Source organism: Camponotus vicinus, unplaced genomic scaffold, assembly GCF_025532165.1.
Source record: "Camponotus vicinus isolate PSW18456_S1 unplaced genomic scaffold, iyCamVici1.0 SCAF_6, whole genome shotgun sequence".
NCBI lineage: Eukaryota > Metazoa > Arthropoda > Insecta > Hymenoptera > Formicidae > Camponotus > Camponotus vicinus.
Window position 1 is genome coordinate 7,838,134 of NW_028141978.1, and position 131,936 is coordinate 7,970,069.

Consider the following 131,936-nt stretch of genomic DNA (forward strand, 5'->3'; position numbering starts at 1 on the left):
TTCACTTTGTCACATCAAGAATTCAAATTTCCAAAATGTAAACATTGAATTTCGAAGTTTTATAATATTCTGCAAAAATATTCTTTAAAATTTTGTAAACACTCACTAAACGATTGTAATGTTAATTGTATACAATAATAAAGTTGTATGCAAGTTCCTTATTCAGTATTGAAAAAAAGATTATTTGAACGCACTTTTTTCAGTGTATTAAAAAATATACGCTGATGAATGCATGCATGCACATATATATGTATACATATGATAGTTTAATGTCATAAAATAGTGCAATTTTGACAACAGGATTTTAAGTATACATACGCAAATGCATAAAAGAATTATATAAATTTTATTCAAGAAATATTTTCTTATTTAAGATAACATGAGAAAAAAATGGTAATTAAATAATTTTACTTTTGGATAATTTGCTGCAATTTTTTAAATATATATAAATGAAAAAGATAAAAAAGAAAAATCTAGAGAAAAAAAATGGATCTAACTTTGATATTTAAAATACTATCAAATATCATAGTGCATTATTTTATTCATTTATTTAATTAAATTTGTTATATTGTTAAATTTGTTATATATTCTGTTCAACTTTTAAATAGCTAAACTGATAAATATTGAATTTTCTTCTATCATTATTTTCTGGTCTAATAATATATATAAGATAATTTCCAAATACAAATATTATTAATGGAATGCAGAAATGGCACAATTTATGCTTATTTTCAATATCGCCATACAATTTTTATAATTTAACTCATTCAAATTTTTTACACTTTATTAAAAGCTGCAATATCAACACTTTGCACATAATCTTCGAGTTCTTGAATTTGTTCTACCAACCAATCCACTGATACTTTGTCATCTTCCACAACACACGAAATCTGTAGCTTGTGAATTCCATAGGCAAGCGGTACAAGTTTGGCTACAAAAGATGAGTACATATCAATTGCACTGTTCGCATGTGATATTAAATAATAAAAAAACTTACAAGCACCCCAAAGAAGGCCATCAGTTTCGATCTTTCGCACTGCATTTTCCATTTCTTTCATGTCCGTTTCATCATCCCATGGTTTCACATCCAAGATAATGTTTGATTTGGCTATTAAAACTGGTTCTGTGATATAAAAATCAATAATCATGTATTTTGAAAATTTATTGATTTATGTTACACATACATAAATTCAAATATCGCGAGCTATAAGAACCTGACATGAATAGTCATATATCGGTTTAAAAAAAAATTAATTTTTCAATGAAACTATTTAGTGTGCACAGGATATGAGAATTCGTGCTTTATATATATTAATTAGTTTTATAGAAAAATTAATTTTCTGTGGAACTGATGCACGACCATCCATGTCAGACTTTTATAGCCCGCGCGATATTTGTATTTATGTATTTTATATTTATAGCCTTATCTTCTTAATTTGTTATATTACATACTTTTAGACTTTTTGGCAGCATATTCAGCAAGTCGCTCTTCTCTAATTTTAGCAGCTTCAGTATCTTCTCCCTAAAAATACAGTAAAAGCCTTTATTCAAAACAATAATAATTAAAAAGTAAATTAATAAATCACGGAGAAAGATGTATGTACTAGATTTATATAAATGTGAGAATGCATTCATAGATATTGAAAAAAGAACATTATGAAAAATTTGTTGGGAAAGATAAGTCTAGAATCAAAAGATAGAATGTCTCATGCCAAATTACGCGTAGCAATAGTGAGATGAATGTATATTTATATGCGAGTTATTCATCTGAGAATATCTAAGTTATCGTATCTCACAGTCAGTGTTTTTTCCGTTATCTTGATAAAAATTATCTATAATTTTCATCTAGATGCGATTATTGTTTATTTTATCTTTTATTTATATAATTAAAGTATATCTTTATCTGTATCTCAGATAAGAAAAATAGTATCTTTTATAAAACATTTAAGATAATGTAATTAGTGTGCACTGAGTACAATTTTTGTCAATACCATGTATATATTACACAAAGGATGTAGAAAAGAGAATATACAAAAATGCTTGATATTTCGAAAACCATAGATTGTAGAAAAAATGTTCCATATAAAAATTGTAGGATTTTGACCAATACACATATGATAACATTAATACAACCTTGGATAATATTGTCAAAATCATATAAAGTCATATAAAGTCATATAAAGTCATAGGAAGTCATAGAAAATCATCTTGAAGTTTTTAATTGAAGATTTTTATTTTTAACTTTTTAAAAATTTTTTTAGCTTTTATATTGAAATGTTTCTAAAATAGTATTTTAGAACTGGATTAAATCTTCTTCTGTTAAGAATTTTCTGAGTTATGAACTGTTGAACTTAAAATATCGTCAATAACGTAATCTATGCTACATACTAGAATAGTTTTGGATTTACATATCTCTTTGGTGCGTGCGTACATAATGTATATACATCCCTACATCATGTATACACATCTACATCAGTAAATATTACCGCACACATACGCATGCGTACGTATAGAACACAAAGAAATAAAAAAAAATGGTTAATCTTTTACGTCCAAGTTACAAACAACCAACTCATCATGAAATTGCTAACGAATTATTAGATAAGGTTTATTTTTTCGCGAAAAATAGAAATATATGTATAATAAAAATATAAAAGAAATTATATTTATATAGCTATATTAGTAGAAAGATTAAGAAAAAAAAGACTTAGACACACAGAATTAGATTCAAATCATACAGGATTTAGAAACGTGGACGTATAGTACATAAATATAAAGGGTTAGGCATAAACGATCGTTTTGGAACTTAGGATGAACTACAAGGAAAGCTACTGATGAATCAATCTCTGCCAAGTAGATAATAAATTCTAGGTAATAAACAGAGAGAGATTGAGTATCGACTTCCATACAGACATATTGCCTTGAAGACACATTTATACTCAGACTATAAGCAACAGAAATAATTGTCGATTGTTGATTATGTGCAAAAAAGAGGATTTAATACATATATATTAATATTACTCACTCCCCTCGCCTGCAAAAGATATAAAATCTTAAATCATGTGTTCCCTAAGTCTAGTGATGTAGGAAATGTGAAAATAAATGTATGAAACAATATCGTCGAATAAATAACATTCATCCTTATGTTTTACACATAAAAATGCAGGACTTCCATTCTATTCTTAAAGATATATTAATATTCAAAATTTTAGACAAAATTTTATTCACATTTCCTTAGAACAAATTTACTATGCTGTGAGTACGATCATTAGATATTTCAGTTAATATTTTTAGCTTAATTTCTATTCATAGACTTTTTATATATTATACTGGACTAAGAACTTGTATAAAGAGATCATATGGTGAAATGTGATGTAGCTATTTTAATTGATCAGAATTTTTGATATGTTATTTCTCTTGATAAGATATAGTAGTGAATGTACATGTTAAGTAAAATCTTAAAGTAAAAATAAAATAGTGAAAAATATCAAATATATATAATGCACATACGGAAATAAGAACTTGAAGCCAATGACTTATAACATATTGGCTGTTCACTTATATATTTTACCTAATTGATATGGCTGCCTTACGATTATTATCCTGTTGCTGTTAGCAGTCTAGTATAATATATAGAAGTTTTCATTCAGTATAATATCTACAAAAAGTTCTTTTTTCAATTTTCCTAAGTATACGAGTATTACACTAGAGTGTACTGATAACATACTCAGCATGATGTATGTACTGATAACATGTACTCAGCATGAAATTAAGTATTAATTCAGTATTATGGGAATATCTGGTGTATGTTAAATAATAAATGTCACATGCGAATATATATTCGCATGTTTCCTAAAATTCGTATTAATTATGAAATATCAGTAGTGGTCAAGTGATGTATGTTCAATTATTTATGTCATATAAAATTAAACTTTAATATTCGCCCTAAATAGACCTATTAATATCGTTTTTTTATACTATTTTTGTTCACTTGCCTCTGAATCTGAACCAAACAGATCAATATCTTCATTATCATCATCTTTTTCTTTGTCTTGTTTCTGATGTTTGTCATGCTCTGATTCTTGCTCTGCATCCGATGATTCCGTGAGTTTCGCAGGACAAATTGCTAAGTAGGGCATGCGTACTTCAAGACTTTCCACGCGTTGTTCCAATGTTTCAAAACTCTTCACATGTTGTAGCAATTTCTCGAAAGAACTGTGCAGATCTTGAATCACTATTAAAAAAAATATCTATTTAAAAAAACTTTTCAAGACTTATAGATTTTTTCAATTATATATTTACTATTATCTATTATATACATATATAATCTTTACCATTTTCTATTATTCTTTATCATTATAATTATATTTATCATAAATTTTAAAATTGTTTATTGATATATATTAAGAAATATCATGATAATTTAGTGAGATTTTTTTGCATTAATTAATCTTTATATCTTTATATAACACTTCATTTCTTTAATTACTTTTATTTATAACATTTCATTTGTTCTAAAAATAATAAACGATTGTTTTATTCTATCAAATAACGATTTTGTTACCAACGACACAAAAATCTACATAAATGCAGTACCGCGCGAGGTTTGTCAATTGACAAATGAGATTTTCAGTCTTTAATAATATCTCATTTATACGCTGATATGAATGATTAACAAGGGGACGATTATCTATTTATTGTTACACAGCTATTTTTCAGAACTTTAAAGATAAAATAATATGATAATTACTCTCTAAATTTCTTAGAGTGAAGCTTGCACTCGAAAAATTGAGTGACTGGTCAAATCACTCTAGTTAGAGTGATTTTTCACTCATAGGAGTGAAAAATCACTAACTAGAGTGATTTGACCAGTCACTCAATTTTTCGAGTGCAAGCTTCACTCTAAGAAATTTAGAGAGTATGCTTTGCTTTTATTGTATAGTAGGATCTAAGCAGATTAAGATCTAAAACCTATGTAGACATTTGTATTGTTAGTAATAAAATAGTGAAGTTTAGTAAAGTACAACACAGTTTATATTTGTTTTTTAAATACATGTATAAAAAATTTATATAACACACAGATATCAAACAGTGAAACTTGTAAAAAAGCATTATTCTAACAATATATTTCTAAACTGAGCTTAATCTGAGTCCATAGGGTTTCACCCCTCTTTCTGTAACCCTACTTTGAAAAAATTTAATCTGTAACGTAAATATATTTCTAATTTGAAAGTTGAAATTAAGTTTGAGTTCTTCTTAATGTTATTAAGAAGTTATTAAGAATTATAATCTTAATAATATATATCAAGATCATTGAGAATCTATATTTACATCTATCTATTATCAAATACTTACATCTTTACTCTAGAAGCATTTTGTATAAAAAATATCAAAGATTCTCTTTAATAAATATAACAAATATTAAATTATTACTTACACATTTTCCGTTATTTTTAATTATAATTGATTATTATTTTTATATAATATATTATATATGTATATATACATATATATATATATATATATATATATATATATATATGTTATAATTATAATAATACATATTATATATAAAAATATAATTAGGTATACATACTATTTCGCAGATCCTGATTTTCTTTTTCAAGTTTGACAACACGAGGTGTAACATCTTGATTTGCGATATGAGCAAGTACTGCAATATCGTCCATCTAAAAAAATACAATTCAATATTTTGAAAATTATGCACTATATATCTGATAAAAATTATAATGCAATTAACACAACAATTAACAAAACAAGTAAAATATAATATGATTATGTCATTACATAGTCATAGTTTTAGCATGGAATTTATAACATTCAATAAAGTTTAATGTTAATTTTATATGTTGTATGTGTATGTGTGTGTGTGTGGGTGTGTACAGATATTGTATGAAGTATTATAAAATATTTTCACTGAAAATATTAAAGATAATAAAAATCTGTTTTAAGTTTTTATGTTTCATTAGGATTTTTTAAGTAATAGACATTATACTTGTATTCTTCCCATCAATCTCTTTAAAAAAAAAGGAGATATTTCATTTTTTTAAAGGAATATTATATAAAGTTTTGCACTTTTTATTTAGTAGATCTTTTTTAATATAATTTATTCAAATCTCTTTTAACATTTATTTTTTTTCATATTTTACAAATTTCATTATATGACATAAATGTATTATTAATCAGACAAATGCAAAAAAATTGATGTTTGAAAAAAGTTTTGAATAAATGTCATATTAAGCTGTACTTAAAAATATAGAAATTTATATACTATTAAAAAATGAAGTATATTGACTTTTTTTACTTATGAGAGATTGATGGTGATATCCTATCTATCATTTGAAAAATCTTAAAACATAAATAAGTATTTTTTCGCAAAAAAGTATCTTTCTATTACTTTTTATAATTTCAAAAATACCTTGTATAACACTTTATATGATATAGCTTATATATTTAATATATACAATAGATATTTTCATATAATTAATCCAGATAGCAAAATGCCAGAAGAATATCAGTATAACAGTATGACAGCAGATCCAATCATGCAATAGATCCCTATCCATTATATTTGTAATTACTTATTTTCTACCAACATAAATTGTTGGCACAACAGAAAAACAAAAATGCAATAAAAATCAGAAATTATCTGTTGTTGCGATAAAGCAGCAAATATCGAGAAGATTTTACCATAATTTACCGAAATCAATGGCAGAGAGACAGCAAAAATCAAATATAATGTGCTATCACGTTGTAACAGTAAAAATACACAACAAATGTAACATGACCTATCATAATTTAAATATTAAAGATATTGTAAATATTACCAATAAATCAGTCAGTTAATTCAGTCATAATTCATACAGCACAGAATATCGCAGCTACATTGTAAGGGAAATGTGATATGTAATATAACATATGTATATTGTAGTTATATTCTAATATAAGAAATTAGTGAGGTCGTCGCTAATATGCAGCTTTACCTTATTATCTTATCAATCTTATTATAGTCGTGTTTTACAGTTTTCATATTCGACAGAAATTTAAATACGAGACAGGTACGTCGCATAGCGATAATCAAAAGAACTATAACTAGATATAACATATCTTATGATAGTGCTGTGTTTCTGCCATTATTTTATAATAATAAAAACTCTCCATGTTGTGTTTCTTTCTTTTCTTGTTATCTTTTGAGATAACAATGCATACTCGATTTTTGATGATATTCTGTCACTGTAGTGTAATGTTATGTTATGCTTAATTGATTTAGTTTCTATTTACATATTGTGCTAACATGTAATATATAAATTCTATTATCTTTATATCGAAAACATTCACTTTTAATTTTTTAGCATATCATGACGCAGGGATATTAAGTACTTGTTTCTTGCTGCATTTTTACCGATATTATTTAAAACAGATTATTCTCGGCTGCTGCCAGAACTTTGCCAACGTAATATGTGGCACACACCTGTGATACATGCTCTTGGCAGATTTGGCTATCTGGATAAGACATTTAACGTAATTATTCTAATCTTTTACATAAAAATCTTTCTTATATGTATTAATTTTACGTTCTAAAGTATTTAAAAAGCAATGAAAGATAGAAAAATAAATTTTTATAATAACATCAAATATTAAATTAGTAAGCTATGAAAATTACATAAAGGATAAGCAAGGACAGTGCAGTACTCACACACTCTAAAGACTGTTTAATATGCTGCCGAGCCTTGGCGACCTCATTGGCTAAACTTCCAACAGCAGGCAAGATTGGGCAAGTAGACTGTTGAATTCCCTGTATCCACCATTGAGATTAAAGGATAAGCTCTCACACCACAGATTGATTATCTCAAAATAATTACATGCCATATCTCCACGACGTTTGCATTAACAAAAATGGCAGATGCAAATATATAAAATGCACAATTACGCAAATAAATATTGAAATATTTCTTTCTTATTTCTTCAGACATATTTTCTTTTTTATTTTTCTTTCTTAATAAAAATTAATGTAATGTAACTAAATTAAAAATAGTGTTGATATTAAAAAAAAAGCATTTTTTTATACAAATATTTAAATTTCATTTTTAATTTTATTACGTACATACGCAAAAGGTTGTGAGTATATATAGAGTGTTCCACTTTAATTTTGATTCAACTACCTTAAAAATATGGATTTAAAAAAAAAATATTTGAAGCAAAAGTTGGTTTGGCAAATGTTTACTTAAGTTACAGTGTGAATAATTTTCATTTCAACATATTGTACATTCCTAAGTAATACGTTTGAATTTTGTGGCGCTTCTTTTTGGTTTCTGAAATATGTAATTTTGAAATTTCATATTTGTTAATCATATCTTAGGAACCAAAAGAGAGTGCCACAAACGGTATATTATTTAGGAATGTAGCCTCTACAATATATATATCGAAATAAAAATTATTCGTGTTGGGTAACTTGAAATAAACATTTACTCTTGGTTTTAAGAATGACTGAGATAATATGATATTGATTATAGTTCTACGTCTTTTAAAGATTATGTTAAAATTATTTAAACTTTTAAAAATTTCATTTTTTATTATATATTTTTAAAGTTAATATTGAAATGTTTTCAAAACGTTATAATAAAGCCTACTTTTGTTTAATATTTTAATTGTAAGTATTAATACAGCTGTTTGTTGTAAAAATTACATACTTTTTCTTAAAAACAATTATATGTTTTTTTTTTGCACTATTTGATTCCTTTCATTGTTTTATATATAAAATAATAATGAAAGAATTAATATTTTATGAGACACTTTATAGTTGATGCCCAATTATATTAAATTAAAATATACAATCTCGTCTACTTAATTTTTGGTCATTTTACCTTTATAACTTTTTACGCCAAATATTGCGAAGATTTATTAAAAAAAAGAATTAAAATGATTCTAAAAAACTAGATTAAATTTTATATGACCTTGAAAAATATATAATCTTACAATTTAAGATTATCAATTTATTTCCTCCTATGAATTCTTTAGATATTTTTTGAAACATTTTCTTTTATGACGTCAAATTTAGAAGATATACAGCTGTTTCCAATAAAATGGAACATCCTACGAGTATGAGCGCGTGCACATGTGTTCATATAAAGTATCATTATTCGCGTTTATGAATTATGCAGTATTATTTCTTAGTGAAAAATGAGCCATAAATCCCCTAAATCATTTTTTTCTGCGATGCTACATAAATATCACCTTTTTAACATTTTTCTATATAAGTATACATCCATTTTGTGCCGAGAATATAAGTAATACACACTAGTCGATGTGTGACTTGCAGATATATGCTTGTCTAAGAAACGGCGATGATTGGATAAGTTTATATAAAAAGAAGCATATTTAGCTTTAACAAACTTTAAACTTAAATATTTCTGAATATTTATTATTAAATACCTTGTTCAGCTTTTTCTTTCTATTAATATTTTTATTATAAAAAACTTTTTTTAATCTTGCAAAGATATGAAAAATTTATAAAAATTTCTTAAATACGTAAAAAATTTTTACTAAATGTTTCTTTTATAATTTCTTAATTACTATTAAACATTTTAAATAATGGCACCAAATATAGTAACTTTTAATTAATTTCGCCATTTTCGTTCTTATAATCTTTTGATCAATTAGCGAAAAGTTGCCAATGTGTAGACTTATATTAGAGAGGATTTCTATAATAATTATATAGAGAAATAGTAATAGTAGTAACTTAATATTATCCATTGATATGATTAATCGATTGTATCAATAGAATATTAATTGTATTATTAATTTTTGTTTTAATAAACTATTTAAGAGCAGATGACGTTAGAAAATCTAATAAAAATAATAAAAATAATGAATTACTTAGATTTTAGTAAAATTTTATTACAAATATATAGGCTAAAGTATTATAACTGTTTTTGTACAGAATAAATATAGAATAATTTTTTTTACCGATTCAATAATTTCTAATAATTAAATTCTGAATAATTAAAAATTATGGGATGTTTTAGCAAACTTTTTAAATACTGTTTAAAGAAAAGCTGCTGGATTTTGAGAGAAATATAAAATAATGACTGAAATGATTTCAAGGAGAAATATCAAGATTACTTTCGATTTTTGAATTAAAATTCATATTTTCTATATTGCATATTCTTAGACTTATTGAAACGTTTCCGAAATAATAATTATGGACTTACTTTTTGTCATGTATTTCAATAAATATATACTTTTGCATGAAGAAAATATAATATGAAAATATAGTCAATTAAAAATGGAGACACTGCCATTATATAATTATTGCAGATATTCCTTGACAATTGTGTATGTACCTAAATAGCAAAATATTAGCAGTATGCCGCAAATTCAATCATGATTTCACAGTTTTCAGTTATGATGCCTCCTTATTGAAACTCAGTTTCCGACAGAATACAGCTTATTAATATAATATACAATAGAAACAAATTGATTATCTATTATCATGACAGCAAATATATAGAAAACATCGAATAGAATCTGAGACTTATCAAGATTTGATGGCATTGGATAATAATGGCAAAGAAAGTATATGTTTTCATAACAACAAAAACACCACAAGAGTGCAACATGGTCTATCATAAATGTTGACAATATGTAAGTGCAAAAAAGTTGAGTCATAAATCACAAGATGATTGAAACAATGTAGACAATTCACAGTAGTAAGATCAGTAACAAAAAAGTAATAACAAAAAAGAATAAACCTGTGTGCATCACTCATAAATTAATGCGCCATGACAAATTCCATGAAACGAATTGAAAAATACGTAATTTAAATCGTAATTAACAGTTATATTTTTCTTAAAAACAAATATTTTTTTATATCAATTAATTCCTGTCATTATTTTATGCATAAAAGTATTGAGATAAAATTATCAAAAAATGAATATTTTGCGAGATATTTTAATTTATATATAAAATTAAGAAATTATTTCAAGTCTGGTAATTCGAAAAGTACTTTAATAATTTATTAATAAAAAATACTTTATTGTGGTGTTTTTAAAAATTCTCGAGATAGCTACAAGAATATCTAATAAAAGATAGGGAGTTTCATTTAAAAATTTCAAACTGATCTTTACCTGATAACGTTCAAGATCATATTAATATAAGGTCATATATTATTAAACTAATTGTTAAAATGTGTTATTAATTTATTAATTATTAAATTAAGCCAATCATTTATATTTTATAGAATATGCAATATAACATATGTTACATTACACACTATGACTGAAAAATTATAAGTATTTGGTAAACTTACCAATTTATTTAATAATATCTATAACATTTAATTTTGTTGCATTTATATTAATACATGTATATATGTATTTTCTTTATTAAGTATATTTTGTCTTTGCCATGTTTTGTTGTCTGTGACAGCAAACTATTCTCAATTTCTTATGTGTTTTTGCATTGTGACAGCAAAGTGTATCTTAATATATTTTTATCATCCATAATATAACATACTTCGATTAATATTCGCTATTTTTACCGACAGGCTATGATGATAGACAATTCTTAATTTTTGTTGCATTTTTGTTCTTACTATGCCAGTAATTTATGTTGATAGAAAATAAACAATTGCGGACAGAGTAGATAGGATCTATTATAAAATCATGATTGAATTTGCTGTCATATTGTTGATATGCTGTTGGCATTTTGTTTTATATGATATTATTATATAAAGGGAGAAGAACTCTTAATATATACAAAATAAAAATATAAAATAAAACAAAGAAACAAAAATGCCATTCTTCTGATTAAAAAATATAAAAACTTTTTACTTCTATAAAAGAAAAAAGGGAGAATAAAAGCGTGGAAAAATAAAGTTAGTCAAGTACAATTATCTCTATATCGATATACACTAAATAATAAACGACGAATTATACATTAGAAATTAGAACATGTACCTGATCAGAAAATTGTTCTTTATTCCTCATGAATGGCATTGCAGTTTCTTTATTTCCTCCAATATCATCTTTACTTCCCCTATTTCTATTTTTTGTATCTTCTTTGTTTCTTTTTTCTTTTGTTTCTTTCGCGTTATATTTTATAGAATTCTCGCTTGGAAAAGCGATTTCTTTTTCCTTCGTGTTATCTTTTGCATCGGATTTTTCGCTTGTTTTTATGTTTTCCTTATTCTGCGTGTTATATGCATCTATAGTTTGTTTATTAGCTTTTATATTTCTTTTTTGACATTTAGAACGTTTCATGTTTAATTCGTTCTCAATAGCTAGCTTGTTGTCTTTGAATTTTTCAGCCTTAAATTTCATTGTGTTAGTATTGATTAGATCTTGACACTTTTCAGTTATAGAACTGTCAATCTTAAGCATGCAGGCTCCCGCAATCTTACAAGACATTACCTTGAAATATATATTCCAAACTATGCAGATCATATATTAAATAAACAAGAGGTAAATACAAAATCTTTTCTTCCATAAAAATCAATATGTAAAATACCTATTATAGTATCGTTTATAATTAAAATTTTATGTAATATATAATGTTTAAATAGAACATATAAATATTATATATTATATGACATAATTTTATAATTGTGTGAGAAGTGTGTTAAAATTAAGAAATATGAAAGAAACATGACTTATGATATCAATAGGCTACCATTATTTATCATTAGTACTTTATCAGCTTGTTTTATATTACAAACATGTAGATAAGTTTATAAGATCTGGAATCAGGGAAGCATATAACATTCTCACTATATAGAATTTTTCTCGACAGCATGAATGAAAGCATGAATAGACAGTAAAAATAATTTTGTTAATACCAGATATTCCCGCATGTGTTAAGAATGTGAATGTGTTAGTAGATACTTATAGATAAAATAATACTGCAAATATAAGAAAATGACAAATGCTATATTAGCTCTAAATGCTATGATTAGGACTAGTAAATTTAAGAATAAATTCATTTGGTAAGAGAATTATAAGTATATTTTCATAAAATATAAATAGAAAAGTGTGTTATCTTAAATTTGTAATTGTACTGGAGAATTTGGAAAATTATAATTGAACTTAAAAAAGACATACATATAAACATCATTTAGTAAATTTACATGTCGATTTTTTATAATTTGTCCGTTTTTAATAACTATAATTTTTCAGGTACATACATACTATTTTCTATTTATATCTTTTGAGAATATATATTATGTATACATACATGTGCATGTATATATACATAAACATTTGAATATTTTCACTTTATCTCACTATCATAACTGTATTTAATTGAGTAATAGATAATAAATACAATACATATTTCTTACCTTAGCCATTTTTTCAAAATATTGTCGTTCTGCTTTGTCGTAGGATGGTTTATCAAACCATACTTTTTCCTTAGCCAGTGCAGCAGTTGCCAATGTAACAGTTGCCATTGTTTTAATTTATTTTTGTGAAGTAAAATGCTATGAATTTCTGTAAAGAAGATAAAAGCATAAAAAAAATTTAATTTATATAAAAATATTCCTCAAACTAATTCTTTCCACCTTGTATGTATTTAACAAAATTAGTTTAAAAGACAATAAAAATATAAATTAATAAAATATTCATATTTATTATGTAAAAATACAAAATTATTTAAGTATAATATAACAATGTATCATCAATATATGATAATATAATATAAAATTATTAAAGATTAACACAATCATTAGAGAAAATTATTGAAGTAATAATATTTAATTTCTGATTTATTTATAATTTCAGATATTTCGAAGGACTTGTAATGTATATTTCTTATGATTATTAATTGCATCCTTCTCTTTTATTTTAATCTCTCTTTTAATATCATGTAACAAATAATATATCCCAGGTTTCTGTTCTTCTGAACAAACACAGGGATATATTTCTTCCGGCTTGAAATATTGTATAAAGCTCTTAAGTTCATTAAAAGATGCATGTGTAGAATAACATACATTAAATGTCCTTTCCCTAGTATTATCCCACTCCCCGATTACACTTGTTTCTTTTCCCTTCCATTTTTGTACAGATGGTATAATAGTTAAAATGTCTCTTTCTAAGATGTTACTACAACATTTCAAACCACGATCGAGCTTTTTCATACATGCATGTATACGTGTAGCCTGTGGGTTATTTGTAATAGAATCTGCTATATCTGCGATGCAATAATAGCTTTCATACACGCAATCCTTAACATGAATACATGTATTAAAAATTTTTGATAGTTCCACATAGAGGAACTCGGAGCCATACAAAGCGGAACATTCCAAAACAACAACATTTCTTGGACTTTTCTTTAGCCATTTTTCGACTTCTATACACATCTTTTTAATACTTTCTTCTCTTGTTGGTAAAGAGGCAAAATCAGAATCCAAGAATGTTGTATCTAAATACATCTTTGCTAGTTTTTTTGGATGCACATTGTAATTTTCGTATGAATGCAATGATACTATATTTTTATAATCTTTTGGATTAATTCTAAAATCTCCAGTATATAATACTAATTTATCAGTCTCAAAGAGAAACATTACAGAACCAGGACAATGCCCGGCAGAAATACATGTTACAAAAAGAATATTTTTATCATTATCTTTGTTTTTATATTCTATACAGACTTTTGTATCAAGAGAAAGATCTTTTACACAGCTTTCTATGTAGTAATCTTTAGCTTTTAAGAAAAGTTTACTAATATGACTACAATAAAGATATTTATTGTATTGCTGCAAATGTTTGAAAAATCGATAATTTATGCCTTGCATATGATCGGTGTGGCAATGACTAAGAAAATATGCAGAAGAGTTTAAATTCTCTCCATCAAAACGATCCACTGAGATGCCTGGTATTTCTTCGATAAGTCCAAAAAACGTTGACATTCTGATGTATAAAAAGAATCCCTGTAATGAAGAAACCAGGCATCAACCAATCTTATGCAAGGATACTATATAAATTTAATTATTTCTTATCTATGCTTAATTATATTTTTGTAAAGTATTTTCTATAAAAAAAAAGCAGTAAACAGTTTTTTAATATTTTAGAGCAACAATATTAAGTATTATTTTCTATTCATAATGTGCATAATATAGTAGAAATATATTTTAGAACAACAATATGAAATATTATATTCTATTCATAATATGTATGTGAATAGATTTTTTATTCTTTTAAAGTGATATACTATGTAATATTGTTACATATTATATGGTAAAAGTAAGTTGCAGATCAACATAGACTTTCAAATATATTAATGTGTGTGTGTGTGTGATTTGAATTTTTCTTGTTTATATAGGTTTTCTATTTATATAGTTACATTTAGACTTTGCATAAAATTATATACTATTTTTTACATTTCAAAATTTATATAATATTCTTCAGAAATTTGTAATCTTCTCTATTCTAAAAACTGTACATCCCTCTAATTCATCTTTAAATAAATCATTATATTACTAAAATACATTAAAATCGATATAAAAAAAAAACTATACATTTACTTGAGATTGAAAAGTAGGATTTAATCGAACAAAAGAATAAAGGTTTTTGTCTTCATCGATTTTTTATCTTTAATACAGTCTGATGCTGACATATAAATATATTGATTATTATATATTACGACTTTGATTATGAAATATATTATTGAATACATATTACAATTGTGTTTACTTTATTGATATAATAAATATTTTAATATTAAAAATGAATTTGTTTTAACAAGTTATAATTTTTTTTTATAATGTTGAGCAATAGTTTTAATTATTATTTTTGTAACTCATCCAAACTAAATAACACATATTGTAACGCAATGTTATATAAAGATTTTTAATTTTTTTTGCAAATTCAATTATGTAATATCAAAATTAATGTTTGTTTTTTGAGATAGTACAGATAGATATTTTATGAAAAATTGTAAATTTTACTAAAACAACTTTCATAATTATATTTGAATAAAATAATATATAGTGAAAGTAATGAAATAGCATCAACCAATTCACGGCAATTATTGTAAAATTAGTGATTTATAAAATAAATAATTGCATAAAAAGATATATACATATCTCCTCAGAAAATAATCAGTGATTCTATAGAAATATTTCAGTTTTTGGAAATTCGCTAGAATTGATTTTTTTAACATACACACATACACACACACATATGTAATTTTAAATCGCTTAAAATTAAAACAATAAACTGATAACTTAGATTTCAATAAATTGATTATTTTGATCTTTTTTCTTCAAAATTTAAGCGTAATTCTGCACATTATTTCATCTTGATTTATGCCATGTGTATATCACGATTGGCAACTTAATATTTGCGAATTCATATTTTTTGTTGCGATATTGATTAGTACAAGCTAAAAAAAAATTAAATACGAAATAAATATTTTTAGATATACCTTGTGAAGTACGTCAAATTGGCGTAATAATTGTCTGTCAACCAAATGTAGCAAAGAGAACCTTGCCGAATGTGCTGACGAAAAGCAATGGCCGTGTTTAGGAGAACAAGAATCGTCTTGTCAACATCCGATGTTGATTTGTTGGTTCTAAAAGTAAGAGCCAATCACGTTCGATTCCTATCAAGAGGTTTGTTCTGCCAGAGAGAAGCTTGAAGGGGCGCTGCCGTTTTTCGTGGAATACTTTTAGTGCGTTGTACACTAGCGACGCGTACATCCATTTTACGCCACGTGGAACTACATGGCCACTTTTCGGTGCCATGATAAAACAGTCGGTTGGTTCATGTCCGTGCTACACATCCACGATTTATAGATCAGAACGTCTCGCATTTCTAAATATATTAATTGCATATAGGTGTAATTAATATACTTTGTTAGCGCGATTTCTCTCTTTTTCTTTCAAACATATATTATAAACATCAATATATGCTATTAATGAAATAAATTTATGTAATATATACATGGGTAGAATATATTGTTATTTTCGTGATAGAAAATAAAAAAGATAAATTATATAAAAATTCAATAAATTGAATTTTATTTGTTAAAACGGTCATCTCAATTATTTATTATTATTTTCTCCTAGAACAAAGACAATTATAGATCATTTCTAAGAGATATAGATATTTTAAATATTTAAAATTAAAATCTGAAATGTTTTATATTATCTGATAATTTAAAATGTGAATCACTGTAGATTAAACAAAATGAAAAAAAAAAAAACAAGCAATTCATTTTAAAATTAATAAATAAATATCCATTTTAAAAGTAATATAAATATGACAAATAATTTGTATAAATTACTTACTGCATATGTGTATCCGTACACATTGCCTGATGCTTTTCCAGACTTCCTTTTCTTCTTTTTTACATCCTTCATTGTTTGCTCGTGGCCGTTGTTTCCTCTCATAGCACTTATTCACTCACGAAAATACGATTTAATTATGATTAATCGAATATGACAGAGACACTTTGTACGAGACTCTCGATCGCGAAATAATCACACGAAATACGCACTGTATTATATCATAAAAGAGCAATACGATATTTATATGAGACCAAAATCACGCGCTATTTGCTACAGCATATTATGCGTATTACTACTATTGATATACGCTATGTATTAAACTAATGAATGATAAAGTAATGAATAAATAAAAAATTAAAGTAAATGAAATTGTGATATAGCAATTGTTTAATTAATAATTAATTTATATTCACATTTTACAAAAATTTAAAGTATCATATAATTGACTTTATGTATAAGTATTGTTAAATAAATAATTATTCATAAGAATCGATAAATGAAGAACTATAATGAAAGTTATTTCTATTCCTTTGGTTTCAATTTTTACTTATAATAATAACGAATGATTGCCCTTTTATAAAGATTTATTGTCGCGATACAATTTCATATTGTTTATCAAAAATTAATTAATTATTAATTAATAATCATAGCTAATTATATTTAAATTAGTACGATCACGTTTATAAAAGAATCTAACAATTATAAGGACACGTTTCGTACGACTACTTCACTGCTCGAATGTCGTCGTTCGAATAATAACAAGGTTGTGCTACATAAACAATAGCACGCTCTCCTCTAACACTTGCTTATATTGTCAAGGCCATACATACCATGTTATTGAAAGTTCGTTGCCGAAATATTTTACGTACTGTAACGTATATTTATATACAATATATTGAATATTAAATTGTAAAAGAATATTTTAAGTTATTTAAATTAAAATTATTTATTACAAATTAATTATTAAATGATTATGTAGAACTTTTTGTCATGCTAATTATTCGAATGTTTTGATTCCATATTTTAATCATCGAAAAGTAGATTATTTCATTATCTATACGAACAATAATTATTTCTTTAATATATGCAATCAAATATATTTCGTCCATGATAAAGTATAATTTTTAATGATTAAGAATTATTTTAGATTCCTATAATTCGATTTTTACTTGAGAGAGAGAGGGAGGAAAGAGAGAGAGAGAGAGAAGAAAGAAAAGGAGAGTGAAGAGAAGAGAGTGAAGAGTTTTCCATAGTTTGTAATTTTATATCAGACGATGTGAATGAATCTCACTATACATGAAAAGTTACAAACCTACTGTAACCATATAATTATAAACCTCATCACATTGAAAACATTGGTCAATGTGAATTAGATCTCACTCTATGCATGAAAATTGTAAATCTATGTGAACACTATCGAATATAAAGATTTATATTCGAAACTTTAGTTTACTGGATTTACTAAATCTTATTAGATTTATATTAATAACTTTCAATAAACAATCAGCGATTGCTAAAACTTTTCAAATGTTATTTAGAATCATCACTTTAACAATATATGTTAAAATTAAGATTATTGGAGTTGATTTCTTTAGTCCCTAATTGTCTATGTGTATTTATGCATGTGTGTGAATAATTATATTTATACAATGTCTCCTGGTTATAAAATTGTTGTAACTATTTATTATAATATAATATAATTATCTTATAATCTATTTATTATCTTATAATTAAAATGCAAATTTGTTTACTCTTAAAGAAATGTTCTAAATTTTTGATTTATTTGAACGAAAATGAAACAAAGATAAAAGCTAGATTAAATAAATATAAAATAAAGATAAAAGCTAAAATTTTATGTTTGTTCATTCGATAAATAAAAAGAATAATTTATCATCTTATAATTGAAATAAAAATTAGTCTCAGCTGGGAAATACTATAAATATATCATATTTCTTATAATAAAATATAGTCCATATCAATAATTAATAACGGGATTTGTGTATCTAATTTTTGCAGATAAGAAAAGGAAATAAGCTGACTTTCTTTTTCTCTTTTTATTTCTTTCTCTTTTTCTTCATCTTTCAAGATATATCTCTCTTTGGAATACATAGCCAATGTCAATGGATTACAAAATAATATATCATGAGTATACAAAATAATATATCATGAGTATACATGTTTATAATGCCAGATAGAGATATATACAGCGAATGCCTAGTTTATCTTCAAATGTCTATAAATTATTGCTTTGCTATGCCTCTATCGTGCATGTAGCATAGTGTACTCAAATGTGAAGATAAAACATTCCATCAGTAATAAACGTATGTAAATCAGATATGTGTTCGACGCGATCGTCATACAAAGTAATTACAGATTATTTACCGATATTATCTGATTTATCCAACCAATATACGAGGAAACCTTTACGTATACGCCTGGTACATTTTGGCGACCGCAACCGAATCCCCAAGATACTAATCCGACAAGCTCATAGAAGCCATCATCCTGACATACCAAAGGACCTCCTCCGTCGCCCTGAATATCGATAAGTGTAATATTAATAAAAGTCCTACATCTACTTCTCAAATGAAAAGCATGTATCAGAACTCAACAAGTCCTACAGCTTAATATAGAGAAAAAGAGAATTATAATATTTTATTATAATATTTTATTAGAGATTTATTTTAAATTAGTGATGTAACATTGGTGCTAATTTTTTTTAGTAATGCTTGGAACTTCTACGGTTCTGCATGAAATAGATCAGAAAAATATGAAAAAAATCGAGAATCAATTCAAAACCACACTTTACTCATTTTCGATTTTTTTGAAAATGTTGAGTTTTGCATACATGCCCTTTAAATAGTTCTCGCAAAAAATCTTGGACTAAAAACAATTGTATTTTATATAATATTAAATATTTACATCGAATATTCTCTTTCAATTATAAAATAATCAATATATACCTGACATGCATCATTTCCTTGCTCACCACCGGCGCAGAAACTACTAGCCGGTAAAATAAAAATCTTCTCGGTTACGGCGTTCACTTTTCTTATGCATTCAGCATCACTTACAATGGGTATTTCCGCTTCGCGAACTCGAAGAGGAATAGGACCGGCTATATAAAACATGTATGTAGCAACGATGTATTGAGCAAAATTGTTTTGTAACAGTAATATATAAAAATGTTATATATATTATTGATATTATTGATACTCATTCTTTAGAAAAGAAATATAGAAAAAAAAATAAATATCAAATCAAAACTTATATACTTAAATTAACGCGTTCATTGTTTCATATATATGCAACAATTTATAATCTTTTTAGAAGAATTTAATAATTTTAAATTTCAACAATATTATAATCTTATTTCAAGATAGTAATTGTCATCTCAAGAATATATCTTTATTTAATTCTACTTTAAAAAAATTATAATCTTTGATTTAAAAATTTGATTTAAAAATTATTTTCTACCTAACATTGTTTCCTTTCCATTCAAGAAAATTAAATCTTAAATCATAAGACTATATTTTTCTTGATTGAACTATATAAAATGGCTTCATTCGAGCAAGCAATTATTCAAGCAATTATATTTTTCTTTAATTAACGTGATATAATCTCATTTCAAGATTTCTATGTTAAAACTAAAGATATTTTCAAAACAAGAATGTCCTTTTTTTCTGTGCATGTATATATAAAAAACTTACATTCTCCCATATATCCATAACCAGTAACTGTACATCTTTTGCCAGCTGTATGACTGACACCTCGTGCCGGTAAACAAACTAAACAAACTCCATCCTTTAATTCTGTTTGACCATGAAGTTTTAGCAAAGCGATATCATTATCGAGCGTCTGGCTGTTATGATTATGATGAATATAAGTCGTTGCGACGCGCAAGGTTTGGGCGCCAGGGCTTCCATATTTACGAGTTAGATCGTGATCACCCACCCTCACATAAATCGCATCGCCGGATCTCACAATGCTAGAAACGAACGCATTTTTTACTTTGTTGCTTCATCTTTCGTCTTTTACTTTAAGAAAATTATAATCTTTGATTTAAAAATTTTTATTTTTCTATTTTCTACCTAACATTGTTTCCTTACTATTCAAAAAAATTAAATCTTAAATCATAAGAACATAGAAAGATTGCATGTGCATATTTACTCACTTTGTCACGCAATGCGCTGCAGTGAGGACCCACTGCGTACCTATTAATGCTCCTCCGCATAAATACTGATTAAGGGAATTTATCAACGCGACCTGCCAGCACCATTCATTAGCGTCTGCGTCTTCACCACCTACGACACGCGCAACTCTCTCGGAACTTCGTGCTTGAATCGGCCCGCGAGAGGTTCCCTTCACGCCACAAACATATTTACTGTACACTGGACTTTTGGTAGTAGTAGTAATCGTTGTTGTTTCATCTATAAAATTGACGATTTTTTATTATATTTAGATTTTAAGTCATGATATGATTAGATGATTTAAGTTAATTTTAATTGAAATTAATTATATTTATTCCCTCGATGATTTTTAATTTTTATAATTTTATAATTTTATGAAGTAACCATAAACAAGATCGAAAAAATTACTTACAGATCGATGTGGTTAACGGGGTTGTGTAAGGTCGGGAAGTAACATGGAACGTATCATTTCTATTAGTCAGAATTGGTTCCGTGGAATTTTCACCATTCAATTCCCTTATCAAAGATTTCGGCGCACAGCATTGATATCCCTGTTTTTTGCACTTGAATAAATTTGTCAGCTCGGCATTTCCTGCAACCATATGTATAAATATGATATTATGATATATTTTGTTTAAAATACGAGATTAACATTTCCCATGCGATTATTACTTACTGAAGCAAGTAAACGATAAATAAGATACAATACAGGAACCAGGACATTCCGAGCGTGGATCCGGTGGTAACGATATAGTCGTCGGTAGTCGCGAGGTAGGTCTCGGCTTTGGTTTCTGCGTCTAAATAATTAAAAAGCCAACATTTTATTTTATTATTTATACAATATTTTTCTGTAAAGAGATTGCATATTATTTTTATAAATCGATTAATAATTAACACAATATTATAATATAATAAATAATTTTATTTAAACTCAAAAACAGGCTTAGTCACTTCTCAGGTTTTCAAGCTGAGTGAATATATGATTTCGATTTTCGAATTACTTCACCATGTTACAATTTAAAAAAATTTATAATTAAAATTGTAAGAAAAGTATTTTAATGTATTTTAAATTATAAAAGTTTTTTAATGTATTTTAATTTATAAAAGTTGTTTAATATATTTTAAATTATAAGCTATTTTGTAATATTACAGTTATGATACGTTATGTGTTGAAGCCGTTTTGTTGTAATCAAAATTAAGTATATGTTGGAAAATTATGACACAATGGAGCGGTTTAAAAATGGAAATAATATTCAGCACCATAGAAAGTGATTATTCTTGATCCTGTAATTTTTTTGTTAAACTGTACAATCATTCGTACGATAGATACAAGTGATTCCGTATAACAGAAGGCGAATTACCTGTGGTGGACTTTTTGTATTATCACAACAGATAGAGCCGGATTGACAGGTCGATGTTTTAGCTATGATCACGTTTGGCCGCTCGCAAAAAGCTGCCATAATTATCATCAGGCAAAAGCCAGGACACGGTGGTAACTTCGGTTGAGGACTTTTTGTGGACGGTCGAATCGTCGTTGTTGTTTCCTAAAATAGTACATTTCATATATTTTACATTGCTAGTATTCGTTACTTATCACAAGTTATTAACGTCCATGATAATTTATCGCTTGTCAAAATGAGTTTCATTGATTAAATATTAAATTATATTACTGTTTTTTCTGGTGGCGGTTCATTGGTGCAACAAACTGTCAACACGGATCCATCAGCAGGACATTCTGCATCTTCATCAATGCTATTACAAAAGATTGCCGATATTACATTCGTACACTTTCCTTTGCATAGTTTCGGTGGCAATGTCGGCCTCGTTATCATTGTTGTCATCGACGGTTGTTTGGTGGTCATTGTCGGTGTTGTCGTCGTCAATGTTGTCACCATCGTAGCGATGGCGGTAGCAGAAGCATCAGTTAACGATACGTTTGATTTCATTGTTGTTGATGGAGACGAAACCTCGCTAAAAACTCCGCTGCCGTTTTTTTCGTCATAACGAGAAGAATTCGTACGATCGATCACCAAGAGTTCAGGCGGTGGGAAATCCCCAAAAGCATCCCTGGACACGCAACACTTGTAACCCGGCTTACAAAGTGTTTCTATTATCAACACAGCATCACAATAATCTGCGATTCTCTCGGACATACAGATACCCGAACATGTTTTCACTGAAAATGAGTATTGTAAGTGTAGTTTTACAATATAATTAATAATGTCAACGTATCTTTTATAATTAAAGACATTCTTTTTCTTATGTTCACTATACAAAATTATATGATATTCGATGCTGACACATCAAAGCATACATTTTATACTCTAGCTATGCGAAACGTGCGCTTATTCGTTAATTCTTTTTAATTATTATTTCAATAATTTTTTCGAAAATTGCAAAAAAGACTTTTCTGTTCTGTTTTTGCGCTCTATTTTTTCATGAACATGAACCTTATCAAGAGTGCTTTGGATCACTCTGTATATTAAATTAAGGTAAAGCAAGTTACATAACTACATAAAAATTCAACTATACTAGAAGAAATGCAATTATATCAAAATAAAGAGATATATTTTACGAAACATCTACGTACTGGATGATTTTTCACTCGTCTCATTATGATTTTCCTGTAACACACAACAAGAGAATGTATAAATATAAAAAATATGATATATAGCAATTTTGAATACAAAAAATATATCGTGATTAATAAGCCGTTTTAAAATCTATAATTTGACAAAAGAGCAAAAGTGATTATTGTAATTTTCTCAATTAATCTTATTTATTTATGAGCATAATTTTCGAAATAATTAACTCGTAATATTAACAACGATATATCTTACTTTTGAAACAATAAATTTCTTCAGCAGTTTTAGTAAGTCAACTTATTTTCTAATACCACATCTATTGAACATACCAGCGTAGTTTTTATTGAAGTGGAGGAAGTCGATGTGCCAGTTATCGCGGTAGTTGTCGTGGGAGTCGTCGTAGAAGTTATAGTATTTTTGATTGTTGTGATGGGTTCGGCAGAGATCGACCCTTCATCATCGATAACATTTTCGGAAGACGATCCTGTGCCGTTTATTGCATCTTGTAGGCAACATCGCATACTCGTCATGGGACATTGCACGTCTTCGAGGACATCGTCGCACATTAACGTCGCTAATGCATGTACACATACTCCTGGACAATCGGCGATTTTCGCCGTGCTCGTTAAAGAACTTAAAAATCCTATGCACACAAAATCATACAAAATATTTAGGCATATATTGCAATTTGATTTACATGCGATAAAATTAAATTGATATAAATCAATTTTTAATTTAATTTAAATTAGACATTTAGAATTAACTTATTTATAAAAATATAAAGCTAAATTAGTATAATATAATGTTAGTTTAATTTGCATTAATCAAGAAAGAATTTTTCGTATTAAAAACGTATTAAAAATAATATAAATCTAAAAATTACTTTCAAAGAAAAAAGAAAAATAAAAATTAAGAGATTTTGAATTTTTTTCTCATAAAGATGTATTTTCTCATAGAAACATAAAATACATTTGTAAATTTTATGATATTATTTTAGATTTACTTTGATGTATTTCAAGTCAATTAATTTGCATTGATTTACTAAGGTTCAGATTTATAGACACATAAATTTTTCATAATTTATATATTACATTTTGGTTAATTATAAAAAAAAATAATAAAAATATTATGAAGAGATTTATTTCAAAAGTATGAAAAACAGACAAATATAGAAATATTTGAAAATATAATGTTCAGAAATTGTAAATTATAGACTCAAGCTCCAATAAAAAAAAGGAACTAACCGTTTTAAATATACGATAAAATATATAATCTATATTGATCGGACAATATTATTTCATATTCTGTGGCAGCGATATTATAGAAAGTCTTTTAAAAAGTTACAATAGTTGGGCTTTCGTTGTTGTTAATTGTAACTGTATATCATTTACAGGTGCGTGGACACACACCGTCAACGAACGGCAGAAATTCCTGCATATCTAATCTCACCAGCGAATACATTATCTTATAAAATTGTTAAGAGTGACTGAACTTGATCCTCGTAGAAAATATAAATAAGTTAATGACCTCCAGGAAATTTTCTGGAATTTCTTAAAATCTTTTTCATTTATTATATAAAATTGAAAAGGAAATTATTTATGTTAAATTACATTTCATAAAATTATATAAATACATGTACATCATTATCTATTACGAAATTATCTATTTACAAAATATCTTAATTTTCTTAATTGTTGTTATTAACTTTTCTGAAAAATATAAGAATAATTAAATATATTTAAAAAATTTGTAAACCCAAGAAATTTAAATATAATATTTGTATAATTAAATATAATAATTATTTGATAATAAATATCAATAAAAAGATAAAATATTTCTTTTTCTCAATATGTAAAATTATTAAATTTTTCTTTCCTGATATTTAAAAATTTACGAAAATATATTGGATTAATTTTACATTACATTCTTGTTTTCCTATTTCTAAATTAAATTTTTTAAAATTACATTAATTTTTTTTTATTATTTGATATTTAGATTGTTTGATATGCGTATATATATTGTGTGTATATGTGTGTTAATATAAATTTCTATTATATAATTTAGCGATAAATTTATAAAAATTTTATATACATTTATAGTATTGTATTTTTACAATTTTTGAAATGGCATCCGCAATTTGCAACATGCTTGAACATTTATTTTTTTTAAAACGTGTCTGATTAAATTGCGTGAATGTTTCCGCATCGCAACATATTAATAACCGACGTTTTTAGATAAAATTTATTTACGATGATAATCTATAATCGCTTTTGAATAAAAGTTTAGTGCAAAAATAGTAAATATTAGTATCATGTTTGTTATATGTTATATAGACTCGCCAAGAAATTCGCACAGGTAATACTTGGCTGGTTTGGCAGTTATAACGGACCAAACAAACATAACGGTATAGTTAATGAGTGACTTGACTCGAACTACGTATATAACTGTCTTTGGAGTTATATGTATTTCGACTAATCGAATGATTCGATCAATGACAAACGATTATGTAAAGCTATGCTTATATATGTTAGTATGTATATGCATATATATATATATATATATATATATATGTGTGTATGTATATATATATATATATATATATATATATATATATATATATATGTGTGTATGTATAAAAATTGAAATTGTAACTGGTAATTATACTGCGTTAATTAAACAGTATACCGAGAAATTACATATATAGGCAAAGATATACAAAAGAAAGAAAAAATATATAGACATGAAATATATCTATATGTCCATATTTTTTTTATAATCTTTGTTCGTATATATATATATATATATATATGTGTGTGTGTGTGTGTGTGTGTGTGTGTGTATGTATATAAGAAAAATAATAAGACTAATTAAAAAATAATTAAATAAATAATTTTTTTACATTGCTTATTTTTTAAAGTAATATTTAAAGATTTAAAAGAAAAAGTTATCCATATAAAATCATATATAAATTTATATATAATTGTATATAGGAAATTTTTTTTGTATATTTATATGTGCATATATACATATATAAGATATACATACATATACACACACAGACATATATATATTTCTTTTTTTATTGGAGAGTATTCCCCTTTCTCTCGACTTTTTTGATATTTATACCAAAAATAGTTCTTAATAAAAGGAGTCGAACTACTTTTACTTTTTAACTCCGAAGCATCCCAAGGGCACAAGAAGTCAAAAATTATCTCTAAATAATTTTTTCACAAAACATGAGCGATTGTTTAGCTAATCGGAGCTCAAACAATCATTCAAGCAATTATTTTTATGTATGATGCATCGATGTATCGATTATCTTTTATATTTAAAAAGATATAACATATTATTAAGTTCATTTATATATTTATTATTATATTTAAGTTTATATTTATTTATATTTATTTATTATTGTATTATATTATTATATTTAAATATATAACAATATAGTATATAATTATTATATATAATTTTTATATATATATTTATATATAATAATAAATATAAATTTTTACAGAAACAATGACATTTCACTAAAGAAAATCTCACGAAGATACGTGATCAAAAAGATACATCAAGTAAAAATCTAAAAAGATAAAAATGAAAAATTTTTTAAACTGATATAACATTAATACAATAGAAAATTATTTATGCGATTCAGAATTTGCTTATTTTTAAATTATATACATTATATAAAAAATGTTTTAGAAATTAAAGGAATCTTAACACATTTAGTATCTCGATTACAATTAATATAAAATTAATTATACATAAATTAAAATAAATTAAATTAAATTTAGATTAAATTAATAACGCACATTGTACTTGGCTAATTGTATTAATCTCATATCAGTTGTTAAAATTTTTCATTTTTATTATCTTTTTAGATTTTTTTTTATGTATTTAGTGTATTTTTTTAATTTGTGAGATTTTTTTAATGGCTACACTTTTTAGTAACTTTTAAATTTCGATTTTCTTGGGAAGCAAGAAGATTAGAACAAAAAAAAGAAAGAAATAATCTATTCTATTTGATATCGATTTAAAAGTATAATGTTTAGGAATTTTTGACTCCTTTTGAGGCAGGGAGAATCATAACATAAAAAATTAAGAAAATGATTTATTTGTCGAGATTGATCCAAGAAAATATTTATTAGAGATTTTTAATTTTTGACCTCACGACTCTAGAGGTCGAAGTTAAGAAGTGGAAAGTACCATTTGACTGTTCTTGTCAAGAGCTATCTTTAGTATAAATATAAAAAAGAAATCGGCAAGGAGAAATACCTTACTTCAATCAATTTTATGTAATGTATATATATATATATATATATATATATATACACATATATATATAGAATTTACAGAATCAGAATTCCTTTTTTCCAGCCACAAATTTCTTTTTTTAAGCCGTTTTTCCAGTTGCATAAGTATAATTTTGCTATACAGAAACGTTCTGCAAATATTTCAACAGTACACGATAATTTCTTTTGCATTTGTTTAGCACTAACAACTTATCAACATTTTCGTCAAATCTTGACATTTTACACAATTAATTAACACGGTTTACATTTAAAGAAATATTGATAACTGATCTACAGACTAATTTTATGAAACGTTTAGAATCGCATAAACTTGTTAATAAATACTTCTGTGACGTAACTTTTACAAGGGTATATTTATGAATACGCATGGAATTTTTTGTCAGATTTTCTCAATTATACAAAATATGAAAAAGTAAATGAGATAAAAATTATTTGCTCTTATGATTGCATTCAAATCTGCAAAAATTTACATTGTCATTCCATTTAAAAAATACGGAGTTGAAATGAAGACTGATCTTATTCGGGAAATATGTATTTTTATAGAGAATTGTATTCTTTAGAAGAATTTTGTAAAATAACTCACTTGTAATTTATCTAATATAGTTCATTTGTTGACAAGAGAATAAAACTATCATTTTTCTGGAGTCACACTACAGATATCCATAGCACGCGGATTTTTCTATGACGGCACTATATACATTCGAGATTCAAACATCGTTACTACATTTATTGTATTAAAAATATCATAGAATATAAGATATTCAAATAATAAATGGTATATATAAATGATATGTGATAATAAGTGGTGGCACGAGAATCCAGACACTCATAGTAATTATCTATATATGACAGAGGCTCTGATGTATTTGCATATGGAATTTGCATATTTCTCAACATAAATAATCCATATAATATAGAAAAAAGTTGCAGACATATTGTAGAATAATTGAAACATTGTAATATTGTAAATCGGTTGCATAACTCTACTGAGTCATAGTTGTAAGATTGTCGCAACGTTAAGATATCCTCTCTTTGTAATATTGCAATGAAAAATTATAGCAACATTGCAGTGTAATATATTTGAAAGAATGCAATGTGTGTGTGTGTGTTATTGTAAAACCATCTAGTAGTAATATCACATATAGAATATATTTTTATGTAATTATTTACTTATAGAGACCACTTCCCGATTTCAATAATTGTCACATATGTCAAAGTCATCACTCTGAGTAATGCTGTGAAAATTTTAGACGGTGGTCGTTGTGTTTATTAAAAAGTTATAAATAAAAAAATCTAATGAATAATATGTAATTTCATGACATCGTATATAGATTATATGTACTTTGCAAGACGAAACGAAGTTCACTCTCAACGAGTGTCAAGGTGAAATGTACAAGCGTGGACACAGTGCCCTTGTGGGGAGAATTCTACTTCTAGAAGATATAATCTAGTCTAAACCTATTTCTGATTTACAACTAAAATTTGGTTTAAATCAGAAATAGATTTGAGTTATATCAAGTATTACATTCATATCAAATTGGCTTAGTTCGATGTAAATGATAGTGATGATTTGAACTGACCACTGGTATCTAAAAAGGAAAACCAAAAGCTAAGAACCAAAACTCAAAAACTCAAAACCACCAAACTACAATTGAACTAAAATTTTACCCCAAAATTAATTCTAATTCCAAAACTGATTCAGAGTGATTAGATTCTAAGACTAAATTATAATACATAATATATAATATATCCATCTTGTTCTCTCTATTTTTCTACTCTTCCTCTACCGGTTTTTTCTTTCTTCTTCTATTCCTCTTAGTATTTTTAGTCCTTGTCCATCCTCTCCTAATATCTTTTCTACTTCCTCCCCTTGTTTTGTCCTCTCGCATTCTTTTAGTACATTCCACTCTCTATCTCCTCCTTACATAGCCTGCATAGTTTTTCCTCCTCTTTCTTCCAATATTCTCTTTCTCTCACTTGCCACACCTAAATCTTGCTATCATTTTTCTATCCCTGTTCTTCATTTTTCTACTTAAATATTCCGGTCTTTCTTCTTTAATTAACCTCTTATATTCTTTATTCTATGTTGATTATCTCTACATCTTTCTCTTATCTCGATGTAAATAATAGTGTATTAAAAATAAAATAATACGTGAATTAAATACACAGTGCTGTAAACATTAGTGTATTAATTCTAAAACACCGATATACGGGGTGTTTATAAGAGCAAATATTTAATAATACGTATTTTTTTCGTAATAAAATACAAGCTATCGAGCTATCGAGTAAAATATATAAATTGATTTTTTTTATATTGAGGTTTCTCAAGATTCCACGCATTGAGTACTGTTGAAAAATAGCGCGACAATTGAAAAATTATACATATAGATGAGATGTTTGTTCCTATTATCTTGTTGAATTTTTAAAAGTATGAACAGAGGAAAGAAAATCGCAACATTTTTTCCCACATCCATTTCTACTTCTTCTAATTTTATTTTCTTTATTAATTTAGGCCCTTATTTTTAGACATATCTATAGTGTACGTGACATAGATAGTATCGGAAACGCAGCCATAATACGCTTGACGCACTTGTATCAAATATTTAATGCGTACTAGCTTAATACGTATTAAAAATTGGCATGATGTAAATTAGATCTTTTATATTGTAATACTTACAACATAGCACGTGCGAGTTAGTACTGTTATAAAAAAAAAGTAGTGGCGATTGAACTCCATCTACGTTACGCGGAAGCTTTGAATTTTATCCATAGGGAGAATTTTCCAATTGTATTTTCGCGTAAATAAATCGTAAATAAATCGATATATTCATTGTGAACATAAGTAATCACTGTGAACAGTCTGTCAATTTCTAATCGAGTCTGATCTTGCTCAATTGAATGATTTAGACTTCCTTTTCTAAGTTTTCTTTTTTTTCAAATGATTTCATACTGCATCAGCAATGGCTTTTACAAAACTTTCTTCACAATAGTCGATCACAATTCAAATGAAATTGTTGATATTACCTGTATTCTTGCTCTTGGTGAAGTTAGACATAATTACCATAGAATGCATAGAGATTGTATTGTAATAGATTTCTTCTTAGACGACACCCAAATGGGATGCAGATGGAAAGAATTTTATTACGAGAAAAATCTATTAAAAAAAACAGGCGAATAAATGTTTGAACATGACGTTGATGATCTGTGCGTATTAGCAGTGCTAACAATGGCAAAATTTGAATCCTTAGATTTCAATTAGAGAAATCGAACGTAAATATTCTTTGTGCCGTGTAGAGGATTATGCAGAAGCATAAATTCCACCATTATCATATCACTTTAATTCAAGAACCAACAATAAGTAAAAATGATATGAGGGTAAAAAACGATTTTATTGTGATTTGGACATTACGAATGATAAGAGAAGAGCCAAAACTTTCTTTCAGTATATTATTTTCAGTGAAACTTTATTCCATTATAATGAATAACTCAACAGACATAATTATACTCCTGGACAAAATTAACGCATAATTTTTTTTTCATTTTTTCTTTAAAAGCTGATATTTAAATTTTAACGAAAAATTTTAAAGAGAAAGTGAAAAAAAAATTATGCGTTAATTTTGTCCAGGGGTATATCATTATAAGCCTCATTAGGCTCAATGGATAGATAATCAATCGTCAAATCATAATCAAATGTTGTTGAAGTTTAAATGCTTGGTGCGGGATTGTAAATTAATATTTGATAGCCCATATTTTTTGATAACCACCTAAATAGGGAATTTACTTTCGCTTTTTGCAGAATAAATTTGCCTGCAGTTTTGGATGAAGTCAATCTTGTTACTCAAAAAAATTCGGCAACAGGACAGTGCTACCTCATTCACATCATATATTGTGACGGAATTCCTCAATAAAATCTGTTATAAGAGATGGATAGCAAGATATGGATATATTCGATGGTCTTCTTGTTCTCTTGACTTGACTTCGCCTGATTTTTTTGTAGGACTATATAAAAAATATTGTTTACAAATATTGTTTACAAAATTCCTCCCGACATCTGCAGGAGATATTGAATAACTGATGTTTGTGCCGTAGCATTTTTCAAAATATTTTAATATCAACAGTAGAACATTTTGAGAAATTGCTGAGACTGTGCTTGCAAGAAAGTGGAAATCAATTTGAACATCTTATCAATGGCTAAAAATATGATCGATTTAAAAATAGAGAAGATTTGAAATGATAAAATACTAAAGAACGAGTCTTATTGTTAGAATCTTCAACTCTACTTCCCAACATACACACACACAAAACATACATGTAAATCGTGCAATCTCCACGCGATACATTTGGATAATGGTAATACCAGCGGTTTTGTAACATTCTCATAACTCGAAAAATAAAAAAATTACTTTATTATAATGAAATAATTTCTTAATTTTATATAAACTATAAAATCTAAAATAATCATTTTTCGATGACATTACTTCGATGCTTTTTTTTATGCATAAAATAATGACAGAAATCAATTGTTGTAAGAAAACACAGTTTTTTTAAGAAAAAATATGTAACTGTTAATTACAAATTACATGTATTTTTTTTAATATGTTTATAAGGTAATGTTTTACAAGGCGCATGTATGTGTAATGATTTATATTAAATATAATTATTGTTTTATAATTCCATAATTTCTAAAAGTCAATAAATCTTTTAACAAATTATATAATTTTAAGAATTTTCCATGTAACTAAATGCATGCAGTTATCAGGCATTTTTTATTCAGTAATTTAATATACATTTGCGAAAACTAGAATTTTAATATGGAAATCGCCATATTTGAATTCTGAGTTTTATAAAAATATAGTATATTGTGTTGTGTATATATATATATATATATATATATATATATATATATATATATATATATATATAATATAATATAATAATACATTTTATTTATTATAATTGCGATAGTGAAAAATAAGAATAGGACATTTGGTTTCGTAAACAATAAATAAATTAATCGAAGAATGAAATTTAACTTGTTATTAAATACGAGTGGATTATTTACTTTTTAAGTGGGAATATAACGGCAGTGAATCAACCATTATGTTACCGCTGGTAAATCGACCATCATCCGCATAGCACTACAACTCCTAAAAGTGGAACAAGTTGCATCCTTACAGATTCTACCTATAAAAGTGTGTGCCGCATATCTCCGCGCTTGCAAATTTCTATTTCTTAAAATAGCTATTACTACTGCTATCATTAGATGACTTTTTTTAGTTTTATCAAGTGCATTACATACAAAAATCGTTTTATAGACAATATGCTGAGGAACAAAATAGATTGATAGTTTCACGAAATTATAATGAAAAGAATTATCCTTCCTTTTCTTTATATAAACATACATCTCATCACTATTAAATAGCTTTTAATTAGTTCTGTGTGTATGTGTGTATAATATTCTTTGCATATTCTATAATAATAAACTACACACACACACACACACACACACACACACACACACACACACACACACATATATATATATATATATATATATATTACCTAAGTCATATATTAAAATAAACTTAGTTATAAATAATAATTTCATGTAAATGTAATGAAGATATTGGTAAAATAAAGTAATTAAAAAAAGATATCGTTATATTGGAAACGTAAATATAGTTAAAAAGATAAAAAGAAAATATATAAAATACTCGTGCTATTATTATGACATTACATTGTATTTTATTTTAAATATAAATCGTTAATATTTATGAATTAAACTTTATTTATACAATCTCATTATTGAATTACTGAAAGTATGTCGTAAACTCTGTGAATAATAAACTTTTTCCTTTTTTCTTTTCTATACGAAGAAATTGAAAGGAACTTTCGGAAAAAATTATACTAATAACTTTATCACAATTTTTTATCGTTAATATTAATTTTTTAACTTACTATTATGTTAAAATATTAATTTTATTAGAACACACACATTATATAGTATATTATATAAAAAGCCTATAATATATTTAATTTGCTTATGTAAATGTATATATATATAGCATCTCATCACATACAGCATTTTTAAACGCAAAACATTAATGAAAAATTAGATAGATTTTAAAAGTGATTTAATAGATAATAATCATAAGAAACTTTAACAAGAGGCAAATAAAACCATAAACGTTGAAGAACGACGCAAATAACATTCAAATAAAAAATTAATTATTACATATTAAATCATCAAGAATAACATATTGATTATTTTTTAAAAAAAGATATAAAGACGCTTGATCGTGAATTCAATGTAGAAAAGACACAGACGTTTCGATCCTCTCCGGATCCTTCTCAATGCTAATCACAGAAAAAACAATTCAAAAATATACAAACATAGTTAGCACAATGTTAGATATAAAAACTTCGATTCCCAATCGTACAATGTTAAAAATTAAAATTAAAGTCAGGAGTAAATGTACAATATAAATTAAGTCTCGCAAATAAAATACACAACGCTATGGAAATGCTCGAGGGGCCGCGAGTCTTAACATTGTACGGTTGCGAATCGAAGTTTTTATATCTGACATTGTGCTGATTTATTTATGTTTGTATATTTTTGAATTGTTTTTTCTGTAATTTAATATGTAATAATTAATTTTTTATTTGAATCTTATTTGCGTCGTTCTTCAACGCTTGTGGTTTTATTTTTATTTGCCTTTTGTTAAAGTTTTTTTATGATTATTAATAAAAAAGTGTTGATAAAAAAGTATTATAAAAATAAGATTATTTTAAGTTTCCCATATAATTTTTTCAATAATTGATTGTAAGTATTTTTTTACCTGATAGAAAGGTACTGGCCAAGGAATCGTCATCTTGTCCTGCGACTGATCGAACGAGCACGATTAAAAGAATGATGCTTCCAGAAGCGGTTCTCAGTATCATCTTTAACCTGTTTCTAATTATTTTTTACTCCTATTTCTTTAGGAAGAGTAGTAGAAAAATAGGAAGAATAGTAGAGAAAAAAAAAGAAAGGAAAAAGAGAAAAAAAAGGAAAAAGAGAAACTACTTCCAAGACACTGAATTGATGCACTATTTTGTTTGTGCGGTTTCGATCACGTGCCTATCAAACTGTCTCTCTTTACCGTGAGAGAATTTAGCGATGCTCGCAATGTTGCGTCGTGAGGATCCACATTGCTTTCCTCATCTTGTTTGACAGGGACTGACTGGGTAGAGATTAAAACCGCTTGTGGGTCAGGGTACTCGGATCCCCACCTTCATATAATAGCGGTTCGAGGTGTGCGTATCTGTCTGTTTCTTTCTCTCTCTCTCTTTCTCCTCTCTCTCTCTTTCTCTCTTTCTTTCTATGTCGTGCATATATGCATGTGTCTCTATATAATTTAAGGGGGGGTAAAGAGTGGGGGAAGAAAAGAAAAATACCAACGAGAAAGATGGTCGACTAATTTTGTGATTGTTGTTTAAGAGGGAAGAAATAGGGCTCTTGATGGAAACGGTATTGATTGTATTTGTTGTTTTTAGGATGCGCTACTATAAAATTAATGATTTAAACTATTACCCCAAAATAAGTTTGTGTATAAAGTTTCAGCTAATAATAATTAATACATTGTGTAAAATATTTCGAGATAATATTTAAAATGAAATTTTAATTGGGCAATTTTCGTTGCAATATAAAATGTCGTCTTCAAGGTTCTATTTTGATAGAGAAATTTATGGACTCGAGTTTGTTAGAAAAATTTAACGTTGAAATTTAAATGGATAATCCGTATTTGTTCTTGTCGGTATTCTTCATTCCTTCCTCGATAACCGATCATCTAAGTATACTTTTCTTGGAGCGCTGCTTATGCGCCATGTACTTATACATGGCATAGTTTCGGTTTACGCTCATTGCTTCTTCTGATTCCTCTACTCTTCTTTTACTCTTGTATGTTTGGATCTCATTTTTTTCCTGTTTTCTTTAGATTTACGTTTTTCTTTCTTTTTTCTTCTCTTTTCTTTCTCTAGCCCTTCCGTTGTTCGCTCCTTCATTTCTTGATATCGTGCGCGCTGACCGATGAATATGTGTATACTGATATACCTGCGTACGCACACACACAGACGCAGATATATACATGTGCGACTAGCGGTACTTTATCCGTAAATGTACGAGATACCGTACGATATATTTTTCTTCAGAATTGATCGCTTTTTATACAAATATCGTCTTACGATACATATTTCTGATAGAGCTTCACAAAATTTCATAGGAATTAAATTAATGGATATGAAATTTATGACAAAATGAATTTACTTTTTCATGTTTTAAAACGCTAATTATTTATGATAATTTTATGCTATCGACAAAGATGAAACTGAAGGAAATTAAGATAAATAGAAAAGAGATCGTTTTATTTTGTCACAAAATATAAAAAAAAATATGTATATGTCTTTATAAAAATATATATTTCTTCGGTATTTTCCTAAGGTAGTCTGAGTCTGAGATGAGCTAGATTGATTAAAGTATATATAAATTTTTCTATATGTACTATATTAATTATAAGAGACAAATTTTTAATATGCAGTATTTTTTATTTTATAAGTTTAGAGACAAATTTTTAATATGCAGTATTTTTTATTTTATAAGTTTATTTTATAAGATTAATTTTTGATAATATATACACACATACTTATATACATATATACATACATACATACATACATATATATATGCTAAGATTAAAAAATATATACATATATATTTATATATTATTATGTATATATATGTGTATATAATATATATATATATATATATATATATATATATATGTATATATATATATATATATATATATATATATATATATATATATATATATGATATGATATGATATATACTTTTATACACATATGAATGTATGGGTATTTCATAATATAAATAACTATCAATAACATAAATAACTATATCTATATAAATATTAAATCTGCATTACAAAGAAAGCCAAAATATAATATAAAAATTACTTATATATAACTAACAAGAATTATGAAATTATTAACAGTTATATGAAAGTAGTATAGAAAATAGATTAATTACGTATGTCAATTTATATATCTTATTTCAAACATTTGTGTTATATTTTCAGTTTATAAGCATTTTGTCGCATTATGGATCTTTATATTTTTAATTATAGATCTTTATCTCTTCGATGTAAAAAGATTGAAGAAATTCTACCTGTCTTTTGATCTCCGACCATCGTGCTTCTATCTTGCGTTCAATAACATCAAGAGCTTTGAAGGGATATCTGGATTCTCTAATCTCAACTCTGATGAATTTTTTTATCTAAAAAAAATTTTAACAATTGTCATCAATAAATGATTTTGTAATTGTCGCATTATCATACAGGCAGAGTTTCATTATTGACAGAATTATAGAACAAGGTATGTAGAAGATTGTGTATAAAATATATAACATACAAATTGTGTGTCTTATTCGCTGTTACTAACTTCTATGGTAGGTGTGGGAGCTAATATTAAACATTTTTTGATAATAAACTTATGTTCAATTTATAGTTCCAAATTTATAGTTTCAATGCGATAGCAAATAAAAAATAATACTTTCAATCTAGCGCCTTGATGAAGACAACCTATCGAACGCTACTGAGTGGTAGGTGCATACCAAAGTCCTGCACGGGCTGTGGACTAGTCAACCTATGGGACCTATTTTTCTATACACTAGTTGAACGGCAAAGGAAGTGCAATAGAAATGTTTTGTCATATTTTCAAATTATTGTTGTTTTATTTTAAAAAATGTTTCAACAATTGCCCAAAATGAGCTAATTTGTCGTTGTGTACATGGCAACGTCGTTCTATGTTTCTGTTGATTCTATCAAAAATTTAACATCTCTAGCAAGGTTCTGAACAATATGAAAGTATTATTTTTGGATCGTCGCGTTAAAATTATAAATTTGCGAACATACGTTTACTATCAAAAAATTCAATTTTAGCACTTCTACCCACTAAAAATGTTTGTAACATCGATCTTGAAACAACATATTGTGAAAAATATATTTGATAAGAAAAATTTAATATGGAACATTGATTAAAATTACCTCACCCAAGTGTTCCTTAGAATACACGTTGTTAATTATAACAGTTAATACCGCCATCTCATTGACTTTCCTATCAGAACAAAATAGTACATTTATAATTAATATGTACAGTAAACTTTTGTACCTATGTATTTTTATGAAATATCGTTACCCGTAATAATATGTAAATTTTCTGAAATTTTTGAATATGTCTTGAAGCATATATTTAGAATTTTTGGCAAGAGTAGAAAGAAAAATATTAGCATATAAAGCTTCAGTTCGCTCTACCGATTTGGATTGATTATAAGACAGATTGGTCATAAAATTATGCCGAAATGTTTCAAAACTAGCTGGTAATTTTTCCTCTATATAATTGAATATGATTTGAAAACTTTCACTGTAAGCTAAACATTCTAAAATTGTGTAATCAATCTCTTTCATGGAAAAATTAAAACTTCTATTCCATATAATACGATCTGGCGTTCTCAAACCGTTACAATATGTCCATCTCTTCCATCCAGGCGAAATTCTACAGAAAAAAATCCAAAAAAGAAATAAAAATATTCTAGCGAAATTGTACTAATTGTTCTAGTGTTACATAAATAATTTTTAACGTAAGTGATAATAAATTTTTCAAACATACACCCCAGCAAACACCAAGTAACATTTATATAACTGTTAGTTGTAATTTCCCACTCAACAATATAACTGTTACATGTTATGTAACTGTTACGTAACATGTAACAGTTATATTGTTGAGTGGGAAATTACAACTAACAGTTATATAACTGTTATTTGGTGTTTGCTGGGACAATATAAAAAATATCCTCATAAAGAAGTATTATAAGAAGAATTACTTGTATCTTGTAGGACTTATCAAATGCCATTTTAATTGCTGATAGGCCCATCTTATGCACGACATATAATCCATAATACATTTCCACTTTGCGAGTTCTTGCTTTAAACATTCAGTATGATCATCATTGCTATCATCTTTGCCGAACGGATTCCATTCTAATTTAAGCAGCTCTCGCACTTCCTAAAAAGCATCTTTTTATTTAATTTTTTTCATATTATTTACAAGAACGAATATAATGTATGTGCAAATATATTTGTATTTTTATAAATTAATTTTATTTTAATAAGTATATAAAACTTTATAGCATAAACTATTACAATTTCCAAATTTACCGATTATTTATTTGAATAATTGTTTATATATTTTATATTATTTAAATACATGCATTATTAACATGTATATATCGCTCTGTATACATTGATGTGTCGATCGATGAATTTGCTATACTATCCTCTTATTTAATGTTATATATCACACACAAATATGTTTTAAATGTACATATCACACACAAATATCGGTTTTAAAAATTTAAAATTTGTAAATATTCATTTTTTATAAAATAGATATTTACAAATAGATTAATATGTGTGTATAGAATGTGATAAAATTAAAAATTTAAGTCAATTTGTATAAAATATTTTATAAAGTTTTTAATATCGCCACAAATCTTTTATAACGTAAAAAAAGTAATATAAAGAAAATAATTGAAATTGTATTCTATAATTTTTTAAAATTAAATATAAATTGTATCATTTATACCATAAATTTCACAATATTAATATTAGAAAATAGCATTTCGAAAAGCTTAAAATTTAAAAAATATAATTATTAAATTTAAAAACATAAGCGTCTTTGAAATTAAATTTTTGGCGAAGAAGGAACTATACAATTTAATTCATCTTTTCATTTCTCTACATGAATCTAATTTTTAAAGAATTATTTCACTATCGGTATATCGATATATAAAATCACGATTATATGATATGTATTATGCATTAGCTTAATAGAAAACTTCTTGATTTTGTGTTTACCTTGAATTGAGGGTAAAATTCTAAGAATACGAAAATATTTGATATAAATTCAAAAGCTTTGATCATAGGATACCATGCGATATAATCTTTCTCTTTTCGCAAATAAATAACAAGTTCCCAAAATACGGAGAATTCAAGTTTCTGCTCTATCACAAAATGGAATGCGTCATCGATAATTTGCGCTCGATTGAGAACATGTATATTTCTGTATTCTTCAGAATTTAAGTATAGCGCAATTTTTTGCCAATTCTCGGTATCATAATTGACACGATAGTATCCTATTATAAAATAAATTGCTTCTGTCCATTATTAGGTACTTTGAAATTACATGTATAAATTCAACATATTTCGAAATGTTAAGTATATTTCGATATTACATCAGAATATTGAAATTATACATACAATATGATACATAATAAAAGTATAAGTTTATCATTCATTTTTTACCAGCTTGTTGTAAGTTTAAAATGATCCATTGATCTTTCTCAACAAAGAGTTCAATTTTTGAATTCGATGGTGTTAACCAAATATTTAACCAAGTTATGATAAAATTGGACTTCGATTCCGTAGTATAAGTAATAGGTATATAATATTGTTTCTCATCCAACTTGTTGTGAAACAGTGCTGATATAGTTACAATATTATTAGAATAATTTCGCATCACCTCCAATATGGGAAAACATTTCTGCATAACCCACGAATATACCATACTCTTTACATTAAACTGATACTTATAATCTAATTCATTTATGATAGTTTGCATAACATTCCATAAATTATCGGAAGTTGTTTCCAAAGGCTTAGCATGTCTATAAAATTTAACATTGTGGCAATAATATTAAACATTGTGTATAATTGATCAGCATCGTAAAAAAAAATCATAATTTGCGTAATTTATAGTTACACATTTTAATGTTATAATGTAAGTCTCATAGAAATATAAAAATTTGTCAATTTTAAATTATAATTTAATATGTAATACACTCGTCAACAAAATTATTGCATAGGTAATTTCATGTCAACTTTTCGCATAACTTCAAATAAATATAACTCCGTCAAAAATGGTAGCATTTGAAAATTATTTTTCATTTTCAAGCTTAAAGCCTCTATTTTAAAAATCATTTGTCAGATTTAGAATTTATCCTTCCCCTCCTCTCGTCATCTACTTAAAAGTAAGGACGTGTTTCGTCTCCAAAATATTGCATAATTTGACGCACGAGATGGAATAAATTTTTTTCGCAAATTTTATGATAATCATCGTGTGTTGGAGGACGGAAATGTGGAAATAATCACAGCGCTAAATCAAATATGGAATGAAATTTCTCAGGCAATAATTAGAGCAATAATATGCGTGAGCGTTTGCAAGAGATTATCCGAAGATGAGGCGGCAATACACATTTTTAAATGTGAACATTTCCACATTTCTCCAACACACACACGCAGACACACATACACACACACGATGCGCCAAATCCGACCAGCAACCTCTTCGTGATGCGCATCAGGTAATGCTAATGTTGCGGTAAATGAACAAAAATATATACGTAACTTTGATGTGTCGTAATTTCTCGAAAAAAAATCGTACAAACTTTATTTTTTTTAAATTCATAGATAAAAATCCATATTTTACAATGATTATCATGAAATTTGCGAAAAAAATTTATTCCACAGCGTGGAATGCGTCAAATTATGCAATTCTTTTGGAGACGAAACACGTCCTTACTTTTAAGGATATGACGAGAGGGAGGAGGAGGATAAATTCGAAATCTGACAAATGATTTTTAAAATAAACGCTTTAAGCTAAAGAATAAAAAAAAATTTTCAATTTTACGACCATTTGTGACGTTGTATTTATTTGAAGTTATGCGAAAATTTGAAATGAAATTACCTATGCGATAATTTTGTTGACGAGTATATATATATATATTTTTTTTCTTTTTTTTTCTGTTGTTATATAACATCTATAATTTTATTAATGATTAAAGCTAATTTTCCTTGACTGAATAAATAATTAATAATAATGGTTTCATAATTTTAATTTTAATTTTAATTGTAATTTTATACTATCCATACATTTGTATGTTACTTGGTTTTTGAAATATTATATAATTTGCATTTGAAATATTACATAATTTGCATTACACAGTAATTGTTTGTAGTTTAAAAATGATTAAACTGTACTTTACTTCTTAAGAAAAACTCAAATTGAAATTCACTCGAGAAACATTCATAAATGAAAATAACAGCGTAAATCTGAGACTCTTTAAATATGTATCTCTTTTAAACAATAAAAAAGGAAACATATTGCAACAAATTTATTATATTTTTCGGTTTTCTTTTTTACGACGATGTATTTATATTATTATATTATTATATTTATATTATTATATTACAATATATTATACTCACTGGTTGTTCAAATATATGTTGATAGCTTTGGAAAATATACTAGACGACAATATTCGTTCTAACATGCGCCATATGATGGAGCCTATAATGATACAAATAAAAAAATGATTTATAATATATTTAAAATGCTTCTATTGTGCATTGCTTACAAGTTCGGTACATAAATAAATCTAAAATTAAAATAAAGTAACAAAGTTTGTGTATTTAAATCTATCTAAGAAAAGTTAAAAAAATATTAAGTATATTACAATGAAAAGCAAGCAAAAAAATATAATAATTATAACAGATAGAAAGTATAAACGATTAGATAAATTTGATAAATTTTATTTACCTGAAATTCTTTTTGGTCGTGATAGTGATAGCATTACATTATAAAAAAGTAAAAGATATAAGAAAGAAGAGAGGTAAACAATACATATATAACAAGATTAAAAATTAAAGAAGAAAAAACATAAGAAAAAGTGAAAACAGACATAAAAAATGTACGATAATTTTTAATTATTTTGTTTATATATTCTAACTAAGATATCGAATCAGCTGTTTCTTAAAGGGAATGAGCGTTTGAATAAAAAAAATCAATCTTATCTGAATATCTTTTTGTTGACAAACTATTAATAGACGTATATCTACCTTGTATACAGGCATTTCGATGAAACACCCATGAAAAAACAAGCTCAGCTGAGATGCATTCAGAATATGCCAATTGAGTAACATTAAGTTATCGAGACAATCAGTGCAATCATTTATAACTTTATGTAAAAATGTGAGACCAAAAAGAAAGTCTTCTATTATGTAGATATAGCATTCAATTTAGTTCATTATAGGCATAATCATGACAAGTGCCATGATGCCCATAGACGTATTTAAAAAAATATATATATTTTATGAAAGATATTGAACATATTCTCAATCAAAATGCTGATAAGAAGACTATAATAGAAGTAAACTTTATGGAGATGAATTACCGCACAATAAAATAATTTAATAATATTGACATTAATGAACTATTTACATACTCAAAAAATAAAGCCTAGTTTCTAAAGTACAGTAATTACAATTATTCGAATATGTCTAGGAAGAATCTGTTTATAATTAAATATATTTAAATTTAATAAATTAAATCATTGTACAAAATCATATTTATGTCTTTTCATATTTTTTGCAATTGTAACATGTGCAATTGTAACATGTTATAATTGGAAACAATATAAGGAAAGATCTTAAGTTTTTGATATCATTTTCTTATTGTCATAGCAAGAATTAATTTGTAATAAAATATTATAATAAAATAATAATAAATAAGTAAATAATATAAATAAATAGTAAATAAATAAGTTGCAAATTACAAATAACTTTGTCTATAATATATTCTTCTGATTTCTTTCTGATGTTGATTTCTTTATAATATTGAATTATAGCTTATTTGTTTATTTATACAATATATGTACATACCTTTAACACGAGAAAGAAAAGTGTATAGATAATTTTCAGTATCGTTTTCATATTCTGTAGAACTTAAATTGACGTAAGTATTGAGATCAAGTAATTCATGTTGAATTTGAACTATAAACAAATTCATCATTCGAAAATCTGGCACAGTCTAAAAGTAGAATTCGAGTAAAATTAATCGAGAAAAAGAAGCTGTTAAGACACATATAAAAAATCATAATCAATCGCTGCTAAACATAATTTATAATATTTTGTACATTATAAAGTTTGAAACTATAGCAAAGCGTGTTTTTATATTTAAGTGTGTCATGTACATAGACTTCGCGTTTGGCTAAAAAGTTGAACAAATTTTAGAAGGAGACAGCATGCTTTCGAGGTGTTAGTTTCTCTGTCTATCAATAACAAGAGTGGGGCAAAAATTTTATATGGCCATTACATTTGACATATGTCCTGATCGATTTCTTTTCCCCATCACGCGTCGTTAGACAAAGAAGAAACTATCATAAAAATAAGCTCTCTCTTTCTAAAATTTGACGTTGCTGAAACAATGGAGAGAGTGGGAACGCGCGGTCTATATATTATACGTCTATGGTCATGGTTTAAAAAAAGTAAATGTTCTTATAATTACATAAAAAATAAATTTATAAGATTTTTGTTTAATAATTTTAGGTTAGAGATTCCTCTTTAATAATTTTAACAATTAAGGATTAAAAGGTTTTATATAAATAACAATATGAATAACACAAATTTAAATTTCACAGCAAAGAAGAGCCAGACGCGTATAGTGTTATATATAATAGTATGTTACACATCATAATTTTTTCAAAATTAATTTTTCGATGAAATTGATTAATTGTATATGGCGCACAAATTTTTCTTGATCCATATACCAAATGTACAATTAAGTCTTAATCCGAGATTTTTCATAAATCCCTCTTTACACTTCTAAAGAAACATCGGGGAGAAAAATGACGGGGCGAAGTTGGATCGAGAATCAAACCCGAATTTTTCGCTTGCCGGACGATCACTCTTACCCCCGACTAAGTTATTCAGACTTTATACTTCTACCTCGATATTTCTCATTTTGCTTACAAATATCTATTACTAATAATTATTAACACCATGTTTCGGCCAAGCGTATGGCGCACTCCTATTCGCGTCTGACTCCTATTTGTTATAAAATTAAAATTTTTGTTAATAATGTTAGTTTTGGTAAAACTTTAGAAAAAGACACCAGGGTCGAATCGTCTTTACCTTCACATATGTTGTCAAGGTTACTGTCCTGAGTAACATTCGAAAGATTTTAGCCGTCACTCGTTGCTTATTAAAAAGTTATTAACAAAAGCGTACATACAACATGCGACTATACGAATTCCTAAGCAATGTTGATGTGACTTCTAAGAAAGTCAAGGTTATTTTAACTTTCTATGTAAAGCGAGGTCCACCGCACACCACCCCTGAGTCAGCGCGAAACGAGGTCTATTATTGTATGGTTCCACATGGATTTGCAACTTTCCATGCGAAACGAGGTCTACCCTATACTACTTCTGAGTCAGTGCGAGGTCTATGGTTCCTCGTTTCTCATGGAAAGTTGCAAACCTATGAACTGTACAATAATAGAGGTGGTGTGGGGGTAGACCTCGTTTCGCATGGAAAGTTGCAAACCCATGTGGAACCATACAATAATAGACCTCGTTTCGCGCTGACTCAGGGGTGATGTGGAATGGACCTCGTTTTGCATAGAAAGTTAAAGTAACCTTGACCTTCTTAAAAGTCAAATCAACATTACTTAGGAATTCATATAGTTGCATGTTGCATATAATTCGTGGAAATTCTTTTTGTTAATAACTTTTTAATAAACAACGAGCGACGACTAAAATCTTTTGAATGTTACTCGAGACAGTGACCTTGACAACATATGGCAAGGCCAAGACGATTTGAGTCTGATGTCTTTTTCTAAAGTTTTACCTTCGAATTAGCATATTTTTCAATTGAAAGAATATCCAAAAAAATTTACACAAATATTTAAGAATTTTCTGTATACATTGTTATACTATTAATTACTTTGACTGCATTTTCAAAAATAGAATTAAAGATAAAATTACCTCATGGATAATATATGCTTGGAAAAATACAATAAAGCCTTCATTTAACCATACATGAAACCAATAAAATGGATTGAACAGATTACCAACATATTTTTGTATCATCCTACGTACTACTAAGGGTGCAATTATCATTTTGCGTGCTATAGTATCCAATTCTTCATTATACATGATATCTGTTTCTCTAAAAATCATTATAATATGTGTGCTGTATGAATGTATGAAAAATTTTAGATATTAATATAAACTTTTATTTAAATTATTATTAAATTATTATTAAATTATTATATAATATATATCTATTTTTAATTATATGTGTATATTACTTGTGAAAGACGAATCCCAAAATATGTTTGACTTCATCTTGTAAATTCGGGATTGCGATGTGATCCACTTTGCTCTCAGATAAAACAGTAGTCCACTCAAGGAATCTCTTCGAATTATTCCAATAATTTCTCAAGTACATAGTAATACTTTTAATAATATATGACGCAAATTTTATATACGGTATCGATTGCGGTCTGCACCACATGCTAATGGTATCAGTCATTTTGAATCGATGAAAATCAAACAACACAAATGCTATATTATCTATAGAATTCACAACAGTTTTGTTAAAATATGTCCATATTTCATCGTACAACAGTTCAGACGATTCTCCTATCGGCATATTCGACAAAACTTTATAACTTCGATGATGTTTTATGGAAATATCAAAAGTAATTCCTAATTTTGGCTCGTTCCAAAACGGAAATAATTGCTGCTTTCTTGTTGGGATACCCGTTATGATTAACAACCTGCCACATTTTAACGATATGTAAATAATGACTAATGTTAGACAATTATAAGCGTAAATGCAAAAATATACACAATTTGCTTTTGATATTTTAATATATTCTTCTACTTACTCTTTATCTCCATATTCGTTTATGTACGGAAATCCGAAAGACTCTCTTACTATATTAATCGGAATATCGAATCGTATATGCAGATTGTATATTCCTGGCAATATGGTAGCATTGAAATTGCAGAGGACAATATTGGTTATAAAATTATAATTTGTTGTTTCTGGTTCAGAAATGTTTCCATTGTGAATTTGCTTTAATTCCGAACTCATTGATATCGATTTTATTATTGAATTTGATAGATGAAAATTTATACGTTGCGTTGCATATATGATATAAATAGTGATTACATATTCACCCACTAAATTATTGTGGGTAAAATTTAACTTTATATTATAATGCAATGGATATATATTGTCAGACAAATTGTAATTTAATGCATTGCACTGCACGATATCCGATTCTTTATCGGTAAGATCCTCCATTGCTATTGTGGCAATATATATTATACTACTACTCAATAATAGTTTTAATAATCTCATGTTAAATTTCTTTCAGGTATCTATATAAATCATTTCCGTTATTAGAAACATATATACAAGAAATATATATAAACGTAATGCTAAATACAAGTGTGTATAAATATGATAAAATTTAAAAATATAAGCTTATTGAAGAATGTACTTTAGGTAATTCTGAAAAGGGGAAAATACATTAATCATAATTTTTATTTCTCTGAAATTCAATTACTTTCAAGATTTCTTCTTACATATTTTTATATTTTGCGTTTTATGGCAACTGACTTCTGTACGTGATGAACTTTGTATATTTACTAACATGTTACTTTCAAAGTGTGTTTGTTTCTTTCAACCTTAAGAGAGTGATGTATTAAAATCGAACGAAGAATAAACGAACAATAAACCGATATTAAATTTATTAAAAATTGATATAATTATTCGAATCAAATTTTTAACATAAAAATGTTAAAAATAACTTTGTTAACATTTGTCTTGGAATAAATTTATTTAAATAAAATATTAACCTATCGCACATTCTTCATTTTTATTCGTTATATATTTAAATTATCATATTCTATTTATATAACTTTTTGTAAAGAATATTTATTATTAACTTTACAGAATATATATTCTAAATATTTATTAAAAAAATTTTGTTTCAAAACAAAATATAAATAGTATTAAATATTTTTGAGATAATTTAATAAAGACAATGAAAGGTAGAACATACACATGCTTTATAACGTCAAAAAAGTTGCCTGTATTTTACATTTTCTGTATTTTAAGTCAAATTATGCCGTTACATGTCTAAATATATTGTTAGCTAGCATAGATGCAAGGAATGAAAAATAGTATTTGCAGTAAAGAAATATATTCAATCAAAAGTAGAAATGTCTCTTTTAAGAAATAAAATAGTTGATTGTTATTCCACACTTTCTTACTCCATATGCATACATTCAAAGAAAAAGAAATGTAGAAGTGGAATATTTTGTTGAATATTTAATTAATGTCTTACCCTATTTGTTGAACTCACAACTATAGGTTTAATATCAAAGGCATAAACAGTCAAACTGCGATCTTATAGCCTCAAGAGACTACTATAAACTGACGGCGCTATCATGTTACAGATACGGCATACCAGAAACAGGCAATGTACGTAGTATTATATAGATATCGCCTTGATATATATAACACAGGAGTATGTTATTCATCGATAGAAGTCAATACGTATATATTTACTTAGCTTTGTATTTCTTTGTATTCCTTGTTCCATATTTAAAACTTTCCTTTGTAAGGACAATTTTTCTGGAAAACATTCGCGAGAGAAAATTAAAATTGAGAATATTCTTCCCTAAATATATATAAGATAAAGATATTCTGTATTTTATATCATATTTTTTTCATAAAGAAGTTTTTTTTTTAAGAACTTATTGTATAAAATAAATAAAAGAGACTTGTCTATGTCGTATCACTTGAAATATTTTATGTTATATTTTCTATTTGGCACTAATTCCTGTACAAGTACGGCGATCTAATATTGTTTTTAATTTTGCTTATAACGTTTGTGAATAATAATTTCTATTTATTGTTTTAATATTATGAGCAATAAACGGAATAACTTGCGTTTATTTTGATATTGTATTTGCTAGAGGCAATGTTTCTTCATGGTAAAGAAGAAAAAAATTTTAATTTACATTTCTTCATTACATTTTGAGATAATTTTCTTATTTCAGAAATTTCAGGAACACATTTGTTATATGTGTTTCGATTCGATTAATTTTGATTGAGGAAAAAATTTATAAATTTAAAGATCCCAAAACATTTTCTCTCTCGACTTCCGTCGATCATCAATGTTCATAAGGAACAAATCAAACTTTGAATTTATTAGTGTCGGATCAGTATTTCAGCTGGTATTTCAATATACACAATGGATGCAGTATGAATAACATTTTAAATTAAGCTTGTCATATAATGTTAACACTTTCATGTTACGTATAAACATACATGAATACAAACTCCATTCAAGGATTCGAAAAACATAATTATTTATCTACTTCTCATTCTCAGTTTAAATTAAAAATTGAAATAGTTAATATTAATAAGTCGTATTATATATAATAAATTTTATTTCTTATACATATTTCAAATTTAATACATATCTAGTATTATGTGATATATTTTCATATATGTTATAAATTTTAATATTTAATAGAAAGTTGTATATTTAAATTAAGTTAATATCATATATGTACACATATACATGTATGTATATATATATATATGAATATGTGTACATGTGTGTGTGTGTGTGTGTGTGTGTGTATGTGTGCATGTGCATGTGTGTGTATAAATTAATAAATTTGTAAATTATTAATAAATTAACAAACATTCATGCTGTGTTTTCGAAGCAGTTTAACGCATTATAGATCTTTATGTTTTCAATCGATGAATAAAGATTCAAGAAAGTATCTCTGTCTTATGGATCTCTAACAAGCGTGTGTTACTAGCTTGCATTCAACGATTTGGAACGAATTCGTTCTTCAACCTCATTATCAATGAAATATTGTATCTAAAGAAAATTATTTTAGCAATTATCATGAATAAATGATTTCGTAATTGTTGCATTATTATGCAAGCAGAATCTCATTATTTACATAATTATAAAAGAATATACCTAGAAAATTATTTATAAAATATATAACATATACACAGAGTTTCATGGTATCTTATCAATTGCTATGCCATAAGGACTAAAATTAAACATTTTTTTGACAATAAACTTAGGTTTGCAAATTTATAGTTTGAATACCATAACAAATAAATGATACTTTCATTCTAGTGTCTCGATGAAGACAACGCTACTGCAATGGTACGTGCATATTAGAGTCCTGCACCGGCTAGTCTATTTGGGACCTTTTTTCCTACTCGCTGAGCGGTAGAGGAACTGCAAGAAATGTTTTTTCTATGTCTTTTTTTAATTATTATTTTGGTTTATTCCAAAAAATATTACAATAACTATCCAAACTGATTTACTTCATCGTTGCATATACGATAACGACCATCAATTTCTGTTAATTCTATCAAAAATCTAGCACTTCTATCAAGGCATTAATATATGCAAAGTATCATTTTTGTATTGTCACGTTGAAATTACGAATTTGCGAACATAAATATATTGTCAAAAAATACTCAATTTTAGCACATCTATCTACTCAATAAGAATTTATAACATCGACCTTGAAACACCGTGTATTGTAAGAAATAAACGTTATAATAAATTTTTAACAAATAAATACGTATATATATATATCTGATTCATTAAAATTAAACATTCAAATCTCCCTTACAACACATATTGTTAATTATAACAGTTAATGCCACAATCTTATCGACAGGCATATAAAAACAAAATAGTAAATACATAATTGATACAAACAATAAACTTTCGAGTTTGAATTTGAATCAAAGATGCAAAAAGAAATGCTGTGTGTATTCATCAAACACACGCACACAATATATTTTACGTAAATATAATTGACATCTATATAAATACTAAATCGACATTACAAAAGGCCAATATAATGTTAAAAACGTTCACTTAATTAAGAACAATTAAAAATTATTAACACTTATATAAATTATTAATAGTTATACATACCGATTTATTACTGATTTGATATTTATTATAGTGATTTAGTATATATATATAAATTTATAAATATTATCTTAAACATTATTATCTCAAACACGATATATTTTTGATATTTCTAAACAATTCGATGTTTTATAATCTAGTTTTTCAATAGCTAAATAAGAAATGAAAATATTTTATTTGTCTGTCGATCTCCGACCATCGTATTTCTATCTTGCGTTCAATATCATCAAGAGTTTCAAAGGGATATCTGGATTCTCTAATCTCATCTCTGGTGAACTTTCTTATCTAAAAACGATTTTAACAATTGTCAGCAATAAATGATTTTGTAATTACCTCATTATCACACATTCGAAGTATCATTATAAATAGAATTATAGAAGAAGATTATATAAAATATGTTACAATATGATAGTGAGTAAATTTAATATAAAAAAATTTAATTAAATATGTTTTATAATAAGACATAATAAGTGTATGGAGTTCTGATTCATTAAAATTTACCTCGTCTAATTGTTCCTCGAAATACACATTGTTAATTGTAACAATTAATGCTGCAATCTCATTGACTGGTCTATGAGCACAAAACAATACGTTTATTATATTTAATTCAATAAATTTTCATGTGCCTATGTGTGTAATGTCTCTTTGTCTGTGTGTAATATATGTTCATTAAGCAATGTTATTACCTGTATTTTATTTTTTTGAAGATATTTAATATGTCTTTAAGCATGAACTTAGCATTTTTCGCAATAGTAGAAAGAAAAGTATTAGCAATTAAAGCTTCTGTTGAGTTAACTTGATCAAAAGGTAGTTTAAAAAAATGGTACATAAATTTTTAGTAATTTTTCCTCTAAATAATTAATTATGATTTCAGAATTTTCACTATAAGCGAGACATTCTAAAATTGTATGATCCATTTCTTGTAATTATCAAAAACTTTATACCATAAAGTGTAATTATCAAAAACTTTATACCATAAAGGACCTGCCTCTCGCAAACCATTACAATATATCCATCTTTTCCATCCGGGCAAAAATCTATAAAAATTCAGAAAAGAATATTTTCTAATGAAATCGTGCTAATTGTTCTAGTATTACATAAATAATGTTTGACATAAGTGATAATTAATTTCTCTAAATTTAATAATTACAGATTTGGCTCAAATAATCAAAAAATTAAAAAGAAAATAGCATAAGAGCCAACGCGCGGTAGTTGGAGCGCAGAGAAGCAACAACACTTCTTTCTTTCTTCAATATTAGTTTATTAAAAAACACATTATAATAATAAAAAACGAACGTTTCGGATCATCTTTTGATTCTTCTTCAGCGCGATGTTAATAATTTATATTACAGATAGTGACGCGTTACATTAAACGAATTTGTTCTCGACGCGTAGGTGACGCTAAATTGCATCCCGCGGAGGTCTAGTAAGCGCTCTGCTTCCAACAGTCAATTAAATATGCTATAGTTATATTATGCGACGTCATAGCAGATCAGATTCCGCGCTTTTTACAATTAATAATATAGTATGCCGCTGTGCGCCTCATGTCGATTCGAGATTCGATGACGAACGTTCAATTCGTCTGTAAAACTGTATGCCATAAAGAACCTGCCCGTCGCAAACCATTACAATATGTCCATCTTTTCTGTCCATGCAAAAATCTACAGAAATTCAGAAAAAAATATCTTCTAATGAAATTGTGCTAATTGTTCTAATACTACATAAATAATGTTTGACATAAATGATAATTAATTTCTCTAAGATATACACAATATAAAAAATATACATATAAACAATCAAGCATCACAAAAAGAAATACTTTTGTTTAGGATTTTTCAGATGCCATTGCATCAATTGAATAGCTTTTGTTTTGCATGAAACAGCATCTGTAATACATTTGCACTTTGTGAGTTCCTGTTTTAAACATTTCAAATAATCATCGGCGTTATTTTCGTTATGCCACAAATCTATTTCAACTTTCCATACTATAAATTCTTTAACTTTTCCTAAAATTCGGCAAAAAATATAACATCTTTTTATTTCTTTCACTTTATTTATAGAAATAGATTTAATATATGTGCAAATGTATAGGTATTTTTACTAGAAAATGTTATTTTAATAAGTGTTTATTTTAATAAAATTTTATAGCATCAACTATACATATATACTACAATATCCATATTAATCGATCATTTATTTGAATAATGATATAAATAAATTATATAACATTTAAATACATTTATTATTGATATATATATATATATATATATATATATATATATATATAATATAATAATACATTTTATTTATTATAATTGCGATAGTGAAAAATAAGAATAGGACATTTGGTTTCGTAAACAATAAATAAATTAATCGAAAAATGAAATTTAACTTGTTATTAAGTACGAGTGGATTATTTACTTTTTAAGTGGGAATATAATGGTAGTGAATCAACCATTATGTTACCGCTGGTAAATCGACCATCATCCGCATAGCACTACAACTCCTAAAAGTGGAACAAGTTGCATCCTTACAGATTCTACCTATAAAAGTGTGTGCCGCATATCTCCGCGCTTGCAAATTTCTATTTCTTAAAATAGCTATTACTACTGCTATCATTAGATCACATTTTTCAGTTTTATCAAGTGCATTGCATACAAAAATCGTTTTATACACAATATGCTGAGGAACAAAATGGATTGATAGTTTCACGAAATTATAATGAAGAGATTTATCCTTCCTTCTTAATATAAACATACATCTCATCACTATTAAATAGCTTTTAATTAGTTCTGTATGTATGTGTGTATAATATTCTTTGCATATTCTATAATAGTAAACTACACACACACATATATATATTACCGAAGTTATATATTAAAATAAACTTAGTTATAAATAATAATTTCATATAAATGTAATAAAGATATTGGTAAAATAAAGTAATTAAAAAAAGATATCGTTATATTGGAAACGTAAATATAGTTAAAAAGATAAAAAGAAAATATATAAAATACTCGTGCTATTATTATGACATTATATTGTATTTTATTTTAAATATAAATCATTAATATTTATGAATTAAACTTTATTTATACAATCTCATCATTGAATTACTGAAAGTATGTCATAAACTCTGTGAATAATAAACTTTTTCCTTCTTTCTGCTCTATCACAAAATGGAATGCGTCATCGATAATTTGCGCTCGATTGAGAACATGTATATTTCTGTATTCTTCAGAATTTAAGTATAGCGCAATTTTTTGCCAATTCTCGGTATCATAATTGACACGATAGTATCCTATTAGAAAATAAATTGCTTCTGTCCGTTATTAGGTACTTTGAAATTACATATATAAATTCAACATATTTTGAAATGTTAAGTATATTTCGATATTACATCACAATATTGAAATTATACATACAATATGATACATAATAAAAATATAAGTTTATCATTCACTTTTTACCAGCTTGTTGTAAGTTTAAAATGATCCATTGATCTTTCTCAAGAAAGAGTCCAATTTATGAATTCGATGGTGTTAACCAAATATTTGTCCAAGGTATGGTAAAATTGGACTTCGATTTCGTAGTATACGTAATAGGTATATAATATTGTTTCTCATCCAACTTGTTCTGAAATTGTGCTGATATAGTTACAATATTATTAGAATAATTTCGCATCACCTCCAACACGGGGAAACATCTCTGCATGGCCCACGAATAAACTGCGTTTTTCACATTAAACTGATATTCGGAATCCCATTCATCTATGATACTTTGCATAGCATTCCATAAATTATCGGCAGTTTTTCCTATAGACTCAGCGTAACTATAAGATTTAAGATGATTATAAGATTAAGATGATTAAGATGACTATAAGATTAAGATGATGGTAAATGTTAATAATGTTAAACACTATGTATAATCAGTATTATAAAAAAGAAAAAAAAAATTTACATAATTTAGCTTCGTATTTGTATGTATAAAAAATTAAACTATAACTAACTAGAAATATTTAAACTTCACAATATAATTTTCATAAGCATAAATAATTATTTATTAATGTTATTTTTATACTATCCGCATGTTGATAAAACTTGTTTTTCCAAAGATTACTCAGTTTGAATTGTTTATAATTCGGACACTATTAATCTCTCTTCATGAAATTAACTTTCAGATGTTTAAAATTTATTTATTCAATGTTATTTACATACCTTTGAAATGAGAAAGAGAAGGAAATAAATAATTTTCCAGGTAACTATTATATTCTACAGCACAATTGATAACGACGATTAAGGATTTAAGTCGAATAATTCGTGTTGAATTTGAACTACAAATAAGTCCATTATCCGAGAATTTGGTAAAGCCTAAATGCAATTCAATATAATCAACCTATAATTAATGAAAAATAAAAGCCTTAAGGTATATATACAAATTGGCTTTATTAAGTGCTTCTGTTAAAAATAATGTTTGTTCTTTCCTCAATAATTTAAATATAAACACATACATTCCTTATTTCTTATTAAATTTCTTTGTGTAGAAATATGAAAACTTAAAAAATTTGAACAATTATGTTTTCTTTATATTTAAGAAATAAAATAACCTTATCCATAAAATCTGTTTGGAAAAATATAGCAAAACCTTCGTTTAACCATAATTGAAACCAATAAGATGGACACAATAGATTGCCAAAATATTTTTGTATCATCCTACGTGCTACTAAAGGTGCAATTATCATTTTGCGTCCGGTGGAATCCAATTCTTCATTGTACATGATATCTGCTACTCTAAAAATCATTATACTAACATGTATGCTGTATGAATGTATGAAAAATTGTGGATATTAATATAAATTTTTATTTAAATACATTAAATTATTACATAATATATATCTATTTCTAATTATATATATTACCAGTAAAAGACGAATCCTAAAATATGTTTGTCTTCATCTTGTAAATTCGAGATTGCGACATGATCCACTTTACTCTCAGATGAAACAAGGTTTCCCTCAACAACTTTCTTTGAATTATACCAATAAGTGTTCAAGTATATAGTAACATATTTAATAACATATACCGCAAATTTTACATGCGGTATCAGTTGCGGTCTGCACCACATGCTAACAGTTTTATTCAAATTAATCCGACGAAAATCAAACACCATAAATGCTACATTATCTATGGAGATTAAAGCAGTCCTGTTAAAATATGTCCACACCATATCATCCTCTACCAATCTAGATTCTCGTATCGGCATATTCGACAAAGCTCTGTGCTTTCGATCATGCTTTATAGAAATATCGAAAGTAATTCCTAATTCGGGCTTATTCCTAAACGGAAATATTTGCTGTTTTTTTGATTGGATACCTGTTGTGATTAATCACCTGCCACATTTTAACGATATGCTTTAAATAATGGTTAACTTTAGACAATTATAAGCGCAGAATGCGTAAAGATACAATTTGTTATTTCAATATCATTTCATATGATTTCATATATTTTTTTACTCACTCTTGATCTCCGTTTATGTACGGAGTTCCGAAAACGTTTTTTATGATATTAATTGGAATTTCAACCTTTATGTATAGATTGTACATTCCAGGCAACAAGACATTTTCGCAATTGAACACGAATGTATTGTTTTCATAATAATTTGTTGATATGTTTTTACAAACATCCATTTCAATGTTATTTTGTGTTAATTTCCACGTCCTTACATTACTTATTGGGTCCAGCATATGAAAACTTATATTTTGCGTTGCATGAATAATATAAATAGTAATTGTGCAGTCGCAAGTGAAATAATCGTTGACTAATCTTAACTCCATGTTATAGTGTAATGGCATTATATAATTTGATAATTTATTGATTAATGCACTGCGTCGTACGCTTTCTGATGTTTTATTAATAGAAATTATTGTTGCCATTGTAGCAATGTATATTAGACTACTACTTAATAATAGTTTTATGAATGTCATGTTAAATTTCACTCGGATATCTATAAAAACGTTTCCTTATTAGAAACAGGGTACAAAGAGTATGCAATTCAATTGACTTTTGTGTGAAAAAGCCTTCAAGAGAATTTATATTAATTTTCTTAAGAATATAAGATTAATATACAGAAAAATGAAACAATACAATTTATTAATAAATGAAAGAAATCATTAATAAAAAATAATTAGAACTTAATAAAGTGTTACATTAAATGTTTTTATTGAAAATGAATATTGGAAACCATAATGAACATATTTAAATAATTCCGAAAAGAACAAACAAAGTAAACATAATTTTTACTTATTTACGTCAAGTTCAGTTTCATCTTTAAAATTTCTTTCAGTGCAATTCATGGACGTATAATATATAGACTTCGCGTTTGGCTAAAAAGTTATACAAATTTTAGAAGGAGATAACATGTTTTCGTGGTGCCAGTTTCTTTGTCTATGAATATACCTAGAGTGGAGCAAAAATTCATTATGGCCACTGCGTTTAATATAATAATTCGAATCAAATATGAAAAAATACTAAAAAGCGATATTAGTATATGTCATGTCACACTAATTTATTCCAACAAAATATTAATCTACTGCTCGTTCCTCATTCGCGCGTTCATTACATATTTAATTTAAGATATTCTATTTCAGTAACGTTGCAGGAAAACATTGATTTTACGCATTTATTATAAAAAGAAATATTTTAAAAACGAAGTACAAGCAATATTAAATATTTTTAATATAATTTTATAGCTATGGTGTGTGTAAATTTAAGCACGCATATAATAATATTATAACGTCAATAAATATTGTCTTAGATTTTATATTTTCTATATCAAAATATGATTAATGATATTATTACAATATACTTTTAAATATCTTCTTATTAGCTACATTATTTACAGAAAATAAAAATAATAATTGCAATATAGAAACATGTCTTTTGAAAATTGAAAAGGAATGTCTCTTTTAAGAAACAAAATAACTGCCTTATTATTCAACGTATTTTTATATACATATATTAAAAGAAAAGGACATATATAAGTAAAGTCTAGAAATGTACAGTAAATAAAAAAAGAGTTGTCCATATCGTAAGAGTTGTCATTAAAATATTCGTATCATTAAAATATTTTACACTATATTTCCTATTTGGCATTAATTTGTACGCAAATTAATATATTCGATCATTTAATCGCTATAGAGGCTGAAAATCCACTTTTTCACATAGAATTGATTCTAAATTATTAATTATAGAAATTAGGGATAGCTTTCATCATGCATCGTCATGCATAGTAGCCACAAGATAGATTTATAAAATTTCGATTACAAATCAATTAGTCGTTATAATATAAAGCAATATACAGTTAATCATGACATTGACGGAATGATTTACATGTCAGTAAAATTTTCAATAAATTTTAATTGCACATTTTCTGCTTTTAACTCAGAACAACTAAGTAATAAAATGATTGCAAATAATAGTATAAATATTCCCTTGCTTAAAAAATATGTTTATTTAATTTTTCGAATTTCTTAATGGTTTATTTTTTACAGTGAAACGACAAAGCAATAAATAGAGAATTTTTTTTATATTAATACATAGAAAACAATATTGACAGTAATTAAATTTCTTTATATCGTTTATTCCAGTACGCAAAAATTGTAGGATGGTTTAATATAAGATGTTGAAATGCTGAAAATGCTCGATAACATTTGATAAAGAATTTCACTTTATGACGCAATAAAATTTAGTTACGAATTTTTAATAAATATGTATAATATTTTTTTCATTTCTAAGCGCTTACTGCTGCTATTTTTCTATTCAGCTATGGCTCTGAAATATGTACTATGAAATTTCAAAATAGCTTTGTGAACATCGATAAATTTATACCAATATTATGAGATCACCTATCGATTATATGAGAAGAGAATAACAAAAATTATATTAATATTGAGAATGTTTACACATGTTAGCTTCTACTAAAAGAGCGAAGAATGCATCATAAAAAAACTGACAAATATAAAATATCGTAAAACAAAACAGACGATATCATCGAATAAAGTTTCCGAACATTTAAATTTATCCGACTCTACATGTATACATCTAAGACCATTCAAAAATAAAATTACCGGAAATATTGTTGAGTTCATATATTAATGTTCTTTTGCATGTTGGAAAAATGAGCGACAATTGGAATATTAATGTTATGGTTGAAATATTTGTCCCATACATTGACATATCCATCAATTCGAAAAACAACATTTCTCTCGCTATGATACTCCGAGGCGCGATGTCTATAATAGTATTTCTTTAATTCCGGAATGTTCAATTGCGAATTATAAAACCATCTGATTATATATTTCTTTATTATGGCGAATACAAATGATAAACGGATTACAAAAACAAGATAATGAGCATTCTTATTTAATATATGATAAAAATTAATTGCTTGCAATGATTATGAAAAATTGATTGTATTCTATGTTATTTCTTATTTTAATTTCATGAGCAATAAACGGGTCAACAAAATGGCTGTTTATTTTGATGTTGTACTTCTTGGCAGTGTTCCTTCAGCAAGGAAGAAAAATTAAAGGAATCTTAATTTACATTTCTCCATTCTTTGTTGATAACTTCTTTATTTCAAAGATGTGAGGAATATTTGTCGTCTTTCAATTTGGTCCATTTTAATTGAAGATTAAAATTTATAGATTTAAAGAGCAGGAAACAAATCATCAATAGATCATCAATATTTATAATGAATTAACCACACACAACTTTGAATTCGGATAAGTGTTACTGCTTTGGTCGATTATTGAAAAATACACGATAGATGCAGTATTAATAACATATTTAATTGAGCTTCCTATATAGGGCTAAATACTTTCGTATTATATAAGCATAGATTAAGAAGAACATCATTTACAAAGATTATAAAGTGTAATTATTTATCTACTTCTTACTCTTGGATTAAATTACAAATTAATGGTAAATATTATATAATAACGAATAAAAATATTAAGTTTGATATTTCAATATATAAAATATTTCTATATATTTTAAGTTTAATACACATATTTGCTAAATTTAGTTAATACTGAATTTTAATATTAAATAAAATATTTTAATATAATTAATTAATGTTATAAATATATATATATGTACATGTGTATATATATAAATATATATGTATATACATTATATATACATATATGTATTTACAATAAATATTATATAAATATAATTAATTATATACAAATATTAAATTACAAAAAAGCCAATATATGTAAAAATTACTTAAAATATAATTAAAAACAATTAAAGAATTATTAACAATTATATGAAAATAGTGATTAATTACATCAATATATCTTATCCAAAACGATTATGCTACATTTTTGGTTTCTAAACAGTTCGACATACTATAGATCTTTATATTTTTACTTGGTAAACAAAGATTGAAGAAATTCTGTCTGTCTTTTGATCTCCGACCGGCGTATTTCTATCTTGTGGTCAATAACATAAAGAGTTTCAAAGGGATACCTGGATTCTCTAATCTCATTTCTGATGAATTTTTGTATCTAAAAAAAATTTTAACAAGTCATCAATAAATTATTTGTTAATTGTCGCATTATCATACAGGCAGAGCTTCATTGACAGAGAGCATTATTGATAGAATTATGGAACAAAGTATGTAAAAGATTGTGTATAAAATATATAACATACAAATTGTGTGTTTTATTCTGTTACAAACTTCTATAGTAGGTAGCTAATATTGAATACTTTTTGATAATAAACTTATGTTCGCAAATTTATAGTTTCATTGTGATAGCAAATAAAAAGTGATACTTTTAGTCTAGCGCCTTGATGAAGACAACCCATCGAACGCTATTGGTACGTGTGTAGCAGTAATCCTGCTGCACGAGCTGTGGGCTAGTGGGGCCTCGACTTATGGGGCCTATTTTCCTATACACTGATTGAATGGCAGAGGAAGTGAAATAGAAATGTTTTGTTATATTTTTATTTTAAAATTATTGTTTTGTTTTATTTTAAAAAATGTTTCAACAATTGCTCAAAATGAGCAAATTTGTCGTATGCACAACATCGGACTATATTTCGAACATAATAAGTTTACTATCACAAAATTCAATTTTAGCATTTCTAATCAGCAAAAATATGTGTAACATCGACTTTGAAACAACAAACAAATATATATCAAACTATGATTCATTAAAATTACCTCGCCCAATTGTTTCTCAGAATACACATTATTAATTATAACAGTTAATACCGCCATCTCATTGACTGTCCTGTAAGAACAAAATAATACATTTCAATAATTAATATGTACAATAAATTTTCGTATCTATGTATTTTCAATTATGAAACATCATTACCAGTAATAATATGTAAATTTTCTGAAATTATTTAATATGTCTTTAAGCATATATTTAGTATTTTTGGCAAGAGTAGAAAGAAAAATGTTAGCAATTAAGGCTTCAGTTCGCTCTATCGATTTGGATTGATTATAAGATAGATTGGTCATAAAAATATGCCTAAATGTTTCAATACTAGCTGGTAATTTTTCCTCTAAATAATTGAATATGATTTGAAAACTTTCGCTGTAAGATAAACATTCTAAAATTGTGTAATCAATCTCTTCCACGGAAAAATGAAAAGTTCTATTCCATGTACTAAAACTTGATAGTTTCAAACCATTACAATATGTCCATCTCTTCCATCCAGGCGAAAGTCTACAAAAGAAAATCCAGAAAAGAAGTAAAAATATTCTAGCAAAATTGTGCTAATTGTTCTAGTGTTACATAAATAATTTTTGACGTAAAGTCATAACTAATTCCTTAAACATGCACATATAACAAATACTGCTATAAAGAATCAAGTATTATAAGAAAAATTACTTGTTTTTTTTCAGATCTATCAGATGCCATTGCAATTGTTGATATGCTTTTACTCTACATAGGACATCATGCATAACACATTTCCATTTTGCGAGTTCTTGCTTTAAACATTCAGTATGATCATTGCTATCTTCGCTGAACAGATTCCATTCTAATTCAAGCGGCTTTTGCACTTCCTAAAAAAAAACATTTTTTAATTTAATTTTTTTCATATTATTTACAAAAACGAATATAATATATCTGCAAATATATATATATATATATATGTATATGTAATATATATATATGTAAATATGTATTTTTAGATAATTTTATTTTAATAAGTATATGAAACTTTATAGCATGAATTATTACAATTTCCAAATTTACCGATCATTTATTCGAATAATTGTTTACATATTTTATATCATCTAAATACATGCATTATTAACATGTATATATTGCTCTGTATACATTGATGTGCCGATCGATGAATTTGCTATACGATCCTTTTTTTCCAATGTTATATATCACAAACAAATATGTTTTAAATGTTGCATATCACACAAAAATATCGGTTTTATAAATTTCAAATTTGTAAATTTTTATTTTTCAAGAACAGATATTTACAAATAGATAAATATGTGTTGTATATAATGTGATAAAATTGAAAATATAAGTAAATTTCTATAAAATATTTTATAAAGTTTTTAATATCGCCACAAATATTTTATAACGGAAGAAAATTAATATAAAGAAAATAATTGTAATTGTATTCTATAATTTTCTAAAATTAAATATAAATTATACCATTTATATTATAAATTCCACAATATTAATATTACAGTAAAATAGCAATTCAAAAGTTTGTAATCTAAGAAAATGTAATTATTAAATTGAAAAACATAAGTGTCTTCTGGCATAATAGAAAATTTCTTGATTTTGTGTTTACCTTGAATTGAGGATAAAATTCAATGAATGCTATAATATTTGATATAAATTCAAATGCTTTGATCATAGGATACCATGCTATATAATCTTGCTCTTTTCGTAAATAAATAGCAAGTTCCCAAAATACGGAGAATTCAAGTTTCTTCTCGATCGCAAAATAGAATGCGTCATCGATAATTTGCGCTCGATTGAGAACATGTATATTTCTGTATTCTTCAGAATTTAAGTATCGCGCAATTTTTCGCCAATTCTCGGTATCATAATTGACGCGATAGTATCCTATTATAAAACAAATTGCTTTTATCGATTATTGGGTACTTTGAAATTACATATATTAATTCAACATATTTTGAAATGTTAAAAATATTTCGATATTAAATGTATTATTATATTTAAAGATGTTTTTGTTTTCTATTCTTATATGTGTGTGTGTTAGATTTGATATGTTTCTTCATTATTTTTAATTAAAACCTCACATATGATAATTCAATAATTTTGAAAAACTTTAATACTAGAAATTTTGTTTGAACGTAAATTGGTTTGACTATAATCACAATGTTGAAATTATACATATAATGTGATAGATAATAAAAAAGTTTATCATTCATTTTTTACCAGCTTGTTGTAAGTTTAAAATGATCCATTGATCTTTCTCAACAAAGAGTTCAATTTTTGAATTCGATGGTGTTAACCAAATATTTAACCAAGTAATGATAAAATTGGACTTCGATTCCGTAGTATAAGTAATAGGTATATAATATTGTTTCTCATCCAACTTGTTGTGAAACTGTGCTGATATAGTTACAATATTATTAGAATAATTTCGCATCACCTCCAATATGGGAAAACATCTCTGCATAACCCACGAATATACCATAATCTTTACATTAAACTGATACTTATAATCTAATTCATTTATGATGGTTTGCATAACATTCCATAAATTATCGGAAGTTGTTTCCAAAGGCTTAGCATGTCTATAAAATTTAACATTGTGGCAATAATATTAAACATTTTGTATAATTGATCAGCATCGTAAAAAAGAATCATAATTTGCGTAATTTATAGTTACACATTTTAATGTTATAATGTAAGTCTCATAGAAATATAAAAATTTGTTAATTTTAAATTATAATTTAATATGTAATACACTCGTCAACAAAATTATTGCATAGGTAATTTCATGTCAAATTTTCGCATAACTTCAAATAAGTATAACTCCGTCAAGAATGGTAGCATTTGAAATTTTTTTTTTCATTTTCAAACTTAAAGCCTCTATTTTAAAAATCATTTGTCAGATTTAGAATTTATCCTTCCCCTCCTCTCGTCATCTACTTAAAAGTAAGGACGTGTTTCGTCTCCAAAAAATTGCATAATTTGACGCATGAAATGGAATAAATTTTTTTCGCAAATTTTATGATAATCATCGTGTGTTGGAGGACGGAAATGTGGAAATTATCACAGCGCTAAATCAAATATGGAATGAAATTTCTCAGGCAATAATTAGAGCAATAATATGCATGAGCGTTTGCAAGAGATTATCCGAAGATGAGGCGGCAATACACATTTTTAAATGTGAACATTTCCACATTTCTCCAACACACACACGCAGACACACATACACACACACGATGCGCCAAATCCGACCAGCAACCTCTTCGTGGTGCGCATCAGGTAATGCTAATGTTGCGGTAAATGAACAAAAATATATATGTAACTTTGATGTGTCGTAATTTCTCGAAAAGAAATCGTACAAACTTTATTTTTTTAATTCATAGATAAAAATCCATATTTTACAATGATTATCATGAAATTTGCGAAAAAAATTTATTCCACAGCGTGGAATGCGTCAAATTATGCAATTTTTTTGGAGACGAAACACGTCCTTACTTTTAAAGATATGACGAGAGGGATGGGGAGGATAAATTCGAAATCTGACAAATGATTTTTAAAATAAAGGCTTTAAGCTAAAGAATAAAAAAAAATTTCAATTTTACGACCATTTTTGACGTTGTATTTATTTGAAGTTATGCGAAAATTTAACATGAAATTACCTATGCGATAATTTTGTTGACGAGTAGATATATATATATATATATATATATATTTTTTTTTTTTCTGTTGTAATATAACATCTATAATTTTATTAATGATTAAAGCTAATTTACCTTGACTGAATAAATAATTAATAATAATGGTTTTATAAATTTAATTTTAATTTTAATACTGTAATTTTATACTATCCATACGTTTGTATGTTACTTGGTTTTTGAAATATTATATAATTTGCATTTGAAATATTACATAATTTGCATTACACAGTAATTGTTTGTAATTTAAAAATGATTAAACTGTACTTTACTTCTTAAGAAAAACTCAAGTTGAAATTCACTCGAGAAACATACATAAATAAAAAAAACAGCGTAAATCTGAGACTCTTCAAATATATATCTCTTTTAAACAATAAAGAAAGAAAACATATTGTCAAATTTATTATATATTTCGGTTTTCCTTTTTACTACGATGTATTTATATTATTATATTACAATATATTATACTCACTGGTTGTTCAAATATATGTTGATACTTTTTGAAAATATACTACGCGACAATGTTCGTTCTAACATGCGCCATATGATGGAGCCTATAATGATACAAATAAAAAAATGATTTATAATATATTTAAAATGTTCCTATTGTGCATTGCTTATAAGTTCGTTACATAAATAAATCTGAAATTAAAATTAAGTAACAAAGTTTGCGTATTTAAACCTATCTAACAAAAGTTAAAAAAATATTAAGTATATTTCAATAAAAAACAAGCAAAAAAATATAATAATTATAACAGATAGAAAGTATAAACGATTAGATAAATTTTATAAATTTTATTTACCTAAAATTTTTTTTGGTCGTGATAGTGATAGCATTACATTATAAAAAAGTAAAAGATATAAGAAAGAAGAGAGGTAAATACATATATAACAAGATTAAAAATTAAAAAGGAAGAAAATAAAATTAGAAAAAGTGAAAACAGACATAAAAATATGTACGATAATTTTTAATTATTTTGTTTATATATTCTAACTAAGATATCGAATCAGCTGTTTCTTAAAGGGAATGAGCGTTTGAATAAAAAAAATCAATCTTATCTGAATATCTTTTTGTTGACAAACTATTAATAGACGTATATCTACCATATACAAGCATTTCGATGAAACACCCATGAAAAAACAAGCTCAGCTGAGATGCATTCAGAATATGCCAATTGAGTAACATTAAGTTATCGAAACAATCAGTACAATCATTTATAACTTTATATAAAAATGTGAGACCAAAAAGAAAGTCTTCTATTATGTAGCTACATATAGCATTCGATTTAGTTCATTATAGGCATAATCATGACAAGTGCCATGATGCCCATAGACGTATTTAAAAAAAAACACATATTTTATGAAAGATATTGAACACATTCTCAATCAAAATGCTATACTAATAAGAAGACTATAATAGAAGTAAAATTTATGGAGGTGAATTACCGCACAATAAAATAATTTAATAATATTGACATTAATGAACTATTTACATACTCAAAAAATAAAGATTAGTTTCTGAAATACAGTAATTACAATTGTTCGAATATATCTAGGAAGAATCTGTTTATAATTAAATATATTTAAATAATTTAATAAATTAAATCATTGTACAAAATCATATTTATGTCTTTTCATATTTTTTGCAATTGTAACATGTGCAATTGTAACATGTTATAATTGGAAACAATATAAGGAAATAGGTCTTAAGTGTTTGATATAATTTTCTTATTGTTATAGCAAGAATTAATTTGTAATAAAATATTATAATAAAATAATAATAAATAAGTAAATAATATAAATAAATAGTAAATAAATAAGTTGCGAATTACAAATAACTTTGTTTATAATTGATTCTTCTGATTTCTTTATGATATTGATTTCTTTATAATATTGAATCATAGCTTATTTGTTTATTTATACAATGTTATATGTACATACCTTTAACACGAGAAAGAAAAGTGTATAGATAATTTTCAGTATCATCTTTATATTCTGTAGAACTTAAATTGACATAAATATTGAAATCAAGTAATTCATGTTGAATTTGAACTATAAACAAATACATCATCTGAAAATCTGGCACAGTCTAAAAGTAGAATTCGAGTGAAATTAATCGAGAAAAAGAAGCTGTTAAGACACATATAAAAAATCATAATCAATCGCTGCTAAACATAATTTATAATATTTTGTACATTATAAAGTTTAAAGCTATAGCAAAGCGTGTTTTTATATTTAAGTGTGTCATGTACATAGACTTCGCGTTTGGCTAAAAAGTTGAACAAATTTTAGAAGGAGACAGCATGCTTTCGTGGTGTTAGTTTCTCTGTCTATCAATAACAAGAGTGGGGCAAAAATTTAATATGGCCATTACATTTGACATATGCCTTGATCGATTTCTTTCCCACATCACGCGTCCTTAGACAAAGAAGAAACTATCATTAAAATAAGCTCTCTCTTTCTAAAATTTGACGTTGCTGAAACAATGGAGAAAGTGGGAACGCACGGTCTATATTATACGTCTATGTTCATGGTTTAAAAAAAGTAAATGTTCTTATAATTACATAAAAAATAAATTTATAAGATTTTTGTTTAATAATTTTAGGTTAGAAATTACTCTTTAATAATTTTAACAATTAAGGATTAAAAGGCTTTATATAAATAACAATGTGAATAACACAAATTTAAATTTCACAGCAAAGAAGAGCCAGACGTATAGTGTTATATATAATAGTATGTTACATATGATAATTTTTTCAAAATTAATTTTTTGATGAAATTGATTAATTGTATACGGCGCACAAATTTTTCTTGATCCATATACCAAATGTACAATTAAGTCCTAGGTAAATCTTTACTTTAACTTACTCACCTCCAATGACTTTGACCTTGATATATATTGTCAAGGTTATTACCCTGAGTGACCTCCAAAAAGTTTTAGCCGTCGGTCATTGTTTATTACAAAGTTATAAACAAATAAAGTTTGACGAATTATATGGATACAATAGATACATCGCTTAGCATAGAAAATTAGAAACCCATGAGAGGTCCATCAGAAATGTATGTGTACACATACACAAATGCACACGCACACACACACACACGCGCGCGCGCGCGGGGGGTGCAAGGGGGCCTTCGGCCCCCCCTCCCGCACCGCCCCGCCGGTAGGCTAGGTGGACGTTGCTTTGCTACAATGGACAGATGTTGTAAGTTATAAAACGAGGCCCCCGCGCGCGTGTGTGTGTGTGCGTCTTGTGTGTGTACACATATGTTTCTGATGGACCTCTCATGGGTTTGTAATTTTTTCATAAGCAACATGTTCACTATTTGACAACTTTGAATATACTGAATGTTTGATATACTGCGAAGCACTGTGTAATAACATGTTTATATATTTCTGATTTAGCTTACTTATTTCACTTGTGATAGAGATACTGTTGTTTTGATATTTCTTTTTTATTTTGCCTAAATAAATTTATTAAATATTTGTTATTAAAAATACAAAATAATTAAATAAACGTATATTTCTTATAAATACATTTTATTAAGTACGTAATATGTTCGAAAATTACGTGAAATTCATGAAACTTTATTTGTTTATAACTTTTTAATAAACAATGACCGACGGCTAAAACTTTTTGGAGGTCACTCAGGGTAGTGATCTTGACAACATAGGTCAAGGTCAAAGTCATTAGAAATGGGTAAGTTAAAGTAAAGATTTACCAAGTCTTAATCCGAGATTTTTCATAAATCCCTCTTTACACTTCTAAGGAAACATCGGGGAGAAAAATGACGGGTTGGATCGAGAATCGAACCCGAATTTTTCGCTTGCCGGACGATTGCTTTTACCCCCGACTAAGTTATTCAGACTTTATACTTCTACCTCGATATTTCTCATTTTGCTTACAAATATCTATTACTAATCATTATAATTAACACCATGTTTCGGCCAAGCGTATGGCGCACTCTCATTCGCGTCTGACTCCTATTTGTTATAAAATTAAAATTTTTGTTAATAATGTTAGTTTTGGTAAAACTTTAGAAAAAGACACCAGGGTCGAATCGTCTTGATCTTGACATATGTTGTCAAGGTTACTGTTCTGAGTAACATTCGAAAGATTTTAGCCGTCACTCGATGCTTATTAAAAAGTTATTAACAAAAGCGTATATGTATACAACATGCGACTATACGAATTTTTAAGCAATGTTGATGTGACTTCTAAGAAAGTCAAGGTTATTTTAACTTTCTATGTAAAGCGAGGTTCACCGCACGCCACCCGTGAGTCAGCGCGAAACGAGGTCTATTATTGTATGGTTCCACATGGATTTGCAACTTTCCATGCAAAACGAGGTCTACCCTATACTACTTCTGAGACAGTGCGAGATCTATGGTTCCCCGTTTCTCATGGAAATTTGCAAACCTATGTGGAAATGTACAATAATGGACCTCGTTTCGCGCCGACTCAGAGGTGGTGTGGGGGTAGACCTCGTTTCGCATGGAAAGTTGCAAACCCATGTGGAACCATACAATATAGGCCTCGTTTCGCGCTGACTCAGAGGTGATGTGGAGTGGACCTCGTTTTGCATAGAAAGTTAAAGTAACCTTGATCTTTTTAGAAGTCAAATCAACATTGCTTAGAAATTCATATAGTCGCATGTTGCATATAATTCGTGGAAATTCTTTTTGTTAATAACTTTTTAATAAACAACGAGCGACGACTAAAATCTTTTGAATGTTACTCAAGACAGTGACTTTGACAACATATGGCAAGGCCAAGACGATTCGAGTCAGGTGTCTTTCTCTAAAGTTTTACATTTGAATTAGCATATTTTTCAATTGAAAAAATATCCAAAAAAATTTACGCAAATATTCAAGAATTTTCTGTATACATTGTTGTACTATTAATTACTTTGACTGCATTTTCAAAAATAGAATTAAAGATAAAATTACCTCATGGATAATATATGCTTGGAAAAAAACAATAAAGCCTTCATTTAACCATATATGAAACCAATAAGATGGATTGAATAGGTTGCCAACATATTTTTGTATCATCCTACGTACTACTAAGGGTGCAATTATCATTTTGCGTGCTATAGTATCGAATTCTTCATTATACATGATATCTGTTTCTCTAAAAATTATTATACTAATATGTATGCTGTATGAATGTATGAAAAATTTTAGATATATTAATATAAATTTTTATTTAAATACATTAGATTGTTATTAAATTATTATATAATATATATTTATTTTTAATTATATGTGTATATTACCTGTGAAAGACGAATCCCAAAATATGTTTGACTTCATCTTGTAAATTCGGGATTGCGATATGATCTACTTTGCTCTCAGATAAAACAGTAGTCCACTCAAGGAATCTCTTCGAATTATTCCAATAATTTCTCAAGTACATAGTAATACTTTTAATAATATATGACGCAAATTTTATATACGGTATCGATTGCGGTCTGCACCACATGCTAATGGTATCAGTCATTTTGAATCGATGAAAATCAAACAACACAAATGCTATATTATCTATAGAATTCACAACAGTTTTGTTAAAATATGTCCATATTTCATCGTACAACAGTTCAGACGATTCTCCTATCGGCATATTCGACAAAACTTTATAACTTCGATGATGTTTTATGGAAATATCAAAAGTAATTCCTAATTTTCGCTCGTTCCAAAACGGAAATAATTGCTGCTTTCTTGTTGGGATACCCGTTATGATTAACAACCTGCCACATTTTAACGATATGTAAATAATGACTAATGTTAGACAATTATAAGCGTAAATGCAAAAATATACACAATTTGCTTTTGATATTTTAATATATTCTTCTACTTACCCTTTATCTCCATTTTCGTTTATGTAAGGAATCCCGAAAGACTCTCTTACTATATTAATCGGAATATGGGACCGTATATGCAGATTGTATATTCCTGGCAATATGGTAGCATTGAAATGGTAGATAACAATATTGGTTTCATAATCTGTTGTTGTTGATAATAGTTCAGAAATGTTTCCACTGGGAATTTGCTTTAATTCCCAATTCATTAATGATATCGATTTTATTATTGAATTCGGTAGATGAAAACTTATATGTTGTGTTGCATATATGATATAAATAGTGATTACATATTCACCCGCCAAGTGATAGTGGGTGAAATTTAACTTTATATTATAATGCAATGGATATATATTATCAGATAAATTGTAATTTAACGCATTGCATTGCACGATATCCGATTCTTTATCGGTAGGATCCTTCACTGCTATTGTAGCAATGTATATTATACTACTACTCAATAATAGTTTTAATAATCTCATGTTAAATTTCTTTCAGGTCTATCTATATAAATCATTTCTGTTATTAGAAACATATATACAAGAGATATATATAAACGTAATGCTAAATACAAGTGTGTATAAATATGATAAAATTTAAAAATATAAACTTATCGAAGAACTTTTATAATTCTGTACTTTTATAATTCTGTACTTTTATAATTCTGAAAATGAAAAAACACATTAATCATAATTTTTATTTCTCTGAAATTCAATTACTTTCAAGATTTCTTCTTACATATTTTTATATTTTGCGTTTTATGGCAACTGACTTTTGTACGTGATGAACTTTGTATATTTACTAACGTGTTACTTTCAAAGTGTGTTTGTTTCAACCTTAAGAGAGTGATGTATTAAAATCCAACGAAGAATAAACGAACAATAAACCGATATTAAATTTATTAAAAATTTTGTTTATATAGTTATTCGGATCAAACTTTTAACATAAAAATGTTAAAAATAACTTTGTTAGGTTAGGTTAGGTTTGTCATAGAATAAATTTATTCGAATAAAATATTAACCTATCCCACATTCTTCATTCTTATTCGTTATATATATTTAAATTATCATATTTTATTTACATAACTTTTTTTAGAGAATATTCATTATTAACTTTATAGAATATATATTCTAAATATTTATTTAAAAAAATTTGTTTCAAAACAAAATATAAATAGTACTAAATATTTTTGAGATAATTTTATAGTTGCACTGAAAAGTAGAACATACACATACTTCATAACATCAAAAAAGTTGCCTGTATTTTATATTTTCTGTATGTCAAGGTGGTCAAATTATGCTGTTACATGTCTAAATATATTGTTAGCTAGCATATATGGAAGGAATGAAAATAGTATTTGCAATAAATAAATATATTCAACCGAAAGTAGAAATGTTTCTTTTAAGAAATAAAATAGTTGATTGTTATTCCACACATTCTTACTCCATATGTATACATTCAAAGAAAAAGAAATGTAGAAGTGGAATATTTTGTTGAATATTTAATTAATGTCTTACCCTATTTGTTGAACTCACAATTATAGGTTTAATATCAAAAGCATGAACAGTCAATCTGCGATCTTATAGCTTCAAGAGGCTATCATAAACTGACGGCGCTAACATGTTACAGATACGGCATACCAGATAATAAACAGGTAATGTACATAGTATTATATAGATATCGCCTTGGTTATACATAACACAGGAGTATGTTACTCATCGATAGAAGTCAATTCGTATATATTTATTTAGTCTTTGTATTCTTTTATATTCCTTGTTTTTATATTTAAAACTTCCCTTTGTAAGAACAATTTTTCTGGGAAAACATTCGCGAGAGAGAATTAAAATTGAGAAGATTCTTACCTAAATATATAATATATAAGATAAAGATAAAGATATTTTGTATATTATATTATATTTTTTTCATAAAAAAGTATTTTTTCTTCAAGAGCTCATTGTATAAAATAAATAAAAGAGACTTGCCTATATCGTATCACTTGAGATATTTTATGTTATACTTTCTATTTGGCACTAATCCTATACAAGTACGGCGATGTCTAATATTATTTTTTACTTTGCTTATAACGTTTGTGAATAATTATTTCTATTTTTATCATTTATTGTTCTAATATTATGAGCAATAAACGGAATAACTTGTTTTATTTTTATATTGTATTTGCTTCAGGCAATGTTTTTTCATGGCAAAGAAGAAAAAATGTTAATTTACATTTCTCCACTACATTTTAAGATAAATTTCTTATTTCAGAAATTTCAGGAACACATTTGTTATATGTATTCTGATGCGATCAATTTTGACTGACGAAAAAATTTATAAATTTATAGATCATAAAACATTTTCTCTCTCGACTTCTGCCGATCATCAATGTTCATAAAGGACAAATCAAATCATTTTTGAATTTATTAGTGTGGAATCAGTATTTTGGCTGGTATTTCGAAATACACAATGGGTGCAGTATCAATAATACATTTAATTAAGTTTTTTATCATGTTAACACTTTCATGTTACGTTTAAACATACATGAATACAAACTCAATTCGAAAAGCATAATTATTTATTTACTTCTCATTCTCAGTTTAAATTAAAAATTGAAATAGTAAATATTAATAAGTCGTATTATATATAATAAGTTTTATTTCTTATACATATTTCAAATTTAATACATATTTAGTATTATGTGATATATTTTAATATATATTATAAATTTTAATATTTAATAGAAAGTTGTATATTTAAATTAAGTTAATATCATATATGTACACATATACATGTATGTATATATATATGAATATGTGTGTGTGTGTGTGTGTGTGTGTGTGTTTATGTGTGTGTAAATTAATAAATTTGGAAATATATTTCAATATATTTCAAACATGATATATTTGTGATATTTCTAAACAATTCGATGTTTTATAAATCTAGTTTTTCAATAAGAACTGAATAAGAACTGAAAATATTTTATTTGTCTGTCGATCTCCGACCACCGTGTTGCCAGCTTGTATTCAAAATAATCAAGAGCTTCAAAGGAATACCTGGATTCTCTAATCTCATTTCTGATGAATGCTTTTATCTAAAAAAGATTTTAACAATTGTCAGCAATAAATGATTTTGTAATTGCCTCATTATCACACATTCGAAGTATGATTATAAATAGAATTATAGAAGAAGATTATATAAAATATGTTACAATATTATAGTGAAAAGTAAATTTAATATAAAAAAATTTAATTAAATATATTTTATAATAAGACATAATAAGTGTATGGAGTTCTGATTCATTAAAATTTACCTCGTCTAATTGTTCCTCGGAATACACATTGTTAATTATAACAATTAATGTTGCAATCTTACTGACTGATCTACGAGAACAAAACAATAAGTTTATTATAAATAATTCAATAAATTTTCATATGCTTATGTATGTAATATATCTATGTCTGTGTGTAATATATGTTCTTTAAGCAATGTTATTACCTGTATTTTATTTTTTGGAAGTTATTTAATATGTCTTTAAGCATGAACTTAGCATTTTTCGCAATAGTAGAAAGAAAAATATTAGCAATTAAAGCTTCTGTTGAGTTAACTTGATCAAAAGGTAATTTAAAAAAATGGTGTACATAAATTTCTGGTAACTTTTCCTCTAAATAATTAACTATAATTTCAGAATTTTCACTGTAAGCGAGACATTCTAAAATTGTACGATCCATTTCTTTCATGTAATTATTAAAAACTGTATGCCATAAAGAACCTGCCTGTCGCAAACCATTACAATATGTCCATCTTTTCTGTCCATGCAAAAATCTACAGAAATCCAGAAAAGAATATCTTCTAATGAAATTGTGCTAATTGTTCTAATACTACATAAATAATGTTTGACATAAGTGATAATTAATTTCTCTAAAAGATATACACAATATAAAAAATATACTTATAAACAATCAAGCATCACAAAAAGAAATACTTTTGTTTAGGATTTTTCAGATGCCATTGCATCAATTGAATAGCTTTTGTTTTGCATGAAACAGCATCTGTAATACATTTCCACTTTGTGAGTTCCTGTTTTAAACATTCAAAATAATCATCGGCGTTATTTTGCCACAAATCTATTTCAAGTTTCCATGGTACAAATCCAAGCTTTAATTTTTCCTAAAATTCGGCAAAAAATATAACATCTTTTTATTTCTTTCACTTTATTTACAGAAATAGATATAATATATGTGCAAATGTAAACGTATTTTTACTAGAAAATTTTATTTTAACAAGTGTTTATTTTAATAAAATTGTATAGCACCCACTATGTATATACTACAATATTCAAATTAACTTATTATTTATTTGAATAATGATATAAATAATTTATACCACATCTAAATACATTTATTATTGACATACACACACACAAACACACATATACAGGGTGTCAGGGCAATGTCTCTTCCCCAAAAAAAGCTCTTGCAGCTTACCTCGAAAGCTTTTCAAAACACTATAATAAAGTATTTTTTTATCGAGTACTTTTCGAGTTATGAGCCGTGAAATAATTTCTTAATTTTTACATAAACCATAAAATATTTAGTTAAAATATTCATGTTTCGATTATCTTTATTTTGTACATGAAAGTATTATGGTAAGATAATCGAAAAATGAATATTTTACTAGATATTTTATGGTTTATATAAAATTAAGAGATTATTCCAAGCCTCATAATTCGAAAAGTACTTAATGAAAAAATACTTTATTATAGTGTTTTGAAAAGCTCTCGAGCTAAGCTACACGAGCTACATTTTGGGATGAGATTGCCCTGATATCCTGTATATATGTCAATAATATATGTATTTAAATGTGATATAACTCCGTATATATTGATACATCGATGAATTTGCTACGCGATCATCTGTTTTCAATTGATCTAATTTAAATATGCTGCATGTCATACAAATATCAATTTTAAAAATATCAAATTTGTAAATTTTCTTTATAAAACAATCATTTACAAATTCTTTAAAAAAACAAGAATTTGAAAATGGATTAATATATTTTGTATAAAATTTAACAAAATTAAAAGTATAACAGTCTATGCAAAATATTTCCAAGCTTTTAACATCCGCCATAAATATTTTATAACAAAAGAAAATAAATATAACGAAAATAATTGTAATTGTAATCGTAATCTATAGTTTTATAAAATTAAATATCGTAAATTATATTATTTAAAATATAAATTCTACACAATATTAGTATTATAGGAAATACGGAATACGAAAAGTCCAAAATTTATAACATGTAATTATTAAATTTTAGAAAACGAGACTTTTAAATTTACATAAGTCCTTTGAAATTAGATTTTTGAATTTTGGCGAAGAAGGAATTATACAACTAAATTCATTTTTTCAATTCTCTGCATGTATCTAATTTTTTAAGAATTATTTATACTATTATAATATATGAAATTGCGATATATATTATGCATTGACTTAATAGAAAATATGATAAAATTTATTATTGTGTTTACCTGGAATTGAGGGTAAAATTCTAAGAGTACGAAAATATTCGACATAAATTCGAAAGCTTTGATCATAGGATACCATGCTATATAATCTTTCTCTTTTCGCAAATAATAAACGAGTTCCCAAAATATGGAGAATGCAAGTTTTTTCTCTATTGCAAAATGGAAGGCGTCATCGATAATTTGCGCTCGGTTAAGAACATGTATATTGCTGTATTCTTCAGAATTTAAGTATTGCGCAATTTTTTGCCAATTCTCGGTATCATAATTGACACGATAGTATCCTATTATAAAATAAATTGCTTCGTCGATTATTAGATATTTTAAAATTACATATATTGATTCAACATATTTCGAGATGTTAAAGATATTTTGATATTAAATGTATTATTATACTTAAAAATGTTTGTATTTTCTACTTTTGTGTGTGTGTGTATTAGATTTCATATGTTTCTTCGTTATTTTTAATTAAAACCTTATATATAATGATAATTTAATGATTTTGAAAAATTTTAATGTGTAAGAAATTTTTAACTTAAATTGATTTGATTGTTATCATAATGTTGACATTATACACAATATATGATAAATAATAAAAGTATTGATAAAATAATAGAAAAATTGTAAGATAGTCGAAAAATAAATATTTTACGAGATATTTTTTACGATTTATGTAAAATTTTGTCAACTTAAAGTAATCCTTTATCAATTTGAAATATCACATAAATTGTTCAATTTTTGACTATCTTACTCTTATAATTTTTTACGGAATATTGTGAGGAATCGATATATATATAGGCAAATAAAATATAAATTTATCATTCAATTTTTACCAGCTTGTTGTAAATTTAAAATGATCCATTGATTTTCCTCAAGAAAGAGTTCAATTTTTGAATTCGATGGTGTTAACCAAATATTTGTCCAAGTTATGATAAAATTGGACTTTGATTCCGTAGTATAAGTAATAGGTATATAATATAGTTTCTCATCCAACTTGTTGTGAAATTGTGCTGATATAGTTACAATATTATTAGAATAATTTCGCATCACCTCCAACACGGGGAAACATCTCTGCATGGCCCACGAATAAACTGCGTTTTTCACATTAAACTGATACTCGGAATCCCATTCATTTATGACACTTTGCATGGCATTCCATAAATTATCAGCAGTTTTTTCCATAAACTTAGTGTAACTGTAAGATTTAACATGATGGTAAATGTTAATAATGTTAAACACTATGTATAATCAGCATCATAAAAAAGAAAATAACAATTTACACAATTTTCTTCGTACTTATGTATATATAAAAAATTAAACTATTACTAACATAGAAATATTTAAACTTTACAATATAATTTTAATAAGCATAAATAATTATTTTAATTTTTATTACAAAAATTAAAGTAATTTTTATATTATCCGCAAGTTGGTAAAACTTGTTTCGCCAAAGATTGTTTAGTTTGAATTGTTTATAATTCGGAAACTGAAAATCTCTACCACTTATTCACTATAAAAAACTCGAATTGAAATTTATTCGAGAAAAATTTTTAAATATATAACAGGATATAAATGTGACTCTTAAAATATCCATATTTTTTAAACAATAAAAGGATGTATATTGTCAAACTTATTATATGTATATTTAGATTTTCTCTTCCTATACAATATACATACATATATTACATTACAATATAATACTCACTGATTGTATAAATATATGTCGAGAGCTTTTGAAAATTTGTTATGCGATAATATTTGTTCTAACATGCGCCATATAATGGAACCTACGATTATTGAAATTAAAAAAAAATGATTTAATAAATTATAATTGAAAATACTTTTCGTAATACATAAGTTTTTAAATAGCATTTAATTAAAACTAAATTCGTAACAAAGTTTGCAACTAATTGTAACAATTATATAGCAAATAATTAAGTATATGTAAAAACATTAATTTCAGTAGTAGATAGATATTTACAGTTATAATTTAAAAATTATATTATGTAATTTAATAAAAACTATACAAAAGAGAGAAGTTAGTTTTTACTTTTACACGTTCTTTTAATACTGTCATTGCACGAAATATAATAAAATATGATAATAATAATAAAGTTAAATTACAAATACATTTGTTTATAATTTACATATTTAACTTTTCATGAAATTAACTTTCAGATGTTTAAAATTTATTTATTCAATGTTATTTACATACCTTTGAAATGAGAAAGAGAAGGAAATAAATAATTTTCCAGGTAACTATCATATTCTACAGCACAAGTGATAACGAAATAAGTGTTTAAGTCGAATAATTCGTGTTGAATTTGAACTATAAATAAATCCATTATCCGAGAATTTGGTAAAGCCTAAATGCAATTCAATATAATCAATCTATAATTAATGAAAAATAAAAGACTTAAGGTACATATACAAATTGGCTTTATTAAGTGCTTCTGTTAAAAATAATGTTTGTTCTTTCTTCAATAATTTAAATATAAACACATACATTCCTTATTTTTTATTAAATTTCTTTGTGTAGAATCATGAAAACTTAAAGAATTTTAAGAATTATATTTTTTTATGTTTAAGAAATAAAATGGGAGATTTATACAAATATTTAAATGTTTTCTGTTGTAAACTATTAATCGTTTTAACAGTGTATTCATGAATTAGAAATAAAGTAACCTTATCGATAATATCTGTTTGGAAAAATATAGCAAAACCTTCGTTTAACCATAATTGAAACCAATAAGATGGACACAATAGGTTTCCAATATATTTTTGTGTTATCCTACGTACTATTGAAGGTGCAATTATCATTTTGCGTGCGGTAGTATCCAATTCTTCATTATACATGATATCTATTTCTCTAAAAATCATTATACTAATATGTATACTGTATAAATGTATGAAAAATTTCGGATAATAATATAATTTTTTAATTAAATACCTTAACTTATTATATTATAGAATAAATATATCAATTTTTAATTACATATACTACCTGTAAAAGATGAATCCAAAGATATCTTTGACTCCGTCTTGTAAATTTGAGATTGCGACATGATCCACTTTATTTTCAGATGAAACAAGGGTCTCCTCAACGACTTTCTTTGAATTATGCCAATATATATAATGTTTTAAGTACATAGTAATATGTTCAATAACATATAGCGCAAATTTTACATGCGGTATCAGTTGCGGTCTGCACCACATGCTAACAGTCTCAGTCAAGTTGATCCGATGAAAATCAAACACCATAAATGCTACATTATCTATGGAGATTAAAGCAGTCCTGTTAAAATATGTCCACACCATATCATCTTCTACCAATCTAGATTCTCGTATCGGCATATTCGACAAAGCTCTGTATTCTCGATAATGCTTTATGGAAATATCAAAAGTAATTCCTAATTCGGGCTTATTCCAAAACGGAAATATTTGCTGTTCTTTTGATTGGATACCTGTTGTGATTAACCACCTGCCACATTTTAACGATATGCTTTAAATAATGGTTAACTTTAGACAATTATAAGCGCAGAATGCGTAAAGATACAATTTGTTATTTCAATATCATTTCATGTGATTTCATATATTTTTTTACTTACTCTTGATCTCTGTTTATGTACGGAGTTCTGAAAGGGTTTTTTGCGATACTAATTGGAATTTCAACCTTTATGTATAGATTGTACATTCCAGGCAACAAGACATTTTCGCAATTGAACACGACTATATTGTTTTCATCATAATAATTTGTTGATATGTTTTTACAAACATTTATTTCACTGTTATTTTGCGTTAATTTCCACGTCCTTACATTATTTATTGGGTCCAGCATATGAAAACTTATATTTTGCGTTGCATGAATAATATAAATACTAATTGTGCAGTCGCAAGTGAAATAATCGTTGACTAATCTTAACTCCATGTTATAGTGTAATGGCGTTATATAATTTGATAATTTATTGATTAATGCACTGCGTCGTGCGCTTTCTGATGTTTTATCAATAGAAATTATTGTTGCCATTGTAGCAATGTATATTAGACTATTACTTAATAATAGTTTTATGAATGTCATGTTAAATTTCACTCGGATATCTATAAAAACGTTTCCTTATTAGAAACAAGGTACACAGAGTATGCAATTCAATTGACTTTTGTGTAAAAAAGCTTCAAGAAAATTTATATTAATTTTTAAGAAAATAAGATTTATATAAAGAAAGATACAACACAATACAATTTATTTATAAATAAAAGAAGTCATTAATAAAAAGTAATTATAACTTAATGAAATGTTATATTAGATATATTGAAAATGAATATTGGAAAACATAAAGAACATGTTTAGATAATTCCGAAAAGAACAAACAAAGTAAACAGTAATTTTATTTGTTTATTTCAAGTTTAGTTTTATCTTTATGATTTCTTCTAGTGCAATTACATATTTCTGTGTTTTTCATATTCTAGTATTCTATATATATAACAAGTTTTAAAAACTTTAATCTCTTTTTTACATATACATGTTAAATTTATAGAAGCATTAATGTATATGAGAAATGCAGAGATATTCTCAATATAGCCGGATATTATAAATGGATTGTATGTTTACTAACATGTTATCTTCAAAGTTTATATGTCTCTCCTAATATTAAGTGAGAGATGTATTAAAAACGAACGAACAATAAACATGTACCAAAATAAAATTATTTGAAACTTAATTGATATAACAATTCGGATCAAATATGAAGAAAAGACGATATTAGTATATGTCATGTCACATTCATTTTTTCGGACAAAATATTACTCTATTGCTCGTTCGTCATTCGCGTTCATTACATATTTAATTAAAAATGTTCTATTTAAGTAACATTAGGAGAGAATTTTTGAGAAACATTGGCTTTAGGCATTCATTATAAAAAAAATATTTTAAAAATGAAATATAGATAACATTAAATATTTTTAATATAATTTTATAGCTATAGTGTGTGTAAATTTAAACGCATATAATAATATTATAACGTCAATAAATACTTGTCTTAGATTTCATATTTTCTATGTCAAAATATGATTAAATGATGTTATTACAATATACTTTTAAATATCTTCTTATTAGCTACATTATTTACAGAAAATAAAAATAATAATTGCAATATAGAAACATGTCTTGAAAACTGAAAATTGAAAAGGAATGTCTCTTGTAAGAAACAAAATAACTGCCTTATTATTCAACGTATTTTTATATACATATTTTAAAAGAAAAGGACATTTATAAGTATTTTATTGTAAATTTATTTAAAGTCTTACCCTACTTGTTGAATCAGACGTTTAGTTAAGTTTAATTCCAAATTAACATTCAACAGCAATCTTACCGCTTCAAAAGACTGTTATAAACTGACGACACTGTCGGCATACCTGAGAGTAAATATACAAGATACATTGTGTGTGTGTGTGTGTGTGTGTGTGTGTGTGTGTGTGTGTGTGTGCGCGCGCGCGCGCGTCTTGTAAATATTTTACACACACCTTGATTATATATGTATATAACATAAAAATATTTTACTTATCGATAAAAATTATATGTATATAATAATATGTATATATTTGTTTTTATATGCTGCCTTTTTGTATACATTCCTTGTATTCCGTTTTCATATTTAAAGTTTTTATTTGTAACAACCATTTTTCTGGTACGTTTGCAAGATAAAATTAATTGAGAAATCGCGTGTACATTCGATATATAAGATAGAAATATTCATTTTACTTTATATCTTTATCGTTTTTAGAAAATTCCAGAATTAATACAAAGTCTAGCAATGTACAATAAATAAAAAAAGAGTTGTCCATATCGTAAGAGTTGTCATTAAAATATTTTACACTATATTTCCTATTTGGCATTAATTTGTACGCAAATTAATATATTCGATCATTTAATCGCTATAGAGGCTGAAAATCCACTTTTTCACATAGAATTGATTCTAAATTATTAATTATAGAAATTAGGGATAGCTTTCATCATGCATCGTCATGCATAGTAGCCACAAGATAGATTTATAAAATTTCGATTACAAATCAATTAGTCGTTATAATATAAAGCAATATACAGTTAATCATGACATTGACGGAATGATTTACATGTCAGTAAAATTTTCAATAAATTTTAATTGCACATTTTCTGCTTTTAACTCAGAACAACTAAGTAATAAAATGATTGCAAATAATAGTATAAATATTCCCTTGCTTAAAAAATATGTTTATTTAATTTTTCGAATTTCTTAATGGTTTATTTTTTACAGTGAAACGACAAAGCAATAAATAGAGAATTTTTTTTATATTAATACATAGAAAACAATATTGACAGTAATTAAATTTCTTTATATCGTTTATTCCAGTACGCAAAAATTGTAGGATGGTTTAATATAAGATGTTGAAATGCTGAAAATGCTCGATAACATTTGATAAAGAATTTCACTTTATGACGCAATAAAATTTAGTTACGAATTTTTAATAAATATGTATAATATTTTTTTCATTTCTAAGCGCTTACTGCTGCTATTTTTCTATTCAGCTATGGCTCTGAAATATGTACTATGAAATTTCAAAATAGCTTTGTGAACATCGATAAATTTATACCAATATTATGAGATCACCTATCGATTATATGAGAAGAGAATAACAAAAATTATATTAATATTGAGAATGTTTACACATGTTAGCTTCTACTAAAAGAGCGAAGAATGCATCATAAAAAAACTGACAAATATAAAATATCGTAAAACAAAACAGACGATATCATCGAATAAAGTTTCCGAACATTTAAATTTATCCGACTCTACATGTATACATCTAAGACCATTCAAAAATAAAATTACCGGAAATATTGTTGAGTTCATATATTAATGTTCTTTTGCATGTTGGAAAAATGAGCGACAATTGGAATATTAATGTTATGGTTGAAATATTTGTCCCATACATTGACATATCCATCAATTCGAAAAACAACATTTCTCTCGCTATGATACTCCGAGGCGCGATGTCTATAATAGTATTTCTTTAATTCCGGAATGTTCAATTGCGAATTATAAAACCATCTGATTATATATTTCTTTATTATGGCGAATACAAATGATAAACGGATTACAAAAACAAGATAATGAGCATTCTTATTTAATATATGATAAAAATTAATTGCTTGCAATGATTATGAAAAATTGATTGTATTCTATGTTATTTCTTATTTTAATTTCATGAGCAATAAACGGGTCAACAAAATGGCTGTTTATTTTGATGTTGTACTTCTTGGCAGTGTTCCTTCAGCAAGGAAGAAAAATTAAAAGAATCTTAATTTACATTTCTCCATTCTTTGTTGATAACTTCTTTATTTCAAAGATGTGAGGAATATTTGTCGTCTTTCAATTTGGTCCATTTTAATTGAAGATTAAAATTTATAGATTTAAAGAGCAGGAAACAAATCATCAATAGATCATCAATATTTATAATGAATTAACCACACACAACTTTGAATTCGGATAAGTGTTACTGCTTTGGTCGATTATTGAAAAATACACGATAGATGCAGTATTAATAACATATTTAATTGAGCTTCCTATATAGGGCTAAATACTTTCGTATTATATAAGCATAGATTAAGAAGAACATCATTTACAAAGATTATAAAGTGTAATTATTTATCTACTTCTTACTCTTGGATTAAATTACAAATTAATGGTAAATATTATATAATAACGAATAAAAATATTAAGTTTGATATTTCAATATATAAAATATTTCTATATATTTTAAGTTTAATACACATATTTGCTAAATTTAGTTAATACTGAATTTTAATATTAAATAAAATAGTTTAATATAATTAATTAATGTTATAAATATATATATATGTACATGTGTATATATATATAAATATATATGTATATACATTATATATACATATATGTATTTACAATAAATATTATATAAATATAATTAACTATATACAAATATTAAATTACAAAAAAGCTAATATATGTAAAAATTACTTAAAATATAATTAAAAACAATTAAAGAATTATTAACAATTATATGAAAATAATGATTAATTACATCAATTCATATATCTTATCCAAAACGATTATGCTACATTTTTCTTGGTTTCTAAACAGTTCGACATACTATAGATCTTTATATTTTTACTTGGTAAACAAAGATTGAAGAAATTCTGTCTGTCTTTTGATCTCCGACCGGCGTATTTCTATCTTGTGGTCAATAACATGAAGAGTTTCAAAGGGATATCGGGATCTTTCAATCTCATTTCTGATGAATTTTTTTATCTAAAAAAAATTTTAACAAGTGTCATGAATAAATGATTTTGTAATTGTCATAGTATCATACAAACAGAGATAGAATTCCATTGATAGAATTATGGAACAAGGTATATAGAAGATTGTGTATAAAATATATAACATACAAATTGTGTGTTTTATTCTGTTACAAACTTCTATAGTAGGTAGCTAATATTGAATACTTTTTGATAATAAACTTATGTTCGCAAATTTATAGTTTCATTGTGATAGCAAATAAAAAGTGATACTTTTAGTCTAGCGCCTTGATGAAGACAACCCATCGAACGCTATTGGTACGTGTGTAGCAGTAATCCTGCTGCACGAGCTGTGGGCTAGTGGGGCCTCGACTTATGGGGCCTATTTTCCTATACACTGATTGAATGGCAGAGGAAGTGAAATAGAAATGTTTTGTTATATTTTTATTTTAAAATTATTGTTTTGTTTTATTTTAAAAAATGTTTCAACCATTGCTCAAAATGAGCAAATTTGTCGTATGCACAACATCGGACTATATTTCGAACATAATAAGTTTACTATCACAAAATTCAATTTTAGCATTTCTAATCAGCAAAAATATGTGTAACATCGACTTTGAAACAACAAACAAATATATATCAAACTATGATTCATTAAAATTACCTCGCCCAATTGTTTCTCAGAATACACATTATTAATTATAACAGTTAATACCGCCATCTCATTGACTGTCCTGTAAGAACAAAATAATACATTTCAATAATTAATATGTACAATAAATTTTCGTATCTATGTATTTTCAATTATGAAACATCATTACCAGTAATAATATGTAAATTTTCTGAAATTATTTAATATGTCTTTAAGCATATATTTAGTATTTTTGGCAAGAGTAGAAAGAAAAATGTTAGCAATTAAGGCTTCAGTTCGCTCTATCGATTTGGATTGATTATAAGATAGATTGGTCATAAAAATATGCCTAAATGTTTCAATACTAGCTGGTAATTTTTTCTCTAAATAATTGAATATGATTTGAAAACTTTCGCTGTAAGATAAACATTCTAAAATTGTGTAATCAATCTCTTTCATGGAAAAATTAAAAGTTCTATTCCATATAAAGCGATCTGGACATCTCAAACCATTACAATATGTCCATCTCTTCCATCCAGGCAAAAGTCTATAGAAGAAAATCCAAAAAAGAAGTAAAAATTCTAGCGAAATTGTGCTAATTGTTCTAGTGTTACATAAATAATTTTTGACGTAAGTAATAATAAATTTCTCAAACATGCACATATAAAAAATACCTCTATAAAAAGTCAAGTATTATAAGAAGAATTACTTGTTTCTTATAGGATTTATCAGATTCCATTTCAATTGTTCATATGCCGTCATTTTGCATATGTTATTATTCATAAGACATTGCCACTTTGCAAGTTCTTGCTTTAAACATTCAATATGATCATCATAGCTATCTTCTCTGAACAGATTCCATTCTAACTCAAGCGGCTTTCGCACTTCCTAAAAAAGCATATTTTTATTTAATTTTTTTCATATTATTTACAAAAACGAATATAATGTATGTTCAAATACATGTATTTTTACTAGATAATTTTATTTTATTAAGTATATGAAACTTTATGGCATGAACCATTACAATTTCCAAATTTACCGATCATTTATTCGAATAATTGTTTACATATTTTATATCATCTAAATACATGCATTATTAACATGTATATGAGGTCTGTAAATAAAGTAATGAGACTGGTACCAGACCGCACGAATTGGTAACACTGCGCGTCTCCGCGCCACAGTGGGCGCACTTCAACATCTTATGTAGCTTCAGCGTGAGTGGCGAGTCGCTCGTGTCAACAGGTGGATTGTGAGAGCTTCTTTTGCAAAGTGATTTTTTTTGCTGCGTCACTATAATGAGCGAGCGGAATTACGAGCAACGGTGTGCGATCAAATTCTGTTTGAAACTTGGCAACAACGCGACTAAGACTCTGGCAAAACTCCAACAGGCTTACGGTGATGCTGCTTTGTCAAGAGACCAGGTGTTCAAGTGGTTCAAGGCATTTTCCGAAGGTCGGGAATCAGTTGAAGATGAGTCTCGGTCTGGAAGGCCATCAACGTCGAGAAATGACGAAAATGTGGAACGAATTCGAGATCTTGTGCGGTCTGACCGTCGGTTAACTGTCAGATTGATCGCAGACGAGTTAAAAGCGGCTGTAACCGACCAGCTGAAGGCCATTTGGGTTTCTGAGTTCCAGCACTGCTATGAAGACTGGAAACAACGTCTCAGGCGCTGCGTGGTTTCCCAAGGGAACTATTTTGAAAGAGACAGAGTTAATTTATAGTTAAATTATAAATAAAAGTTCATCTCAAAAAAGTCTCATTACTTTATTAACAGACCTCGTATATTGCTCTGTATACATTGATGTGCCGATCGATGAATTTGCTATATCGGTCCTCTTTTTTCAATGTTATATATCACACACAAATATGTTTTAAATGTTGCATATCACACAAAAATATCGGTTTTATAAATTTCAAATTTGTAAATTTTCATTTTTCATAGAATAGATATTTACAAATAGATATATATATGTTGTATAGAATGTGATAAAATTGAAAATATAAATAAATTTCTATAAAATGTTTTATAAAGTTTTTAATATCGCAAATATTTTATAATGGAAGAAAATTAATATAAATAAAATAATTGTAACTGTATTCTATAATTTTCTAAAATTAAATATAAATTATACCATTTATATTATAAATTCTACAATATTAATATTACAGTAAATTAGCAATTCGAAAAGTTCAAAATTTAAAATGTAATTATTAAATTTAAAAACATAAGCGTCTTTTGGCATAATAGAAAATTTCTTGATTTTGTGTTTACCTTGAAATGAGGATAAAATTCAATGAATGCTATAATATTTGATATAAATTCAAATGCTTTGATCATAGGATACCATGCTATATAATCTTGCTCTTTTCGTAAATAAATAGCAAGTTCCCAAAATACGGAGAATTCAAGTTTCTTCTCGATCGCAAAATAGAATGCGTCATCGATAATTTGCGCTCGATTGAGAACATGTATATTTCTGTATTCTTCAGAATTTAAGTATCGCGCAATTTTTCGCCAATTCTCGGTATCATAATTGACGCGATAGTATCCTATTATAAAACAAATTGCTTTTATCGATTATTGGGTACTTTGAAATTACATATATTAATTCAACATATTTTAAAATGTTAAAAATATTTCGATATTAAATGTATTATTATATTTAAAGATGTTTTTGTTTTCTATTCTTATATGTGTGTGTGTTAGATTTGATATGTTTCTTCATTATTTTTAATTAAAACCTCACATATGATAATTCAATAATTTTGAAAAACTTTAATACTAGAAATTTTGTTTGAACCTAAATTGGTTTGACTATAATCACAATGTTGAAATTATACATATAATGTGATAGATAATAAAAAAGTTTATCATTCATTTTTTACCAGCTTGTTGTAAGTTTAAAATGATCCATTGATCTTTCTCAACAAAGAGTTCAATTTTTGAATTCGATGGTGTTAACCAAATATTTAACCAAGTTATGATAAAATTGGACTTCGATTCCGTAGTATAAGTAATAGGTATATAATATTGTTTCTCATCCAACTTGTTGTGAAACAGTGCTGATATAGTTACAATATTATTAGAATAATTTCGCATCACCTCCAATATGGGAAAACATCTCTGCATAACCCACGAATGTACCATACTCTTTACATTAAACTGATACTTATAATCTAATTCATTTATGATAGTTTGCATAACATTCCATAAATTATCGGAAGTTGTTTCCAAAGGCTTAGCATGTCTATAAAATTTAACATTGTGGCAATAATATTAAACATTGTGTATAATTGATCAGCATCGTTAAAAAAAAATCATAATTTGCGTAATTTATAGTTACACATTTTAATGTTATAATGTAAGTCTCATAGAAATATAAAAATTTGTTAATTTTAAATTATAATTTAATATGTAATACACTCGTCAACAAAATTATTGCATAGGTAACTTCATGTCAACTTTTCGCATAACTTCAAATAAGTATAACTCCGTCAAAAATGGTAGCATTTGAAAATTATTTTTCATTTTCAAGCTTAAAGCCTCTATTTTAAAAATCATTTGTCAGATTTAGAATTTATCCTTCCCCTCCTCTCGTCATCTACTTAAAAGTAAGGACGTGTTTCGTCTCCAAAATATTGCATAATTTGACGCACGAGATGGAATAAATTTTTTTCGCAAATTTTATGATAATCATCGTGTGTTGGAGGACGGAAATGTGGAAATAATCACAGCGCTAAATCAAATATGGAATGAAATTTCTCAGGCAATAATTAGAGCAATAATATGCGTGAGCGTTTGCAAGAGATTATCCGAAGATGAGGCGGCAATACACATTTTTAAATGTGAACATTTCCACATTTCTCCAACACACACACGCAGACACACATACACACACACGATGCGCCAAATCCGACCAGCAACCTCTTCGTGATGCGCATCAGGTAATGCTAATGTTGCGGTAAATGAACAAAAATATATACGTAACTTTGATTTGTCGTAATTTCTCGAAAAAAAATCGTACAAACTTTATTTTTTTTAAATTCATAGATAAAAATCCATATTTTACAATGATTATCATGAAATTTGCGAAAAAAATTTATTCCACAGCGTGGAATGCGTCAAATTATGCAATTCTTTTGGAGACGAAACACGTCCTTACTTTTAAGGATATGACGAGAGGGAGGAGGAGGATAAATTCGAAATCTGACAAATGATTTTTAAAATAAAGGCTTTAAGCTAAAGAATAAAAAAAAATTTTCAATTTTACGACCATTTTTGACGTTGTATTTATTTGAAGTTATGCGAAAATTTGACATGAAATTACCTATGCGATAATTTTGTTGACGAGTATATATATATATTTTCTTTTTCTTTTTTTTTCTGTTGTTATATAACATCTATAATTTTATTAATGATTAAAGCTAATTTTCCTTGACTGAATAAATAATTAATAATAATGGTTTCATAATTTTAATTTTAATTTTAATTGTAATTTTATACTATCCATACGTTTGTATGTTACTTTGTTTTTGAAATATTATATAATTTGCATTTGAAATATTACATAATTTGCATTACACAGTAATTGTTTGTAATTTAAAAATGATTAAACTGTACTTTACTTCTTAAGAAAAACTCAAATTGAAATTCACTCGAGAAACATTCATAAATGAAAATAACAGCGTAAATCTGAGACTCTTTAAATATGTATCTCTTTTAAACAATAAAAAAGGAAACATATTGCAACAAATTTATTATATTTTTCGGTTTTCTTTTTTACGACGATGTATTTATATTATTATATTACAATATATTATACTCACTGATTGTTCAAATATATGTTGATAGCTTTGGAAAATATACTAGACGACAATATTCGTTCTAACATGCGCCATATGATGGAGCCTATAATGATACAAATAAAAAAATGATTTATAATATATTTAAAATGCTTCTATTGTGCATTGCTTACAAGTTCGGTACATAAATAAATCTAAAATTAAAATTAAGTAACAAAGTTTGTGTATTTAAATCTATCTAAGAAAAGTTAAAAAAATATTAAGTATATTACAATGAAAAGCAAGCAAAAAAATATAATAATTATAACAGATAGAAAGTATAAACGATTAGATAAATTTGATAAATTTTATTTACCTGAAATTCTTTTTGGTCGTGATAGTGATAGCATTACATTATAAAAAAGTAAAAGATATAAGAAAGAAGAGAGGTAAACAATACATATATAACAAGATTAAAAATTAAAGAAGAAAAAAAAATAAGAAAAAGTGAAAACAGACATAAAAAAATGTACGATAATTTTTAATTATTTTGTTTATATATTCTAACTAAGATATCGAATCAGCTGTTTCTTAAAGGGAATGAGCGTTTGAATAAAAAAAATCAATCTTATCTGAATATCTTTTGTTGACAAACTATTAATAGACGTATATCTACCTTGTATACAGGCATTTCGATGAAACACCCATGAAAAAACAAGCTCAGCTGAGATGCATTCAGAATATGCCAATTGAGTAACATTAAGTTATCGAGACAATCAGTGCAATCATTTATAACTTTATGTAAAAATGTGAGACCAAAAAGAAAGTCTTCTATTATGTAGATATAGCATTCAATTTAGTTCATTATAGGCATAATCATGACAAGTGCCATGATGCCCATAGACGTATTTAAAAAAAAATATATATTTTATGAAAGATATTGAACATATTCTCAATCAAAATGCTGATAAGAAGACTATAATAGAAGTAAACTTTATGGAGATGAATTACCGCACAATAAAATAATTTAATAATATTGACATTAATGAACTATTTACATACTCAAAAAATAAAGCCTAGCTTCTAAAGTACAGTAATTACAATTATTCGAATATGTCTAGGAAGAATCTGTTTATAATTAAATATATTTAAATTTAATAAATTAAATCATTGTACAAAATCATATTTATGTCTTTTCATATTTTTTGCAATTGTAACATGTGCAATTGTAACATGTTATAATTGGAAACAATATAAGGAAAGATCTTAAGTTTTTGATATCATTTTCTTATTGTCATAGCAAGAATTAATTTGTAATAAAATATTATAATAAAATAATAATAAATAAGTAAATAATATAAATAAATAGTAAATAAATAAGTTGCAAATTACAAATAACTTTGTTTATAATATATTCTTCTGATTTCTTTCTGATGTTGATTTCTTTATAATATTGAATTATAGCTTATTTGTTTATTTATACAATATATGTACATACCTTTAACACGAGAAAGAAAAGTGTATAGATAATTTTCAGTATCGTTTTCATATTCTGTAGAACTTAAATTGACGTAAGTATTGAGATCAAGTAATTCATGTTGAATTTGAACGATAAACAAATTCATCATCCGAAAATCTGGCACAGTCTAAAAGTAGAATACGAGTAAAATTAATCGAGAAAAAGAAGCTGTTAAGACACATATAAAAAATCATAATCAATCGCTGCTAAACATAATTTATATTATTTTGTACATTATAAAGTTTGAAACTATAGCGAAGCGTGTTTTTATATTTAAGTGTGTCATGTACATAGACTTCGCGTTTGGCTAAAAAGTTGAACAAATTTTAGAAGGAGACAGCATGCTTTCGAGGTATTAGTTTCTCTGTCTATCAATAACAAGAGTGGGGCAAAAATTTTATATGACCATTACATTTGACATATGTCCTGATCGATTTCTTTTCCCCATCACGCGTCGTTAGACAAAGAAGAAACTATCATAAAAATAAGCTCTCTCTTTCTAAAATTTGACGTTGCTGAAACAATGGAGAGAGTGGGAACGCGCGGTCTATATATTATACGTCTATGGTCATGGTTTAAAAAAAGTAAATGTTCTTATAATTACATAAAAAATAAATTTATAAGATTTTTGTTTAATAACTTTAGGTTAGAAATTCCTCTTTAATAATTTTAACAATTAAGGATTAAAAGGTTTTATATAAATAACAATATGAATAACACAAATTTAAATTTCACAGCAAAGAAGAGCCAGACGCGTATAGTGTTATATATAATAGTATGTTACACATCATAATTTTTTCAAAATTAATTTTTCGATGAAATTGATTAATTGTATATGGCGCACAAATTTTTCTTGATCCATATACCAAATGTACAATTAAGTCTTAATCCGAGATTTTTCATAAATCCCTCTTTACACTTCTAAAGAAACATCGGGGAGAAAAATGACGGGGCGAAGTTGGATCGAGAATCGAACCCGAATTTTTCGCTTGCCGGACGATCGCTCTTACCCCCGACTAAATTATTCAGACTTTATACTTCTACCTCGATATTTCTCATTTTGCTTACAAATATCTATTACTAATAATTATTAACACCATGTTTCGGCCAAGCGTATGGCGCACTCCTATTCGCGTCTGACTCCTATTTGTTATAAAATTAAAATTTTTGTTAATAATGTTAGTTTTGGTAAAACTTTAGAAAAAGACACCAGGGTCGAATCGTCTTGACCTTGACATATGTTGTCAAGGTTACTGTCCTGAGTAACATTCGAAAGATTTTAGCCATCACTCGTTGCTTATTAAAAAGTTATTAACAAAAGCGTACATACAACATGCGACTATACGAATTCCTAAGCAATGTTGATTTGACTTCTAAGAAAGTCAAGGTTATTTTAACTTTCTATGTAAAGCGAGGTCCACCGCACACCACCCCTGAGTCAGCGCGAAACGAGGTCTATTATTGTATGGTTACACATGGATTTGCAACTTTCCATGCGAAACGAGGTCTACCCCCACACCACCTCTATTATTGTACAGTTCATAGGTTTGCAACTTTCCATGAGAAACGAGGAACCATAGACCTCGCACTGACTCAGAAGTAGTATAGGGTAACTTTTTAATAAACAACGAGCGACGACTAAAATCTTTTGAATGTTACTCGAGACAGTGACCTTGACAACATATGGCAAGGCCAAGACGATTTGAGTCTGATGTCTTTTTCTAAAGTTTTACCTTCGAATTAGCATATTTTTCAATTGAAAGAATATCCAAAAAAATTTACGCAAATATTCAAGAATTTTCTGTATACATTGTTGTACTATTAATTACTTTGACTGCATTTTCAAAAATAGAATTAAAGATAAAATTACCTCATGGATAATATATGCTTGGAAAAATACAATAAAGCCTTCATTTAACCATACATGAAACCAATAAAATGGATTGAACAGATTACCAACATATTTTTGTATCATCCTACGTACTACTAAGGGTGCAATTATCATTTTGCGTGCTATAGTATCCAATTCTTCATTATACATGATATCTGTTTCTCTAAAAATCATTATAATATGTGTGCTGTATGAATGTATGAAAAATTTTAGATATTAATATAAACTTTTATTTAAATTATTATTAAATTATTATTAAATTATTATATAATATATATCTATTTTTAATTATATGTGTATATTACTTGTGAAAGACGAATCCCAAAATATGTTTGACTTCATCTTGTAAATTCGGGATTGCGATGTGATCCACTTTGCTCTCAGATAAAACAGTAGTCCACTCAAGGAATCTCTTCGAATTATTCCAATAATTTCTCAAGTACATAGTAATACTTTTAATAATATATGACGCAAATTTTATATACGGTATCGATTGCGGTCTGCACCACATGCTAATGGTATCAGTCATTTTGAATCGATGAAAATCAAACAACACAAATGCTATATTATCTATAGAATTCACAACAGTTTTGTTAAAATATGTCCATATTTCATCGTACAACAGTTCAGACGATTCTCCTATCGGCATATTCGACAAAACTTTATAACTTCGATGATGTTTTATGGAAATATCAAAAGTAATTCCTAATTTTGGCTCGTTCCAAAACGGAAATAATTGCTGCTTTCTTGTTGGGATACCCGTTATGATTAACAACCTGCCACATTTTAACGATATGTAAATAATGACTAATGTTAGACAATTATAAGCGTAAATGCAAAAATATACACAATTTGCTTTTGATATTTTAATATATTCTTCTACTTACCCTTTATCTCCATTTTCGTTTATGTAAGGAATCCCGAAAGACTCTCTTACTATATTAATCGGAATATGGGACCGTATATGCAGATTGTATATTCCTGGCAATATGGTAGCATTGAAATGGTAGATAACAATATTGGTTTCATAATCTTTTGTTGTTTTTAATAGTTCAGGAATGTTTCCACTGGGAATTTGCTTTAATTCCCAACTCATTAATGATATCGATTTTATTATTAAATTCGATAGATGAAAACTTATATGTTGTGTTGCATATATGATATAAATAGTGATTACATATTCACCCACTAAATTATTGTGGGTAAAATTTAACTTTATATTATAATGCAATGGATATATATTGTCAGGCAAATTGTAATTTAATGCATTGCACTGCACGATATCCGATTCTTTATCGGTAAGATCCTCCATTGCTATTGTGGCAATATATATTATACTACTACTCAATAATAGTTTTAATAATCTCATGTTAAATTTCTTTCAGGTATCTATATAAATCATTTCCGTTATTAGAAACATATATACAAGAAATATATATAAACGTAATGCTAAATACAAGTGTGTATAAATATGATAAAATTTAAAAATATAAGCTTATTGAAGAACGTACTTTAGGTAATTCTGAAAAGGGGAAAATACATTAATCATAATTTTTATTTCTCTGAAATTCAATTACTTTCAAGATTTCTTCTTACATATTTTTATATTTTGCGTTTTATGGCAACTGACTTCTGTACGTGATGAACTTTGTATATTTACTAACATGTTACTTTCAAAGTGTGTTTGTTTCTTTCAACCTTAAGAGAGTGATGTATTAAAATCGAACGAAGAATAAACGAACAATAAACCGATATTAAATTTATTCAAAATTGATATAATTATTCGAATCAAATTTTTAACATAAAAATGTTAAAAATAACTTTGTTAACATTTGTCTTGGAATAAATTTATTTAAATAAAATATTAACCTATCGCACATTCTTCATTTTTATTCGTTATATATTTAAATTATCATATTCTATTTATATAACTTTTTGTAAAGAATATTTATTATTAACTTTACAGAATATATATTCTAAATATTTATTAAAAAAATTTTGTTTCAAAACAAAATATAAATAGTATTAAATATTTTTGAGATAATTTAATAAAGACAATGAAAGGTAGAACATACACATGCTTTATAACGTCAAAAAAGTTGCCTGTATTTTACATTTTCTGTATTTTAAGTCAAATTATGCCGTTACATGTCTAAATATATTGTTAGCTAGCATAGATGCAAGGAATGAAAAATAGTATTTGCAGTAAAGAAATATATTCAATCAAAAGTAGAAATGTCTCTTTTAAGAAATAAAATAGTTGATTGTTATTCCACACTTTCTTACTCCATATGCATACATTCAAAGAAAAAGAAATGTAGAAGTGGAATATTTTGTTGAATATTTAATTAATGTCTTACCCTATTTGTTGAACTCACAACTATAGGTTTAATATCAAAGGCATAAACAGTCAAACTGCGATCTTATAGCCTCAAGAGACTACTATAAACTGACGGCGCTATCATGTTACAGATACGGCATACCAGAAACAGGCAATGTACGTAGATATCGCCTTGATATATATAACACAGGAGTATGTTATTCATCGATAGAAGTCAATACGTATATATTTACTTAGCTTTGTATTTCTTTGTATTCCTTGTTCCATATTTAAAACTTTCCTTTGTAAGGACAATTTTTCTGGAAAACATTCGCGAGAGAAAATTAAAATTGAGAATATTCTTCCCTAAATATATATAAGATAAAGATATTCTGTATTTTATATCATATTTTTTTCATAAAGAAGTTTTTTTTTTAAGAACTTATTGTATAAAATAAATAAAAGAGACTTGTCTATGTCGTATCACTTGAAATATTTTATGTTATATTTTCTATTTGGCACTAATTCCTGTACAAGTACGGCGATCTAATATTGTTTTTAATTTTGCTTATAACGTTTGTGAATAATAATTTCTATTTATTGTTTTAATATTATGAGCAATAAACGGAATAACTTGCGTTTATTTTAATATTGTATTTGCTAGAGGCAATGTTTCTTCATGGTAAAGAAGAAAAAAATTTTAATTTACATTTCTTCACTACATTTTGAGATAATTTTCTTATTTCAGAAATTTCAGGAACACATTTGTTATATGTGTTTCGATTCGATTAATTTTGATTGAGGAAAAAATTTATAAATTTAAAGATCCCAAAACATTTTCTCTCTCGACTTCCGTCGATCATCAATGTTCATAAGGAACAAATCAAACTTTGAATTTATTAGTGTCGGATCAGTATTTCAGCTGGTATTTCAATATACACAATGGATGCAGTATGAATAACATTTTAAATTAAGCTTGTCATATAATGTTAACACTTTCATGTTACGTATAAACATACATGAATACAAACTCCATTCAAGGATTCGAAAAACATAATTATTTATCTACTTCTCATTCTCAGTTTAAATTAAAAATTGAAATAGTTAATATTAATAAGTCGTATTATATATAATAAATTTTATTTCTTATACATATTTCAAATTTAATACATATCTAGTATTATGTGATATATTTTCATATATGTTATAAATTTTAATATTTAATAGAAAGTTGTATATTTAAATTAAGTTAATATCATATATGTACACATATACATGTATGTATATATATATATATATATATATATATATATATATATATATATATGAATATGTGTACATGTGTGTGTGTGTGTGTGTGTGTGTGTGTGTGTGTGTGTGTGTGTGTGTGTGTGTGTGCATGTGTGTGTATAAATTAATAAATTTGTAAATTATTAATAAATTAACAAACATTCATGCTGTGTTTTCGAAGCAGTTTAACGCATTATAGATCTTTATGTTTTCAATCGATGAATAAAGATTCAAGAAAGTATCTCTGTCTTATGGATCTCTAACAAGCGTGTGTTTCTAGCTTGCATTCAACGATTTGGAACGAATTCGTTCTTCAACCTCATTATCAATGAAATATTGTATCTAAAGAAAATTATTTTAGCAATTATCATGAATAAATGATTTCGTAATTGTTGCATTATTATGCAAGCAGAATCTCATTATTTACATAATTATAAAAGAATATACCCAGAAAATTATTTATAAAATATATAACATATACACAGAGTTTCATGGTATCTTATCAATTGCTATGCCATAAGGACTAAAATTAAACATTTTTTTGACAATAAACTTAGGTTTGCAAATTTATAGTTTGAATACCATAACAAATAAATGATACTTTCATTCTAGTGTCTCGATGAAGACAACGCTACTGCAATGGTACGTGCATATTAGAGTCCTGCACCGGCTAGTCTATTTGGGACCTTTTTTCCTACTCGCTGAGCGGTAGAGGAACTGCAAGAAATGTTTTTTCTATGTCATTTTTTAATTATTATTTTAGTTTATTTCAAAAAATATTACAATAACTATCCAAACTGATTTACTTCATCGTTGCATGTACGATAACGACCAACAATTGCTGTTAATTCTATCAAAAATCTAGCACTTCTATCAAGGCATTAATATATGCAAAGTATCATTTTTGTATTGTTACGTTGAAATTACGAATTTGCGAACATAAATATATTGTCAAAAAATATTCAATTTTAGCACATACATCTACTCCATAAGAATTTATAACATCGACCTTGAAACACCGTGTATTGTAAGATATAAACGTTATAATAAATTTTTAACAAATAAATACGTATATATATATATATATATATATATATATATATATAATTCTGATTTATTAAAATTAAACGTTCAAATCTCCCTTACAACACATATTGTTAATTATAACAGTTAATGCCACAATCTTATCAACAGGCTTATAAAAACAAAATAGTAAATATATAATTGATACAAACAATAAACCTTCGAATTTGAATTTGAATCAGAGATGCAAAAAGAAATGCTGTGTGTATTCATCAAACACACACGCACACAATATATTTTACGTAAATGTAATTAACATCTATATAAATACTAAATCGACATTACAAAAGGCCAATATAATGTTAAAAACGTTCACTTAATTAAGAACAAGTAAAAATTATTAACGCTTATATAAATTATTAATAGTTATATATATCGATTTATTACTGATTTGATATTTATTATCAGTGATTTAGTATATATATAAATTTATAAATATTATCTTAAACATTATTATCTCAAACACGATATATTTTTGATACTTCTAAACAATTCGATATTTTATAAATCTAGTTTTTATAAATCTAGTTTTTCAATAGCTAAATAAGAAATGAAAATATTTTATTTGTCTGTCGATCTCCGACCATCGTGTTTCTATCTTGCGTTCAATATCATCAGGAGTTTCAAAGGGATATCTGGATTCTCTAATCTCGTCTCTGGTGAACTTTCTTATCTAAAAAAGATTTTAACAATTGTCAGCAATAAATGATTTTGTAATTGCCTCATTATCACACATTCGAAGTATGATTATAAATAGAATTATAGAAGAAGATTATATAAAATATGTTACAATATCATAGCGAGTAAATTTAATATAAAAAATTTAATTAAATATATTTTATAATAAGACATAATAAGTGTATGGGGTTCTGATTCATTAAAATTTACCTCGTCTAATTGTTCCTCGGAATATACATTGTTAATTATAACAATTAATGTTGCAATCTTACTGACTGATCTACGAGAACAAAACAATAAGTTTATTATAATTAATTCAATAAATTTTCATGTGCCTATGTATGTATATAATATATCTTTGCTGTGTGTAATACGTGTATATGTTCATTAAGCAATGTTTTTACCTGTATTTTATTTTTTGGAAGTTATTTAATATGTCTTTAAGCATGAACTTAGCATTTTTCGCAATAGTAGAAAGAAAAGTATTAGCAATTAAAGCTTCTGTTGAGTTAACTTGATCAAAAGGTAGTTTAAAAGAATGGTGTACATAAATTTCTAGTAATTTTTCCTCTAAATAATTAATTATGATTTCAGAATTTTCACTATAAGCGAGACATTCTAAAATTGTATGATCCATTTCTTTCATGTAATTATCAAAAACTTTATACCATAAAGGACCTGCCTCTCGCAAACCATTACAATATATCCATCTTTTCCATCCGGGCAAAAATCTATAAAAATTCAGAAAAGAATATTTTCTAATTGTGCTAATTGTTCTAGTATTACATAAATTGTGCTAATTGTTCTAGTATTACATAAATAATGTTTGATATAAGTGATAATTAATTTCTCTAACATATGCACAATATAAAAAATATTCCTAAAAAATAAAAAATCAAGTATTATAAAAAGAATTACTTTTGTTTAGGATTTTTTAGATGCCATTGCATCAGTTGAAAGGCCTTCGTTTTGCATGATACATCATATATAATACATTTCCACTTTGCGAGTTCTTGCTTTAAAATAGATGTAAAATAATCATCGGTGTTATTTTCGTTATGCCACAAATCTATTTCAAGTTTCCATACTACAAATTCAAGCTTTAATTTTTCCTAAAATTCGGCAAAAAATATAGCATTTTTTTATTTCTTTCACTTTATTTACAGAAATAGATTTAATATATGTGCAAATGTATAGGTATTTTTACTAGAAAATTTTATTTTAATAAGTGTTTATTTTAATAAAATTGTATAGCATCAACTATATATACTACAATATCCATATTAACAGATCATTTATTTGAATAATGATATAAATAAATTATATCACATTTAAATACATTTATTATTGATATATATATATATATATATATATATATATATATATATATATACAGGGTGTCCTAGACCACCCTGTACACCTCTTTTCTTTCAAAAACTAAGCATTTTAGAGAAAAATGTTTCAGACAAAAGTTGTTTGGTTTCGAGGGGGCCATAAGATGGTACCATTGGTTTGACCTTGAAGAGTCATTTGAAGGTCACGTGAAGGTCACTTCAATTTTTTTAAATGGAATACCCTATATATTTTTGCACATTCTTGTAGCTCATCTCGAGGGCTTTCCAAAACACTTTAATTAAGTTAGTTTTCATTAAGTACTTTCCGAGTTATGAGGCTTGAAATAATTTCTTAATTTTACGTAAATCATAAAATATCTTGTAAAATATTCATTTTTCGATTATCTTACCTTAATACTTTTATGTACAAAATAATGAGAGGAATCAATTGGTGTAAAGAAAACACATAGTTGTTTCGAAGAAAAAACATGTAATTTGTAATTAACAATTACATATTTTTTCTTAAAAATAACTGTGTTTCTTTTGTCTGAAACATTTTTCTCTAAAATGCTTAGTTTTTGAAAGAAAAGGGGTGTACGGGTGGTCTAGGACACCCTGTATATATATATATATATATATATATATATATATATATATATATATATATATATATATATATATATATATATATATATCAATATATATCAACTTTTGTTCCCGGTCCCCCATGTATATATATATATATACATGGGGGAGACCGGGAACAAAAGTAACAGCGTCATGAAAGTAACAAGCCTCCTACTAAACTACACAATATATTGAATAATGTGTACTATATAGTCAAACGCGTACGCCCCGATTCTCTTCCTTTTCAGTTAATTGTTGTAGAACGATCGCGTCGATTGCACAAGCAGGAGTGAAGTTAGTGTATTTGCAATATTCACCTAAGTATTTCTTGTTTTAGTTTTTTTGTATCTATGCCTAATTAAAGTGTATATATTGGCGTAATTATTTGCCGGTGCATTCTTCTAAAATGTATTCATAAGTTTTTATAGTTGATTTAGCTAAGTCTTGCATCATATTTAGGTAATACTTTTATTCTAAAAAATATGTTTGAGGACAAAAGTAACACGACCCTCTGTGGACGAAAGTAACATGTTTCAATGCTTAGAGTGTAAAGGCTGGTCCCATAATAATTGTACCAAAGGCGATTATTATTACGTATACCATAATTGTGATTCGGAATAGATACCAATCTGTTTTGTATAAGTAGTTATCATACAATTTTTACACTATTATTTAGAATTAAACTATTATTTAGACTTAAAAAAGTACAAAACTGGTGTGATATTAAGTATAATTATTTTATGATATTACTTATAATTATTTTGCTTAACGAAGATTATTTCTTTTAAGTTTTTCAAAGATGATAAAAATAAATTATTTATTTTATTTTTTATTTTAATATAATACAAATTTAAAAAAAAAGTTATCTTGCTTAATAAAAGATTATAATAAAAGTTGCCTTAAATTGAAAAAAGTCATATTTATCTTATTCCGAAAATAAGTACTGGTACTTTTATCACCAGACTATGTTATTTTCGTCTCAGGCCCCCAGGATAAAAGTAACAATCAACGTAATTGCGAAAAGCTATAATAATTCTTTAAATATTTATCATTTGAGGTGGAAACATAGGTATAATAATAAAGCAATAAATGGAGTCTTTTAACATATAATCTTTTTTTATATCTCTAACGATAATTAATTAGTGACGTATAATACAAAAAATGTTACTTTTGTCCCCGGTCTCCCCTATATATATATATGTACATATATGTCAATAATATATGTATTTAGATGTGATGCAACTTTGTATATATTGATATGAATTTGCTTTGCGATCCTCTGTTTTTAATTGATCTAATTTAAATATTCTGCATGTCACACAAATATCGATTTTAAAAATTTGTAAATTTTCTTTATAAAACAATCATTTACAAATTTAAAAAAAAAATAAGCATTTAAAAATGGATTAATATGTATTGTATATAATTGAATAAAATTAAAAATATAATTCAGTCTATGCAAAGTATTTCCAAGTTTTAATATTCGCCATAAATATTTAATAACGAAAGAAAATAAATATAATGTAAATAATTGTAATTGTAACCTATAATTTTATAAAATTAAATATAAATTATATTATTTAAAATGTAAATTCTACACGATATTAGTATTATAGGAAAAACCGAATACAAAAAGTCCAAAATTTATAACATGTAGTTATTAAATTTAAAAAAACATGCTTTCTAAATTTAGATATTCCTTTGAAATGAGATTTTTTAGTTTTGGCGAAGAAGGAATTATATAACTAAGTTCATTTTTTCAATTCTAACGCATGCATTTAATTTTTTAAAAATTATTTTACTATTATAATATATGAATTTACGGTATATATTATGCCTTGGCTTAATAGAAAATTTGATAAAATTTATTATTGTGTTTACCTGGAATTGAGGGTAAAATTCTAAGAATACGAAAATGTTCGACATAAATTCGAAAGCTTTGATCATAGGATACCATGCTATATAATCTTCCTCCTTTCGCAAATAATTAACGAGTTCCCAAAATACGGAGAATTCAAGTTTCTTCTCTATCGCAAAATGGAAGGCGTCATCGATAATTTGCGCTCGATTGAGAACATGTATATTTTTATATTCTTCAGAATTTAAGTATCGCGCAATTTTTCGCCAATTCTTGGTTTCATAATTGACGCGATAGTATCCTATTATAAAACAAATTGCTTTAATCGATTATTAGGTACTTTGAAATTACATATATTGATTTAACATATTTTAAAATGTTAAAGATATTTCGATATTAAATGTATTATTATATTTAAAGATATTTTTGTTTTCTATTTTTATATGTGTGTGTGTGTGTGTTAGATTTGATATGTTTCTTCATTATTTTTAATTAAAACCTTACATATGATAATTCAATAATTTTGAAAAACTAATGCTAGAAATTTTGTATGAATTTAAATTGGTTTGACTATAATCACAATGTTGAAATTATACATACAATATGATAGATAATAAAAAAGTTTATCATTCATTTTTTACCAGCTTGTTGTAAGTTTAAAATTATCCATTTATCTTTCTCAAGAAATAGTTCAATTTCTGAATGTGATGGTGTTATCCAAATATTTGAACAAGTTACAGTAAAATTGGACTTCGATTCCGTAGTATAAGTAATAGGTATATAATATTGTTTCTCATCCAACTTGTTGTGAAATTGTGCTGATATAGTTACAATATTATTAGAATAATTTCGCATCACCTTCAATATGGGGAAACATCTCTGCATGGCCCACGAATATACCATGCTTTTTACATTAAACTGATACTTATAATCTAATTCATCTATGATAGTTTGCATAACATTCCATAAATTATCGGAAGTTGTTTCCAAAGGCTTAACATGTCTATAAGATTTAACATTGTGGCAATAATATTAAACATTGTATATAATTGATCAGCATCATAAAAGAAAATCATAATTTGCGTAACTTATAGTTACACATTTTAATGTTATAATGTAAGTCTCATAGAAATATAGAAATTTTTTAATTTTAAAATATAATTTAATATTTAATACACTCGTCAACAAAATTATTGCATAGGTAATTTCATGTCAAATTTTCGCAAAACATCAAATAAGTATAACTCCGTCAAAAATGGTCACATTTGAAAATTTTTTTTCATTTTCAAGCTTAAAGCCTCTATTTTAAAAATCATTTGTCAGATTTAGAATTTATCTTCCCCCTCCTCTCGTCATCTCCTTAAAAGTAAGGACGTGTTTCGTCTCCAAAAAATTGCATAATTTGACGCACGGAATGGAATAAATTTTTTTCGCAAATTTCATGATAATCATCGTAAAATATGGATTTTTATGTGTGAATTAAAAAAAAATAAAGTTTGTACAATTTTTTTTCGCGAAGTTACGACACATCAAAGTTATGTATACATTTCATTTACCGCCAACATTAGCATTACTTGATGCGCACCACGAGGAGGTTGCTGGTCGGATTTGGCGCATCGTGTGTGTGTGTGTGTGTGGGTATGTGTGTGTGTATGTGTGTATGTGTGTCTGCGTGTGTGTGTTGGAGAAATGTGGAAATGTTCACATTTAAAAATGTGTATTGCCGCCTCATCTTCGAATAACTTCTTGCAAACGCTCATGCATATTATTGCTCTAATTATTGCCTGAGAAATTTCATTCCATATTTGATTTAGCGCTGTGATCATTTCCATATTTCCGTCCTCCAACACACACACGGTGCGCCAAATCCGACCAGCAACCTCCTCGTGCGCATCAGGTAATGCTAATGTTGGCGGTAAATGAACAAAAATATATACGTAACTTTGATGTGTCGTAATTTCGCGAAAAAAAATCGTACAAACTTTATTTTTTTTAATGCATACATAAAAATCCATATTTAACAATGATTATCATGAAATTAGCGAAAGAAATTTATTCCACCGCGTGAAATGCGTCAAATTATGCAATTTTTTTGGAGACGAAACACGTCCTTACTTTTAAGGATATGACGAGAGGGAGGGGGAGGATAAATTCGAAATCTGACAAATGATTTCTAAAATAGAGGTTTTAAGCTAAAGAATAAAAAAAAATTTTTCAATTTTACGACCATATTTGACGTTGTACTTATTTGAAGTTATGCGAAAATTTGACATAAAATTACCTATCCGATAATTTTGTTGATGTTATATTACAACAGAAAAAAAAAAAATATATATATATATATAAATTATTATAATGAAATAAAGGTCCGTTAGATAAAATCAATAAAAATTAGTTAAAAGGCTACAAGGACCAACGCAATGGTGGAATATATGCAAAAATAAAACGGTTATTACAATACAATAACCATATGAAAATGTTTATTTAATTTGAACATGACAAACGCCGCGTTTCAATCCAATTCGGATCCTTTTCAATGTCGAATACCAAAGTGAGTAATAAACATTAAGTTTCATCTTCACTCAGTTCGGCTCTGTTGATTGGAACGTTAAGTTGTGCTTAACTTGCTCTCCCTTTGTGTTCGATTTTTTGATTTGAGATCACTTTCAAATTTAGAGACCGGTATGTGATTTTATTATATCAACTTTACTCTTGCTTTATATGAAGGATTCTCTTAAGTAGTTTTCGGATTGTTTGTTAAATTATTGCTCTGTCTTGTTTTTTTCTTTTTTAGAGTGTCATATTTTTAAGCTTTTACTCGCACATATTTGGACCATCAAGTTTCCAACTGGTCATCGATTTATGCATCTTTGACTGTTTTTTCTTTTGGAAATGGTCATGGACTTGTATGTGGGATTTCCTTCCGGTTTTTGTTTTGGAGAGGATCATCTCGTTTTTAACGGTACACTAGGGATATGCGGTACGAGTTGCCTTCGGGTTTTCTGTGGCGATACGTTAATGCGATGCGTTCTTTCCTTTTTTGTGATTGACGGTTTAAATTTTCCGTTATTGTACATATATTTGCTTTCGATTTTTTGACTTTTTTTGACTTTGCGTTGTTCCGAAACTTATTTACATTTCTCCTATGACTGTTAATTTTGCTTTTATCTTAATGTTTATTACTCACTTTGGTATTCGACATTGAAAAGGATCCGAATTGGATTGAAACGCGGCGTTTGTCATGTTCAAATTAAATAAACATTTTCATATGGTTATTGTATTGTAATAACCGTTTTATTTTTGCATATATTCCACCATTGCGTTGGTCCTTGTAGCCTTTTAACTAATTTTTATTGATATATATATATATATATATATATATATATTTTTTTTTTCTGTAATATAACATCTATAATTTTATTAATGATTAAAGCTAATTTACCTGGACTGAATAAATAATTAATAATAATGGTTTCATAAGTTTAATTTTAATTTTAATTGTAATTTTATATTATCCATACGTTTGTATGTTACTTGGTTTTTGAAATATTATATAATTTGCATTTGAAATATTACATAATTTGCATTACACAGTTTGTAATTTAAAAATGATTAAACTGTACTTTTCTTCTTAAGAAAAACAAGTTGAAATTCATTCGAGAAATATTCATAAATAAAAATAACCGGAAATCTGAGACTCTTCAAATATGTATCTCTTTTAAACAATAAAGAAAGAAAACATATTGTCAAATTTATTATACAGGGTGATTTATTTTAATCTTAACAGAGAAATATTTCGAAAATATGCAATTTTACAAAAAAACTTTCCAAATAAAAGTTGTATGGTATAGAGGGGGACGTACAATGGTGACCTTCATTTGACCTTGAGACGTCTACTTAAGATCAGATGAAGGTCAATTTAAGTCTTTTAAATGGAAGTCCCTATTTTTTATTACTTATTCTTGTAGCTTATCTCGAGAGCTTTCCAAAACACTATAATAAAATATTTTTTCATTGAGTACTTTTTGAGTTATGAGGCTTGAAATAATTTCTTAATTTTACATAAACCATAAAATATCTAGTAAAATATTCATTTTTCGATTATCTTACCTTAATACTTTTATGCACAAAATAATAAGTGGAATCAATTGGTGTAAAGAAAACACATAATTGTTTAGAAGAAAAAATATTTAAATTTTAATTAACAATTACATATTATCTTAAAAACAACTATTTTTCCTTTACAACAATTGATTCCTCTCATTATTTTGTACATAAAAGTATTAAGGCAAGATAATCGAAAAATAAATATTTTACTAGATATTTTATGGTTTATGTATAATTAAGAAATTATTTCAAGCCTCATAACTCAAAAAGTACTCAATGAAGAAATATTTTATTATAGTGTTTTGGAAAGCTCTCGGGATAAGCTACAAGAATAAGTAATAAAAAATAGAGACTTCCATTTAAAAAACTTAAGTTGACCTTCATCTGACCTTAAGTAGACGTCTCAATGTCAAATGAAGGCCACCATTGTACGTCCACCTCTATACCATACAACTTTTATTTGGAAAGTTTTTTTGTAAAATTGCATATTTTCGAAATATTTCTCTGTTAAGATTAAAATGAATCACCCTGTATATTTCGGTTTTCTTTTTTACTACGATGTATTTATATTATTATATTACAATATATTATACTCACTGGTTGTTCAAATATATGTTGACACTTTTTGAAAATATACTACGCGACAATGTTCGTTCTAACATGCGCCATATGATGGAGCCTATAATGATACAAATGAAAAAATGATTTATAATATATTTAAAATGCTCCTATTGTGCATTGCTTATAAGTTCGTTACATAAATAAATCTGAAATTAAAATTAAGTAACAAAGTTTGCGTATTTAAATCTATCTAACAAAAGTTAAAAAAATATTAAGTATATTACAATGAAAAACAAGCAAAAAAATATAATAATTATAACAGATAGAAAGTATAAACGATTAGATAAATTTGATAAATTTTATTTACCTAAAATTCTTTTTGTTCGTGATAGTGATAGCATTACATCATAAAAAAGTAAAAGATATAAGAAAGAAGAGAGGTAAACTATACATATATAACAAGATTAAAAATTAAAAAAGAAAAAGATAAAATAAGAAAAAGTGAAAACAGACATAAAAAAATGTACGATAATTTTTAATTATTTTGTTTATATATTCTATATAATTAAGATATCGAATCAGCTGTTTCTTAAATGGAATGAGCTGGTTGAATAAAAAAAAATCAATTTTATCTGAATATCTTTTTGTTGACAAACTATTAATAGACGTATATCTATCATATACAGGCATTTCGATGAAACACCCATGAAAAAACAAGCTCAGCTGAGATGCATTCAGAATATGCCAATTGAGTAACATTAAGTTATCAAAACAATCAGTACAATCATTTATAACTTTATGTAAAAATGTGAGACCAAAAAGAAAGTCTTCTATTATGTAGATATAGCATTCAATTTAATTCATTATAGGCATAATCATGACAAGTGCCATGATGCTCATAGACGTATTTAAAAAAGAACATATTTTATGCAAGATATTGAACACATTCTCAATCAAAATGCTATACTGATAAGAAGACTATAATAGAAGTAAACTTTATGGAGATGAATTACCGCACAATAAAATAATTTAATAATATTGACATTAATGAACTATTTACATACTCAAAAAATAAAGCTTAGTTTCTGAAATACAGTAATTACAATTGTTCGAATATGTTTAGGATAAATCTATTTATGATTAAATATATTTAAATTTAATAAATTAGATCATTGTACAAAATCATATTCATGTATTTTCATATATTTTGCAATTGTAACATATGCAGTTATAATTAAACACAATATAGGAAATTGGTCTTAAGTTTTTGATATTTTTTTCTCACTGTTTCTCATAGCAAGAATTAATTTGTAATAAGATATTATAATAAAATAAATAAATAAATAACATTAATAAATAATAAATCAATAAATAATTTGCGAATTACAAATAACTTTGTTCATATGTTGATTTTTCTGATTTCTTTATGATATTAAATTACAGCCTATTTGTTTATTTATTTATACAATGTTATATGTACATACCTTTAACATGAGAAAGAAAAGTGTACATATAATTTTCAGTATCATCTTCATATTCTATAGAGCTTAAATTGACATAAGTATTGAGATCAAGTAATTCATGTTGAATTTGAACTGTAAACAAATCCATCATCCGAAAATCTGGCACAATCTAAAAGTAGAATTCGAGTAAAATTAATCGAGGAAAAGAAGCTGTTAACACACATATAAAAAATCATAATTAATCGATGCTAAACATAATTTATAATATTTTGTACATTATAAAGTTTGAAACTATAGCAAAGCGTGTTTTTATATTTAAGTGTGTCATGGTCATAGACGTAGAATACATAGACTTCGCATTTGGCTAAAAAGTTGAACAAATTTTAGAAGTAGACAACATGCTTTCGTGGTGTTAGTTTCTCTGTCTATCAATAACAAGATTGGGGCAAAAATTTAATATGGCCATTACATTTGACATATGTCTTGATCGATTTCTTTCCCCCATCACGCCTCGTTAGACAAAGAAGAAATTACCATAAAAATAAGCTCTCTCTCTTTCTAAAATTTGACGTTGCCGAAACAATGGAAAGAATGGGAACGCGCGGTCTATATATTATATGTCTATGGTCATGGTTTAAAAAAAGTAAAAGTTCTTATAATTACATAAAAAATAAAATTATAAGATTTTTATTTAAAAATTTTAATAAGGTTAGAAATTCTTCTTTAATAATTTTAATAATTAAGAATTAAAAGGCTTTATATAAATAACAATATGAATAACATAAATTTAAATTTCACAGCAAAGAAGAGTCAGACGCGTATAGTGTTATATATGATAGTATGTTATATATGATAATTTTTTGAAAATTAATTTTTCGATGAAATTGATTAATTGTATATGTCGCACAAATTTTTCTTGATCCATATACCAAATGTACAATTAAATCTGAATTAAAAATTAGAATTCTCTTAATTCGAGATTTTTCATAAATCCCTCTTTACACTTCTGAAGAAACGTCGGGAAGAAAAATGACGGGGCGAAGTTGGATCGAGAATCGAACCCGAATTTTTCGCCGGACGATTGCTCTTACCCCCGACTAAGCTATTCAGATTTTATACTTCTACCTCGATATTTCTCATTTTGCTTACAAATATCTATTACTAATAACTATTAACACCATGTTTCGGCCAAGCGTATGGCGCACTCCCATTCGCGTCTGACTCCTATTTGTTATAAAATTAAAATTTGTGTTAATAATGTTAGTTTTGATAAAACTTTAGAAAAAGACACCAGGGTCGAATCGTCTTGACCTTGACATATGTTGTCAAGGTTACTATCCTGAGTAACATTCGAAAGATTTTAGCCGTCACTCGTTGCTTATTAAAAAGTTATTAACAAAAGCGTATATACAACATGCTAACTATACGAATTTTTAAGCAATGTTGATTTAACTTCTAAGAAAGTCAAGGTTATTTTAACTTTCTATGTAAAGCGAGGTTCACCGCAGGTCTATTAATGTACATTTCCACATAGGTATGCAACTTTTCATGAGAAACGAGGAACCATAGACCTCGCACTGACTCAGAAGTAGTATAGGGTAAACCTCGTTTCGCATGGAAAGTTGCAAACCCATGTGGAACCATACAATATAGGCCTCGTTTCGCGCTGACTCAGAGGTGATGTGGAGTGGACCTTGTTTTGCATTGAAAGTTAAAGTAACCTTGACCTTCTTAGAAGTCAAATCAACATTGCTTATAAATTCATATAGTCGCATGTTGCATATAATTCGTGGAAATTCTTTTTGTTAATAACTTTTTAATAAACAACGAGCGACGACTAAAATCTTTTGAATGTTACTCAAGACAGTGACCTTGACAACATATGGCAAGGCCAAGACGATTCGAGTCCGATGTCTTTTTCTAAAGTTTTACCTTCGAATTAGCATATTTTTTGATTGAAAAAATATCCAAAAAAATTTACGCAGATATTTAAGAATTTTCTGTATACATTGTTGTACTATTAATTACTTTGACTGCATTTTCAAAAATAGAATTAAAGATAAAATTACCTCATGGATAATATATGCTTGGAAAAATACAATAAAGCCTTCATTTAACCATACATGAAACCAATAAAATGGATTGAACAGATTGCCAACATATTTTTGTATCATTCTACGTACTACTGATGGTGCAATTATCATTTTGCGTGCTATAGTATCCAATTCTTCATTATACATGATATCTGTTTCTCTAAAAATCATTATACTAATATGTATGCTGTATGAATGTATGAAAAATTTTAGATATATTAATATAAATTTTTATTTAAATACATAAGATTATTATTAAATTATTATATAATATATATCTATTTTTAATGATATGTGTATATTACCTGTGAAAAACGAATCCCAAAATATGTTTGACTTCATCTTGTAAATTCGGGATTGCGATATGATCCACCTTGCTCTCAGATAAAACAGTAGTCCACTCAAGGAATCTCTTCGAATTATTCCAATAATTTCCCAAGTACCTAGTAATATTTTTAATAATATATGACGCAAATTTTACATACGGTATCAATTGCGGTCGACACCACATGCTAATGGTATCAGTCAAATTGATCCGATGAAAATCAAACACCACAAATGCTATATTATCTATAGAATTCACAATAGTTTTGTTATAATATGTCCATATTTCATCGTACAACAGTTCAGACGATTCTCCTATCGGCATATTCGACAAAACTTTATAACTTCGATGATGTTTTATGGAAATATCAAAAGTAATTCTTAATTTTGGCTTGTTCCAAAACGGAAATAATTGCTGCTTTCTTGTTGGGATACCCGTTATGATTAACAACCTGCCACATTTTAACGATTTGTAAATAACGATTTGTAACGATTGACTAATGTTAGAAAATTATAAGCGTAAATACAAAAATATACACAATTTGATTTTGATATTTTAATATATTCTTCTACTTACTCTTTATCTCCATTTTCGTTTATGTACGGAATTCCGAAAGACTCTCTTACTATATTAATCGGAATTTGGAACCATATATGCAGATTGTATATTCCTGGCAATATGGTAGCATTGAAATGGTGGAGGATAATATTGGTATCATAAAGTTTCATTGTTAATACTGGTTCATAACTCCCATTACTGTGAGTTTGCTTTAATATCGATCTCATTGATGATATCGATTTTATTATTGAATTTGATAGATGAAAATTTATACGTTGCGTTGCATATAGGATATAAATAGTGGTTACATATTCACCCACTAAATCATTGTGGGTGAAATTTAACGTTATATTATAATGCAATGGATATATATTGTCAGACAAATTGTAATTTAATGCATTGCACTGCACGATTTCCGATTCTTTATCGGTAGGATCCTCCATTGCTATTGTGGCAATATATGTTATACTACTACTCAATAATAGTTTTAATAATCTCATGTTAAATTTCTTTCAGGTATCTATATAAATCATTTCCGTTATTAGAAACATATATACAAGAAATATATATAAACGTAATGTTAAATACAAATATAAATATGATAAAATTTAAAAATATAAGCTTATTAAATACTTTAGGTAATTCTGAAAAGGGGAAAATATATTAATCATAATTTTTATTTCTCTGAAATTCAATTACTTTCAAGATTTCTTCTTACATATTTTTATATTTTGCGTTTTATGGCAACTGACTTCTCTGTACGTGATGATCTTTGTATATTTACTAACATGTTATTTTCAAAGTGTGTTTGTTTCTTTCAACCTTAAGAGAGTGATGTATTAAAATCGAACGAAGAATAAACGAACAATAAACCGATATTAAATTTATTAAAAATTAATATAATTATTCGGATCAAATTTTTAACATAAAAATGTTAAAAATAACTTTGTTAACATTTGTCATGGAATAAATTTATTCAAATAAAATATTAACCTATCGCACATTCTTCATTTTTATTCGTTATATATTTAAATTATCATATTCTATTTATATAACTTTTTATAAAGAATATTTATTATTAACTTTACAGAATATATATTCTAAATATTTATTTAAAAAATTTTGTTTCAAAACAAAATATAAATAGTATTAAATATTTTTGAGATAATTTAATAAAGACAATGAAAGGTAGAACATACACATGCTTTATAACGTCAAAAAAGTTGCCTGCATTTTACATTTTCTGTATTTTAAGTCAAATTATGCCGTTACATGTCTAAATATATTGTTAGCTAGCATATATGCAAGGAATGAAAATAGTATTTGCAATAAAGAAATATATTCAACCGAAAGTAGAAATGTCTCTTTTAAGAAATAAAATAGTTGATTGTTATTCCACACATTCTTACTCCATATGCATACATTCAAAGAAAAAGAAATGTAGAAGTGCAATATTTTGTTGAATATTTAATTAATGTCTTACCCTATTTGTTGAACTCACAACTATAGATTTAATATCAAAGGCATAAACAATCAATCTGCGATCTTATAACTTCAAGAGACTACCATAAACTGACGGCGCTATCATGTTACAGATACGGCATACCAGATAATAAACAGGTAAGATACGTATTATATAGATATCGCCTTGATTATTCATAACACAGGAGTATGTCTTCGATAGAAGTCAATACGTACATATTTATTTATTCTTTGTATTCTTTTATATTCCTTGTTTTTATATTTAAAACTTTCCTTTGTAAGAACAATTTTTCGGGGAAAACATTCGCTAGAGAAATTTAAAATTGAGAAGATTCTTCCCTAAATATAAGATAAAGATATTCTGTATATTATATTATTTATATTCTGTATATTATATTATTATACTATTCTTTTCATCAAAAAGTATTTTTTTCAAGAACTTATAGTATAAAATAAATAAAAGAGACTTGCTATATCGTATCACTTGAAATATTTTATGTTATACTTTCTATTTGGTACTAATCCTATACAAGTACGGCGATGTCTAATATTATTTTTTACTTTGCTTATAACGTTTGTGAATAATTATTTCTATTTTTATCATTTATTGTTCTAATATTATGAGCAATAAACGGAATAACTTGTTTTATTTTTATATTGTATTTGCTACAGGCAATGTTTTTTCATGGCAAAGAAGAAAAAATGTTAATTTACATTTCTCCACTACATTTTAAGATAAATTTCTTATTTCAGAAATTTCAGGAACACATTTGTTATATGTATTCTGATACGATCAATTTTGACTGATGAAAAATTTTATAAATTTAAAGATCATGAAACATTTTCTCTCTCGACTTCTGCCGATCATCAATGTTCATAAAGAACAAATCAAATTATTTTTGAATTTATTAATGTGGAATCAGTATTTTGGCTGGTATTTCGAAAAACACAATGGGTGCAGTATCAATAACACATTTAATTAAGATATTTATAATGTTAACACTTTCATGTTACGTATAAACATACATGAACACAAACTCCATTCAAGGATTTAAAAAGCATAATTATTTATCTATTTCTCATTATTTATCTATTTTAATATGTTATAAATTGTAATATTTAACAGAAAGTTGTATATTTAAATAAAGTTAATATCATATATGTACACATGTCCATATTTGTGTGTGTGTGTGTGTGTCTGTAAATTAATAAATTTGGAAATTAATAAATTAACAAACATTCATGCTGTGTTTTCGAAGCAGTTCAACGCATTATAGATTTTTATGTTTTCAATCGATGAATAAAGATTCAAGAAAGTATCTCTGTCTTATGGATCTCTAACAAGCGTGTGTTATTAGCTTGCATTCAACGATTTGGAACGAATTCGTTCTTCAACCTCATTACCAATGAAATATCGTATCTAAAGAAAATTATTTTAGCAATTATCATGAATAAATGATTTCGTAATTGTTGCATTATTATACAAGCAGAATCGTAATTGTTGCATTATTATACAAGCAGATCTCATTATTCACATAATTATAAAAGAATATACGCAGAAAATTATTTTTAAAATATATAACATACACACAGAGTTTCATGGTAGCTTATCAATTCCTATGCCATAAGGGCTAAAATTAAACATTTTTTGAGAATAAACTTATGTTTGCAAATTTATAGTTTCAATACAAATAAATGATCCAATAACGATGATTAATAAATAATAATGATGATTCAATAACAAATAAATGATACTTTTATTCTAGTATCTTGATGAAGATAACGCTACTGCATGGTACGTGCATACTATCTACTTATGGGACCTTTTTTCATACTCTCTCAAATAAAAAAAAATATCAAATCTTGCGAGCGCGCACGCACATATATATATATATATATATATATATATATATATATATAAGTAAATAAAATATACATTTATCATTCAAATTTTACCAGCTTATTGTAAATTTAAAATGATCCATTGATCCTTCTCAAGAAAGAGTACAAATTTTGAATTCGATGGTGTTAACGACATGTTTGACCTAGTTCTGGTAAAATTGGACTCCGATTCCGTAGTATACGTAATAGGTATATAATATTGTTCCTCATCCAACTTGTTGTGAAATTGTGCTGATATGATTACAATATTATAATCGTAATGTCGCATCACCTCCAACACGGGGAAACATATCTGCATGGCCCACGAATATACTGTGCTTTTCACATTAAACTGATACTCGGAATCCCATTCATCTATGATACGTTGCATGGCATTCCATAAATTATCGGCAGTTTTTCCCATAGGCTCAGTGTAACTATAATAATTAACATGGTGGTAAATGTTAATATAATAATGTTAATCAGTGTCATCAGCATCATAAAAAAGAAAATAACAATTTACATACATCGACCTTTGTATAAACTAATAACATTCATTTTCGTATTTTAAAATTAAAATATAACTAACATAGAAAAATTTAAACTTTACAGTATAATTTTAATATGCATAAATAATTATTTTACTTTTTATTACAAACATGAAAATTATTTTTGTACTGTCCGCATGTTGATAAAACTTGTTTCTTTAAAGATTGCTTAGTTTGAATTGTTTATAATTCGGAAACTATTAATCTCTATCACATATTTACTATGAAAAACTCAAGTTGAAATTTACTCGAGAAAAATTCATAAATATATAATAACAGCCTAAATGTGACTCTTAAAATGTCCATATTTTTTAAACAATAAAAGGATGTATATTGTTAAATTTATTATATGTATATTTAGAGATTTTCTCTTTCTGGACGATATATATACGTATATTATTACATTATAATATAATAATATAATGTTGAGAGCTTTTGAAAATTTGTTATGCGACAATATTCGTTCTAACATACGCCATATAATAGAGCCTACGATAATTAAATTAAAAAAAAATGATTTAATATATTATAATTTAAAATACTTTTCGTAATAAGTTTTTAAATACATTTAATTAAAACTAAATTTAAAACAAAGTTTGCAACTAATTGTAACAAATATATAGTAAATGATTAAGTATATGTAAAAATAATAATTTGGCCGTAGTAGATAGATATTTACAGTTACAATTTAAAAATTATATTATATTATGTAATTATATAAAAATTATACAAAAAAAAGAAGTTAGCTTTTAGTTTTACATATTCTTTTGATACTGTCATTGCACGGAATATAATAAAATATGATAATAATAATAAAGTTAAATTACAAATACATTTGTTTATAATTTACATATTTAACTTTTCATGAAATTAACTTTCAGATGTTTAAAATTTATTTATTCAATGTTACTTACATACCTTTGAAATGAGAAAGAGAAGGAAATAAATAATTTTCCGGGTAACTATCATATTCTACAGCAGAATTGATAACGACATAAGGGTTTAAATCGAATAATTCGTGTTGAATTTAAACTACATGTAAATACATCAATGGGAATTTGGTAAAGCCTAAATGCCCTTCAATATAATCAATTTATAATTAATGAAAAATAAAAGACTTAAGGTATATATACAAATTGGCTTTATTAAGTGCTTCTAAAAATAATGTTTGTTCTTTCATCAATAATTTAAATTTAAGCAAATAAAATAACCTTATCGATAATATATGTTTGGAAAAATATAGCAAAACCTTCGTTTAACCATAATTGAAACCAATAAGATGGACACAACAGATTGCCAATATATTTTTGTGTTATCCTACGTACTATTGAAGGTGCAATTATCATTTTGCGTGCGGCAGTATCCAATTCTTCATTATACGTAATATCTGTTTCTCTAAAAATCATTATACTAATATATGTATACTGTATAAATGTATGAAAAATTTCGAATAATAATATAATTTTTAATTAAATACCTTAATTAAATACCTTATTATAGAATATCTATTTTTAATTATATATATTACCTATAAAAGACGAATCCCAAAATCTGTTTGACTTTGTCTTGTAAATTCGAGATTGCGACATGATACACTTTACTTTCAGATGAAACAAGGGTCTCCTCAACGACTTCGTTCAAATAATTTTGCAAGTACATAGTAATATTTTTAATAATATATGACGCAAATTTTACATACGGTATCAGTTGCGGTGCATCTGCACCACATGCAAACAGATTCAGTCAAGTTGATTCGATGAAAATCAAACACCACAAATGCTACATCATCGATGGAGATTAAAGCAGTCCTGTTAAAATATGTCCACACCTTATCACCACCTGCCGGTCTAGATTTTCGTATCAACATATTCGACAAAGCTCTGTACTTTCCATGATGCTTTATGTAAATATCAAAAGTAATTCTTAATTCGGACTATTCCAAAACGGAAATATTTGCTGTTCTTTTGATTAGATACCTGTTGTGATTAACCACTTGCCACATTTTAACAATATGATTTAAATAATAGTTAACTTTAAACAATTATAAGCGCAGAATGCGTAAAGATACAATTTATTATTTCAATATCTATTCTATATGATTTTATATTTTTTTACTTACTCTTGATCTCCGTCTATGTACAGAGTTCCGAAAGAGTCTTTTGCGATATTAATTGGAATTTCAACCCTTATGTATAGATTGTATATTCCAGACAACAAGACATCTTTGTAATTGAACACGACTATATTGTTTTTCATAATTCATAATCATCATAATTTGTTGATTCCTTTTTATAAATCATTCCACTGCAATTTTGCGTTAATTTCGACATTCTTATATTATTTATTGGATCCAGTATATGAAAACTTATATTTTGCGTTGCATGAATAATATAAATAGTAATTGTGCAGTCGCAAATGAAATAATCGTTGACTAATCTTAACTCCATGTTATAGTGTAATGGCATTATATAATTTGATAATTTATCGATTAATGCGCTGCGTTGTGCGCTTTCTGTTGTTTTATCAATATAAATTATTGTTGCCATTGTAGCAATGTATATTAGACTGCTACTTAGCAATAGTTTTATGAATGTCATGTTAAATTTCACTCGGATATCTATAAAAACGTTTCCTTATTAGAAACAGGATTCAAAGAGTATACAATTCAATTAACTTTTGTGTGAAAAAGCCTTGAAGAGAATTTATATTAATTTTCTTAAGAAAATAAGATTAATATAAAGAAAAATAAAACAATACAATTTATTCATAAATGAAAGAAATCATTAATAAAAAATTATTAGAACTTAATAAAGTGTTACATTAAATGTTTTTCTTGAAAATGAATATTGGAAACCATAATGAACATATTTAAATAATTCCGAAAAGAACAAACAAAGTAAACATAATTTTTACTTATTTATGTCAAGTTCAGTTTCATCTTTAAAATTTCTTTCAGTGCAATTCATGGACGTATAATATATAGACTTCGCGTTTGGCTAAAAAGTTATACAAATTTTAGAAAGAGATAACATGTTTTCGTGGTGCCAGTTTCTTTGTCTATGAATATACCTAGAGTGGGGCAAAAATTCAATATGGCCACTGCGTTTAATATAATAATTCGAATCAAATATGAAAAAATGCTAAAAAAGCGATATTAGTATATGTCATGTCACACTCATTTATTCGAACAAAATATTAATCTACTGCTCGTTCTTCATTCGCGCGTTCATTACATATTTAATTTAAGATATTCTATTTCAGTAACGTTGGAGGAAAACATTGATTTTACGCATTTATTATAAAAAGAAATATTTTAAAAACGAAATACAAGCAATATTAAATATTTTTAATATAATTTTATAGCTATGGTGCACTGATAAAAAAATCGATAATAAAATTGACTATAATTGCATGGTAAAAAAATTATAGTTAGGATACTCATTTTTATAGTAAATTTTACTATAATACTGGTAATATAAACTATATACGCATGGTACCGAGAAACAATGAAACTTTTTACTATAATTTATAATAATTTCAAATATCATATAAGTAAAAAATGAAAGAAAGGAATGATACATATAATTTTACTATTCATATAGTGATTGTAACATTAATAATGGTAAATATTACTATATTATCTGTCATTTAGATATTAATATAGTAGTAATAAATGAAAAAAATTATAATAACAACTATATCTAAATAGTACGTGGAACCTGATGAATAGCACATTTAACAACATAAAACTTATTATTTGGAATGATTGTATGTGGCACATGTTTCTTCGCTTGCCGTTACGCGGCGCACTACTCTTAATTTTTCTCGTATTCAATATTTAGCATAAAATATTTAGCATAAAATGTATATAAAGGACTAGTATTAAACACGTAAGATCTAAAGTATATTTTTTTCCTCTTAGCAGTAGTGCGAGAAAGAGGATGCTACTCACACGCAGGTTCTCGGATTGTATGCATGTGAGCATCCTCTTTCTGACATATCACTGTTTATCAGTTTAATTTCAGACAAACTGAATTTAAAATAATTTATTTAATAATCTGGATTCCTTGTTAGGATTCAGAATATTAGAAGAGATTATTTGAAATTATAGACGGAAAAAAAACTTTTAAACAACTTGGTGCTGCGTATATTAAAAATCTGTAATATACGTAACATGTATTATAGATTTTTAGTACTAATAGTGAATTTCGGAACACTACGTATACCATAACCATATGGTTACATGAAATGGATATTATGATTTTACGAACTATATTTTCATGTTATATCAACTATATTTTTTATAGTAAAATGCACTATTATATATGCTTGGCGCCTTAAGATACTATAAATTATAGTGAAATTATGATAATTTCAACTATAATTTTTTATCAGTGTGTGTGTAAATTTAAGCACGCATATAATAATATTATAACGTCAAGAAATTGTCTTAGATTTTATATTTTCTATATCAAAATGTGATTAATGATATAATTACAATATACTTTTAAATATCTTCTTATTAGCTACATTATTTACAGAAAATAAAAATAATAATTGCAATATAGAAACATGTCTTTTGAAAATTGAAAAGGAATGTCTCTTTTAAGAAGCAAAATAACAGCCTTATTATGTAACGTATTTTTGTATACACATATTCAAAGAGAAGGAGATTTATAAGTATTTTATTGTAAATTTATTTAAAGTCTTACCCTACTTGTTGAATCAGACGTTTAGTTAAGTTTAATTCCAAATTAATATTCAACAGCAATCTTACTGCTTCAAAAGACTGTTATAAACTGACGACACTGTCGGCATACCTGAGAGTAAATATACAAGATACATTGTGTGTGTGTGTGTGTCATGTAAATATTTCACACACACCTTGATTATATATGTATACATCATAGAATTATCTTACTCATCGATAAAAATCAATATGTACATATTTGTTTTTGTATGATGTCTTTTTGTATACGTTCTTTGTATTCCATTTTTATATTTAAAGTTTTTATTTGTAACGATTGTTTTTCTGGAGAAACGTTCGCGAAATAAAATTAATTAGGGAATCGCGCGTGTACACTCTATATATGAGATAAAAATATTCAGCATTTTACATTATACCTTTATCACTTTTAGAAAATTCCAGAATTTAATACAAAGTCTAAGAATGTACAATAAATAAAAAAGAGTTGTCTATATCGTAAGAGTTGTCATTAAAATATTCGTATCTTTAAAATATTTTACACTAGATTTCCTATTTGGCATTAATTTGTACGCAAATTAATATATTCGATCATTTAATCGCTATAGGGACTGAAGATCCATTTTTCTACATAGAATTAATTCTACATTATTAATTGTAGAGATGAGGAATGGCATTCGTCATGCATCGTCATGCATAGTAGCCACAAGATAGATTTATAAAATTTCGATTACAAATCAATTAGTCGTTATAATATAAAGCAATATACAGTTAATTGTGACATTGACGGAATGATTTAGATGTCTATAAAATTTTCAATAAATTTAAGTTGCACATTTTCTGATTTTAACTCAGAACAACTAAGTAATAAATGATTGCAAATAATAGTATATTTATTCCCTTGCTTAAAAAATGTTTATTTAATTTTTCGAATTTCTTAATGGTTTATTTTTAACAGTGAAACGACTAAGCAATAAATAGAGAAATTTTTTTATATTAATGCATAGAAAACAATATTGACACAGTAATTAAATTTCTTCACATCGTCCATTCTAGTACGCAAAAATTGTAGAATGGTTTAATATAAGATGTTGGAATGCTGAAAATGCTCGATAACATTTGATAAAGAATTTTACATTATGACGCAATAAAATTTAGTTACGAATTTTTAATAAATATGTATAATATTTTTTTTAATTTCTAAGTGCTTACTGCTGCTATTTTTCTATTCAGTTATGGCTCTGAAATATGTACTATGAATTTTCAAAATAGCTTTGTGAACGTCGATAAATTTATGCCAATATTATGAGATCACTTATCGATTATATGAGAAGAGAATAACAAAAATTATATTAATATTGAGAATGAGTTTACACATATTAGCTACTAAAAGAGCGAAGAATACATCATGAGAAAACTGACAAATATAAAATATCGTAAATCGAAACACACGATATCATCGAATAAAGTTTCCAGCATTTTAATTTATCGGACTCTAGATGTATACATCTAAGCTCATTCAGAAATAAAATTATGGGAAATATTGTTGAGTTCATATATTAATGTTTCTTTGCATGTTCGAAAAATGAGCGACAATCGGAATGTTATCGTTAAAATATTTGAAATATTTGTCCCATACATTGACATATTCATCAATTCAAAAAGCGACATTTTTCTCGCTATGATAGTCCGAGGCGCCATGTCTATAATATTATTTCTTTAATTCCGGAATGTTTAATTGCGAATTATAAAACCATCTGATTATATATTTCTTTATTATGGCGAATACAAATGACAAACGGATTACAAAAACAAGATAATGAGCATTCTTATTTAATATATGATAAAAATTAATTGCTTGTAATGTTTATGAAAAATTAATTCTATTCTGTTATTTTTTATTTTAATTTTATGACCAATAAACGGGTTTGTAAAATGGTTATTTGGATGTTGTACTTGCTTGGCAGTATTCCTTCATAGCAAAGAAAAAGAAAATAAAGAAACCTTAATTTACATTTCTCCACTCTTTGTTGATAACGTTTTTAATTCAAAGATGTAAGGAATATTCGTTGAATTTCGATTTGGTTTATTTTGATTGAAGATTAAAATTTATAGATTTAAAGATCAAGAAACATTTTTCTCTCTCCACAGATCATCAATATTTATAATGAATTAAACACATAACTTTGAATTCGTTAGTATCGAATAAGTGTTTTGGTCGATTATTGAAAAATACACGATAGATGTAATATTAATAACATATTTAATTTAACTTCTTATATAATGCTAAATGGTTTCGTATTATATAAGCATAGATTAGGAAGAACATATATACAAAGATTATAAAGTGTAATTATTTATCTACTTCTCGTTTTTGGATTAATTAAAAATTGTAATGGTAATTATTATTATAATAGCGAATAATAAAAGTATCAAGTTTTATATTTTACCTATATATTTTAAATTTAATATACATACTTAATAAATTTAATTAATGCATCCGAATTATAATAAGTAAACATATATATTTAAGAATATTAAATCAATGTCATAAATATATCCATATGTATATGTATATATAATATTTGTGATAAATACATACATATATATATAAATATTTATTATAACTACATAATATTATAAATACATATTATAAATATGTAATACTTATTATAATATGTATATATATATATATATATATATATATATATATAATATATGTATATATGTATATATAATAAATATATATATATATATATATATATATATATATATATGAATTTATAATAAATATTACGTAAATGTGTAATTCGTAATTATATTTATATAAATATTAAATCTTTTGAAAAGGCTAACATATGTAAAAATAACTTAAAATATAATTAAAAACAATTAAAGAATTATTAACAATTATATGAAAATAGTGATTAATGTGTGTAATAGTGATTACATACGTAAAATTCATATATTTTAAAACAATTATACTATTTTCGGTTTCTAAATAGTTTATCGCGTTATAGATCTTTATATTTTTAATCGATGAATAAAGATTGAAGAAATTTTGTCTGTCTTTCGATCTCTGACCAGCGTGTTTCTATCTTACGTTCAACATCCGAAAATATTGATTGTTCAACCTTCTCTTTAATGAATTTTTTTATCTAAAAGATATTATTTTAAGTTATCATCAGTAAATAATTTCGTAAATATTATCTTATTATTATGTAATCAAAATTTCATTATTGACAGAATTATAAAAAATATGTAGAAGATTGTATATAAAATATATAACATATACAAATTGTGTGTTTTATTCGCTGTTACAAACTTCTATGGTAGGTACAGGAGCTAATATTGAACATTTTTTGATAATAAACTTATGTTTGCAAATTTATAGTTTTAATGCGATAGCAAATAAAAAATAATATTTTCAGTCTAGCGCCTTGATGAAGACAACCTATCGAACGCTACTACGCGCGATAGGTGCATACCACAGTCCTGCACAGGCTGTGGACTAGTCGACTTATGAGATCTATTTTCCTATACACTGGTTGAGAGGCAAAGGAACTGTGTGTGCAATAGAAATTTTTTTTTATATTTTTATTTTCAAATTATTGTTTTATTTTTTATTTCAAAAAATGTTTCAAACAACAATTGCCCAAAATGAGCTAATTTGTCGTTGTATGCATGGCAACGTCGGATGTTTCTGTTGATCTTATCAAAAATTTAACATCTCTAGCAAGGCTCTGAACAATATGAAAATATCATTTTTAAATCGTCGCGTTAAAATTATAAATTTGTGAACATAAGTTTACTATTTAAAAAATGCAACTTTAGCACTTCTACCTATCATAAGTGTTTATATCATCGACCTTGAAACAATATATTGCAAAAAATAAATTTTATAATAAAAATTTAATGATAAATATCGAACTTTTATTCATTAAAATTACCTCGCCCAACTGTGCCTTAGAATACACATTGTTAATTATAACAGTTAATACCGCCTTCGCAATTACTGTCCTGTCAGAACAAATAATGTATTTATAATTAATATGTACAATAAATTTTCGTATCTATGTATTTTGAATTATAAAATATCATTACCGAAAATATTTTACGTCTCTGAAATTATTTAATATGATTTTATGCATATATTTAGTATTTTTGGCAAGAGTAAAAAGAAAAATATTAGCATATAAGGCTTCAGCTTGCTCTATCGATTTGGATTGATTATAAGATAGATTGGTCTTAAAGTTATGCCGAAGAGTTTCAAGACTAGCTGGTAATTTTAGCTTTAAGTAATGGAATATAATTTCAAAATCTTCTGTGTAAGCTAAACATTCTAAAATTGTGTAATCAATTTTTTTCATGGAAAAATTAAAAGTTCTATTCCATGTATTAAAACTTGATAGTTTCAAACCATTACAATATGTCCACCTTTTCCATCCAGGCGAAAGTCTACAAAAGAAAATCCGGAAAAGAAGTAAAAATATTCTAGCGAAATTGTGCTAATTATTCTAATGTTACATAAATAATTTTTGACGTAAAGTCATAATTAATTTCTCAAACATGCACATATAAAAAATATCCCTATAAAAATCAAGTATTATAAGAAGAATTACTTGTTTTTTTTTAGATTTATCAGATGCCATTGCAATTGTCGATATGCCGTCATTTTGCATATGTTATCATTCATAAGACACTTCCACTTTGCGAGTTCTTGCTTTAAACATTCAGTATGATCATCATTGCTATCTTCGCTGAACAGATTCCATCTTAATTCAAGCGACTTTCGCACTTCCTAAAAAAAACATCTTTTTATTTAATTTTTTTATATTATTTAGAAGAAGGAATATAATATATATGCAAATATATATGTATATATGTATTTTTATATATGTATATATGTATATGTAATATGTATATATGTAAATATGTACTTTTAGATAATTTTATTTTAATAAGTATATGAAACTTTATGGCATGAACCATTACAATTTTCAAATTTACCGATCATTTATTCGAATAACTGTTTACATATTTTATATCATTTAAATACATGCATTATTAACATGTATATATTGCTCTGTATACATTGATGTGCCGATTGATGAATTTGCTATATGATCCTCTTTTTTCAATGTTATATATCACACACAAATATGTTTTAAATGTTGCATATTACACAAAAATATCGGTTTTATAAATTTCAAATTTGTAAATTTTCATTTTTCATAGAATAGATATTTAGAAAACATGTGTTAGATAAACATGTATAGATAAACATGTGTTGTATAGAATGTGATAAAATTGAAAATATAAATAAATTTCTATAAAATATTTTATAAAGTTTTTAATATTGCAAATATTTTATAATGGAAGAAAATTAATATAAAAAAAATAATTGTAATTGTATTCTATAATTTTCTAAAATTAAATATAAATTATATCATTCATATTATAAATTCCACAATATTAATATTACAGTAAATTAGCAATTCGAAAAGTTCAAAATTTAAAATGTAATTATTAAATTTAAAAACATAAGCGTCTTCTGAAATTAAATTTTTGTCTTTTTTTAGCAAAGAAGGAACTATATAATTAAGTTCAATTTTTTCAATTCTCTACATGAATATAATGTTTAAAGAATTATTTCACTGTCGGTATATCGATATATGAAATCACGATTATGATATGTATTATGCATTGGCATAATAGAAAATTTCTTGATTTTGTGTTTACCTTAAATTCAGGATGAAATTCTAAGAATGCGACAATATTCGATATAAATTCAAAAGCTTTGATCATAGGATACCATGCTATATAATCTTCCTCTTTTCGTAAATAAATAGCAAGTTCCCAAAATACGGAGAATTCAAGTTTCTTCTCGATCGCAAAATGGAATGCGTCATCGATAATTTGCGCTCGATTGAGAACATGTATATTTCTGTATTCTTCAGAATTTAAGTATCGCGCAATTTTTCGCCAATTCTCAGTATCATAATTGACACGATAGTATCCTATTATAAAACAAATTGCTTTTGTACATTATTAGGTACTTTGAAATTACATATATTAATTCAACATATTTCGAAATGTTAAGAATATTTCGATATTACATCAGAATATTGAAATTATACATACAATATGATACATAATAAAAATATAAGTTTATCATTCACTTTTTACCAGCTTGTTGTAAGTTTAAAATGATCCATTGATCTTTCTCAAGGAAGAGTTCAATTTTTGAATTTGATGGTATTAACCAAATATTTGTCCAAGTTATGGTAAAATTGGACTTCGATTTCGTAGTATACGTAATAGGTATATAATATTGTTTCTCATCCAACTTGTTGTGAAATTGTGCTGATATAGTTACAATATTATTAGAATAATTTCGCATCACCTCCAACACGGGGAAACATCTCTGCATGGCCCACGAATGAACTATGTTTTTCACATTAAACTGATATTCGGAATCCCATTCATCTATGATACTTTGCATAGCATTCCATAAATTATCGCCAGTTTTTCCTATAGACTCAGCGTAACTATAAGATTTAACATGATGGTAAATGTTAATAATGTTAAACACTATGTATAATCAGCATTATAAAAAAGAAAATAAAAATTTACATAATTTATCTTCGTATTTGTATGTATAAAAATTAAACTATAACTAACATAGAAATATTTAAACTTCACAATATAATTTTAATATACATAAATAATTATTTATTAATGTTATTTTTATACTATCCGCATCTTGATAAAACTTGTTTTTCCAAAGATTACTCAGTTTGAATTCTTTATAATTCGGAAATTATTAATCTCTCTCTATCACATATTCATGAAAAACTCGAACTGAAATTTACTCGAGAAAAATTCATAAATATATAATAACAACATAAATGTGACTCTTAAAATATCCATATTTTTTAAACAATAAAAGGCTGCATATTGTCAAACTTATTATATCTATATTTAGATTTTCTTTTCCTATACAGTATACATACATATATTACATTACAATATAATACTCACTGATTGTTTAAATATATGTTGAGAGCTTTTGAAAATTTGTCATGCGATAATATTTGTTCTAACATGCGCCATAAAATGGAACCTATGATTATTGAAATTTAAAAAAAAATGATTTAATAAATTATAATTTAAAATACTTTTCGTAATACATAAGTTTTTAAATAGCATTTAATTAAAACTAAATTTGTAACAAAGTTTGCAACTAATTGTATCAATTATATAGTAAATAATTAAGTATATGTAAAAAAATTAATTTCAGTATAGTAGATAGATATTTACAGTTATAATTTAAAAATTATATGATATTATGCAATTTAATAAAAACTATACAAAAAAAAGAAGTTAGTTTTTAATTTTACATGTTCTTTTAATACTGTCATTGCACGAAATATAATAAAATATGATAATAATAATAAAGTTAAATTACAAATACATTTATATGTTTATAGTTTACTTATTTAACTTTTCATGAAATTAACTTTCAGATGTTTAAAATTTATTTATTCAATGTTATTTACATACCTTTGAAATGAGAAAGAGAAGGATATAAATAATTTTTCAGGTAACTATTATATTCTACAGCACAATTGATAACGACATAAGGGTTTAAGTCGAATAATTCGTGTTGAATTTGAACTACAAATAAATCCATTATCCGGGAATTTGGTAAAACCTAAATGCAATTCAATATAATCAATCTATAATTAATGAAAAATAAAAGACTTGAGATATATATATATATATATATATATATATATATATACAATTTGGCTTTACACACACACTAATTGCTTTTGTTAAAAATAATGTTTGTTCTTTCCTCAAAAATTTAAATATAAATACATACATTCCTTATTTTTTATTAAATTTCTTTGTGTAGAATTATGAAAACTTAAAAAATTTGAACAATCATATTTTCTTTATATTTAAGAAATAAAATAACCTTATCGATAATATTTGTTTGGAAAAATATAGTAAAACCTTCGTTTAACCATAATTGAAACCAATAAGATGGACACAATAGATTCCCAAAATATTTTTGTGTTATCCTACGTACTATTGAAGGTGCAATTATCATTTTGCGTGCGGCAGTATCCAATTCTTCATTATACGTAATATCTGTTTCTCTAAAAATCATTATACTAATATATATACTGTATAAATGTATGAAAAATTTCGGATAATAATATAATTTTTAATTAAATACCTTAACTTATTTTATAGAATATATATCTATTTATAATTATATATATTACCTGTAAAAGACGAATCCCAAAATCTGTTTGACTTCGTCTTGTAAATTCGAGATTGCAACATGATCCACTTTACTTTCAGATGAACCAAGGGTCTCCTCAACGACATTCTCTGAATGATGCCGATATATATAATTTTTCAAGTACATAGTAACATTTTCAATAACATATAGCGCAAATTTTACATGCGGTATTAGTTGTGGTCTGCACCACATGCTAACAGTCTCATTCAAGTTGATCCGATGAAAATCAAACACCATAAATGCTACATTAATTATGAGGATTGAAGCAGTCTTGTTAAAATATGTCCACACATTATCACCATCTGCCGGTCTAGATTCTCGTATCGGCATATTCGACAAAGCTCTGTACTTTCGATAATGCTTTATGGAAATGTCAAAAGTAATTCTTAATCCGGGCTTATTCCAAAACGGAAATATTTGCTGTTCTTTTGATTGGATACCTGTTGTGATTAACCACCTGCCACATTTTAACGATATGCTTTAAATAATGGTTAACTTTGGACAATTATAAGCGCGGAATGCGTAAAGATAGAATTTGTTATTTCAATATCATTTTATATGATTTCATATATTTTTTTACTTACTCTTTATCCCCGTTTATGTAAATTCCGAAAGAGTCTTTTACGATATTAATTGGAATTTCAACCCTTATGTATAGATTGTATATTCCAGGCAACAAGATATTTTCGCAATTGAACACGAATATATTGTTTTCATAATAATTTGTTGATATGTTTTTACAAACATTCATTTCAATGTCATTTTGCGTTAATTTCAACGTCCTTACATTATTTATTGGGTCCAGCATATGAAAACTTATATTTTGTGTTGCATGAATAATATAAATAGTAATTGTGCAGTCACAAATGAAATAATCGTTGACTAATCTTAACTCCATGTTATAGTGTAATGGCATTATATAAGTTGATAATTTATCGATTAATGCACTGCGTCGTGCGCTTTCTGATGTTTCATTAATAGAAATTATTGTTGCCACTGTAGCAATGTATATTAGACTACTACTTAATAAGAGTTTTATGAATGTCATGTTAAATTTCACTCGGATATCTATAAAAACGTTTCCTTATTAGAAACAAGGTACACAGAGTGCAATTCAATTGACTTTTGTGTGAAAAAGCTTCAAGAGAATTTATATGAATTTTTAAGAAAATAAGATTTATATAAGGAAAGATACAACACAATTCAATTTATTTATAAGTAAAAGAAATCATTAATAGAAAGTAATTATAACTTAATGAAATGTTATATTAGATAATTTTTTTGAAAATGAATATTGGAAAACATAAAGAACATGTTTAGATAATTCCGAAAAGAACAAACAAAGTAAACAGTAATTTTTATTTGTTTATTTCAAGTTCAGTTTCATCTTTACGATTTCCTCTAGTGCAATTACATATTTCTGTGTTTTTCATATTCTAGTATTCTATATATATAACAAGTTTTAACAACTTTAATCTCTTCCTTACATATACATGTTAAATTTTTAGAAGCATTAAAATATATGAGAAATGGAGAGATATTTTCAATATAGCGGATATTATAAATGGATTGTATGTTTATGTACTAACATGTTATCTTCAAAGTTTATATGTCTCTCCTAATATTAAGTGAGAGATGTATTAAAAACGAACGAACAATAAACATGTACCAAAATAAAGTTTATTTGAAACTTAATTGATATAACAATTCGGATCAAATATGAAGAAAAGACGATATTAGTATATGTCATGTCACATTCATTTTTTCGGACAAAATATTCATCTACTGCTCGTTCCTCATTCACGTTCATTACATATTTAATTTAAAATGTTCTATTTAAGTAACATTAGAAGAGAACATTGGCTTTAGACATTCATTATAAAAAAGATATTTTAAAAAACGAAATACAGATAATATTAAATATTTTTAATATAATTTTATAGCTATGGTGTAAAATTAAACGCATATAATAATATTATAACGTCAATAAATACTTGACTTAGATTTCATATTTTCTATATCAAAATATGATTAAATGATGTTATTACAATATATTAATATTTTAATATCTTCTTTTAATATCTTCTTATTAACTACATGATTTACAAAAGATAAAAATAATTGTAATATAGAAATATGTGTTTTGAATATTGAAAAGGAATGTCTTTTTTAAGAAATAAAATAGCTCATTATTCAACGTATTTTTGTATATATATACAGGGTGTCCCTGAGCATGTGCTCACGCACTTGTGAAGAGGTAGAGCGCAGTAAATTAAATAAAGAAATGGTGATATTTTCAACTTTTGATTCCGACCGGAAATAGGCCATCCGGATCGGAAGTTGAATTTTTTTGGGGGAATATGGTACTTTTTATTACAGATTCGAATTGTACGTGAAAAAATAAGAAACTTTTGTATCAAACGTTTTTTCTGAAAGTGCCTCTGTCAATCTTAAAATTGACCTTCAAAGTAACTATGATGAATTTTCAATAATTAATATTTCTATTATTATTACAAAAATCGTTACATGGAATAGGATTTCTTTATTTAATTTACTGCGCTCTACCTCCTCACAAGTGCGTGAGCACATGCTCAGGGACACCCTGTATATTCAAAGAAAAGGAGATTTATAAGTATTTTATTGTAAATTTATCTAAAGTCTTACCCTACTTGTTGAACCGGACGTTTAAGTTAAGTTTAATTCCAAATAAACATTCGACAGCAATCCTATCGCTTCAAAAGGTTGTTATAAACTGACGGCACTGTCGGCATACCTGATAGTAAATACAAGATACATTGTGTGTGTGTGTGTGTGTGCGTGTGTGTGCGCGCGCGCGCGCGCGTCATGTAAATATTTCACACACACCTTGATTATATGTGTATATAACATAGGAATA

At 26.2% G+C, this 131,936-nt stretch overlaps 8 protein-coding genes across 13 annotated transcripts; all 8 read right to left on the minus strand.

Annotated features, from left to right (window-relative positions):
* Positions 1 to 671: 671 nt before the first annotated feature.
* LOC145972785 (putative elongation factor 1-delta) lies at positions 672 to 17,400 on the minus strand. Of its 6 annotated transcripts, none has more exons than XM_083101715.1 (9): positions 16,441 to 16,599; positions 13,358 to 13,505; positions 11,979 to 12,209; positions 7,718 to 7,816; positions 5,597 to 5,690; positions 3,996 to 4,234; positions 1,453 to 1,522; positions 998 to 1,123; positions 672 to 931 (listed from the first exon to the last, which is right to left on the minus strand). In XM_083101715.1, the coding sequence occupies exons 2-9, from the start codon at positions 13,463 to 13,465 to the stop codon at positions 777 to 779; spliced, it is 1,122 nt and encodes a 373-aa protein (XP_082957841.1). In that variant the 5' UTR covers positions 13,466 to 13,505; positions 16,441 to 16,599; the 3' UTR covers positions 672 to 776. The 6 variants fall into 6 exon arrangements, with proteins under 6 accessions (XP_082957841.1, XP_082957837.1, XP_082957838.1 ...); XM_083101711.1 differs by having other exon boundaries at positions 11,979 to 12,431; XM_083101712.1 differs by having other exon boundaries at positions 1,453 to 1,518; positions 3,992 to 4,234; positions 11,979 to 12,431.
* Positions 17,401 to 19,368: 1,968 nt separating this feature from the next.
* Mas (trypsin-like serine protease domain-containing protein masquerade) lies at positions 19,369 to 35,640 on the minus strand. The gene is made up of 11 exons (XM_083102427.1): positions 35,239 to 35,640; positions 24,410 to 24,723; positions 24,086 to 24,119; positions 23,166 to 23,671; positions 22,857 to 23,039; positions 22,172 to 22,292; positions 21,908 to 22,087; positions 21,480 to 21,735; positions 21,016 to 21,293; positions 20,269 to 20,423; positions 19,369 to 19,840 (listed from the first exon to the last, which is right to left on the minus strand). The coding sequence occupies exons 1-11, from the start codon at positions 35,339 to 35,341 to the stop codon at positions 19,673 to 19,675; spliced, it is 2,298 nt and encodes a 765-aa protein (XP_082958553.1). The 5' UTR covers positions 35,342 to 35,640; the 3' UTR covers positions 19,369 to 19,672.
* Positions 35,641 to 36,811: 1,171 nt separating this feature from the next.
* On the minus strand, positions 36,812 to 48,778 carry LOC145973062 (aminopeptidase N-like). Its single transcript, XM_083102225.1, has 13 exons — positions 48,713 to 48,778; positions 47,243 to 47,741; positions 46,661 to 47,131; positions 46,335 to 46,518; positions 44,233 to 44,380; positions 42,781 to 42,862; positions 40,819 to 41,180; positions 40,372 to 40,649; positions 39,339 to 39,520; positions 38,654 to 39,010; positions 38,503 to 38,572; positions 37,626 to 37,733; positions 36,812 to 36,899 (listed from the first exon to the last, which is right to left on the minus strand). Exons 2-13 carry the CDS (start codon positions 47,719 to 47,721, stop codon positions 36,843 to 36,845), a joined length of 2,778 nt encoding a protein of 925 aa, XP_082958351.1. The 5' UTR covers positions 47,722 to 47,741; positions 48,713 to 48,778; the 3' UTR covers positions 36,812 to 36,842.
* An 11,928-nt stretch (positions 48,779 to 60,706) lies between these two features.
* Positions 60,707 to 71,438, minus strand: LOC145972961 (aminopeptidase N-like). The gene is made up of 11 exons (XM_083102009.1): positions 71,147 to 71,438; positions 70,565 to 71,035; positions 70,236 to 70,419; positions 67,226 to 67,373; positions 65,757 to 65,838; positions 63,810 to 64,171; positions 63,196 to 63,473; positions 62,265 to 62,440; positions 61,761 to 62,099; positions 61,586 to 61,667; positions 60,707 to 60,926 (listed from the first exon to the last, which is right to left on the minus strand). Exons 1-11 carry the CDS (start codon positions 71,353 to 71,355, stop codon positions 60,786 to 60,788), a joined length of 2,472 nt encoding a protein of 823 aa, XP_082958135.1. The 5' UTR covers positions 71,356 to 71,438; the 3' UTR covers positions 60,707 to 60,785.
* A 2,413-nt stretch (positions 71,439 to 73,851) lies between these two features.
* On the minus strand, positions 73,852 to 82,049 carry LOC145973337 (aminopeptidase N-like). The gene is made up of 12 exons (XM_083102615.1): positions 81,972 to 82,049; positions 80,276 to 80,765; positions 79,672 to 80,148; positions 79,353 to 79,536; positions 78,883 to 79,033; positions 78,373 to 78,454; positions 77,501 to 77,862; positions 76,674 to 76,951; positions 75,126 to 75,310; positions 74,639 to 74,965; positions 74,454 to 74,523; positions 73,852 to 74,234 (listed from the first exon to the last, which is right to left on the minus strand). The coding sequence occupies exons 2-12, from the start codon at positions 80,743 to 80,745 to the stop codon at positions 74,091 to 74,093; spliced, it is 2,730 nt and encodes a 909-aa protein (XP_082958741.1). The 5' UTR covers positions 80,746 to 80,765; positions 81,972 to 82,049; the 3' UTR covers positions 73,852 to 74,090.
* A 2,733-nt stretch (positions 82,050 to 84,782) lies between these two features.
* On the minus strand, positions 84,783 to 95,473 carry LOC145973194 (aminopeptidase N-like). The gene is made up of 12 exons (XM_083102429.1): positions 95,438 to 95,473; positions 94,695 to 95,185; positions 94,113 to 94,583; positions 93,787 to 93,970; positions 91,896 to 92,043; positions 90,443 to 90,524; positions 88,502 to 88,863; positions 87,888 to 88,165; positions 86,319 to 86,497; positions 85,800 to 86,156; positions 85,643 to 85,712; positions 84,783 to 84,991 (listed from the first exon to the last, which is right to left on the minus strand). Exons 1-12 carry the CDS (start codon positions 95,471 to 95,473, stop codon positions 84,851 to 84,853), a joined length of 2,799 nt encoding a protein of 932 aa, XP_082958555.1. The 3' UTR covers positions 84,783 to 84,850.
* A 3,559-nt stretch (positions 95,474 to 99,032) lies between these two features.
* LOC145973196 (aminopeptidase N-like) lies at positions 99,033 to 118,271 on the minus strand. The gene is made up of 11 exons (XM_083102430.1): positions 118,135 to 118,271; positions 111,527 to 111,997; positions 111,198 to 111,381; positions 109,150 to 109,297; positions 107,702 to 107,783; positions 103,639 to 104,000; positions 103,021 to 103,298; positions 100,097 to 100,290; positions 99,583 to 99,909; positions 99,389 to 99,458; positions 99,033 to 99,173 (listed from the first exon to the last, which is right to left on the minus strand). The coding sequence occupies exons 1-11, from the start codon at positions 118,269 to 118,271 to the stop codon at positions 99,033 to 99,035; spliced, it is 2,394 nt and encodes a 797-aa protein (XP_082958556.1).
* Positions 118,272 to 123,711: 5,440 nt separating this feature from the next.
* Positions 123,712 to 131,911, minus strand: LOC145973057 (aminopeptidase N-like). The gene is made up of 12 exons (XM_083102219.1): positions 131,705 to 131,911; positions 129,625 to 130,108; positions 129,021 to 129,497; positions 128,708 to 128,891; positions 128,287 to 128,437; positions 127,765 to 127,846; positions 126,910 to 127,271; positions 126,463 to 126,740; positions 125,343 to 125,521; positions 124,825 to 125,178; positions 124,671 to 124,740; positions 123,712 to 123,878 (listed from the first exon to the last, which is right to left on the minus strand). Exons 2-12 carry the CDS (start codon positions 130,086 to 130,088, stop codon positions 123,753 to 123,755), a joined length of 2,727 nt encoding a protein of 908 aa, XP_082958345.1. The 5' UTR covers positions 130,089 to 130,108; positions 131,705 to 131,911; the 3' UTR covers positions 123,712 to 123,752.
* Positions 131,912 to 131,936: the final 25 nt, after the last annotated feature.

Excerpts from the sequence above, each read along its gene's own strand:
- LOC145973194 (XM_083102429.1), bottom strand. The coding sequence starts at position 95,473 with ATGTTAGTAAATATACAAAGTTCATCACGTACAGAA. Across the intron at positions 94,584-94,694 it reads AACGAAAATGGAGATAAAGG|GTTGTTAATCATAACGGGTA; the intron begins GTAAGTAGAAGA and ends AAAATGTGGCAG. Across the intron at positions 88,864-90,442 it reads AACATATATTTGAACAATCA|ACATGCTAAGCCTTTGGAAA; the intron begins GTGAGTATAATA and ends TAAATTTTATAG.
- Mas (XM_083102427.1), bottom strand. The coding sequence starts at position 35,341 with ATGATACTGAGAACCGCTTCTGGAAGCATCATTCTTTTAATCGTGCTC. Across the intron at positions 23,040-23,165 it reads AACCGCCACCAGAAAAAACA|GAAACAACAACGACGATTCG; the intron begins GTAATATAATTT and ends GTACTATTTTAG. Across the intron at positions 19,841-20,268 it reads AAGGAAATGATGCATGTCAG|GGCGACGGAGGAGGTCCTTT; the intron begins GTATATATTGAT and ends ATCGATATTCAG.
- LOC145972785 (XM_083101711.1), bottom strand. The coding sequence starts at position 13,465 with ATGGCAACTGTTACATTGGCAACTGCTGCACTGGCTAAGGAAAAAGTA. Across the intron at positions 12,432-13,357 it reads ATTTTGAAAAAATGGCTAAG|GTAATGTCTTGTAAGATTGC; the intron begins GTAAGAAATATG and ends ATATATTTCAAG. Across the intron at positions 7,817-11,978 it reads AAGAACAATTTTCTGATCAG|GGAATTCAACAGTCTACTTG; the intron begins GTACATGTTCTA and ends TGGTGGATACAG.
- LOC145973057 (XM_083102219.1), bottom strand. The coding sequence starts at position 130,088 with ATGACATTCATAAAACTCTTATTAAGTAGTAGTCTAATATACATTGCT. Across the intron at positions 127,847-128,286 it reads TTCTCTTTCTCATTTCAAAG|GTTCCATTTTATGGCGCATG; the intron begins GTATGTAAATAA and ends CAATAATCATAG. Across the intron at positions 124,741-124,824 it reads AGAGACGTAAAATATTTTCG|GACAGTAATTGCGAAGGCGG; the intron begins GTAATGATATTT and ends TTGTTCTGACAG.
- LOC145973337 (XM_083102615.1), bottom strand. The coding sequence starts at position 80,745 with ATGACATTCATAAAACTATTATTAAGTAATAGTCTAATATACATTGCT. Across the intron at positions 79,034-79,352 it reads AAACAGATATTATCGATAAG|GCTTTACCAAATTCTCGGAT; the intron begins GTTACTTTATTT and ends AATTGCATTTAG. Across the intron at positions 75,311-76,673 it reads AATTTTACCCTCAATTCCAG|GAAAAATTAAAGCTTGGATT; the intron begins GTAAACACAATA and ends GCCGAATTTTAG.
- LOC145972961 (XM_083102009.1), bottom strand. The coding sequence starts at position 71,355 with ATGAATTGGGAATTAAAGCAAATTCCCAGTGGAAACATTTCTGAACTA. Across the intron at positions 63,474-63,809 it reads TTTAAACTTACAACAAGCTG|GATACTATCGCGTCAATTAT; the intron begins GTAAAAAATGAA and ends GTTTTATAATAG. Across the intron at positions 62,441-63,195 it reads AATTTTATCCTCAATTCAAG|GAAGTGCAAAAGCCGCTTGA; the intron begins GTAAACACAAAA and ends GTTTTTTTTTAG.
- LOC145973062 (XM_083102225.1), bottom strand. The coding sequence starts at position 47,721 with ATGAGATTATTAAAACTATTATTGAGTAGTAGTATAATATATATTGCC. Across the intron at positions 46,519-46,660 it reads TTGGGATTCGTCTTTCACAA|AGAAACAGATATCATGTATA; the intron begins GTAATATACACA and ends AATGATTTTTAG. Across the intron at positions 39,011-39,338 it reads ATAAGTCCTACAAGATACAA|AATTTCGCCTGGATGGAAGA; the intron begins GTAATTCTTCTT and ends TTTTTTCTGTAG.
- LOC145973196 (XM_083102430.1), bottom strand. The coding sequence starts at position 118,271 with ATGAAAAACAATATAGTCGTGTTCAATTACAAAGATGTCTTGTTGTCT. Across the intron at positions 100,291-103,020 it reads AATTTTACCCTCAATTCCAG|GAAAAATTAAAGCTTGAATT; the intron begins GTAAACACAATA and ends GCCGAATTTTAG. Across the intron at positions 99,459-99,582 it reads TTCCAAAAAATAAAATACAG|ATCAGTCAGTAAGATTGCAA; the intron begins GTAAAAACATTG and ends TTGTTCTCGTAG.